Source organism: Brassica rapa, chromosome A04 (genome assembly GCF_000309985.2).
Source record: "Brassica rapa cultivar Chiifu-401-42 chromosome A04, CAAS_Brap_v3.01, whole genome shotgun sequence".
In the NCBI taxonomy this organism is placed as follows: domain Eukaryota; kingdom Viridiplantae; phylum Streptophyta; class Magnoliopsida; order Brassicales; family Brassicaceae; genus Brassica; species Brassica rapa.
This window is the reverse complement of record NC_024798.2, coordinates 12579298-12680812: the sequence shown is the minus strand read 5'-3', so window position 1 is coordinate 12680812 and position 101515 is coordinate 12579298. Positions and strand designations below refer to the sequence as shown.

Here is a 101515-nt window from a genome sequence, read left to right as displayed (position 1 = left end):
CCTTGATTTTTTTCTGTATTTTCTATAGCACAGACTAGGCGTGAACATAAAATTCGAACGAAACCAAACCAAAAAAACTGTTATGTATCCAATCTGAAATGTAAAAAAGTATCCGAATAAATTTTATATGGTGTTATAAAACATATCCAAACCCAAAGTGTTATTAGCCGAATCCGAACGAATAATTAAAAAAATCCAAAAATTGAAAAATCCGAAATAATATCCAAAGAAACCGATCCGAATGTCCAAATTAGTATGCAATCTAAATATTTGAAACATAAATATATACTTCAATCAATTTCTTATTTATTTTGATATGATATCTAAAAGTAAGTATTTAAAATTTAAATAAATACCTTAAATACCTAACGCTATATATACACGTATATGTTTATTATGTTTTGCTTTTAAAATATAGGTTTTACTTCGGTTTATCCGAACCGGTCTGATATAACCTAAATTTGAATGATATATGATTATTTTATGAGTTTAGGATGTGATACAAATTAGAACTGAATCCAAAATATTCGATCAGACTCTAACGGGTATCCAAATGCCCATTGCAGACTGTAGTTATGGCATTGTTACTACATTTATTTTGTTACCTGTCAAGTTCAGTTTCACACCCATCACTATACTTGGGTCGATTTTAAGTTTTTTAGAAAAATTAAGAATTAGATTTTAAGTGTTTAATATTTATACTTTTCTTTGCTTTAAGAAAATGTGCCTTTGTAAACCATATCCTCTTTCAAGGTTTGTGGCTACCGTTTTATTTCGGTTTAATGAAGTGGTAAAATGCATAGCCTTATCTAAATATTTAGGAATAAATGGACAAAAATGAAGTGCTTGTAAATATTTATTCGAGAGACACATCTGACTCTTTTGAGGGTATAGTGTCTTGTGCAACCGTGGTATTCTATACATATATAGTCTCACTAAGTTAACAAAACTCGTTATATATGGGGCACATAACGAAATATTGGAAGTGTTGAAATATTCAACCTTTCAAAAAGAAGAAACAAAGCACGTGCGTTAATGTAATAATCTATGTGAGAAATGACAGGCAGGAGACAACTAATTTTCGGTCCCTCTATTACCTCGCCCCATGATGGAAGATTGGAAGGCAACTTGAAACCAAGATTCAAATATAAATGACTAGGTTATTTAACTATTTAACTCATTGTCGAAAACTTTTGAATATATGTATATAAATGTGCACATGATTAGGGTAAAAGAACATTTTTTATTGTTCAAGATCCAAAATCTCTATTGTGAAATAGTTTGTTGGACCCGTATCTCTGGTGTAACGTGAGAAGAAAAAAATGATTGCAATTTGTAATTATCTACTAATATTTACAGAAAGTAACATGTACCTACTGCTGCATAATCAATTTATATTCCTCTATTATCAATCACTGTTGGTTTAGTGATTAGGAAAAACTATTTTCTAATTTTCATTTGGATTATTTTGTCAAAAGGACTTGTATTATCTTTGGATATTATATTTCTTTCTCCTCATTTTTTTTTCAAAAGCTCATATGGATTCACACCGAAAACGGGCAACGTTCGGTTGACTATCTTGCAAAAACATCTCTACTTACCGATGATTAAACGAAAAAATGAACCAAGACAAAGAATCTTTGGATAAAAATAAGTTTTTCTTTTGGATTCGGAAATCTATTTTTTCTTCTTCTTTTAATATGGTTAATAAATATATTTCTTTTTTTTTTTTTTTTTGAAAAAAAGCTTTTATATATATATATATAATGGCCACAAGGGCAGTTTTAAGTGGGCTCAGCTCATTACAACCTTGGAATCACAGAAACCATAATTAGGAAACAGAGATTGGGAAGTGGAGTGGTTTATGCGATAAGTCGATGTGAGGGAGAGGGGTAGTCGTAGAGATTGCAGGTTCTAGAGCCAGTGTTGGATCATGAGAGATGAGAGTTTTGGATTGCTGTCTCTGATAGAAGAGATCTTGTTTCTGATGAGGGAGGAAGCTGTTTTAGAGATTGAGGCTGGTTGGCGGAAGAGTTGTCTGTGAATTCTTGAATTTCTTTCATTCCAGAGGAGATAGATCGCTGTCTGCCAAGCCAGGAGGGAGAGTAGTCGGAGGTGGCGGGGTAGAGTTAGAGATTGCATGGCGTGGAGACATTAAGACCATTGCCTCACGGGAGCGCAGCCTGCCATGGTTGCCAAGAATTCCCACACTGTAAAAGAGAATGGACACTCAAAATATAGGTGGTCTCTTGATTCAGCAGTATTGTTACATAGTACACAGACTGGGTCAGTTTGGAGTCCCCATCCTAGTATCATGTCCTTGGTTGGACATCGATTTAGGACCACCAGCCAAGTGAGGAAGTTTTGCTTTGGTATTCCCCTTGAAGTCCAAACCGCTTTTAACCAAGGGACCTGAGGTTTGTGTTCCTTGATTAGATTGTATATCATACCTGTGGAGAATGATGTCAATTTGATGTCTTGCGGTTGCCAGATATATGTATCTTCAAGGTCCGTAAGGGTGATGGTGGTGAGATGGGTGTGGAGGCGAAGTTGCTCTTCAGAACGAGGGTTCGGTAATGACCAGTTGCCATTCCGATTGATGTCCGCAACCGTAGCTTGGCGTCGAGTTCCGAGGGTCGATTGTGGTGGCAGATTCAAGAAATCTTTGATGCAACCAAAAGGACTCCAGTTTTCGAACCAGAATAAGGTTTTTCTACCGTTTCCCAGCTTTACTTTTATCCAATTGAAGACCAAGTCTCTGCATCGAAGTAGCTTCCTGACAGTGTAAGAATGAGTTTGCTTCTCTCGCAGGGTCCAAAAGTTGCTAATGTTGCCTGAGAGGATTTGTTTGATAAACCAAGCTACCCATATTGATCCTGCTCTGAAGAAGAGGAGCCATATTAATTTGATCAGACATGCTCTATTCCAGTGGACCAGATCACGCACTCCCAAGCCTCCTTCAGCCTTCGATAGAGTTATGGTTTCCCAAGCAACGCGTGCTGAGTGATGTCCTTCTGTTGTCCCACGCCAAAGGTATGCCCCACATAGAGAGTTGATAGCGTTTATGCATTGCTTAGGAATTGTGAAAGTAGCGCACCAGAAATTTGATATTCCAGCAATGACAATGTTTATCAGGAGGAGCCTTCCTGCGAAGGAAAGTGACTTCGCAGTCCAACTATTGACTTTCTGCTTCACTTGCTGTATCAGGGGTTCGCAATTGGAGAGGGAGAGTTTTTTGGTGCAGAGGGGGACTCCTAGGTATCTGACAGGGAGAGTATCTTGCGTTAGTCCCGTTTCCGTGGTAATCTGGGCGACTTCCGCAGGGGTGAGACCGCAGGTGAAGAATGAAGTCTTTGAAATGTTAACCGAGAGGCCCGACACCAATGCGAAGCGATCGAGAACGCTGAGGATGTTCTTCACAGAGTTGACTGATCCATCACAGAATATGAGTAGATCATCTGCGAAACACAGATGGGTTAGCTTTGATTCTCAACAGTGATGATGATACCCAAATTCTCCTTCTTCAGCCGCTTTGTTCAAGAGAAGGGAGAGGTAGTTCATTGCTATCACGAAGAGATAAGGTGAGAGGGGGTCTCCCTGTCTGAGACCACGATTACTCCGGAAGTAGCCTTGCACCGTCCCGTTGAATCCGATCATGAAGGAAGGCGTGGTGACACAAGGATACGCCCAGGCCAGAAAGTCATGGGGGATATCAAGGTCCTGGAGTAAGTTGAAGATGAAGTTCCAGTTGACAGTATCAAAGGCTTTGGCAATATCAACCTTTAAGGTGATTCTCTTGGGCCCTCTATCTTTGTGATATCCATGGATAATTTCCGAGGCCAGTACTGTGTTTTCAACTAGGAGTCTTCCTTGGATAAAAGCAGTCTGATTTGGTAGGATGAGAGAGGGGAGTAGAGGCTTTAGACGCTTGACCAGGAGCTTTGAAATGACCTTGAAGATGGTGTTACAGCATGAGATAGGTCGATAATCAGTTATAGCAGAGGCTCCAATGGTTTTTGGGACAAGGGTAAGGATGGTTGCGTTAGCTGCTGGAGGGAGAAAGCCAGATACAAAGAAAGACTGGATACTTCTGATGAATTCGGCTCCTACAACCTGCCAAGCGTGTTTGAAGAAGCCTGAGGTGAGGCCGTCTGGGCCCGGGGATTTGTTCTGGTTTAGTTTAAATAGCGTCCTGCTGATCTCCTCAGGGGTGGGGAAGCTAGACATGGAGAGAGCGAGCTCCGGAGGGCATCGAAAGTCAGACATCTGGTGGATCCAGCCTGGTGTCGGAGGTTGAGTTGAAGTTGTCTGAGGAGCGAGTAGCTGCTGAAAGTGAGAAACTGCCACCGCTCCCATCAGGTTAGGGTCTGTGATTATCTCACCAGATGGCAAGCAGAAAGACCTGATAGAGTTGATGGAGTTTCTCACTTGAGTCAGGCGATGAAAGAATGTTGTGTTGTGGTCACCTTCCCTCAACCAATTTATTCTGGAGCGCTGACGGAAGTAACTCTCCTCAATGGCTCTGAGGAAGTTCCAGCGTTCAAGTAGTTCTTTTTCCTCTCTAAAGTTCGCACTGGTTGGGTCGTTTAGTGCTTTTACCTGCGCAACATTAAGCAAAGTGTTAGCCTCTCTAACTCTCTCTTGGATATTAGAAAAATTGTCTCTATTTAGCTTTTTAAGATCTCTCTTTATTATTTTCAGTTTCACACAAAGATGAGAAAGATCCCAAGCAATGCCTCCGGCCTGATTCCAAGCAGCGTGGACTGTCTGGTAGAAGAGAGGGTGCTTGGTTAGGTAGTTGTAGAACTTAAATGACTTGGTTCCGGAGGTTGGGAGGTGGACAGCTAGGTTAAGGAGGCCAGGACAGTGGTCTGAGATTTCAGGAGGTAGAAAGGAGGCTTGGCTTTGGGAAAAAGATGAGATCCAGCTATGGTTAACGAGGAAGCGGTCTAGTTTTTTGGCGATGGGGAGGGCTGGGCATTTATTGGTCCAAGTGAAGACATGGCCATTATATCTGAGATCAAATAACCCAAGATCAGCTAGGGTGCCTCTGAATTCAAGCATGGGGGTATCAAAACAATTTACTCCTGGTAAGGAGTGCTCTGAGAAATGGTTAATCTGGTTGAAATCTCCTCCCATAACCCATGGGGTCGAGTCTAGGCTTAGTGTTTGCTGGAGGTTTAGAAGATCTACCCAGAGGTCAGATCTCTCAGGAGAGGTGTTCGCCGCATAGATGGCAGTGAATGTGAATTTGTGGCTGCTCCCGATGCTTATCTCACAGGTGAGAGACTGGCGAGTTTGATGGAGTAGAGTAACTGAAGCAGGGTGTTTCCAGATAATAATGATACGACCATCCGGGTCAGAAGCATGATTGGATGCGTAATCCCAGTCTCTGCAGGTTCTTGTCATTACATAGTCCAGCTGGGGTTCCTTGATATGGGTTTCCAAAATATATTTCTTGTTTTGGGAGTACGTTTTGGATATCATACACGAAATTGGCAACGAAAAAGAACAAACAGAAGAAGACAAAAGGGTCTATTAGAATAACAAAGAAGCTCTTACGATAAGCATCTGCCGTTTGTTACGTTACAAGGGAATATAGTTAGTCTATTTTTTTTACAATTATGTGCATATTTTTGCTTGTCACTAGGTGTTGGTTGATGGATTTGGGATCAAGGTGGCCAATTATTCCTGGGCATGCTTTGGATTTGAGAGTACTATTTCATCTGAAATTCTCAGCTCTTCACTTAATAATGACATAATCATTAACCAATACAAAGTCTTCAAGACTGAGTTTCAACCCCAAGTACAAGAAAATAAGACATAAATAACTCAGATTCTTTATTATGTATCAATGAACCATATCAAAAGAAAAGCAAATGACTTATTTACTTGTAATTTGTAAGGGAATTTTATTTTATGGTTTTTAGTTTTTATATTTTTATCTTTCTTAAAAAGGTATATACTATTTTATTGATGTTTGGTATATGTTATTTTCTTAAGAACCTAACTGGGTTATTCAATGCAAACCCAGCTTCTTCCCAATAAGAGTGTTGTTCTTATCATTTTTTGAAGCGTCGACCTTTTCACTTCAGCTAAGCTCTGACTTCGCTACAAACTCTACATTCGCTCTATCTCATCGTCATCACTACAACAACAAATATTTATTTATTTTTATCAACATGATGCAATATGCGAGTTTGAACTTTGAACTTACGTGGTGAACATCGCACAAACACAACAATAACCACGTTTTATCCCTTATATACTAAATCATAAGTAACCTAACTAATTAAAATCTGACACATGGCATTGACATTTGATTTATAAAAAAGAATATAAAAAAAACATTTCAACTCCTAAAAACTTGCAGATTATCTTTCACATGTTCAAAGTGAACTGTGAGAATTACAAACCGTTTAGTTTTTTTTTTTGGTAAAAATACAAAAAAAAAAAAAACCGAATGACTCTATATAATTAACTCCCCAACACTATTAATCTTTTGGTTTATTATGGATATAAGGCCAAAAAAAACCAGCTCATTTTTTCCATTAAGAAACGTGAAGATGGTGGTAAATCAGGGCTGTGTGGCTGAAAATAAGGTATATTGTTAATAGATGTTGTTTATCTTACTATCCACAATCCGTAGTTCTGCGAATACAAATTAACTCTTCAGCATAGCGCCCATGAATGGTAAGAGACCATGTATGTAGGGTTAGACATTTTTAACCAAAATATGTGTTACAAAAAAAGAAGACATTTTTAACCAAAAACATGTAGTGTTAATACATATTTGGATTAATGAATTCTTTACCCGTACACTAGTATCAACTAAACCACTAACATTAAACAGGAAAAAAAATCTGTCTTTTCTCGGACAACTTCTTTTTTTTTGTGAATAAAACCTTCTTTTTTGGTTTCACAAAATAACACTTTAACGTATTGGTATACATTTCCAGTTATAATCAACCAAAGCACTGATCAAGAAGCTTCTGGATCGGAACCAAGCTTTAATACGTTACTAGAGATTGACCCGCGCGGATATTGGTTTGTATATTTTATACATTGATATTTATTTTTTATAATTAGTGTTATATATTTTAGATGTATCATAATATAACTAATGATATTCAAAAGACCTGGACCGAATCAGGTAATATGGCTATTTTGTTATAAATATCCGAATCCGTTTTAGATATATTGGTTATTTAGATATTTTTAGGTTCTTATACATCAGAACTGAATTCAGCTAGATCCAGAATGACTCAACCCAAAACCTACACATAAATTTATAATATTTAAGCGGGACCTTGTTTCAAAACAAAAAAACGATACCCGAAAGGAACAACATGTACATAAATAGATAGATAATGTTCATTTATAACTGATTTTATAAACTAATAAAAAAATCTATTTTTATGTGTTTGGCTAAAATAAGTGAAATAAAAAGAGTTTTTTTGTTAAGTAAAATAATTATATGGAGTGAAAATTAAGTGGCAATAAATGTAGCACATTTTTATTATTTTGATTTAAGTTATTATTTTATTTACAAAAACATATCTTTGAATTATGTTTTTGGCTACGTAATTTTTCACCGATTAAAACTCAAATAAAAATGTTTTAATAAAACAAACTAAATCAAACGTTTAATCATATGCAAAACCTAGTTATTTAATATTTTTTATTTTATAATTGGCACAAAGTTAATATTGATTAACTAATAAATAAAAATATGCACTATTATTATGGTAATATAATTAATGATGTGAATTATTGTTAAAATAATATAATTAATGAAATTGTTAAACTAAGTGAAATATGAAAATACAATTAATAGATACTGCTATTCATATATCCAAACAAATTTTATTAAAACTACTATTCAAGTTTCCAAACAATCTCATTGTGTACTTCAACTTTAATAATATAGATAAATTTTTGTAACATCCTGAATTGTGATATATTAAGAGAATTGATTTGGCTACATAAGTCACCACATTCGTTTATAACTCCAGAGTTAAGCGTGTTTGGGCTGAGGTAGTGAAAAAACGGGTGACATATCGAGAAGTGATTCGCGATACCGTGCAAGCGAGACAAAATCATAGGGAAAGGTCAGATTGTGATTGTTGGGTCAGTAAAAATATGATGAGTTTTGGAAAAATTAACGGACCGACCACTGGAACGGGATGAGACCCACAGGCCGAGAGAGCGGGCGTGGGTGGCCCATTAGCCTGGGACGGTTGGGCGTTATGAGTGGTATCAGAGCTGGTTAGCCATCTCAGTTCTGATCCGAGAGGCGTCTTGAGATATTTTTAGCTGAATGATTGCATAGATGTTGTTAAAAGAAAGCTGAATGATTGCATAGATAAATACTATCCTAAATTGTCAATGCAGGGACTTCATGATCTCTTAACCGGGGAGGGTGATACTTGGCTTAATGTGATCCCTCTTTGATCCCCACTACTAGGACTTATTGCAATGTTCCATTATTAACACAAGCAAAATAATTAGAACTTTTGTGTGATTAAACTCTAACCAAACTTTTAAAATATGTGGATGGGTTTAAATGTCTCTTATTAAAACAGAAACATTCATGGGGAATTGCCACTAATACCACTTTCCTAATACCATTTTTTAACTTTACACTTTTCAAATTTACCTTTAAAATTTTAATGGGTAAAGTACCATTATACCCTTATTTAATCAAACATAAACCTAGTGTCTTTCTCCCACGATTTCTTCAATCTCAGATCCACTAATAACAATCTATCAAATTCTCTTCGGTGATCAAATCCGGCGAGATTCGATGATTCTAACGAGTTTTCCGGCGAGATTTGATGACACCGGCGAGTTCTCCGACGAGATTTGACGACGCCGACGAATTCTCCGACGAGATTTGACGATGCTGACGTCCGGTGAGATTTGACGAAGACTTCAACCTCAAACGAACAGAACAAAACGACTTCTTACCACTAACACGCAACAAAGGTGAGAGGATAATATATGGTGATTTTCGTCACTTTCTGTAATTTTTTTCATAATCGATCAATTTCTGGGAAAGAAGAAGAAACTTTTCTCATGAGGTTTTAAAAATTTCAAATTTATAAAACCTTATAAATATTTATCGATGGGGAACATAGTGTTATGTTTTATCATTTTTTTATATATCTTGTTGATTCTTCAAGCTTTAAGTAATTTTGTGTTGAATATATTTTTACTCCTACTAACTTATATTTCTTTCTTCTCCAGATCTTTGTCCTGCGATCAAATTGGGAGTTGCTCCAAATGAAATCACCGGTGATCTCTGGCGAACTTGGCGAGATGTAGACGCGATCCGGCGAACAGAGGAAGAAGATTGTCGAAGGTGTCAAGATAATTTGAGAAGGAAGCATCAAAGAAGGTGATTTTTGTCTTCTACTTTTGTTTTTCTGAAATGATTTGTTTAAGTAATTTCATGTTGAAAATTTCCAAACATGATCTTTTTTGTGATGTTTGACAAAGGTATCGATATTGAAATTGAAATTATACTCTGTGATATTTATAAGCCCTTATAAATTTTATATTATAGAAAAGACATACTATTTCTATAAGTTTTGATGTTTGAATATATATTGGGATATAATTCATTGGGATTTCACTGTTGATAAAGAAAGAGGAGGTTCAATTAGTGTTATTCCTAAAGATATATCCTAGAAAGAGTTGATTAGGGTAGTTCTAGAAGATTTTACAATAGATAACAATATAAAGTTTAGCTACGTTTCACCATCAAAGTCTATCTTTGGTACATAAGATGCTCTTCTAGTTTTTATTAGGAATGATTTCCAAGTAGTATCCTTTATGAGCAAACATAAATATAGTAGAAAACTTTCTTCAGCTTTGACTAACAATTTATGAAGTAAACTCTTTGGTTATGTTTTATTTATAAATTTTATTATTTACTTTACCACAGTTACTAGTTACATGTTTTTATGTTGTAAAAATATATGACACACTCCCTTTCATTGTGACAAACAAGGATGTCTTTAATAAAGCCATTAAGGTATTTTAAATGAATTATTGGATTCATGTTTTTATGTTGCAGATGGAAAGACATAGATCACCATTAATTGTGTCAGATATGATACATATACGAGATGAAGTTTCTAGTACTCAAGACTTCCTCATTGCTGGAAATAGCAAAATCTTTGATGTATTTATTACAATTTTATATTTTAAGAACTTATAAAATAATGAGAAAAATTATTCATTTTATGTCCTTGAGGTTTTATTACATTGTTTACTTTTATGTTGCAGATAGAAATACAAAGATCATCACTAATTGTGTCAAGTGTGATAAAACTCCAAGATGAAGTTTCTAGTACACAAGACTTGCTTATTCCTCAAAATAGTAATATTCTTGAGGTAGATATTACAAATTTTATATTTATAAGGACTTATAAAATAATGTTATAACATTTATTCACTTCATGTTTTGTGTTTTAGGGAATAACATTTACATTTGTGTTTCAGCTGAATTCACACTCAAAGAAGACTATGAATGATGTGGAGCATGTGTGCGGTGATATGCATATCAAGTACCTCACTTTCTTGAGGTAATGCAAAGCTACTAGTTGTAGTTTAACTAACAAGGTTTAGTATGTGTAATATATGAAGTGAAAGGTTATTATTTTGGTAGTCTAGCATTCTGTTATGCTACTTTATGAGATTCATGTCTTTTATGTCTTATTTTGTGTATAATATCTGAAGAAGCAGTGGAGATGGAGCATGGATTTGTTGAGCTGCAGAAGCATATTTCTTCTTGTCTTACACATGTTGTCACTGGCTTTTAATGTTAAATATGTTATAAGTGTTATATTTTGCTCTGCTTCAAAGCCATCTCACTGAAATCTTCAAGCAAAGATTCTAGCAACTGTGAACCGTATCTCATGTATTTGAAGAAGACCAAGAAATCAATGGAATAAAAGATAAATGGTTTATAAATCTTATAAATGTTAACTATTTTGCTAAATAATTTATAAACCGTTATAAATAAATTATAAATCTTATCTATTTTGTAAATTCTTGTAAGCCTTGTAAAATAATTTATGAACTGTTTATAAACTAATTTTAGTTTTATAGGTGTTATAAACTGATTTATAAACCCTTCATTAACTTTTTATAATCCCTTTATAAACTCTTCCTCAAAAATCCATTACAAGTCCTTATAATTTAGACGAATGTTTTTTTTACAAATCCTTATATGAACAAATTAAACCATGTATGTCTTAAAATGAACTCTCAAACAAGAAAAAGACAAACTAAACACATAGATTAATATGAAGTGTATTAGGTTGGGGTTTGAATGCTGTCAGATTTTGTGCAATCACTCATATGACCAAAAGAACTACAAAGGGGAGCAAAAAATAATGTCCATGTAGATGTTCATCTCTAACTGGTTCACTTATATATAAATTGCTTTTATAAATATTTTATACTCTTATAAATTATTTACATACATTTATAAACCCTTAAAAATTATTCTATTAACTCTTATATATTGTTTATTAAGACTTTCTAAATGGTTATAGACTCTTATAATTGATTTAAAGACCTCCGGTCGATTTCTTAACATGTATATACCAATATAAACCTTGAAAATAATTTACATACCTTTATAAACCCTTAAAAATTATTTTATTAACTCTTATAGATTGTTTAACAAACCTTTCTAAATGGTTATAGACTCTTATAATTGATTTACAGACTTCCAATTGATTTCTAAACATGTATATACATATATAAACCTTATAAATTATTTATAAAAATTTATAATTTTTGTAATAAACAATTATATATAGTTTATATACTTTATAAATTGTTTTATAAGCCTTTCTAAATGGTTATAGACTCTTATAATTGATTTAAAGACCTCCAATTGATTTATAAACATGTATATACCTATATAAACCTTATAAATTATATACATTCCCCTTATGAATTATTTATAAACTCTTATAATTTTTGTAATAAACATTTATAAATAGTTTATATACTTTATAAACTGTTTTATCAGCCTTTATAATAGGTTTATAAAATTCATAAAAAATTTAAATAAATTTTTATAAATGATTTATAAACTCTTATTAATTATTTATATATCCTTATAAACCCTTATAAATTATTTTACAAACTCTTATAAATTATTTTTATAATTCTTTATAAATTATTATAGACTCTTATAAATTATTTAAGAGACTTTCTAATTGATTCCTAAACCTATAAACCATATAAATTGTATATCCCTTATAAATTGTTTATAAAATCTCATAATGTTTTTATAAACAGTTATAAATGGTTTATAGACTTTATTAATTGTTCTATAACCCTTTATAAATGGTTTAGATACTCTTACAAATAGTTTATAAACCTTTATAAATAGCTTATAAACTTTTCAAACTGTTTTATAAACTCTTATAAATGATTTATGAACTCTTATTTGCTTTTCAACTTTCTTTTTTCTTCATTTTTATCGTCTTTCATGTGTTATTTTTCCATATCATATGTTGCAAAAGGTAAATCCACAAATCCTTGTTCCCATTAGATTTTCCTCATTTTATGTCCTTGTTGAACTAATTGTACAACACTGTTAAAATCCATATCATCAAGATCAGGATGTGTTGGGGTCACCAAATGTTTGTATTTATCAGGAAATCCAAACATTGTATTAACCACAAGAAGTAATAAAGAATAAACAACATTTTATAAGTCTCTACAAACTTCTAATTTATAAACCCTTATAAAACTAAATTTATAATCTTTTATAAAATGCTTCACATTATTGACCAAGACACCGATTGGATAATCACTTTTAGATTGTCTAGTGGTTCTGTTCCAGCTTCATCAATCCTTGGACGCAATCTCCAAGATCTGCGAAATTCATTGCTATCTACCTACAAGACGAAATAAAAAGATGATAACTTTTAATCATAGTCTAAAGATACCTTATATAAGCATAATGTTCATGTATTTTGGTAACAGTCTTACAAAGAATATAGGATAATAAAAGACAAGACTTCTCAAATTCATACATTTATATGTTTTTTATAGACATATATGATCAACTCTTGTTTACAAACTTCTTTATAAAACCTTGTAAAGCATTGAGTTGTACTATCAACAATATCTTAAAGCCCAGATTTATAAGAGGTTATAATTTTTTAAAATACAATGTTCACTATCCGAAAATATTTCTCCTAACCAGAACTATTCAAATGACAAGTCTAAATCAACCTTATTTGTTTTTTGAATAACAGAGGAACAAAAATCCTAAAATTACTTGAACCCAAATTTATAAAGGTTTATAATTTTTTGAAAACTCAATGTTCACTATCGAAACTCTTTCTCTTAGATCGACCTGTAGTAAACCAACCTTCGTTGATTTTTTTTTTATAACAGAAAGAACAAATCCAAAATATTACTTGAATCGAACAAAAAAAATACACAAATTAGAAACATACCAGTGTGAATCGTGGAGAGGAGCCAACATCTTTGAGGTTTTGAATCGTGATTCTCGTAATTGCTTATCGCTAGATGCGTGAGAGAGAGTGACGATGGAACTCAACGGAGACGACGATGGATCTCATCGGAGATGACGACAGATCTCAACGGAGAGAGAAGAACGATCTCCACAGGGAGAGAGACGATGGATCTCGGAAAGAGAGACGGCGGATCTGACGGAGAGAGAGACGGTGGATCCAACGGAGAGAGAGACGGTGGATCCGACGGAGAGAGAAGACGGTGGATCCGAAAGGAGAGAGAAGAAGGATCACGACGGTGGAGAAGGAGGAGACGATAGATTGAAGTAAAGATAAGGTTAGTTTAGTCTTTTACCAATTAATGAATGTGCTATTTATGAAAATGTCCTTTGAGTGGTGGTATAAGTGAAAAGTGGTATCATGAAAAGTGTATAAGTAAAATTTCTCCAACATTCATTGGACCAAACTTTTTTCGGTAGGATTTAAAATTAAATACACTCCTCTAATATAAAGTAGTTATGAAAACAATATTTTACTAATATCTATATTTTCAAATAATATAATAATTAATCTTGTGTTCAAAGAATATAAAACACATTAGGTCTCATCTTTTTAATATTTTTAATCAATTTTCTTTCAAATTATTTGATAAATCAAATATTTGATTAAAACATTCAAATAATTTATGAAAAAATCAAAAATAAGTTTAACTTTTTTTTTTTGCAGGTTTAGATATTACAAATAATTTTGATCAATATTAAATCAACAAAACTTATGGATTATTTATTTATCTTCTCAAAAAATATTACATTAAATTTAAACAAATTCCATATTAAATTAAATATTGTATATAAATAAAATATAATAAATTAACATCATATAAATTTTACAACTAAAAATGTATCAAAATATATCATACAATTAGTCAGATAAATTGCATAGATTTTATTAAAATTCACAATTAAATTAGTTGTAATAACCAAAAACTAAATTAAATAGTATCTTATATATATATATGTATATATTGTGTGACCATTGAAAATGACAACATTGTACAATAAATATAATAACAAAAATAGTTACGAAAGTTTTCTAAATATATATTATCTCAAGATAAATACTTAACATTAATTATAAACAAAAAAATTAAACTGATTATAATATGAACCAAATTATTAGAAAAATAAATTAAACAAAACAATTATAATAATACTAACTAAACCACATAAAATATATATTATGCAGTCAACAACATTCAATCATTTAAAAAAAATTATTTAATCAATTTAAAATAAAGAGAAATTTCTTAGAATATACCTAAATTTCTTTATCACTCCTATACAAACATAACTGTGTAATTTGCACCGATGGAATACTACCTTTATAGCTGATGTGTTTTTTTAATGGCCATCTTACCCCTACAGTTCCTATGATCCAACTTACACTATTCAAAACCTCTACATATGCGTGAATAAACTTATGTTGGAGAGAGAGAGAGAGAGAGAGAGAGAGAGAGACTTATTTTTCCACTATTATTGATGCTTTTTTAATCTCTCTCAAACCATTTCATTGTTCATTGTTCCAAAGTTACTTCGTCTTCTCCGTCATAACCCACAGTTTCAAATTGTCTGAAAACAGAGGTTGGGTACTGGTGTCTCATGTACTCTCGCTTCGTTGATCTAGTCATTGAAGGCGAGATAATCAACCGCAACGTCTGCCAAAACAGATTTGTCGAAGAAATCAACGAAATGCCAGATCAGGTCACCAACGATCATCCTCACCAGGCTGCTGAGTCTCTCTAGGCTCTGATCTTGCTCAGGATGATGGACAATCACGATCAAAACACAAGAAATCAGACCGCTTCAGAATCTAACGTTGAAGATGATAATGGTGAGAACAGTGATGGAGAGTTTGACTTGGAAGAGATCATGATTAGTTACTGATACTTGATAATGTTGGATGTTATTTGGCTCCAGTACATAGTTTTTCAGGTTTGTTGAAAGTTGGATTCTTTTGGTATTTCAAGTCTTTTTTTTTTGTTTGACTTTTAGTTTTCTATTCATTTTGATTGTTTCAAGTTTTGAATCCGGATAACAACAACATTATACGTGAATTTTATAAAATAGCAGTCCACCAGAATTTTGTAATGTTTTTATCGTATGTCTCTAGAAACCGGATAACGACAGAATTAATCATGAAATTTGTAAAATAGCCGTATAACACTAGGAGACTTATCATGCTGAAAAATAAATTATAGTTTCCAGTAATCATTTTAATGGTTTACTTTCAGTTCTAGTGGAGTTCGTTAGAACATCTTGTAAATGATACTGATGAGGGAATTCGATAATGGTGAGAACAGCGATGGAGAGTTTGACTTGGAAGAGATCATGATTAGTTACTGATACTTGATAATGTTGAATGTTATTTGGCTCCAGTACATAGTTTTTCAGGTTTGTTGAAAGTTGGATTCTTTTGGTATTTCAAGTCTTTTTTTTTGTTTGACTTTTAGTTTTCTATTCATTTTGATTGTTTCAAGTTTTGAATCCGGATAACAACAACATTATACGTGAATTTTATAAAATAGCAGTCCACCAGAATTTTGTAATGTTTTTATCTTATGTCTCTAGAAACCGGATAACGACAGAATTAATCATGAAATTTGTAAAATAGCCGTATAACACTAGGAGACTTATCATGCTGAAAAATAAATTATAGTTTCCAGTAATCATTTTAATGGTTTACTTTCAGTTCTAATGGAGTTCGTTAGAACATCTTGTAAATGATACTGATGAGGGAATTCGATATAATGTATCAACATGTTGCACATGAAGAGGAGAAGTAACGTTTAATGCTGATGGAGAGTTGGGGTTTTACAAGGAGAATGAAATGATGAAGTATTATGCTTGTTATGGAAGAGGTTTAATTACTCAAAAAGTTGGATACAAAAGGTAAAAAAAAAAAAATTCAGTTTTGATGTATCATTATAACCGTATAAACATATCGAAAAGCATATGTGGCCGGATATCTATAATTGAGAGATCATATGTAGACAAAGAAATATAACCGAAAAAGAAAATATTTTTTTTTCGGTTTGATATATGATTATAGCCGGATAACTATATTGCGCTGGATGTACTTTTCTTCTTCTTCTTTGTGTGAACCAACAAACACTACATTAATTACTCAAAATAAAATTGTTTTGGGTTGATAGTGTTAACCGGCCATTGATTAAATTAACCATCTACTATTAAAAATATCCGACCACTAACATAAATAATCCGCAACTATTAGAAATATCCGACCACTAATTTAAATAACCAGTAAATATAGAAAAAAACCAAATAATTATTATGTTTATAGATATATCAATAGAGACACATATATGTTATGTTATTAGAGACAAAAGATAACCGGCCGCTAACTTAAATAACCAGCAACTACTAGAGATAACCGGATAACTGGTATACATTATAAGTTTGGTATACAATGTCGCCGAATAAATACATTAAAATTAGCTCTACTTTGCAAATGACGGCTACTAAAATAATTAGCTCTACTTTGAAATTTTTAGCAGGCTAACAATTCTTTAAATTATACTAGGGTTGGCTCGCCCTACGGGCGGAATATTAGTTAATTTGATATTCACTAAATGCTCGAGTTGAAATTTGTTTTAAGATTCAAGAATTTGGTTATCTGTTATGTCTTACTTATTAGTATGCGGTGGTATAGTTGTTTTTCGATTATTCTTGCTTTGGTATTGTATCAAATTAACTAATTGTCCAATTCATAATTATAGATGTACAAATGTGGATTTGTGATAAAGTTTGATGACAATACTGTTTTTTTTTTAATTTTTATTCATAGCGGAGTGTGCATGTGTCAGAAAGAGGCCTATAACAACTTTTATGTTTTTGTGTATGGATTTTAAATATATATTATTTTGTATAATGCATACTTGCTCTACAATATTTGCTTGTAGACTAAAAAAAATATTTTCTATATTAATATTTAGTCTAGAATATAACATGCACATATGTATTGACTATATATAGAAGTTGGGTGTTATTTTAAAATGACATATGTATAGAGATTTTTCAACCATTATTTCACTGGCACAAAACATTTATAACTCTAAATACCTTCTTTTAAAAACAAAACAAATAAAAGCGTGTACAACAAATGTATTTTGATATATATTATATGCATCAAGTTATAAAGGTTGGAAACATTGCAAAACTGTTTGGAACAAAGTTTTTAACTTCACGATCTTCATCTTGACGTCAGTTCAGTGTCGGCCCTGGCCACAAGCAGAAGAAGCATAGGCTTCAAGCTGATACGATAATAAGTATTTTCGCGGCGACATATTTATAAAAAGTGACTTTAGCCTAGTGGTTCTAAGAGAAATTACCAGTGCTAGAGGTGCTGGGTTCAATTACCCTTAACTGCATTCATTTATTTTGGCCCTAAATATAAAATGAGACACGTGTCACTCCCAGAACACACAATTTGATGATGTGGCTTCACGGGAGAGAAGCGAACATTTCTTTATATATATAGATGTTGTTGCAAATTAGGAAGCTAATATTATATTTAGCAATATATTCGAATTTTTATATCCAATAATAAAGCCACCATAAGTTTAGTATAGCTTCCTCAATTTATTGTACGCCTATAACAGTCTTTGTACGTATGGTTTTATCGTCCTAGCACCTAATATTATTTCAAAATTTATATCATTAATTAGTATATATTACCGGCTACCTATAACAATATCGAGATAATAATATATAATACCGGCTAACTAAAACAAAAAAATCAAGTAAAATCTTAACCAGTTATTTCACAAATTATATTATCAAAAAAATAGAATGACATTTCTAAGAACCATGGTAACAATTAAGAGTCAGTATTTCACCATTAACCAACTCTCATCTTCTAAACTGACCCTGAACTGACCCGCCGAAAGTGTACTTGACGACGGTAATGCGGCGGAAGTGGTGGTGGATGGTGATGATTAGAAAGAAAGCAATTATTGAAGCGTGGAGAGTGAAAGAGCTTTTTGTTAAACAAGTTTTGTGCTTTCCAGCTTTTGCATGTCCATGTGCCGCCGTGTAAACACATCCAAAACTTGATGTTGTGAGTGAGAGGGATTTGGATCAATCTCATGTAAATTTGTGGCGGTAAATTTAAGGATGATTAAGTTTCTAGAGGAGGAGGATCCGATCTAAAGACGACGATTTAGTGTTTAAATTTATGTTTGCGCAAGAAAAATATGTGCTTTTGGTTTGCAGGAGAGAGAGAGAGAGAGAGAGAGAGAGAGAGAGAGAGAGAGAGAGAGAGAGAGAGAGAGAGATCTAATGTTCCATCATTGGGTTAGATTTTTCTGGCTATATAAATCATATCATGATTACATGCATGTAATCATTACAAAATTCTTTCGCTTTCATTTAGAGAATAGGGACACCAGAGTCATTTTGCATCATCTGGAGTTGGGCTTCATATTTGGGCCATCATTTTTTCCATCCGTGCAAATTTATTAATTTTCTAATATTTACTATGCAAATCGCTCTCGAAAAGATTGTCCATATATTTTAGTATTTTACCACAAAAGACATATATACTAATACTAGGTTAAGATACGCGCCTTGCGCGGGATAAACATTATATATAAAAATTATTTCATATATTATATGTTTCTAACACATTATAAAATAATAAATATATATTGAATAATTAAAAATTCAGTAACTATTAATTATATAATTAAATTGGTGCGAACATATAAATAAATTTAATTAATCTAAAAAATATTTTTTCTATTTTATATGGTATATAATTAAATTTAAATGATAGTAACATATATAGTATATTTTAATATTAATATTTATGAAATGATGTTTTTTGCTCATATGTTTTTCTTATCATTTGTATATGTTATAGCAAAAATTTAAAATTACTGATAGCAAAATTTTCACTGTAAGATTAATAGGTTAAGTAATTTATAATATTTTTAAAAATTAAGTTTTTAATATATTTTCAAATTTTTTATCAAAAAAATTGATCAACGTAAATTTCAAAATTAAAATATTTATGTATTTTTTATATGGCATATAATTTAATTTAAAATAATATATATATATATATATATATTTATATTTATATATCTTTTATTTTTAATACTTATTAAATGAGACTTTAACTTATATGGTTTTTTTAATCATTTGTATCATGTCATAACAAAAATTTTAAACCATGGATCACAAATATAACATATAAAGAAAATTTTTAATGTTTATTATATGGTTACTATGGTTGTTTAATTTATTTTTATAGTTTAAAATTAACAAATATAATATAAGATATATACTTATTTTTATCAAATCTTTATTATTCAAAATCATTAATTGTCATATATACTTTAGCCATATTAGGAAATTCCGTGATCTTATTTAAGGAAATAATAAAGTACATTAATAGTGTATTTATGGTTGGTTTAATAAAAAACTTATTATATATTTAGATGGACCAACCTATTTCTCTAAGGATTCTAAGAATCATTCTAGTGATGACACGTGGCTAAAAAAAATGTTGTAATGCTTTTCAAATAATATATAGGGGATAGTTTTCCAAATACCATCGAAACGGAACAATAAACTCGACCAAGGTCCCTTCTCCCCATGGCTCAACGCGACGTGACACTGGCCGTGTCGTTCCCTTTCTCCTCAAACGTTAAAACGTTTTTATTTAATTTGTCATAAAATACAAGGAAACAAATCAAATCGCTAATTCTGACTATTATAAACTTCGAATTCTTCATCTTCTTCTTCTTTCGATCTCGCTCTTTCAATCGGTAAGCTTTCCCTCTCTCTTCTCTTGTTGTAAGATACCCAATTCGATCTCTTAATCGATTCCTCACCCTTTGAGATCGTGCTGTTTCGCCAAAAAATCTGGGTTTCGTGTTTCCGCAAGCTTAGAATCTATCAGATTCGATAGATTTTTCTCTGCTATGATTCCAAAGTTCGTGAATAGATATTATGTTGATTCAATTGATGTAAAGAGATGAGTTTTTTTGTTTGATGAGGTTTTGTTCATTGTTGTAGAACAAGTCCTGGTGATTTTTGGTTCATAGAGTCTTAGTCCATTGTCTCGTTTAGTGGAAGATATGGTGCATGCAGAGTCATTCAAAGTTAGTTCCTTGAGCAATGGTCATGTGCCTGAGGAGAATCTAGGAGGAGACGTTTTGAATAATGGTCGTGTAACCGCCTCTACTAAGATGCTTAAGTTCAAGCGCCGCAAGGTTTTTGCTCATAGAGACTTCCCTCCAGGTTGTGGAACCCCTGCCATGAGGCTTAAGGCGAGAATGGCTGAGAATGTGAATGTTGTTGGTGGTGCTGATGATCACCACCCTAGTGTTCCGTCTTCTGAAGCTAACATGAATGTTGCTAATGCTGATGACCCTTGTAAAGAGGAAAGAAAGTCTGAGCAGCGTGATGAGCATCATCCTCGTAACGACATGGAGCTCGTGGTATTTGAATCTCGTGGTGATAAACAGGAGCCGGAACCAAAGAAAGAGGAGTCTGGCGAATCGACGGTGTATACAAGTGATCGACATGTTGAGCCTGTGGCGGTTAAGCCGCTGAGGATCTGTTTGCCAGATGGAAATGATAAGAACGTTGTTAAGTCAGTGTCATCAGAACCAAAACGAACTCATGGTGCGGTTAAAAGAAAAGCAACGAAAAGCGTTGCGTTTCATGAACCGTTGAAGGTTCCCAAAAAGATGAATATAGATTACGGTGAAGGGTCTAAGATGAAGAAGAATTTGTATTCGCGCGAGAGAGGAAGAAGTCCAGATAGAGGAGAGCTACCTCGCCAGCCTCGGACATTACAAGTTGGGCTTCCTCCTTCGCGTCCCAGTGGTTCAAGCGGCGGTGGTGATAGCCGGACCAAAGTCAAGGAAACATTACGTCTTTTCTACGGAGCTTGTAGAAAGCTTTTACAAGAGGAAGAAGCTAAGCCTGTGAAACAAAAGAGGTTCAGAGTAGACTGCGAGGCCGCGAAGATTCTCAAGGAGAAAGGGAAGTATCTCAACACAGGAAAACATATAATGGGAGCTGTCCCTGGGATTGAAGTCGGCGACGAGTTTCAGTACAGGATGGAGCTGAACATTCTCGGTATACATAAACCAAGTCAAGGAGGTATTGATTATATGAAGATCGGTGATGAAGTATTCGCAACGAGTATTGTAGCCTCGGGAGGGTACGATGACGAGCTTGACAACACTGATGTCTTGACCTACACGGGTCAAGGCGGAAACGTGATAAAGAACAAGAAAGGAAAGGAAGTACCGATGCCTGAAGACCAGAAGCTTGTAACTGGGAACCTCGCGTTAGCAAACAGTGTGAAGAAGAAGAACCCTGTTCGTGTCATAAGAGGGAACAAGAAGGCGGTTTTGGAGTCGTCAGGCGATAAGAAAGGTAGAAGCTATGTCTACGATGGGTTATACGTTGTGGAGACGTTTTGGCAAGAGACTGGTTCGCACGGGAAGCTTGTGTTTAAGTTTAAGCTTAGGCGCATGCCTGGACAACCCGAGCTCGCGTGGAAAGTGGTGAAGAACACAAAGAAGGCAGAGGAGCGTGTGGGTCTGTGCAGGATCGACATCTCGGAAGGGCATGAGAGGCTTCCCATTTGCGCTGTGAACGAGATCGACGACGAGGAGCCTCCTTCGTTCATCTACACGGTTAAGATGATTTACCCTGACTGGTGCAGACCGATACCTCCGAAGGGATGCCGTTGCACCAGACGCTGTGCAGAAGCAAAGGACTGCGCTTGCGTGGCGAAAAACGGAGGAGAGATACCGTATAACTACGATGGAGCTATAGTCAGTGCAAAGAATCTGATCTACGAGTGTGGCCCGCTTTGTAAATGCCCTGCTTCTTGCTACCTAAGAGTCACGCAGAGAGGGATCAAGTTCCCGCTTGAGATCTTCAAAACCGAGTCAAGAGGATGGGGAGTGAGATCTCTCAGCTCGATCCCTTCAGGTAGCTTCATATGCGAGTACGTTGGTGAGCTTTTAGAGGATAAAGAAGCGGAGAGAAGAACAGGGAACGACGAGTATCTCTTTGACATTGGAAACAGATACGACAACTCTTTAGCTGAAGGGATGTCGAAGCTAATGCCTGAGACGCAGCCGGCCATGGGAGGAGATGATGATGAGATGAGCGGGTTCACCATTGATGCAGCTAAGAAAGGGAACATAGGGAGGTTCATAAACCACTGCTGCTCGCCGAATCTGTACGCGCAGAACGTGTTGTATGATCATGAAGACACGAGGATCCCTCACGTGATGTTCTTCGCAATGGACAATGTACCTCCTCTTCAAGAACTCACGTACCACTACAATTACATTATCGATCAGGTACGTGACTCTAATGGTAATATCAAGAAAAAAACATGCTACTGTGGTTCTTCTGATTGTACCGGTAGGCTTTACTAATCGAACTTGCGTCCCTGTTTATGTCGGATTCTTCTCGTTTTACGTTTAGCTGAAGCGACAGTATATGTTACAGTTAGTGTTTTTATTCAGATCATTGTTGTTTAATGTTACTGAATCAATATTTTATGTTACATTGACTTGAAAAGTTCGAATTTAGATGAAACTAAGTACCTCTTTTTGGTATCAAAGAAACTTGTCAGCTGTAGGTAGGCATGGGCATTTTATTTTGTCTGGACACCCAAACCGAAACCAACCCAGAAAAATATAGGTTTGGTTTGGATCTGGTTTGTGCTTAAGATTGCGGTTCTTGGTTTGGGTCTGGATCCTACCCGAGACCTGGATAATACTCAGAAATATTTTTTATATGTTAGGTATATGCAAGATATTTTTTAAGTTTTGGGATTTTGGTAAAATTTCAGATTTTAGAAATATATTTTGGCTATCCGGATAAAATTTTGGATATTGTTTGGTCTTCGGTTCGGGTTTCAAGTAAAATTTCACGTGTTGTGGAGGTATTTGAATATTTAAAGGGTATTTTTGGGATTTTATGTATTTTTTTTGGGTTTCAGTCCATTCTGATACTTGAGGTCCATTCTGGATATTTCAAATATTTTCTGGTTTTAATTTGAAAAGTAGTTTACACGTTTTAATTATGGACCCAAAGCCGTCTAAGATTCGAAAGAAACCAACCCGAATCTGAACCAAATAATTTTAAGTACCTAAATGCTATGACCCGAAACATCCATATATGGTAGGAACTGACCCAAAGACATTCTATGACCCGAAAGATCCAGATCTGGTAGGAACTGACCCAAAGACTTGTGTTGCGGTCTTGAAATCCATGGTTTAGAGTCTTGCCAAACCTTTCAAACTTGCCATCTAGGAGATACCAGAGACAAATGTTCAATCCAAGGTGAATATCTCAACAACCAGAAAGTCTATTTCAAAGAAACCAACTTTAAAAGTTTAACTCATCAATTCATCATTAGGCTTGGAATTACCAAAAAAAGTTCTATGGACCAAGAAGTTATGGGTTTTACAAACCGGAGGTTTTCTAGTCTGTCCATTTGCGAGTAAAAAAATCTAGAAGTGGATTCAAGCCCAATGAAAGAGAGGTTTAAACCAGAGCCAATAATAGAATTCAAGATGGATCTCTAGCTTTCTAGAAAGCCCAATATAAAAAGAAATGACCACGAAGATATGGAGTTATGAGCAATTTTCCCAAACCGGCCAAACCGAACAGATTTTGGAAATATTGGGTTCAATCATTTACCAGCCAAGAAATTCCGAACATAAGACTTTATGATCAAACCAAGACTACTAGAAAACAAATCCAACCAATCAAGAGTTTTGTCATCATCTTACCATGCACCAGAGACTATAGGATAAAGAAAATCCTTATTTGGAAATTCTTGCAATAGAACTCCAACAGCTCTTTTCCTTTCAGTTGGGGCATGACATCAGCACCTTCCAGACCATAAAGAAGATTCCCATGAAGCTCACTTGTCCTCAACCCGTCCAAATACAAGGAGAACACCATTTACATTCATTTGGTCAAGATTCTCATCATTAAGCCTCCAACTACTAGTTCTCATGGAGCCATCAAAGCCTTTTCATCCAAGACTTATTTAAAATTTATTTGTTTCCTTCGGTCATTTTTAGACTGTTAGAAAGTCCTAAGGTCGAACCTATATAAGCTCAATTTGTTTCTTTTTGTAAAGTACCCTTGAACTTTTATAAATGAAAATCAGTTTTCTTAGTTTTCTCCAGAACTATTGTCTAAGTTCTTAGAATGCCTGTGAAGCAGCTCTAGAGCACCTTGACTTATCAAGGCTCCTTTCCACAGTCTTGTGGCGTCATCAATCCACCATCACTTCCATCCCATTCGTTTTCCTAGCTTGAAAGTAATACACATCCAACAAGCAAAGCACCACTTCGATCATCTTCTGATCTGACTGAGAGTGACACATGTTTAAAGGTCAAATTCCATTCATATCGCCAATCGATCATGGTCAATCTGTTTTGAGCTTCTTAGACCTGAATGGCACAAGCCTTGTTGTAGGTTTAGATGTTGGAGTATCCAGTCAAATTTGGTTTAGATATTTTGGGTGTAAACACTTTTCGCCCATTTGGATATGTTCCAGGTTTGGATATCCATTTGGGGTCTGTTTTTTTTCGGAAAATTTTCTGAGTCATTTGAATTAGTGTTTTAAAAATTGGAGTAAACTACATTTGAAACATCTTCAACTCATTGCTGTTTTTATCTTTATAATAATATTTATCTTGATTTTGGACTAAGGAAGCTTTCTTATTAAAGAAGTGAGATTTTTGTGTTACCCATAAACCATATTGCAGCAACTAAGAACAGAACTGATGTAAAAATCAACGCTGTTTTTCTCCAACTGTTGATATGATCTTGCGTATAACAAGAATGTAACATTTTGGTTTTGCTTTCTTCCAGGATTGGAGATGAGAAGGAAGAATGGTTGTTTACTACCTGAACTACACCGAAAAGAGGCGAAGATGGAACATTGCCAATTATGTGAATTTCTACAGTGGAGATAGCCATTGATAATGGTCTGAAACTTGGTTCCACGCTATGCAAACACACATAATTCACAGGAGCCTGAAGAAGAAAGAAAGATAAAGCTCTTCTTGATGAGTGATAGGAAGAGTATATTGTTTCAAAGATCACATATCAGCAGGAGAAACTAAAGGATGAAGGTGAGAGTTGAGGAGTTTAGAGGTGCAGGCCCAACAACAGTGCCCATGACAAATACTCCGACACCACCTAGACCTGTAGATGGTGTTGCTGGAAATGGAGAAGGAGCTTTTGATGATGACAAGACGTTTGATCCATCTGTTGAGGTCAGTACTAACCACAAAAAATCATTGGTTTGAGTGAAGACAACTTAGCATGCAATGAAAGCATTGAAGCATCTGTCTCTTTGAGATCAGTTTTCTCTCGGTTTCCTGGAAAGTTACTTTGAATTTTCCGGGAATAAATAATTTGTTTTTCACTTGATTGTAACTTAAAAAAGAAAAAGAAAAAGAAAAAGACATGTTAATCTTTGTGTACTAATTTGATTGGTCTCTCTGTCTGTTGTGGTCACTCTGTTTTGCTTGGCTCACAAGTTTAAAACAACTGTTATAAAATATCAGCTGATGATTACCATGGTACTCTGCTTGTATATACTTTTGTCATGGTTTTCTTTTCTTATATTATAGCCATGTTCTGTTTTCAAGCTCCATTTATTTTCTTCTAAATCCTTATATATACCTAGTATTATATGTAACCGTGGTTGTTTATCGTAAATGAGCCTGGAAAAGCTTATAACATTAGAAGACTAGAAGCTTGATACATGCAGATTTCTCGATCTGGCAATGAGTTCTGTTTGTGGTGGTCTGGTCACTCTGTTTTGTCTGAGGCTCAAGGTCGGAACAACTGTTACAAATAATATATCGTTTGGTAGTTACCATTTTCAGCAAATAAATATATTCTCATAATTACCTCCAAATAAATGGGCTTTCTGAGCTATATATATTTAAGCTTCTCTGCAGTTTTGCGCCTCCAAAATAACTTACCCTAGGGTACTAGTGCACGATGGGGAGGAGAGATCGCAGCTGCGGAGGTGGTGGTCTTGGCGGAGGAATTAATGGGAGAGTTTTGAGTCAAGCTATGGATTCGTGCGGGAAGGATTTATCCACGGCGGAGGAAATCGTCGACGACCTCCGTTCCAGGTACGGTACTTATGCGATGCGGACTCGTCAAGTACTTCTCCTCAGCGTCAGACGTGTCCTTAATGCCCGAAAAAACAACAACAAGCGTACGAAAGACGACAACAAAGGCGATGATGGTGGTAAGATGAAGAAACAGAAACGTGTTGATGAGAAAGAAGAAGAGAAGTTGCAGCTAGCTGAACAAACATCACATCTCAAGAAGAGAAAAACCAAGGACAAGTCAGTTTCTTCTTCTTCTTCCTCGTCTGATATCTCTGAGACTTGGGAGGACTTTGATTTGATCAGTGACAGCATAAGAGATAACTACGCTAAGATGAATAATAGCCCCTCCGCCAAGAAACCAATTGTCGTGGAGAAGAATTTCGAAGTTGAGACTGTTTCCAGAAGCAAGATGACTACAATGGGTGGGCTGCTGGAAAATGAAGCTAGAGTTTCTCCTCCTCCTCCTCCCTTGAGTGGAACTAATAATAATAAAGGAGGTCGACCTACTTTTAAAGACTTTGGTGGGATTAAAAAAGTGTTGGATCAGTTAGAGTTTGATATTCTCTTCCCTCTTTTCAATCCTCTAGCGTTTGAGACGACTGGAGTTAAGCCGCCACGCGGGTTTCTATTCCACGGACCACCTGGCTGTGGAAAGACTCGGCTGGCCAATGCCATAGCCAACGAAGCTAGTGTTCCCTTTTACCAGATCTCAGCCACGGAAGTCGTCTCCGGTGTTCCTGGTGATTCTGAAGAGAACATCAGAGAGCTCTTCTCTAAAGCACACAGGACCGCGCCTTCTATCATCTTTATCGATGAGATTGACGCCATTGGATCCAAGAGAGAGAAACAGCAAAGGGAGATGGAGAAGCGGATCGTAACACAGCTATTGACTTGTATAGATGGTCCTCATCAGCAGGGAGATGATGAAAATGGTGGATACGTTGTTGTCATTGGAGCTACTAATAGGCCTGACGCTCTTGATCCTGCTCTGAGAAGGCCCGGGCGGTTTGACCGTGAGATTGCTCTAACCGTTCCTGACGAAGACGCCAGGGCTGAGATACTCTCTGTTGTATCTAAAAGACTTAGACTCGAAGGCTCCTTCAACATGAAAGGAATCGCTCGCTTAACGCCCGGGTTTGTTGGAGCTGATTTGGAAGGTTTAGCTAACATGGCTGGCAGTCTTTGCATCAAGAGAGTTATGAATTCAAGAAAATCGCAACTGTCCGGCTGCCAGGATGATGATGGGTCTTGGCTGAGGCAGCCCTGGTCAGAAGAAGATTTGCAGATTCTCTTTGTGAGAATGTCTGATTTTGAGGAAGCGGTGAAGTTAGTCAAGGGATCTTTAACTCGAGAAGGTTTCTCCACCGTGCCTGATGTCACATGGGGTGATGTCGGTGGACTTGACCATCTACGGAGTGAACTCAACGATTACATAGTCAGCCCTATCAAAAATCCAGATATTTATAAAAAAATTGTGGCGAAGCTAGAGACAGGTTTCTTGCTCTATGGACCGCCGGGCTGCGGAAAGACGTTGGTTGCAAAGGCAGTTGCGAACGAGGCAGGAGCTAATTTCATACACATCAAGGGTCCGGAACTTCTAAATAAATACGTTGGTGAAAGCGAGCTTGCTATGCGGACCTTGTTTCAGCGCGCCCGGACATTTGAGTTTAGATGTCTATAGGTTCATTTTTATTGTAGTAATATTGTCTTTTAAATTATTTCAGGTGGATGCTTTGACAACAAGTCGTGGTAGAGAAGGTGGCTCGGTTAATGGAGGAGGTCTTTTGAACCAGGTAATTGAAATAAAAGGCTTATATTGAATGCTGCAAACCGTAAAAAAAATCTTAAGTAGGCTTTGATTCTTTGATGATGGTCCACACAGTTTCTTACTGAACTGGACGGTGGAGAGAGACATAATGTATATGTAATCGGAGCTACGAACAGGCTCGATGTGATTGATTCTGCATTCTTGAGACCGGGTAGGTTTGGGAATCTTGTGTACGTACCCCTCCCTAACGCGGATGAGCGTGTTTCAATCCTAAAATCTATTGCAAAGAAGAGACCCATAGATCCTAGTGTTGATCTGGATGCCATTGCAAAGATGAACTGTCAACGTTTCAGCGGAGCTGATCTCGCTAACCTGGTAATCTTTGTCGTTAATGTTTTTCTTTTTTGAATCATAAGACTACGTACTTACTACTCCCATGTTCTGTAATGTGTGGTATGATTCTCATGGTTGGTTTGAATTTGATGAAAATGGAAGATGGACAAAGCTATACACGTGGCAGTGAAGGAGAAGTTGGAGTCCAGGGAGTCATCGTCTGAAGATGGCAATATGGATTTAAGTGATTGCACCATCAAGATGACTCATTTCGAGCAAGCCTTGTCCTTAGTCACACCATCTGTGAGCAAACAGGTAATAATGCTCTTCTTTCTCACTCTCTCTTTCAGGGCCGGTTAAATGATGTCATGGACCGTGGGACAAAAAAAATTTTAATTTTCAAACTATTATTTTTCCTTAAAAAATCTGATAGATATATGTTTTTATCAAAATACCAAAAGTATTTTTAAAAATAAATCTATAGAAATAAAAAAAGTACTTTCATATAAAAAAATTTGGACCCCTTTTCTTATTTTTAATATAAAAATACATGTATTTTTTTTTTAAAACATCGTACCTTTATCTATTAAGAAATAGGAGGACAACGGATTAGACCCAGGACGATTGTACCGTTCGCCCCCTATCTAAGCCGGCCCTGCTCTCTTTCTCTCTCAGTTTTCAATCACTTTGAGAGGGTGAAAAATTCAACCAGTGTCTCTCGTTTAAGTGTAAACTGAATCTTGTTTTTTGATCTTTTGCAGCAAATAAAACACTACGAGAGACAAAGGAAGCTACAAAAAAAAAGGAGACTACTGAAGAAGCTACAAAAAAAAATAAGACTATTGATGAAGCTACAACTACACCCAAAAAAAAGAAGCTACAAAGAAGCACCGGAAGAAACAACATGGATCAAATCAACGTAGGAGCATGAACCAAAAAAAAAAGAGTAAACTCTATTAAGTTATAAATGTTCGCAAAAATCCCGTTTTCCCGAGAGAAATGCCATATGTTTTTCTTTCTTCCAACTTGAGACATTTGATCATACAATCATTAAGTTTTGTGTGTTCCAACAAGTGTTGTCATGAGTTTCCAACAAGTGTTGTTAGAGCATCTAAAAAAAAAAAAACTATATTTCAAAGTTTCCAAAACTCTATATTTGAAGTTTAAAGGTGTTCTTTTCCAAAGTAAAACTTCAAACTCAACATCAAAACTACTTATATTTTATAATATAGTTTTTATATTTGTCATAACTAATTTGAATTCATAAAACTTTTGTAAATAACTAGCAAATATATAAACATATTACAACAATATTAATTAATGAAATATTCTCTTAAAATATAAAAATTTAAATAAAAATAACTTAATTAATATTAAATTTTAAACAAAATACCATATTATTTCATAAAATGATTTTCGTAATGCATATATGATCTATTAATGCATTTCGAAGTAAAAATGGCTCTCCTCATTTTTATTTTGTAGATTACGAGCTAAAAATTGTTGAAATCGGGTAATACTGATACTTGTAAATACATTAGATCGAAACAAGAAAGTAAAAGAGAAACATAAAATATTGCTAAAAGACTAATTTATTTTCGATGATATTAAACTCGTGAATATATTCGATATGAACAAGAAAGAATTAAACGAAAAATACATCATCATCAACAACAACAACAACAACAACCATCTTCAATTACACAAAAAATTGGACAATATTTAGAAATTTTGAAGGTTCCGGATCAAACTTACCTGACTATTATGATATGAGTTTGAATATCTGTTTGGGTTCTGATATTTTTTGGAAATTTCATGGCATTCAAGTTAATGTTTTAATAATTAGCTTAATAAGCTTTTAAAACATCTCTAACTCATTATTATTTTTATCTGTGTAATAGTATTATAAGCAATTTATCATTATTATTTCATTTTCCATAATGGAGATTACTATTTCTGATTCTATATTTAAAAGAAAAGTGTAACAATTTTATGTTATTTTTATATTTAAGACAATATTATAACAAAATATATCGGAGAAACTCTATTTTTATTATACAGATTCTCTATTTTTAAAATAGCAGAATACATTAAAAAGTTATAAGTGTATTAAATAATATAAATTGGCTGATTATATACCTAAATCTAAGACCAACCAAGGATGCTAATATCTTAGCTGCATTCATAATAACTCCTCAACCATCAATCAAGTTCTCTTTCCGACCTGTACATTCCAATAACTCAACCATCAATCAAATTATCTTTTCAAACTGCACAAGTTTCGCCTAGACAGTAAATTGATTACAACTAAAATATTTTTTGTTTTTAATTGGTTTATAACGCAGTACTAATCATCTGTTTTTTTTTTTGTAAACTAGTATCTCATCATCGTTTATAACGAGTTCTCTATAAAACGTCCAATTTTCATTTAATATTAAACATTTTTTCAGATCTATTTGGATATATTGACCCAAAATATTCATCAAGTACTTCTAAATCACTTTGTATGATTCAGTTTGTCGAATATATAACAAAAAAACTTAAGTTAAATAAAGCCTTTGTAGAATATCGATCAATTGATATGTCGAGAAATGATTTTTGTCGCTTTTGTCGAGCATGATCTCCTTTATTCCTTTGTTGAATATAGAAGGGTTAGAGAAGCTTTTCAGTATGCAAACCCAAAAATTGAGTTATGTTATTGGAACACAGCAGTTGCAGATGTCCTTAAGAGTTTTGAGAAAGAAAAATGAAGCTTAGACATGTTTTAAGTGAGGTTCTGGGTAGGGTTTGTTTGACGAATGATTTGTGGAGAGCAATAACCACTGAAAGGTATCTTTCTCTTGTTGATAGGGTTTGTTTGACTGACTGATTTATGGAGAGCAATAACCACTGAAAGTTATCTTTCTCTTATTGATCACAACATTGATGCTAACTGGAACCTTAAATCTAAGATTATATCTTTTTGCGCTTTCCCTCCACCACATTCTTGTCCCGCAATTGCCATGAAACTGATTGAGTTGATTAAAACATGGGGTTTAGATAGGAATGTCTTCACAATAACTATAGATAATGCTTCCTCTAATGACAACGTGCAAGGAATTATAAAGAAGTAACTTAGAAAGAATTTAGTTTGCAGTGGAGAGTTCTTTCACATAAGATATGTTTCACATATTCTAAACCTTATTGTCCAAAATAGATTAGCTGTGATAAGTGAGGCTTTGGAGAAAATCAGAGACATCGTTAAATTTGTCAATTAAAGGTACAATCACTTAGAATTTATGCTTGTGTCACTTCTTGTTTTATGTGGACGCTTCTTGTTTTATGTGGACGAAGAAGAAACTAATGATGGGTTTAATATCATTAGGAGAAACTGAAGGATGGGTTTAGTATCATTAAGAAAAACGGTCGTGTTATGTGATTAAATGTCATATAAACGTGTTCTTCATATGTTATTCTCTATAATCTTATTGTCTGTGATTTGAATCATTTTGAAGTTCTACTTGGGTTTCTGTTAAGTGTTTCCGTACCCTATTTTGATAGGAGAGGTCCGAGAAAATAAGGCATATCACGTGTGCAGTTTAATTTGTTATGTATGCTAATATTACTCTACTGTTTGTAACATCAATCTCTATTGTTTAAGACTCTTTTCTGCTGTTGGTTTCCGTTAACCCGTAACTTTTTAACATACAGTCTCATGTTTCATTTTGATAAGAGAAGATCAAAAAAAAATGAGGAAGTAAGAGTATGCTATGTCTATGCATTTTGTATGTTCATTGATTTTTTTAATTGGGCTGCAGAAATCTCATTTGGAATAATCCATTTGGGTTTAGTACAATTTGAACTCTGTGCAATTTGAACTTTAACAAAAAATATCCAATTGACAGCCTAATAGACATCTATATACATAATATCCAATTGACAGCCTTCTTTTAATTTTGAAATCTTGAACACAGTTTTCTTTTGTTCAACATCTTGAACACAGTTAAAAGTAGCGAAATCACGTTTTGCAAACGTGTAAAACTAAATCGCGTTTTGAGAAGTGTACTCGTTCATCACCATTCACCAGTGTTATGTAACTCTGTACAACAACGCACGAGCTAAAGTATTTATGGATTCATCACCATAATCGATTGTTCTTGCCTGCTTCTCGGGTTCTCACTTTCAGCTTCTTCGTTAAAGCGATCTACAATGTTTATGAACATCCCTGGCAAAAGAAACAGGTTCTTGATTTTGGATTAAGAAAGCTTTCTCGAGTTAAAGAATTGAGATATGTGTGTTTACCTATAAACCATATTGCAGCAGCTAAGAACAGAACCGATGTAAGAATCAACGCTGTTTTTCTCCAACTGTCGATATGATCCTGCATATACAACAACAATGTAACATTTTGGTTTGCTTTCTTCCAGGACTGGAGATGAAAAGAAGGGTGTTGTTTACTACCTGAACGATACCGACAAGTGGCGAAGATGGAACATCGCCAAATATGTGAATTGCTACAGTGGAGATAGCCATTGATAGTGGTCTTAAACTTGGTTCCACACAATGCAAACACACATAGTTCACAGGAGCCTGAAAGACAAAAAAGGTATCTTCTGATGAGTGATATACATTACAAACACAATGCTAAAAGTTCAAAACTTTTTCTTTACCTGTGTAGCAAACACAAGAAGCTCTCCTATGGCGAAAAGAGCTACGAAACCGTATAAACTCTTCAAGGTGAATGCAGTAAAGCAACATGTCGCCCCGAGAAATGTTGCTCCGGATAAGAGCTTGAAAGCATTTGGAATTGTAGAAGTGACATGATCTAGTATTAAGCCACCTGATAATGTTCCAACGATCCCACAAATGATAGTTACTGCCCCAAAGATCATATCAGCGTTTTTCTGTCAACACAGAACAAAGTTTGAGAATCTCTCATGAAGTCTCTCTCCAAAGATGAAAGATTGACAGAATAATAAGTGTTTTACCATTTTATAAATGTTATAACCGGCCTTTGGTCCCCAGTATGAATATGCACCAATAACAAAATTGTATGCCACATAACCTGTTGAAGGCAAAGTGTGGATCAATCAAAGAAGGGTCGGAAGAAATGGTGAGAGTGGAGGAAAACAACTACCTAAGACATTAACAACAAAGACCCTTTCTTTGCATAGGACTTTCATGTCTCTCGCAAATTGAGTTATTGATTTCCAAACTGGGTTAGCGTAACTTGACCTGCCAATCTCAATAGAGACCTCAACTTCATCATGCTTAATCTCATTACCAGCTTGAAGATGGTTGTTGTTTTTCGATATCTCTGCACCTGCAAAAGGCAAAAGTCTCACTTCACAGTTGTATAAAACAGAGCATATTAAACATTAGCATTAGAAGAGATAAAAGACTTTACCTAGTGATGAAGCCATTACTTCAACTGATTCAGTAGAAGGGAACCCTGTTATTTTTTCTCTCTGTCGTCAGATCATTTAATATCACACAGTTCATGCAGAATAACAGAAGAAAGATAACGTTTTCTAACCTTTTAACTGCAACGGTTTCATCAAGAAACCAAGAACAGCAAATGGAGCCATCAAAACAGCTTCTCCCCAGAACGCATAGCGCCAACTAAAATGTTTTCCGACCTAAAGAAGCAACAAGAAGAAGTCAAGGAAAGAGTATTAGAAGCTAAAATGGTGTGACATCAGAGAGTACATACGTATCCGCCATAGACATAACCAAGAGCAACACCACTTGGTATACACATGTAAAACAGTCCAAGCCACGCAGCTCTCTGGAGAAACCGGTTAATGAGATTAGTCAGAGATGGTGCATATGACTTCATAAGAAGTTCAAAACAAAAAGAGAAAACAGAAACCTGTTTATGAGGAGCATTATCATCTATAAATGGAGCTGCAAGACTAATGAAAGAAGCTTCACCTACACCAACAAACCTACAAATATAATCAACTCAATTTCATAGCCAGACAAAAGGACTGAAACAAGCATATCAAATCATAAATAAATAAATAAAACTTACATGCGACATAAGACGATAAACCAAAATGCGAAGGAACTTCCACAGCCAAGAACTGCAATAGTCCAAACAGTTAAACCTACTCCAATAAGTCTAAATGGATTGAAGCTGCACTAGAAACAAATAAACCACTTCAATAAGCTTAATCTTGCTTATGCATTAGAAGAGGGAGAAGAAACAGAAATGAAAAGCTTTTCTAACCTCTTTGCCAATGAAGCAAAGATTGGGGATGCAATAAGAAGCCCAACCATGAAGGAAGATGACAATACACCGTCTTCAAAATTACTTAGGTTATAGTGTCCCCTAAATCAGAACAAAGTTGTATAATCTTATTAGCATACGACATGAATAAAATACAAACACTTGATATCTAATTTTAGTTCGTACTGAATTCCAGTTGCAGGGGTGCATTTGCCCTTATCATTACAACTCTTGGTACTTCCATTAACACCATTGCTTGCTATCGCACCTCGATCCATGTAGTTTAACAAGTTAATGATGCAAAAGATCACCAGCAACCTGAAAATTTTCAATTTGGAGTACATAGACGATCCAGCAAGATATAAGAATCTGCTTGAATTGAAAATCCAGCCCTATAATAGAAACTAAACCAAAATAGTAACTTTGTTAACTCAAAAGAGGGCACAATTCATGGGAAGAGCTTTCAACTTTGCATTGTGGTGAAGGGAAGAGCTCAAAACTAAAGAGCAAGTAAAGAATGAAAATACCAAACGGGAGAGAGAAAGGATGATTCCATGATTTCTAAGCTTCGAGTAGTCTCTAGCTCTGCAAGAGGAGTCGTAGAAGGAGGAGAATAACATCTCGACGGCTGTGTCGGAGGAGGAAGACAATCATCTTCTTTGGTCACCATCTGATTCTTCAAACACAGATTTTTGAGAGAAAATATGATAAAAGAATCAGTAAAATCATGTTATTGGGACTCGTAAGAAAGTGAAAATGTATCATCTAAACTAAAGCAACTCCACGTGAATAAAGATATATTCTTTTTCTCTTTATCATTCTCTGGTTTTAGTTTTACACAATGAAAAAGAATCAAGCTTTCACCAACTTGGAAGGGTTACCAACATATTCCTGAACTGACCCAACAAATATATTATTATCTAATTGTACAATTTCAAGAACAAAAGATTCTTAATTTGAAAAAAAAAGAAGTTAAAACTCTTTTGCCTCAAGCGGCCAAAGAGATTTGAATGAGAGGAGCACTAACATTAAACTTAAAAGTCATATATAAAAAAGAAGACAAAGATGAAAGGTTTCTGCTAACTTTTAACGCCTCAGCTTCCTCAACTTCCTCTGTCTCTCCCGCTCTTCTTCTTCTGCGATCAACCGCGCTTCCTCTTCGTCTTCCTCTCTTGCGATTCTCGCACTGCATTGAGCAAATACAACACAAACCGTTTTAGGAATATATATAAGAAACAAATGAATGAAACTCATGATCAAGATATTGATGTTTACCTTCGTCTCTCTTCCTTCATGATATCTTCAAAGCCCGCTTCCATGTCTCGGTCATCATAGTCACGCCCCGCATAACGATCGGTACTGAGAGATTGAAACAACGCAAAACTCATAAGTCCCAGAAGAATAACTTTTAAAAATGGACTCGAGAGTAGGAGAACAGTTAGAAGCAGTACTTGAACATTTGTCTAATCATGCTCAATGCCTTAGCATCCTCTGACATTACTGCAGGCTTCTTCTTCTTCAGTGGCCTCCGGTCATCTATATCACGTTGTGGAGGTCTCTTGGGCGCTGGTTTACTCATCATCTGTCAAGTTAGTTCACAGATTAGTGAACTTTGCTAAAAGGAGATAAGAGAAAAAATCATGATACCTGGTGTTTTGAGGTAGGCGCTGATTGCTTTGGGATCATACGGGATGCGGTAGGGTCACGAGAAACCTTTCTCTGTTGTTCTGCAAGCCGTTGTTGCCTGGGATCAGATGACATTGGTCTTGAGGACGGTCTCTGGGAACTCTGGAGAGAGCTCTTCCCCGCCGAGTTGGAGGGCTTTCTCTCCAATGCCGTCCTCGAAGGTAAAGGTTTAGACGTAGACACCGACCTAGCAGGACCAACTCCATGGCCACTGCTGCTCATTTGCCTCCTATGATCCATCGGCACCTTGGCAGGAGCTGATCTCGAACTTGGTTGGCCATTTCGGTTAGCTGATTGGCTATTCATCGAGGAACCTTGTGGTCTTGTGGGTGCTTGGCGGTTTATTGAGGAACCAGGTCTTTGGCTGCCGGAGGGTGCAGCCCTTTGCTGCATTTGGCTACCAGAGGGAGTCGTTCTTGAATGCTGCAGTTGGCTGCTACCAGAGGAAGCTGGTCTCCCTGAGACAGGTCTCGACTGCATTTTGCTTCCAGAGGAAGCACCCGGTCTCAAATGATTCATTTGACTGCCTGAGGAAGATGGTCTTGAATGCCCATTTGCTGAAACAACGGGTCTCTTCTCCTCACGAGGAGGGGGACCATGAGCAGCTCTACCATTGATACCTGATGATTGTTGTTTGGGCCTCGCTGACAATTGAGCAGATTGAGACTCTTCAACATCAGCAAAAAACCTGTATTAAGTTATCTCCATGAAAATGGTATGCTTTAAAACATCACTTATAACAAATAAAGTACTAGCAGACACAACTTACCAGAGTTACGAAAGGAGCCACTTCGAGACAGAGGTTCCCTCTTCGGAACAGGAAGCTCCGCATCATCGGAAAACAAGAAGGAATAGTCTCTTGTATCCTTAAGAGTCTCAACTTTCCTTCTCACGGCACTCACAGGTTTAGGACGCTTCTCCTGGGTAACATTTCTATCGCCCGAACTGCTCGTTGGTGCAGGTCTTTTCTTCTGTACACAACAAACAATCCCATTAGCACAAAAACAACAACAACAACAACAAAAAACATTCTAACAACAATAAAATGTAAAGACCAAGGCACAACATACAGGTTGGTTGGAGTTCTTTATCTCATTCTCCAGCAAGGATTTGCTTTCTTGTATAACCCTCGAGGATATTACAGGCCGTGAAGGTCCAAAGAAGGAACCAAAGCTGCAGGAAAAGAAAAAACACAAATCAAACCACAGTCCATAAAATGTTGTCATAACTTGTAAAAAGACAAAGGTGATTAATTGCTACCACGTACTCGTTGTAAGGGAGTTTTTTCCTTCTGTCTTGTGAAGACTGAGGAGGAACACTTCCTTTGCCCTGTTTTTTCCTGATAGACTCCTTAATCTTTTGGCGCAACTCAAGATACTCCAACTCTTCCTTCGGGGGCACTTCTTGTTCTTCCTCCTCGTCATCCTCATACTCATCCAATCCATTATCATCGCTGTAATAGTCGTCATACCCAGCTTCCTCGTCAAGGTCCTGCAATTAAAAAAAGGTTGTTAAACAAATGTACCATCAAGTAAAAGTAAATTAGAAGGGAAAAGATTCTTACTTGTTCATAGCCATGCATCTTTTCTGGAAGATTTTCTACCAATCAGCAAAACTCCTGTGAACAAAAACAAAATAAATGAATTTAATTGATTCATCCCCAATCAAAAGATATCGAGATCATAGCTGATATCTGATCAAGCCTAATAGATCAATAAAATTGGAGGAAAAAAAAAACAATTTTCACGATAAATCCAAAGTTAAGAACCAAAATTCATCGCAAAATCGAAAGAAATAATCCAACTTTAACCGTAATTCGGAAAACCCACAAAACTCGTTTCCAGTTCTAACAGATCTGAAGATGAATCCGAGGTTAAAGATATGAATCAAACCAAATCGAAAAAGATTGAGATCGGACTGATTGAATACCCAAATGAATCGAATTCAATAGTACACAAAACAATCACCAGATCTGATGAAAAAAACGACGGATCTGATCGAAAATTACCTGGATCTGATCTGGAATCGACGAGCAACCGAGAAACCGATGAGATCGATTTGAGAGGAGAAGAAGGGGAAAAAAACGAAAGAGAGCGTGAGATCTGCGAGAAGAGACGGAAGCTGCGAGAAGAGATATAGAAGAAGAGAAGAGAGAGTCTCTGGTGGGATGGGATGGGCCTTTTTAGGTTTTGGGAGGGATAAAGAGGGAAACAAATGAAGCCGAAGGACCCAGACACAAAAAAATAAGAGAGGAGATGGGGTGTTGCTAAAATGCGCCATCTCGCGCCTCTCATGCAATCCCAATCTCTTTCTCCCTCGCATATCTATCTCCTCTTAAATGGCCAAATATATTATTTTAATTTTTTTTTCTTTTTTGTTTTGTTGGGTTAAACTTCTCTCACCTTGAGCCCTGGAGCTGTTCCTCCGTCGGCGACTCTCTGTCCACCAGTAATTTTAGATTTTTTTTCTTCCTAAAGTTAAACAAGTATTTGGAATTGAGATAAACTTTTTTTAAATTAATTATTTTGGTTAGGAAAGCATATGTTTTAATACAGTTACATGGCATTATAATCCATAATTGTTATTTAAAATGTCTATTATTATAAATTTTAGTTAGGCTCATTTAGCTCAATATACAAAAGAACAAGGATAATTAGGTATCTATGCAGTTTTGAAAGTATTTGCAGAGTTGGTTATTTAATGATATGATTTACCAAATTAATTCCTGTAGGGCAAAAGGAAACAGTGTTCGAAGCGGAGATTTCAAGCAAATATGAAACAGAGGAAAGATGGGTGTGGGAAAAAGACAGAGGAGGCCGAAGCCTCTCGCTCCGATTAAACACGGTGGAGAACCGTTCCAGTTATCTGCAATTTCACAGAGCCGGGTGTCCAAAGCCAGCCGTAGTTCCGTCGTCAGTGTACTGTCCCATCTACCCACCTCGGAGGCGTCCCGGCCGTGGCCATCAAACACCGAGATCCGTATGAAGATTCGACTCCCAAACCCTAGCCACCGTAATCGACTTTGCATCTCCGCCTTCTCACAGGTCCGAGCCACCATGTGCTCCTCGTTTTCCCTACCGTTTAGGAGTGAGTCCACGCCGGACAAGAAATCCAACAAGGAGAACCGCCATCTCCAAGTGAGCACCACCGTCAACATGCTCTCCCCCAACTGTCGCTACAAACCCTAAGCGGTCCCGATAAATGACCAGCAGATCCGACCGCAACTCCGTCGCCTTCTAACAGCGTACCGCTGCCAACGACCCGACGAGTCACCAGAACCACCGAGCTTTCCTATGGGTCCGGCTTAGGACACAGCTAAGCAAATGTCTGTGAATTGTCTGTGAATGTCTGTTCATTCACCATCATCATGATTCACCATCATCATGTCTTTCATCATCTTGTCTTTATCAAAAAAAATGTCTGTGAATTGAGAAGAGGAAGCAAGACCTCGTAAAGTTTTTGTGGCAAAAAACAAGAGATTTTTAGTTTTTATAAGGATATATTTGGGATTTTTGAAAGTGGTACAGTAGATTTCCATATAGCTAATTAAAGTTTTGTTTTAGGCTATGTGATGCAAATTCCCTTTTAGTTATATACAGATGTTGAGTTTATCTTCTTTTTTTTAGGACAGCTAAGATTCATTTGTTTTTGGAATTTCCAGTGTGTGGTATATTTCATAATTTATAAAATGTGTTTACAAAAAAAAAGGTAAAAATAATAGTACATCGCCAGGTATCTCTATGCTATAATTTGCATTTGATTTTTTCAAGCAGAAATGATACGTTGTTGTATACCACAAAAATCTCTTTTATCAGTGGAGAAAATACATTTCCATTTCTAGGGAAAATTATTCCAGAATTAGAGTTTCAAATAGTGAAACCATTTAGGCCAGGAACTAAACTAAATTTAGTTAATATTTATGTATTATAAAATATAAGATTCAATTTTCATTAAAAGTATAAAAAATAATAATGTATATTTTTAATAAATATGAACAGGACCATTAACTATGGTATTACGTATGTAAATTATAACCAACTTTAAATTTAATGTATACAATTGAGTAAAATGTTATGATAAAAATATTAGAAAATAATTTAACAAGCATCTTGAGGAAATATTGACAAATCATTTATATGTTTATATTGGAACATTTCTTTCTTTCTTTTTTTTCAAAACTCAATATATTAAGGTCCTCTTAAACCATAAATATTTATTGAAATAACATTTAAATAGTTTTAAGTAGGCTAGAAAATTGAAACACATATAGAGAGTAATGGGCCTAAATTGTATTTTGATTTGTTTTTTAGTTAATATGGTTAATGGGTATTTTAAGAGAGGGTTACTAAACCAATAATTTGAGAAGAATCTTATTATATACCGTAAAATACAGTTTACTCTTTCCAAGTTGAGTCACGTCACAAAGTAAAAGTATGTAATCGTGACATGTGGCACTAAAACAAAACGCTCGAAAGCTTTAGTTTTCCCATTTCTACATACTCTCTTCCAAATGGTGCTATGTATAACGACGACGCTGTTATGACGAACGATGTGCGATGTGCTTTCCAGTGGCTCTGGAAATCCAGAATGAGTAGTTGATAAGCAAAAAACCTAAACATCTCATAAGGAATAGGGTTGATGGTTGCTGCTATTTTAATGAATTTTGTTTGCTCCGTGTATAGCAACAAGGGAGTCTGAGACTTTTAAGTTTTGGTTGCTTCTTGTTATATCGCACCCTCTCTTAGGAGGTGGTGGAACGTGTTGAGTTGACAGATGCTAATGGAAGACTGAATAAGGGTTGCATGCGATCAACAGAAGGAACCATATATAATGAAGTAAGTAATAATTGTAGACTAAAATGAAAAGAAAGCAACTCAAATTGCAATTGGGAAACGAAACACCTTTTCATCAACCAAGTCCATGTCGACGCCATCAGCTCACCTCCCTTCTTCACATTTTTTCCCTCCCAAAAACGCAAAACCCGTGGAACAACAGTCTGCCTTCACCGCATTGCTTTCTACTGGAGAAAAAAACAGACAATTGGTCATTGGTAGAAAAATATAGGCAGCGTCCTCACTTTTCAGGTAAGACTAACATCGAGATCATTATGGAAGTACTTGAAGCAAGAGTGGATGTATCGGTTCCCTTTAGTGGCTTCATCTAGAGCTGCAAATTCATACAACACAGAAAAAAGCAGTTCAAGTTGATTGTTCATTTATAAACAGAAAACTGAATCTATTGCTTTAAGGCCTTAATAAGATTACTGTTTTTAATCTTACCGGTTTCCTGAAGGCGTCCTGCAACATCTCCAAAGCAACTCATATGATCAACTGAGCTTCGAGTAGATAATAAAAACCTTCAAAGAGCCCTCATTAGGTACACAAACAAAGAACTTCAAGTAAATAGGCCATCTTGTGAGAAAAATAACCAGCTTTTAGATCACAAACAGATCAAAAGCAACAGACTTGTCAATGTTTTCATCGTGGACTTCTCAAGAATCACACTGTCTAGTTCACTAACAGATACGATCATTACAGATCTCAAAACATAAACACAAACATGAGGTGGAAAAATGAGGGGACAACCTTTTCATCAAACATGAGCAGCAGTCCAAGAGGTATCATTGAATTAGTTGAAGCAATGAGATTTTGGGAGTTGATCTTCCCAATTTATAGGATAGATTTCACTGAATTTGGAAGGAGGTGGGTGTAAAGAGAATTAAACGCGAGGTAGTGGGAGTCGTGGCTTGGAGAACATGCCGGTCTCTTAGCCGAGGTTCTTGATTCATGATTTGACATTTTTTGTTTTTTTTTTACACTTTTCGGCTAAGAAACGGTTCTTAGATTTTCTTAGTTAAAATCTAAGAAAAGTTAGGAACCGTCTCTTAGCCAAAACTAAGAACCACAATATTAAGAGACTAGGGTTAATCATGGTCTCATAAGGCGAGACGTTACAGTGGAGGTCTCGTACTAGCAGTGAGAAGTAGTTTAGGAGATGCTGAAGATGGTGGGCTACGGATGTGGGTTGTTTTGCGGAGCTGAGATAAAGTAAAAAAACAGTAGAAAGTATTTATTTGCCTTTTTTTTCCTGATGATGTGGCACTTTAAGGAGAAAGCAAAGCCAACTTTATTTTCCCCTAGCATTACAACATTTTTTTTGTAGCCACGTGTCATCACTAGAATGATTCTTAGAATCCTTAGAACAACAGTCTGCCTTCACCGCATTGCTTTCTACTGGAGAAAAAAACAGACAATTGGTCATTGGTAGAAAAATATAGGCAGCGTCCTCACTTTTCAGGTAAGACTAACATCGAGATCATTATGGAAGTACTTGAAGCAAGAGTGGATGTATCGGTTCCCTTTAGTGGCTTCATCTAGAGCTGCAAATTCATACAACACAGGAAAAAGCAGTTCAAGTTGATTGTTCATTTATAAACAGAAAACTGAATCTATTGCTTTAAGGCTTTAATAAGATTACTGTTTTTAATCTTACCGGTTTCCTGAAGGCGTCCTGCAACATCTCCAAAGCAACTCATATGATCAACTGAGCTTCGAGTAGACAATAAAAACCTTCAAAGAGCCCTCATTAGGTACACAAACAAAGAACTTCAAGTAAATAGGCCATCCTGTGAGAAAAATAACCAGCTTTTAGATCACAAACAGATCAAAAGCAACAGACTTGTCAATGTTTTCATCGTGGACTTCTCAAGAATCACACTGTCTAGTTCACTAACAGATACGATCATTACAGATCTCAAAACATAAACACAAACATGAGGTGGAAAAATGAGGGGACAACCTTTTCATCAAACATGAGCAGCAGTCCAAGAGGTATCATTGAATTAGTTGAAGCAATGAGATTTTGGGAGTTGATCTTCCCAATTTATAGGATAGATTTCACTGAATTTGGAAGGAGGTGGGTGTAAAGAGAATTAAACGCGAGGTAGTGGGAGTCGTGGCTTGGAGGACATGCCGGTCTCTTAGCCGAGGTTCTTGACTCATGATTTGACATTTTTTGTTTTTTTTATACTTTTCGGCTAAGAAACGGTTCTTATATCTCTTATTTAAGAGACGGTTCTTAGATTTTCTTAGTTAAAATATAAGAAAAGTTAAGAACCGTCTCTTAGCCAAAACTAAGAACCACAATATTAAGAGACTAGGGTTAATCATGGTCTCATAAGGCGAGATGTTACAGTGGAGGTCTCCTACTAGCAGTGAGAAGTAGTTTAGGAGATGCTGAAGATGGTGGGCTACGGATGTGGGTTGTTTTGCGGAGCTGAGATAAAGTAAAAAAACAGTAGAAAGTATTTATTTGCCTTTTTTTTCTGATGATGTGGCACTTTAAGGAGAAAGCAAAGCCAACTTTATTTTCCCCTATATATTATTTGAAAAGCATTACAACATTTTTTTGTAGCCACGTGTCATCACTAGAATGATTCTTAGAATCTTTAGAGAAATAGGTTGGTACATCTAAATATATAATAAGCCTTTTATTAAACTAACCATAAATACAATATTAATGTGCTTCATTATTTCCTTAAATAAAATCACGAAATTTTCTAATATGCCTAAAATATATATGAAAATTAATGATTTTTCATAATAAAGATTTGATAAAAATAAATGTATCTTATATTATATTTGTTTAATTTTAAACTATAAAAATAAATTAAACAACCATAGTAACCATATAATAAACATTAAAAAATTCATTATATGTTATATTTGTGGTCCATGGTTTAAAATTTTTGTTGTGACATGATACAAATGATTAAAAAATTATATAAGTTGAAGTATCATTTAATAAGTATTAAAAATAAAAGATATATAAATAATAAATATATATATATATATATATCATTTTAAATTAAATTATATGCCATATAAAAAATACATAAATATCTTAATTTTGAAATTTACTTTGATCAACGTTTTTGATAAAAATTTGAAAATATATTGACAACTTTATTTTTAAAAAATATTATAAATTACTTAACCTATTAATCCTATAGTGAAAATTTTGTTATCAGTAATTTAAATTTTTTGGTATAACATATACAAATGATAAGAAAAACATATGAGCAAAAAAACATCATTTCATAAATATTAATATTAAAATATACTATATATATGTTACTATCATTTAAATTTAATTATATACCATAACAAATTGAAAAAAATATATTTTTTGGATTAATAAAATTTATTTATATGTTCACACCAATTTAATTATATAAATAATAGTTATTGAATTGTTAATTATTCAATATATATTTATTATTTCATAATATGTTAAAAACATATAATATATGAAATAATTTTTATATATAATGTTTATTCCGCCTAAGGCGCATGTCTTAACCTAGTAGATAGATATTCCGTAGATTCTTGGAGGAGACAAAATATCAAAAGTGAGCACACCAAACACGTTTGCTATTTAAATATAAATATCCTATTGTCAGGCATCTATCGAGTAGGCCTACTCTCGAGCCCTCTATTATTATTACTAGATTTTTTAACCGCGCTACGCGCGGATAAGATATTATATGTATTTTTCAATTCTAAAAAATAATATATAATATTGTATTACATTATTTAAAAAATATAAAATAAGACTACATAACATACATATATTTTTTAAATTTTCTTTGTGGAAATCATTATGTTTTTTGATTGTTGTACTTGATTAACATATTTGCATAGTTATTTGTGATAGATGAATAACTATATATTTATTATCAGTAAATAATATTTATTTATTATATAATATAAGAAAAATAAATTTTTTTAATTTTTAAACAAAGTTGTCTCATGTTGGGGATTCAGTTATAGACATAATATTCGAAAGAGATATTTTTACAGTTATCAATCTTCTTAACAATCAAGAAACAAATTTGAATATCAAAACAATATCTCATACGATATCTTTGTGGAATAACTGCTCTGAAAAAATTGAATTTATACATCAAAAAGGACTGGAAATGATGTGCAGGTGTGTTATCTAAATCAGCTTTACAAAGTACTACTATTCATAGTTCATAAATCATTTAAGTCCATCCTTTCTTAAACATTTTGAAATAACATATGCTAATTAATAATAAACTTTTGGCTGGTAAAAAAAAATCAAAATTTTCTAAATATCGCTTAAATATTTTATTAATATTTTCTTAGAAGCTTTCAATTGATATCATAGTTTCATTTTTTGTTAATTTTAGAGTTTTTTGTATTTAAGATTTTTTTTCATATTAAACTTATATTTCTTTCACATAATATATATATGTCATAAAAATTACCATCAAATCAGTTTTACTTATTTATTATTTTGTTTTTAATGAAAATACACTTTTTAAATCATTTAATTTAAAATAAAATTATATATTAATTTGTTGTATTCTAACAATTTGATTGATTTAATTAATTTTCTTTGGTGGATAACTTAAAAAGTTTTCATATGAATCAGGGAAAGCAAGCTTATGTTGTTATATTATATTTATTTGTGTATATAGAATCTATATATAATGCTAGTGTAATAAAGAAAGAACATTATTTTTTTGTAACTTCAAAAAGATACATTATTACAATTTGAAATTATTCAAAATTGAATAAAATGGTAATTAAATAAATCTAATTGTTTTTTTATCTTGTTTAGTTGGTTTCTCATGAAAAGAAATCAATAGGTTAAACAAATGTTTCAAAATTTGTTGTGTTATTGTTTTGTCTATAAATTACAAAATTTATTGTATTTATATATTTAATTATTGCACCCTTAAATAATATTTTATTAAGACATTAGAGAACTATGTTTTGAGTTGTTTTGTCAAAATTGTACAAAAATCTATGCTTTTTCATATTTGTCACGAAAATTTATATGTTAAACTTACTTTTACAAAATTCTTAACTTTGTCATGAAAACAAAAAACTATGCTTTTTCATATTTGTCTATGCTTTTTTAGATCATTATTTTCTTTTACAAAACAAAGTATCGGAGTCTTGAAAGTTGAATTCATATTATTGTAGATGTACATAAGAGTTTATGATTACATATTTAGTGATTTTTGTATATGTGTTCAAGAAAGTTTCAATGGCTTAGTGGTATCTGCACTATATTTATGTCATACCAACCCGGGTTCGATCCTTGTCTTTGCATTGTTTTTTTATTTTTTACGAAAAAATAAATGAGATGACGTAGCAACTTTGGATTCTCTGATTGAACGATTTTTTGTGCCTACGTGGACACTCTAAAAGGAGCTTATATCCTCCTTTTAGTATAGTACTAGAGATTTTTTCCGCGCTTCGCGCGGATTGTGTCTTATAAATTTATTTTATTTATAATATTATTTGTTAGTCTTTTTCTTTTACATTAACTTCTTGTTTTTCCAATATTAGTTTTTCTTAATTTAAATTTATATGTTTATAATTTTTTATTTTTCTTGTTGTAGATGGAGAATTATATTTTTTATTGATGGTTTTTTGTATGTGACATAAACTTTTTAAAATTTTAAAATAATGTTATATATAGTACGATTAACACATTAAAGAAGAGAAACATATTCATGCACATTTTACACAGGATTTATATGCATAATTTTAAACATTATATATGTATATTTTATAAGTTTGAAACATGTAAATGCTTTCTAAAGCTAAATACTTGTTCTGAGTTTACATAACTTATCGAAAGTTTTATCTCTTTTTAAATTCAAATCACAGAAAAAATATCAAAAATTCAGTATAGATGGGTTTTTTGGGCTTTTAAATCAACACTGAAAAATTACATGAATCAGATAACAACAGTTTTATAAACAACTGGATAAAATTTGACCGAGTCAAAGATTTTCACACAATATGTTCTTTCTTCTTCAAATTGCGAAGAGCCTATAGGCACAAGAAAAAAAATCATAATTTTTGTTTTCACTTATATAACATTTTTTCTCCTTTACACACGGAGTTTATTACACTGCTATAAGCAATGGAGAACTCTATTCATATAAGATTCACATCTATGCATTTTGACAAAGAAGAATTTTAGTCATCTTTAGTTTCGGAATGGCCCAACTTCAGTCATATACACTATATTTTCTCTATGATTCAAATCTTACAATTTTAATATATGTGCAGACTTCCATGTGAAAAAACGTGCACGCCATCTATCATTCAACCTATTACTTTTTCCAAAGTAAACACTATAATCCTCGTTTCGTTAGCACCACAAACTAATCTCTTTGGATCAGTTTACTAAAAAATATGGATACTAATGTCAGAAAATAATATAAACACTATCAACCACAAATATTGGCACAAGACTATTTGGTTCAAGGAACATATTCCACGTAATGCGTTTATATCATGAATGGCTTTGCGGAGAAGACTGCCAACCAAGGATCGCTTGAGGCGTTGGGGGTTAAATGTCTCAGGAACGTGTGTCCTTTGTAATCTGGAAATAGAGACTCACCGTCATCTCTTCTTTGAGTGTTTTTTCTCTCGCTTGATATGGGAGCCTTTTGCTGCTGAAGTTTGGATTTCTCCTCCTTACACTCTGTTGCAGCCTGGATCAATCAACCTCGCGTCAACGCAGATGCGCATGCTACTCCAGTCATCAAGTTCTACTTTCAGTAAGCCATCTACCTGTTGTGGAAAGAGCGTAATGCTCGTGTGTTCACAACTGTCTCCTCACCTTCATCAGTCATCCTTGCCTCTCTCGACCGTATGATGCGTGACCGTCTCTTTTCTTACCCGGCAAGTTCTTCTTTCTCCTCTTCTCTACTTCTTTTTATCTTTCTTGTATAAGACTTCCTTAAGGCTTTTTTTACCTTGAGTTGTTGTTGGTTATTTTTGTTTCATTGTTGTAATAAGTTGTTTAAAAACAATAGTGTAACCTTTTAGAAAATGATAATCTTAACATCTTACCAAAAAAAACAACAAATATTGACTTATTTATGTGAATATATATTTTATTTTAAATCATTATAGTGGGACGAAGAAAACACCATAATTTGCACAACAAATTTTCTTAGATTCATCTTATCATACTCACCATTTTACCATTTTAATTATATAATTTTACATGAGCTTCTTCACCCTTTCCGGTTATTTTCTCTTTATTTATAACTACAATATAAAGTTATAAACTATATATATTATAAATTAATAATTTATTTACCCTTGAAGTCTAATGATTAAAAATAGAACATAATTCAATATAGATATATGATTCTATTAATAAATTAGCAATTATAAATTTGAAATTTCTAGAAATATCAAAAGTCATATGTTAGTTAATTATCTTCTAAATCTAAATGACATTTATTTCTAATTTTTTTTGGATGAGAATATTTTGGCTGAGATGGATAGTCCCAAAAGCCTTGAATTTAGTCCCTTTTATATAGTAGGATTTTGGTTTAATATCGAGTCCTTTAGTATATAAGGCTCATCGGAGGTCATCACTCTACTAAACAAAGTTTTTTAAAAATGGCGATCTTGCTCTGTTTCTTCTTGGTTTTGCTTTTTACTCTCGTATCATCAAACTTTCTTAAAAAGATTACAAACTCAAAGTTTAATCTTCCTCCAAGCCCTTCAAGTCTTCCAGTCATTGGAAACTTACACCATCTTGCAGGATTGCCTCACAGATGTTTTCATAACCTCTCTAAGAAATATGGACCAGTGATGCTTCTCCGTCTCGGGTCGGTTCCGGTGGTTGTTATCTCATCGAGTGAAGCAGCTGAAGCAGTTCTCAAAGCTCATGACTTGGAATGTTGCAGCCGACCAAAGACGTTAGGGACAGGAAAATTCTCTTACGGTTTCAAAGACATCGCTCTTTCTCAATACGGTGAGTATTGGCGGAAAATGCGGAAACTCGCAGTGATAGAGCTTTTTAGCCTCAAAAGGGTTCAATCGTTTAGGTATATCAGAGAGGAAGAGGTTGGACTTGTGGTGAAGAAAGTGTCTGAATCTGCTTTGAGACAATCTCCTGTAGATTTAAGCAAAACCTTTTTCTCACTCACCGCAAGCATCATTTGTAGAGTAGCTTTAGGACAGAACTTCAACGAGGATGGCTTTGTTATCAATCAAGAAAGGATCCAAGAACTTATTACCGAAGCAACAGAAGCTATAGGGACTTTCACTTTCTATGACTTCTTCCCTGGTGCACTTGGAAGATTCCTAGATTGGTTGTTTCAACGTCACAAGAAGATCAACAAAGTCTTTGAAGAGCTTGATGCTTTTTACCAACATGTGATTGATGACCACTTGACACTAGAAGGAAGGAAAGACCCGGATATTGTTTCCTTGATGTTGGATATGATCGATAAACAAGGAAACGAAGATTCTTTCAAACTCAATATTGATAATGTCAAGGCTATCCTCATGGTAAAACCCTCAAAATCTTGGTTTTGTGTTCAACCACATGATTAGATTAACAGATAATATTAATTAAACTCGATCTTATGTGTGTTGTTATGTGATTTTAGGATCTATTTCTCGCGGGGGTAGATACTAGTGCTGTAACAATGATTTGGGCGATGTCTGAACTTGTTAGAAACCCTAGAGCACTGAAGAAAGCTCAGGAAAAGATTCGAACCACCCTTGGGGAGAAAAAGGAAATAATCACTGAAGATGATCTAGGCAAAGTTGATTACTTGACGCTCATAATCAAGGAAACATTCAGACTACATCCAGCACTTCCATTTATACTCCCACGAGAAACAATGTCTCACGTCAAGATCCAAGGCTACGATATTCCCCCGAAAACGCAAATTCAAATTAACGTATGGACAATCGGACGTGACCCCAAGCGTTGGACCGACCCTAAAGAGTTCATCCCTGAACGGTTTACTGATAGTTCGGTAGATTTCAGAGGACAACATTTTGAGTTGTTACCGTTTGGGTCTGGTCGGAGGATGTGTCCCGCGATGCCAATGGGTGTTGCTACCGTGGAGCTAGGATTGATGAATTTGCTTTACTTTTTTGATTGGGAATTGCCTGATGGAATTAACTTTGGAGACATTGATATGGAAGAAACTGGTAATATCTCCATTGTCAAAAAAGTACCTCTTCAACTTGTGCCCCTTCAACGTTATTGATATGGAGACCAAAAAACCATGGAAAGTCCACGAGCATGAAACGTATGATTTTCTGGTATTGTTGAGTTATGTAAGAATTGATATTTGAACAAAAATATATATCAGTGTTATGAACTATTAGGTAGATGTCCATATAGGTTTACAAGTCCGTTCTTAAACCCTAATGTTGTATCACTATATATATGTGTACTACCTATGGAATAATAAGAACAACCAATTTTCTCTCTCTTGTTTCACAACACATTATCAACACAAAACTCTAAACCTAGCAGTAAAAAAAAAAAAAAAAAATCTTCATAGCTTAACGACGTCATCTTCGTTTTGATCTTAGAGGTCGTCTTCGTATCCCTCCTTGAGGCCTTCCATTGATGTTGCTACCACCACGTATCAAGATTAGGATTACTCTCTATACTTTTATGTCATACTTAATCGATCATGCTTTAACCAATTATTTAGATCTGATTATTATGTTATTATTATTTCCTTAAATTGCAACGAGTAGCTTGTTTCAATATTCAATTATTCAAAAAAAAAAACAATATTCAATTATTCTTATTAGATGACTTGCAACCCAAGCTTTACAATAAATGATCTGTTTTTGTTTTTAACTTCTTACTTGTTTATTAATTTGATAAAGAGAATTAAGATCTATACTAATTACTTGGAACTGAATCATGCGTTAGAGAGAAAAAAATATGTTTGATTGAACTATCGCTGTTACATGATTTTTCTTTCTTTGATTGATCTAATTAAATTAACAGTGACCAATAATTTGATATTGCTTGGTTTAGTTGGTTTTGGTATGAACTATTTTATTTTACGAAAACATACGTTGTAACTTGTAAGTTCATGCATTATGCCTTATTGCCAATCTGTTTATAATTTATAGTATATATAGATATGAGACGATTACATATTTCATTGTTTATGTCTATATCATCTTAGTGTAACTGTTTACATAATTAAATTCAGTGCACATATCAAAATATATCGTTCAATTAGTCATATATTTTTTGCGAAATTTATACTGCCTGCAAGTTAGTTTTTGGTTTGACTTTGTCATTATTGCACGACCATGTGAGATACATATGTTTGACTGTAAGCTATGTATAAACTAAAAAATGTTTGATTTATTAAATGATAAATCAGAAAACTTATAATAAATAATTAAAATTTCTCAATTTTACAATTATAATAGCTAGATATGGTATAAGAGAGAAACAAATATTAGATGAATGATCAAATCTCTCATTCTTTGAACAAATTCAAAATGAGTTAAATGAAATTTTGTCATGACATTTCATTAAAAGCTTTTTATTAAAATAGAGATTAGATTATTTAATTTAAATGAAATAATATATATATAGTGCTTACAATATTATAAATCACTTTGATTTGAAAAAGTGTATTTCTGGGATTGTCATGATCAAATAACATATTAGAAACCACATATTTAGAAACCATATAAAGTATAGGTAAGTATATAAATTAGAGTAAGCACATAAATTAAAACATTATTTTTTTTTTAATTTACAATCATCTTTTTTGGTAAATAAATCAAAAGAATAATTTTATTTACTTTATATGATATATAATTAAACTTTAGTGATATTGACATATATATATATATATATAGTATATTTTAATATAAATATATATTATTGACACTTCCTATTATATGATTTTAGTAACATTTGTATATTTTTTGTAACAAAAATTTAAACCGTAATCACAAAACTATTAATGTGAAATTTTTCAATGCAAATTTCAAAATTAAAAAACTAAGATAAATTTTGAAATTAACGTATTTATATATTTTTATATAGTATATAATTTAATTTAAATGATATTAATATATATAATATGAATATGTATTATGAGATTTCATACTCATACGATTTATGATCATTTGTATCTTGCTTGAACAAGATAAATTAAACCATTTATCAAAAAACTTTTAGTGTGGAACTTTTACCATATTAGTAATTTATAATCATTTTAAAAAATCAAAAATATAACATATAAGAAAAAATCTAAGTTTTTTTATTATATGATTAATGTGATTGTTTATTTTTCTTATAATATAAAATTAAACAAAAGAAAGAGAGAGGATACAATTTGTTTTATCAAATATGTATTATTCATAATCATTTATATGAAAATATATATTAATCATATTAGATAATTCCTTAACTTTTATTTAAGAAAAGAAATAATATTTTTTTGTACACTACTAATCAAATTGTACAGTTAGTTTAATAAATGATATAGAGTATGCCTACTATCGAGTCCTCTATTATTATTATTTTGGTAAAGTATTGAGTCCTTTATTATATACAAGGCTCATCGGAATCGTCGGTCATCACTCTAAGAAACAAAGTTTTTTAAAAATGGGGATCTTGCTCTGTTTCTTCTTGGTTTTGCTTCTTACTCTCGCATCATCAAACTTTCTTAAAAAGAATACAAACTCAAAGTTTAATCTTCCTCCAAGCCCTTCAAGTCTTCCAGTCATTGGAAACTTACACCATCTTGCAGGATTGCCTCACAGATGTTTTCATAACCTCTCTAAGAAATACGGACCAGTGATGCTTCTCCGTCTCGGGTCGGTTCCGGTGGTTGTTATCTCATCGAGTGAAGCAGCTGAAGCAGTTCTCAAAGCTCATGACTTGGAATGTTGCAGCCGACCAAAGACGTTAGGGACAGGAAAATTCTCTTACGGTTTCAAAGACATCGCTCTTTCTCAATACGGTGAGTATTGGCGGAAAATGCGGAAACTCGCAGTGATAGAGCTTTTTAGCCTCAAAAGGGTTCAATCGTTTAGGTATATCAGAGAGGAAGAGGTTGGACTTGTGGTGAAGAAAGTGTCTGAATCTGCTTTGAGACAATCTCCTGTAGATTTAAGCAAAACCTTTTTCTCACTCACCGCAAGCATCATTTGTAGAGTAGCTTTAGGACAGAACTTCAACGAGGATGGCTTTGTTATCAATCAAGAAAGGATCCAAGAACTTATTACCGAAGCAACAGAAGCTATAGGGACTTTCACTTTCTATGACTTCTTCCCTGGTGCACTTGGAAGATTCCTAGATTGGTTGTTTCAACGTCACAAGAAGATCAACAAAGTCTTTGAAGAGCTTGATGCTTTTTACCAACATGTGATTGATGACCACTTGACACTAGAAGGAAGGAAAGACCCGGATATTGTTTCCTTGATGTTGGATATGATCGATAAACAAGGAAACGAAGATTCTTTCAAACTCAATATTGATAATGTCAAGGCTATCCTCATGGTAAAACCCTCAAAATCTTGGTTTTGTGTTCAACCACATGATTAGCTTAACAACTAGATAAATTCGGGTTTATTATGGGATTCCAAGTTAAAACTAATTAGTAATAAGTGGATTGGTCAAATTCCGTATATATTACTTAAGTCTCTTTTATATTTCTGATGTCGGATCTTATCTCCAACAAAATATATATCAAACTAGATTTTAAGTGTGTGTTGTTATGTGATTTTCAGAATGTATTTCTAGCAGGGATAGATACAAGCGCTGTAACAATGATTTGGGCGATGTCAGAACTCGTTAGAAACCCTAGAGTAATGAAGAAAGCTCGGGAAAAGATTCGAACCGCCCTTGGGGACAAAAGGGAAATAATCACTGAAGATGACCTAGGAAAAGTTGATTACTTGAAGCTCATAATCAAGGAAACATTCAGACTACATCCACCACTTCCATTTATACTTCCAAGAGAAACAATGTCTCACATCAAGATCCAAGGCTACGATATTCCCCCGAAAACGCAAATTCAAATTAACGTATGGACAATCGGACGTGACACCGAGCATTGGACCGACCCTGAAGATTTCGTCCCTGAACGGTTTACTGATAGTTCTGTAGATTTCAGAGGACAACATTTTGAGCTGTTACCGTTTGGTTCTGGTCGGAGGATGTGTCCAGCGTTTCCAATGGGTGTTGCTACCGTGGAGCTAGGGTTGATGAATTTGCTTTACTTTTTCGATTGGGCATTGCCAGATGGAATGAACTTTGGAGACATGGATATGGAAGAAACTGGTAGTATCTCCATTGTTAAAAAAGTACCCCTTCAACTTGTGCCCCTTCAATGTTATTGATATGGAGACCAAAAAGCTTGATACCATGGAAAGTTCACGAGCATGAACGCATGATTTTTCAGGTATTGTTGGTTATGTAAGAATTAATATTTGAACAGAATAAATAAAACTTTTTTTCTATTGATTCAACTGGTAGTCGGGTTACTGGTTTTATTGAGTTTTTACAAGGTTTTGTATTTTAACGAGTTTTTAAATAATAGATTTTAAGAAAAACTCAAACCAAATTACATATTGAGTTATCAGGTTCGACTGTAGATCTGGATCGAGTTAAAAAACATTTGAATTGGTACATCCTTTTTCATATACTGAAACTTCGTTGGATACAGTTATATATAGACTGTATTATATTTATATAGTACGTTTACTTACTTACGAAAGTTTAAATTTACATTTATATTATACATGGTCTATATTACCATATACAAACGATATACAAATGTAAAAGTGACTATGTACACATTTGACATATACTAATAATATATACATTTCGTTTTGTGATGTTTTTTGACTAAATTTTGTTTTGTAATGTTATATTTACAAATTAAATGTAAATGTAAAATACATATAAATCTATACTATACCTATGATATAATATAATTTATAAATTTAATTTACGAGTTCCACTTAGCTATACGGAATATAGATAGATAGTAAAAATATCTACCGATTGTAAAATGGTGACACTTTTTCTGCTCCTTTATTCATGCGTCAAACTGCGCTATTGAATGAAGAAAAATATGCAGAAAAGTGAAACTGATTTGGGGGTCAGTGGCTGGTAAGAATACTCCAGGTTCATGATGAAGACAAAGGCTTGATCGAGCTCGACTAGGGATTTCCATAATGTGGTTTTATTCTGTGATATGGTGGATTTACAACAGGTTGCCCCTTGTTTCACCTCGTCAAACTGTCAAGATGATAACCCAACCAGTAAAAGCTTGATCGAATTATGGTAAACAGTTGTTGATTAAATGCTTATATGCAGTCTTTGCAACGTTAAAGTATGGTGGTGTGTCAGATCACCTGCGTATACATATTTTGCTTAGGGCTGTTTCCAGTGCAACATGAAACCATTCAAGTTCTTTAATCATACTGCCACCCATCCAAGATTTCTTGAAGTTGTAGCTGAGTGTGGAATGAATCAAACCCTCTCTACTATTCTCGGCCTGCTCTAAAGAGGTTACAGAAGAAGCTAAAAGCACATTAAAGAATCGCTCCATGGGGCAGAGACTCAGGGTTACCAGCTACTATCTTACTTCGCAATTTAAAGCAATACAAAAGCTATGGTTACATGCTACCGCAACATCACAAACAAATATGACACATGCTACTACTACAATTAAATGAAAGAGTTTGTTTTCATGATTTAAGCAAGAGATGTTGATTACATTTTTTAAATAAATGTGGATTTCTCGTTTTAAAGAAATAAAAGATGAGTTCAAAAATGTAAAGAAAAAATTACCGTCAAGCATTTTCCAAAATAAAAATTAAAGTCAAGAGTTGTATAGTCCGGACGGACACAGAGAAACCTGCTAACGTCCACCACATAAGAGCAAAGTTGATTAGTAGACGACATAAAATTAAAAAATTATATTAAAACAAATCTCAGGTCTATATAAATACAAAACATTGCCCTATTCAAACAATCACAAAAACCATATTTTACAATTTGAACAACCGCAACGAGGGCGCCTAAATCCGTAACATCCTATATAAGATACTATCCACTGAAACAAAAGTTCACATAAAACAAATATTCATTTAAATATTAAAACAAGAGAAAAAGACCAAAATAGCACTAAATCAAGTTTTTGTTCCCAAACTAGCACTCAAGGCCAAAAGTCACAAAATAGCACTCAAAGGGTGGAGTTTAGGGTTTAGAATTTAGGGTTTAGGATTTAGAGTTTAGGTTTTAGGGTTTAGAGTTGAGAAGTGAGGTTTTGGGGATAAGATTTCAAATTTTGAAAAATAAAAAAAAAATTAAATTTTTCAAAAGATAAAATACTATTTTGGTCATTTTAGTTTTTGAGTGCTATTTTTATGATATAAACTTAGAAAGGTGTTATTTTGGAGATTTGCCCTTAAAACAATGTCAACCTAAACACATAACTATGTCATACTCTCTGCTATTGTCTTATTGATTTGTAAACTATTATAAGGGAATAGAATATAAGAGAATATATATATTATGTAAACGTTAGGTTTTCGTCTGTTATTCACCATAATATGTGTTTGCTTCCTTGAAATGAATGTAGAGCATAACTAATCAATGTAATAATTTTTTTTTTTTTTGAAACACAATCAGTCTAATAAATAATACGTACACACCCATAGGCCCAAAGCTCCTTGTCGAGAGCTTTTTGATATTCTCATGATTAAAGTATAAAAATAGAAAGTTATCAATTAAAAATATTTTATAGACATATTGTCATGTTGATTTGAAAACTCTTTCCACTAACTTTAATTTGTAAATAAATTTTTTCTGCTAAATTGGCTTTTAGGTCTACCTAATCTGCACCTGTCCGTGTTTATACTAAACCCAAAAACTAGTAGTATAAGATAACTATAAAATTAAAGATCTTTTGATACTTTAAGATGAGATGAAATCTTGGACTTGTTTGTTTGTATATGAAATGAGCTCTTACATATAGTAGCCGTGTGTACCATTATTACGTCTCTTTAGTGGAACGCACCATCGCTCTCTCGATTAAACGTACTGAAAACATATACTTGCAAATACTTTAAGCCTATCTTTTATCGTTTGACCGATCACCGATGGTATCAGGTTTTCAACATACTAGAACTTAATATATGTTAGTCAGGCAAATAAAAATAAATAAAGAAGTGTATAATACTTATGCTGATTTATTTGAATTTAATGTTAAAATTTAAAGAAAAAGCATTTTTCATATTTGGTGTTACTATTGTTTTGAGCCTGAGTTGAGATAATAAACTTCTTACAGGTATCAGATAATTAAAAATAAAGAATCAGGTTTAAAAGCTTTCCTCGTGTCATTAGAGACATGTGAAATGTGATGATTATAAACAATTTAAGATGATTGCTATATATATATGTGATGCACTATGGAAACTCGGAAAGAGGTACAAAGAGAAGTCTAAAGTTCATAGTATTGGTGTAAAAAGCATACGAGATAAACGCAAAAAGAGACAAATTCCGCCGTGAAAATGATATCCTCAAATCGCAATTATTCTCATTGCAATCATATTAACAAGGTTTCTTTATACTAATTTATTATTGTATTGCTAAGAAAACATTTTGTTGATTATTGAGTTTGAATCATTGGAATACGCCGAATCTAACTAGTGTGGTACGTACTACATTTCGATAGTTAATTAGTACTACATTATAGATTTATAAATGTAACACCCATAACGAAGTAGTACACAGAATATATATATTATATGTTCTGGGTAAAAAGTTTTTTTTTTTTTTTGCTAAATACTGGCTAAAAAGTTTTAATTTAAATAACAATAAATCAAATCAAAGTTCTTACAGAAAGATAATTAAGTAAAACAAAAGCAATGAAAAATCATTTCAGGTTCAAGGTTAATTAATGCATGCAAAGCTTTTTAAAATACCATCCATTCCTGATACTCATTCAAATATGGTCAGATAACAATAACTCGCACAAGTGTTTTCTTAGCATTTCTTATATGACTTCTTACAAAACACTAATATAAACATTAACCATCTAAAATACATATGAAAAATATGACGATTTAGCCGTCTATGAATAACAAATAGCCTATTTGAAGTGCATATGCAGCATATCATTTCTAAATACAACTTAATGCAAATGGATTTTAAAAAACGTGTGACACATGACTCACAACCCTAAAATATTATGCATAAGCTTAATCTAAAGCTTGTAAATTTAGGGTTTATTTTGATTACGGTATTAGTTTCTATACACATGAATGTTTATCTTTCAAGTTTTACTAGTATATAAAATCTATTTTTATATATATATTACTGTTAGGACGTTTCATTATGGTGACTTTTACTATTGGAAATTGATGACATGTTCGACCTAGCGCCATTTTCACAACACAAAACTTAACTGTACATTAACTTTATTAAATAAAAATAAAGATTTTAAAAGATATTATAATTAAGTTATGTACATTTAATAAATTTTCTAAATAATGGTACAGCTTAAAATATCACACATGAAATGAAGTTGTGACTTCTATTTTAATAGAATAAAATTATCTATAACATTATATCAAAGGACTTAAGATCTTAATTCTTTTACCTACTGATATTTCTGAAACACACGTCTTTCCGAATATTTTGGAGATAAGTATGAAAATGTGATGCATCTTGTGCGTAACACTAGGGACATTGAATAAAAGGAATCTTTGTAGGGAAAAGAAAGGTGTATTGAATTATTAGATGTTCTTAAAGCGCTCGTAGCTTGATGGTAAAGGAGGTACAACTGTACTGCCCGCCACCCGGGTTCGAGTCTTGGCCACAACGGATTTAACATTTCTTCCGTTGGGGCGCTGGACCCCTTTCGGGGGATAGTTGAGAATATGACTGCTCAAATACCAGAGTTATCAAAAAAAAAAAAACATGTTTACTAAAAAAAAAGGGTGTAGCACTGTAAAAAGCGTACGAGACAAACAGAAAAGAGACAAATTCCGCTAAAATGATATTAATAACCCTTGTTTATGCTAATGATTGTTCTGTTATGGATGTATTTTGTTGACTATGGAGTTTGAATCATTGGGATACAACGAATTTAATTAGTGTTGTAGCCGCAAAAAGGCTACATTACGATTGTTTTAGATTTATAATGTAACACCCATAATGAAGAAGTACACATAGAATATATGCTCTAGCTAAAGTTTTACTTTAAATAATTATAAAGCAAACCAAAGTTCTTATAGAAAAGTACAACAAAAAGCAATGAAAAATCATTTCAGATTCATGATTAGTATATGTTAAACATTTAAAAAACATACAAGTTACAACAAGAAAAATGCAAGAGCTTTGGTATGATTCTCATTGAAATACCATCCATTCATTTCGCATTATTGCTTTCTTCATTTAAAATACGTGTGTTACAAGACTCACGACCCTAAGCTGGTATCATAAGCATGTGTGTCACATGACTCACAACCATAAACTATTATGCATAAGCTTATTCTCAAGCTTGTAAACTTAAGACTAATATTGATAACGGATCAACGGTATTAATTTATGTATTCATCTATTTTATCTTTTAAGTTTGCATACACTTAAATGATTATAGTTTCTTTTTGTTAATATCATTCATAGTGTTTTTGATTCTTGGAAATTGATGACATATTGACATGTTCGATTAGATTATGGGCACTTGGATTGGTTTCAGATAAAAAACGGTTCGATTTAGTATTTGTTGAGTAGAAAAACTATAGATCAATTTAAGATTTGCAAGTGTTTCGGTTATGTATCGACTTCGGGTCATTTTTGGTCTTAGTTGTTAAAACGGTTTACTATCTGATTTTTACAAATATAGTTCGATTCAGGTATTTATTGCCAAAAATATCTAAATTTATCTGAAAATCTGAGAAATTCTGAGAAAATAAAATAAAAAAAATATATTTGAATACCCAAAATATATTTGAAAATCTAAAAATATATTCAAAATGTAAAACAAAGAATATATGAATTACCAAAAATATGTTCACAATACTCAAAATATAACTTCTAGGTCATTTGAATACCTGAACCATTGGTTGAGAAAAAAAAAGAATACCTGATCCATTGGTTAAAAACTAGACCCGAACTAATACACCCACATCTGAAATGTATAACCCAATAAGACCAAATCCGATCCACTGTTTTCTGTCGGTTATAGTTCATAATATCCACTCCAGATAAAATGTCCTAAAAGAACATTTTCACAAACAAAACTTAAATGTACATCAACTTTTAGGGTGACAAGTGAATGACAATATGACATATTGACATCATAGCTTGATTGTATATATGTTCATTATGCACCATTCTGTTTGTTTCGTATCAGATCATCACACAAGTTCTAAAGCATGATTAAGGAAACATTATATAAAACAGGAAAATAAAGTAAAACTAAAATCTAGCGTTTTCGAACCCATGCAAGTCACTGACTCTGTTCATATGTTTCCTCATCTTCGCCACTTTCGCCAATCTCTCCGCCGCTTTCCAAGCCGACGTTGGAGTAAGCGGCTCCAAACTCTCCAATGATGACGTCAACTGTCTTCCTCTCACACCGTTAAGATCCGCAAGCTCAGCGTCTAAGCCACGTAAGCACGTATCACTCGAGCTCAAGCCGTACTGCACCAGCAAGGCTCGAGCCGACGTCAGCAATCTTTCAGCTCCAGAGTAATTGTTGCGCTCTATGAGCCGCCGAGACTCCGCAACGGCTCGAGTGCTGACGTGGAGGTTTCTGAGCCTTCCGATGTTCGGATTGGATGATGATCGTACGGTTACAGGATAAGGAATCAGAAGCGCCCGATCTTCCGGGTTTCTTATTTCTTGAGTTGTGGGGTCCACGTAACGAGATCGAACGGTCAGGATTCTGTGGGACCTACTCGTAGTGGAAGAGCTAACCGGCGCTTTGATTTCCACGAGCAACGCTCTCTCTTCTCCAGCGTACATATCACCTAACCGGACCGAACCGGTTCCAAGCCAGGCGGGTCGACCCGAAAGAGAGTAGACGGCAGTAATCTCTCCCTGACCCGACCCAGACACCAACCCGAGGCTTAAACCGAGATCCTGAACAGACAAACTCAAATAACCGTTGATACTTCTCGCAAAGGCGTCCTCTGAAACCGCGTGATCCCACGCGCCGAGCCACACGACGGGAATTTTAGAATACGCTAATTGGGCCTGATGGGCCTGACGGTCCGTTAAAACGAAGACGGTGGCGAAAGGGTTTTTCTGCCGGCGATCCTCCAACACCTTCACCGCCTTCTTCAACGCGTCGTTCGCGGTTATTCCTCCGCCGTTACAAGCGACTCCGGCGCCGGAGACGGAGATGATATCCACGATTCTTCTTGCTGATCTCCTCCCGTTCGCCGTCATCCTCCGTAACGGCAACAACCGTTTCGAGCTCGACGAAAACGCGACGATGGATAAACGATCCGTCTCCTTAAGATTCGAAATCAGGAGCTTCATCGTTCGCTTCAGCGATTCTAACCTCCCGGCCACGTCTAAAACGATAACCAAATCCACCGGTAACCTACGCGCCGTCGTAAGGGGCGGAGATTTCACCTTCATAACGACGGAGTAAGTCTCGTAACCTTTCACCGCCGCAACGATCGCAGATTCCGGCGAGAGCTTAACCTCCACGTTTCTTAAAGAATCATCCGTTAATAGCTTCGCCGTTAAAGGTGACGGCGTATTAACGGAGAATCCAGTGAACTCGCCGTCTTCGTTTTCGTCGGATTCGAGTATCGTGTGGAAACCAGCGGGAGACATAGGAGATGAGATTAAAGGCTCGTCGTCGTTGTAAACTTTTAACCGGCTGGTCTCTTGTCCGGTTTGAGAACCCGGTTTACCGTAATTTCGAGTTTCAGGCAACAGCGAAGATCCGCAAACCGGACACGTGACGAGCCGGTTATGATCCGCTGCGGCACGTGACGTCACGCAGGGGAAATGAAACGTGTGTGAGCACTCCGCCGTGAAAATCGCCGTGCCTTGACCTGGTTTCACGCTCTGTGAGCAGATTCCACATTGGTTGCTACTCTTCGCCTTGTTGAATCGGAGTTTTGATTTGAGGAGGGAGAAGCTCGCCGGAGAAGAAACGAGGCTACTGTTTCTCGTCGGAGTTGTGGCTGGAGTTGATTCGGCGGTGGTTGTTCTGCACGTTAGTTTTGGAGTTGAGGGAAGAGACGCAGAAGGTGTGGCGGTGGCGACGGCGGTGGCTGCAGAAGTCCGGCAACGGAGGCTGTAGGTGCCGGAAACAGAACGAGGGGTGGATGGAGTTGAGAAAAAACCGAACTTGGAAGAGGGTTTGTGTCGGAAACGTTGGTCCTCCGGTGAATCAAGAACACAGTTGCTGTCGTCTTCGTCGTGTCTCTCTTTGGGTATGGAAGTGCAAAAGGCTCTTCTCCAGCCGCTTATCATTTTTGCCTTGTGAGTCGTGCGTTCTTGTTAGTGACAGACAGAGAGAGAGAGTTGTTTTTTTCTCTGAGATGAAGGGAAAGAGAGATGGTGGGAGGGTTGAATTTAAAAAGGAGTCCTTTTTGTCAATAATAGTGGAAGAATGAGGATTGGTTTAGTGGATTTTATAATCTTTTTCATTTTATTTTATTTTATAGAGATTAAAGAATAACTGACCATCCTAAAGGCTAAAGTTGTGAGTTTATATAAATTACTGAATTTTTAATTGATTTTCTTTCTACATGGTTAATTATAATGAAATCATTGCTTTTGGGATGAATCTTTATAAATATGGTAGTATAACTTATGCGCTACAGGCTATATCATAGCCATGCTGATGATTATGAGGAAATAATCTTTACCAGCTAATTTGAACGTGAAACACATAATCTCTTGCATGGTTGATCATAACATAAAAATGTACAAGAATTTTAAACTTATGGGCTATAGATTATTAAGCTTATTAAACCGACTGATACTAACTTAAAAAAAAAACTGGCACTACATATTTCATAAAAGTATCATATGACATATTTTACATACAAATTAAAAAACACTATTGTAGAAATATATCCTAACTTACTATATTATTAATTAGATGATAATGGTTTCCATTCAAATAAAATGAGGTTTGGCCGGCTGAGGAAATAAATCAAAAATTGCTTCAAGATATATTGTAAAATGACATTTTTTGTAAAATAAGAATTAAACATTTTTGTATGACGGTGAAAATATTAAACTTATTTACCACATAACATTATATATCTTAATATATATATATAACTCCTAATAAGTGTGAATGTGATCTAGTCTCGGAGTCTTTAGCAACAACAACAACAACAACAAAAATATGTATTCTCGTAGTTGGTGCATCATTAAAATTTTCACATGGTAAAACTTGGGATTTAAAATGTAGAAATAGTTACATTACCAGTTAGAAGAGCATATGCTAATTGAGTATTTTCTTTGAATAACACTATTGGATCTTTGACGGAATTGAATGCAGTAGATGAGAAAATATGATTGGGTTGATACAGTTCAGTGAAAGTGTAAATGCATTATTGCATTGATACTCGATTATTCAATCTATGGATGTGCGCCATTAAAATTGTTTATATATCGATCCATGCAACACATTTAATGTTCGAATCGAGACTTGATCCGATAAGCCATCCCCTGATGAATAGAAAATAAACATGTTGCCAATGTGATGATACCAACTACATTTGTTCAGGCATTTATGGTTTAACTATATTGCTGAAACTCACGAGGTTCCATAATGAGTAACGGTAGGAAAGTAAACAAAATTATGGGTGGTAAAGAATTTAGTATTTTATCACGTAAAAATAATTTATTCATACCAAAATTTAGCTATTAGTGATCATGATAATTTAGGATTTTCTCAAAAGAAAAATTGATCATTAAGGATGATTAATATTGAAACAAAGTTGTAGTAAATTATCGTGTTAGCTTATATACTAATTTAATAATTTGAGGGTTAGATTATAATCAACCGCCAAAATTTGTACACAAAAGTCAAGGTCATTCACCTAATTAATAAAACAATGTAAGGTTAGTTAGTGCATATATCCCAAGTTTTTTTTGCTAAAACATATTCTCTCCACTCCATAAAGATAGATTTTTTACTATTTTCACACATATTAAGAAAACAAATTAAACTGACATAATAAATATATCATTTTCTGTAATTTTTAATTTTCAATATTTTCTTTATTCTGAAATGTAAGAGGTTTAGAATAATTTTGATGTTCTAATATATAAAATGTTTTCATCTTTCTAGATAACTTTAAGTTTATTAAAAACTGTGTAGCCAATCAAATTTAATAGTTCTATTTTGTAATTGGTTGAGTAGTTTTTAGTTTATAATTTTAATGATACTTTCTAGGTAAAAAGTAATTTTCTTAATAAGTGTGTACTACTCAAAACATATTACATTTTAGAACAGAGTGACTAACTTTTAACCAATAGTAATTCAATAAAATCAATTAATTTTTTTGAAGTTTATAATTTTTTCATAAAAAAACATAAAAAATACATTTTTCTGAACAAATTTCTTTTTCTAAAAAGTCTATCATTAAGGAACGGAGGGAGTATATCCCAAATTGTATTAATCTAAACTATTTACACTATTTGATCTGGCCTAAACTCATATTGGTTTTGTTTATAGATACATTGTTTAATAGTGGAGAGTTATCATAAAATTTGTATGTACATTTTGTTTTCAATGGAAAATTTCAACAAATGGGAGTTTTAATGGTAAATACTAAATACAAGTAATAAGTAATAACTTTGTTCAAAAAAAAGTAATACTCCCTCTATTCCTAAAAAATCTATATTTTATATTTTTCACACATTTTAATAAAATACATTAAATTTGTATAATTTTTGTGTTTATTTTTTTCCAATAACTTTAAGCCAATAAAAAATTAATTATTGCAAATAAGTTTTTTGAAGTTTGTAATTAGTTAATAAAATATATATTGAAAAAGTAAAAAATAGATCTTTTTAAAATAATTTTTTTTCTCTAGAATATGTAACTTTAAGGAACGGAGAGAGTAAGTAATAACGATCATATTTCCAAAGTAAACACTGAGGATATAATGGTACACATCAAATAAATCAAAATGCACTTTTTAATAAATATCTCCAAGGACATAATAATAAAAGTGTTATTGTCACATTAAAAACCAAAAAAAAGTAGACCTACTACTATAAAAAATCAATGTTATATAGAATATGGAACGGATTAAATAAGGGATCGGCGAAAAAACAAAAGAAGATAATGAAGCATCAATAAATGAATGTAGTGATAGTGAATGGCATGGAGATAGGACGAAGATCCCCAGAACAATTTATTACAGATACGCCAAAGAAACCATAGCTACTGTTTTAGTCTGTGTACTCTGTACATTTTAAAGTTGTTGTAATGGGTCGGTCCATTTTTTATTTTCTCTATCCATGTCAATTATTTATTGCTACGAATCACTTTTTCCTCCTAATCTTTCTTGTTTTTTTGTCTGTTTTGTTACAGCTTTTAACGTACATTTGCATGCCAAACCTACGTGTTTGGCTATTTTGCATGTTCCAGGACCAGACATATATATACGCGTAGGAGTAGTCTTAAGATAAGTACATAAACAGAGTAATGCAGTCACAGTTTAAGCACTAACAAGTGTTTCTTGCGTTAATGATATGCCAAACATATTATTGTCATAATTCATGTGTACGCAAAGCAATTGAAAGGAGTTGTGAATGAAAATGAACACACTTATACAGGTGTACGCAGCAGCTACAATGCAAATAGTTAATTAAAGGATATGAAGATACTGATATATATTACCCAAAAATATGAATTAAGTTGATGACAAAAAGATATTTGAAATTAATTATATTCTCATATATAAAAATTAAAGAATATATTTTAATTAGTAGTTATGTTGAAAATTTGTAAATTCTATTGTTGAAAACCTAAACAGAAGACGACTGAATGTCATCTAATCTATTAAAAAAAGAGTACAAAATAAAAACACTCTTTAAATTTACAAGTTATTTACAAAACAATGCCGCTGAAATAATAATAATCTTAACTTTAAATTATTCTTGTCTTTTCCATTTTTAAATCATTTCCTAATATAAAACTATACTATATCTAGTTTCAAGAAAAAACTATACTATATAGTTTTATGTCCCAACATTATTTTGGCGTTTCTTGACCGACATTTATCTAATTATATATAAAATAAAAAATTATAAGAAATTTACATATATGATCCTAATTATAAATAACTGTAGTCTCCAAGATTTGGAGGCATTTGCATGCGAAGATATTGATTGGACAAATAAAACATGGCACAATTCGAGATGATTTTTTTGAAAAAAATATGAAAACCGTTCAGAAAATATGAAAAATACAAAGAAATGAACATATTGACAATTTTTGGCAGAATTTCATTGAAAAAACAAAGGTGATGATTGGTTCGACTGTTGCTTTAAAAATTTAGCTGTAGATGTTTAGCTGTAGATAAATTGGTTGTAGCTGTAAAGTTGTTACTGTAGATTTTTTCTGCAGAGACTTTTGCTGTAGATAAATTTGTTGTAGCTGTAAGTTATAGGTTGTAGATATTTTAAAATAAAATATATGAAATATGTGTTGTATATATAAAATTATTACTTTATATGAATTAAAATAATTTATATTAATATTTTTTATAAATTATCAAAATTTATTGTAATTTAAAATGTGATATGTAAAAATATTTATATTATTTAAATATCTTAATAACTAAAAACACTTAAATTCAAAATTAAAATATTTATAAAAGTTTTTATTATGATTATATAATTTATTTGATATTATAAATATTTTTTTTTTATTTTACAGATTCTACAGCCTATAAAAAGATGATGTAGCATTTTTGCCTAAAATACATAAAAAAAAATTTTGCTTTATTTTTTTTTGTTGTAGCTTTAAAAATAAAGATAAAGCATGATTCGTAAAACTAAATAAAAACTTGATGTAGACTTTAATTTTTAAAAGTAAAGCTACAGTATGATTGGTAAAATTTAGTGATTTAAAAATAAATAAAACTAAAATAGGGAGATAAAGCCCAACCAATCACCTCCAAAGAGTCTATAACACTACGGTTGTTGTGCATACGAGCTTATAGTGATTTTTAATAGACAATTGCCGGGGTTTTTTATAAAGACAATTGCTGTTTTTCTGGTAATGATTAACGGGAAAATCGTATAATTTTCTTTTAGATTGGGATTTATTGACACTTTAAACTCTGAAATTATTTAACTACCATATTGAACATTCAAGTTGTCTTTTGTATCACTAAAAACCTTCGACGTAGTTTGCTTGTTAATCAAACAAAAAATGTGACTTTTTAACCTGTTAAAATGGTGACATGTAAGTTTTTAAAAGAGAATTTGTACTCCCTACACACCAAATATCCCCTATTTGCACTCCATACCCTATATTCCTCTAATTTTCTTCCCCCCATCATTACTATTTTCCCTCATTTGTATGGTATCTCACCCTTTTAAGTATATTGAGCTAATTTGCTCTTTTTTAAATTTTATTAATATTTAATTATATTTATTCATAACCAATCTAAATCATAAATCATAAATTAAGAAATTAACAATAAATAAATAGAAAGATATTTAAAAAAAAATCAGAAAATCAATTATTTTTAGAAGTCAAAATATTTTCTTAAAAAATAGGATTTTATTTTTTTCTAAAATTAACTTCTTTTCACTTTTTATTTTTTAAGTAAAAAAAAATCTAAAATTTTCTAAAAGTTACGTGAATGCTACTTTTGATCATATCTATTCATAAATTTGTTTTAAATTACTTATTAATTTTAATTTTCAAAATTTTTGTTTTAAAAATATTTTTTTAAATTATATTATTAATAAATAATATTTAAAAATAAACTAAAAATACTGTAGTAAGAATTTTTTTAATTATTTTAGAAAATTAACTAAAAGCTCAAAAATGTTCTATACATTTTTTAACAAATCAATATCATTGTTTTTTTTATTGGCCAATATCAATATCGATAACATTGTTTACGGTAATATTTTTGACATACTAATGATAAGTATGATGGTTTTAAATAAATAAATCAAAAATTTACTGTATAAAAAGTTCTTAGTAAAAAATTTCTTTAAAAATATTTTAAAAGTTCTTACTAAAATTCTTAATAAAGTATTTTGATTTTTGAGATCATAACTCTTCTATGTTCTCCTATGCGCATGGAGCTTGGTGTTGTGGTCTCTTGAGCTCTTGTTTCATGTGCTCTGGCCTGGTTGTATTTGTTTGCTATGGCTGGTCTAAGGTGAGGATGTAGTTAGGGCATCATTATTGGTGTCCCTTAGCTTGAGGCCCTTAAGCGTAGGGTCCCTTAACTTTTAACTAAAAACGCTAAGGAACGACCCTTAAATAAGGGACTTGAGAGAAATCCCTTAGCGTTTTTAGTTAAAAGTTAAGGGACCCTACGCTTAAGGGCCTCAAGCTAAGGGACACCAATAATGATGCCCTTAGGACCTTTCAGGGTGATTGGAATCATCACTTGTTTGTGTTGTTTCATCTTTGATTGCTATTGTCCAGCAGGTAAAAAGATGCGCTCATGAAGAAATTTGAATTTCTGAGGCTGGACATGAGAGAAATCAAGGATAACCAAGATATGCTCTTTAGAAATGAAGTAAGATGGATAGAACATAGTGAGCACTTCCAAATTTTTGAGAAGAAAAAAGATTATCAGGAACAGTTTGTATTACTCACTGGGTAAAGGAAAATGAAAGAGATTTTGAAGAAAGTAAACCGAACAAGAGAAAGAATAAAGTGAATAGAGTAAATTTGCAGAAGTAATTTGGTGTTCAAGAGCTTGGGAACTCTGGTACCATGTAAAAAATGTGAAGAACAAACTCAAAAATAAGTGAGAGAGATGAGTTTAATCCAGAAAGTAAAGAGAGAGAGAGTAAAGAAGGAGAATATTATTTTTTTAAACTTCTCTTATGTTTACAACTAAGTATATAGAAAGATTTTACAGAAAAGTAATCTAAACAATTGAGTCTGATGTGATAAGGTTCCAAAAGCTCTTTTAATTCAAAACTAGAACTTGACCTTCGCGACTATGCAGGTATTTGTTTTCATTTATATGTAAAAAACATTTAGTTTTTACATTATTAGTTATATATTCTATTAAATAGATATACAAAATAATATTTATCTATTTTAAGTGGGTTCTTACGGATTTTCCTTCTTTTTAACTAATTCTAACCATTTTGTGTAAAAATATTTTCTAATTAATTAGACAACATTTATTACAAAGTATAAAATAAAACTTACCTATTTTAAATGTTTTATTATCTTTCTTTTTTCACTCTTTTTAACAAATTTATTAATTGTATTTATTATAATAATTCAGCACGATTTATTTTAAATGTTAACCATAATAATTTCACCACTTTAAAGTAATTGCTTCATTTGTGACAACAATTCAAACTGGTTAATAAGTAACTTTTTTTATTTGTTTAAAGAATCAGTTAGATATATGCATCCGATAACCCACTCGAATACGAATCAATTTTTTTTATATCGAGGTCTTTTTGTTTTAAAATTAAACTCCATTCAGATATTTAAAATTTTTAGACGGGGTTCGAGTCGGATCTTTCCGGATACAAATAGCTTTGTATGAACCTAAAATATTCAAATAACCCACATGTTTAAAACCGTCATCAAATAATTCATAAAAAACAATAAAAAAACAATCAAGCTGTAGTATATATTATAATATAAACATTTTCAAATGTGTATTCACAGGTTGACAATAATGTTAGTTTACTTATTTATTATCTCATTAATTTTTTCAAACCATCACTTATATTTGTAGCTTTTTATCTTATATATTTATGTCGGTAGATTTGCGTTTGATTATTAGGACATTTAGTATTAGTTATTGTTGGTATGAAAAATGAGCCACATTGGCATATATTCCTATGATAGAGTGAACCGGTTTGGTTTGATTTTAGGTGGTGAATGATTTATTTAATTACAGTCTGTTTGTTTAAGAGAAAGAAATATTCCTACATAAACTCGGATGATAATAGCTTAGACGTTAATAATGTATAATAAATGCAATGTTATGTAATTTATGACTTTTTAGTGAAGTCCATTTTTAAAATATCACACATAAAAAGAAGTTTTTTTTTTCCAGTACTTCCGATCCCTTTTATTGGGAATGAATTTAATATATTATTATTAAAAATAGTTTTTTCTTTTGTAAAAATCAACATGTGTAAATTCCATAACTGTCTGAAGCTACATTCTGTATCTCTAGATTTCAATATATGAATAAAATTTGTATTAGCAGTGTGAATAAATTTCTATATGGCGTCACCAACAAAATTCAAATTCTATTTAGACTTGTACAAAAGAAAACAGATGAATTGATAAAATCATAGACGACTAGTCAAACCAAAATTTGGATAATATAGTTTATAGCCTCATATCTAACCAGTATTGTATGCTCTTCTCTCTTCAATATATTATTTTGTCTTCAACAATAATGTATGTCTCTTGTTACAAAAATAATGTATGTCCAAAACATATAAAATATATCATATGAATTACGTACGCGAAACAAACATAAATAATATAAAATATGTATTTTTGTGGGTACGCTTAAAAGAATTGATTGCAATGATTAGAAGACAGTGGCTCGTTAGAGTGTATATAATAAGAATAATTTGACTAAATACACAGCTTAGAAGAAATGTTTTGTGAGACACACCATGATCTGTGGACTGATCCATTATAAGTTTTCTTTTAAGCCAAGTATTAGATATAAGACGTGGTCCATAAATTATGAATTATAGTAATCAATTAACAATGAATTTAAATATGAGTTAGTTAGTGATATTTACGAATTACGTATGCATAATTTTTTTAAGTTGGCTAAACTTTAAAATTGACTCTTACTAGTTTTTTTATTTGAAAAAACTCTCACTAGTGTTTGTTATGTATGTAGAAATGCAGCATATGTTTACTAAAAACAAAATCATTTATGAAATAAAATGATGAATTTATGAAAAGAATGAAAATTAATTCGCAAAATAATATATATATATATATATATATTTTGTTGGCCAAATTTAACTCCGTGTTAACTTTATAAATATAGTTTACGTTAAACAATATCCATCAAATTTCTCCACACCTTTATATTTCGATCCATATCTAAATATTTCTAAAACCAAAAATAAAATAACAACACATACTAATCTAACCAAATTTCACCACACAAAAAAATCAGAACGGTATAGGACATCACTAATCGGTAAGACATATTAATCATATTGGTACTAAAACAACTAAACATTTGTAACTAATAATGGCATACAATGTCGTATCCATATATAATTTTATACCAGAAACATACAAACATCATATTTTATGTTATTTTGAGCTTCATGGCTCTCTCATTTTGTTCGGAAACAAAACAAATAACAAAAATCTTGATAGGAAAGACCAGTCTTTAACTAAGTAAAAAAAACAGTCTAAAACTACATCTATCCATAGATACTTAAGTTGCAAGCTAACAAATCAAATCTTTGTAAACCAAATGGCCAAATGTAAAGAATAGTTGGATAAAGCAGGTCAATGATAAATGATTTTCTTATCGTTATTTTTGAAGGTTTATGTTTTTCTCACTGGGTGCAATATTTATTGGTCATTCTGCAGAGATTGGGACCTCAACTATGAATCTTAATTTTCTTTCGACCCTTAGAACAAAAAGAGATATTAGCCACTAGCCTCCGTTACACTGGGACCAATATTCTACTGAATCTATTGACTACAAACTAGAGATATACAACGCTCCTACATTTATACCATAAATATTCGCTTGGACCCTTAATTTTTTGTTAAACAAATGTCTTAAAAGATCTCTTAACAAGAACGTAGTTAAATATTTTTTAAAAAAAGATATGATAGCTTAGTGGTGCTCATTCAACCATGGCTTGAGACAGTCTTATTAACACATTGAAATTTATCAAGTTATTTTGTTATAAAATATAATTTACTTAAAATATAAAGAAAGATCAACGACCCAATGCAAAAGAACTTCAAGGAAGTCTCGGCTTAAATTAATAATGGTCTCTCTCCACAATATGTATGTTGAACCGCCTTAATACTAGTTTTTCTTTTCGATGGCGGATATTCATTGGTGTTAATCATTCTCTTCAAGTTCAGGAGAAACGATGAACTGATTTTTGTCGGGAAATATTGGGAAAATGCCTTCCGGCTATGTGAATCGCTCTCATCTTTCTCAATAAATCGATCTCCTGCCTCAGCCAGCTTTATAAGTCTTGTTTTTTTCTGAAACACCTTATAAGTCTTGTTTATCTACTCTTTTTTGGGGGGTTAATATCGTGTTTTTATGACTTTTATAGTAACATAGTGATAACAGTGTCAGTAGACTAGCATTAACATGAATTATTAAGTTGTAGGAAAAAGATTTTAAAATACAAGTTGAGAAGATAAACAGTGATATTTAAAAATGTTTATAGTTACTTAAAAAAAATAGTTATAGTACCCCATGTTAGTGAGTAAAGTTTTCAAAAAGTTCCTATTAATTTCTGTCGTTATATATATGTTTTTTTTTTTGTTACCATAATTTATTTCATTAAATTTATTTTTCAGTATTTTCTATATTCGTTTGTTTTTTTTTTGTAAAAAAAAAAACGAATTCTTCAACTTTATATTTATCATTCTATTTTATAGTTATTTATTTTACATTCTTCGACTCAAATAAATTTAGCTTCGTATTTTGATATTTACTATTTTCCATTGAGTATATATTTCTATAGTTTATATGTTTGTTATAATTATTATATTTTATTGCATTCAATTTGGGTTTTTATATTTGTTTCTCATTATATATATTTGTAAGAAAAATCAAATTTCTGCAGTCTTAACATGGTTATATTGTTTATATTTAATTACAAAAGTGTAACGAATATTAACCAAGAAAATTATCTATATGATATCCCTAAACACATATATTGTATGTCCATTGATGATTTATTTTGTCAAACTATTAATAACGCATGAAAGAATCATCGAACCATAAATCATCAATCCAAATTATGGGGGTCATACAGGTTACTTTTGCAAATCCCCTTAAGTTAGATGTTTTGGTCAAGTTTAATTAATTTAAAGAACAATTTCTGATCTTAACACTGTAACATTACAACGAAAGTCAAATATGATAAGCATCTAAAATGATTTCGATCTAATAAAAAAATTATTTGGTTGGTATGAAGGAAGAAAGCACTAACAAGACATGTATAAGTGTTCTTCACATAATTGTTCCTAACGAATAGGAAAACAATCAAATTCGAAAACAAAGTCAATGATGAAGTGCACTAACCACAAACTCACTTAGAAGTGATATATTTGTGCTTAGCCACTTTCCTCCTCCTTTGATAAGACTAATTGACATTGATGTCTATTTTGCTTAAAAGAAAAAAATCTGTAAGCTTATGTCATATGTGTCAACACCGCAGGAAGGGAAAGTCAAAAATTTACTAACTGGCAAAACAAAAATTTTTACATGTTGAACCAAATTTGCACGGATTTTTTTTAAATAAAAAACAAATACTACAAAATTACAAATGCAAAAATACAAGAGAATGGTATGGATAAACGTTGGGGCACTCAAGCCATAAAGAAGAGGTATGCCTAAATCTAGAAGGTGAATTATTGGGGGATTAGTCTAAAGTTAATCCAGGATTCTTCTTGGATAAACTAAAATATCATGATTTGGTATTCCACTTTGTGTGAAAAAGGCTCTTTAGTAGTCTTTACATATACAGGATTACCCACCAACAACCAACTTTTATCCTAATTATCACTTAAGAGACTTTTGTACTAACAGTAAACAAATCAAGCTTTGCATATAATTAGAGACAAGAAAAAGATGGCCTTCAAACTTCGTGAGAAAATTAAAGTTGCAAGCAAATAAGAGATACAGTATATATATTAAATCGAAATTTAACTCAAAAACCATATGAATGAACATTATTGCAGCACAAACAAGTGAACAGCTAATGAATGGTACAAAAGCATTTGGTTCTAATTTACCACACTGAAGGACTCATTCTTTATATCGGAGTGGAAATGAATTCTTGACCCTCAATGAGAGCTGAGTTTTCTTTTTTTAAATATAGAATGAAAGAGTATTTTTGGTTGAACTAATTTTATATTTATTTTAAAAATAGAATATCAAGCAATAGATATTTTGAAACATATGAAAAGTAAGTCTTGAAGATTAAAATTGAACACACACAAGAAGAGAGAGTGTCATTTGTTCTGAACAAGCACATACAAAATAAAGAGATTCCAGGGTCTTACAAACACAGACTTAGTAAAAGACTAGATGATAAGAGTTTTCAACACACATCAGTTTAAGAAGAGACTGAAACATTTGGAGGAACTGTGCATAATGTTTTGTCTTGAGCAGGGGACTCAATCTTTGTTCTTAGATTTCTCCACTGCACTTGGAGCTGAAACAAAACAAACCAAACAGCCATTAGTATTCAGATATCAAAGGAAGATGCTTGGCAAAACAAAAATGGCTCTTACCTAAACCAATAGAATCAGAGCCCTTCATGATCTTCAGTTTCCTACATGATTCAGTAAATATCCTGCAAGTAGTAACAAACAACTCATAAATGAACCATCTTTTTAACTGATAAGCTTATTGAAATTGAGTTCAAGAGAAGCTTACTCCCAAGGGACATCTCCAACGAGCATCCAGTCACCGTCTTTATCTTCATAAGTAAGCACAAACTCCGATCCATGAAGAAGATCCTTCAACTTCACCTCACTCATTCTTTCCCTCCCATGAGCTCCATGAAGTCCACATTGACCTGAGACCACAAACCAGACAAAGAAAAATAACTGTTCTTGTTTCATTTCTTTGTAATAAAGGGTTTTGCTTTTGAACTCACCAAGAGTGAAGCAGCTGAACATTTTCTCAAGTGCAGAAGACAAGTGTTGATAGCAAGTGTAGGTTCTCAAATCAACTTTCCTCAGATAGGGAGCACCATCCATGCTCACCTTCACAAACAGAGGACCAAGACCAACCTCATTAGTGTTCTTGGAAGTAGAAGAAGCCATTGTGTTCTTCCTGTAGGATCTGATTGGAGGCCAACCAACAACCTGTGCCCTACAAAACCAACAACACATTATGTTTCATTTACTCATAAACAAACTCATAGACAGGTTCACATTAGTTACAGACTTGGAAGCAGGTGCATTGTTGGAGCCACTCTTAGCAAGATATCCTCTTTTGTTGCCTGAAGCATGGTCTTTGCAAGGGAGCAGCGGGAAGAGAAGTTTCTCATCAGGAGTTCTTGGACTCAGCAAACCGAAGTCAGTTTCTCTCTGGGGAGATTGAGATGATTCTGGAAGACCTAGCCTTAGCTCTGTAGCTTTGAAGTTGAGACTGCTCTTCTTGTCAACATTGGGAATGGTTGAGCTGTCAACAGAGGAGCAATCAGACAAACCCATGTAGTTTCGTTCCTTCAGACCAGGTGATGTAGCCAAACCCTCCTTGTCCACACTTAGCAATTGATAAGACATGAGATCTTTATCTGCTTAGCATCACAAGAACAACCCCAAAACCAAAACAAGATTGCATGTAAGAACATTCTCAAACTCAAAACAGTTCAAGCAGAAACGAACTACATTGAAACTTAATGTTCTTGAATGTTAAAACAAATCTTGACCTAAGTGAAGTTAGTAGTACCTGGAGAGAGAAGACGAACACGGTAGAAGATCAAACTAACGAAGAGAGAGAAAGTGCACGAGTTTAGGAGAGAGAAGGGAAGCAAAGGTCAAGGTCCATCCATGGAAAGCTTAACAAAAGCGCAACATTCAAGAACAAGAGAGAAGAGAACAAAACATGGAAGGAGTGGCAGTTTTGGTAATAAAATACAAAAGCATGGGCTTTTAAAAAAAGATAGAGATCCGACGGTTGAGAATGAGTAGATGAGAAAGAGTTTGAGACGTTGGATCCGTGGAAGAGTATAATAATAAATACATGTCGTTGTTACAGGTAACATGGATTCAGGTTTCTTGTTTGGAACGAAGCATATAAATATATATATATATATATATATATATATATATATTTTTTTTTTTTTAAATTAAAGTATGTGGCAATGACCATTTTGTCCTTGCTTTCCTTTTGTTGGTCCACAAATAACGTGCGTGTGTTTTTTATTGTTTTCATAATATATCATTTGTATTATTTTTTTTTTTTGCAACTATATCATTTGTATTATTACTACATGTTTTATGTTTCATCAACATAACGTTCAAGATAATAGTGGTTCAAAAAAAAAACGTTCAAGATATATATATATCAGATTATTTTCTTATATGAAGCTAAGACAATTATTTAAATAGAAATAGGACCATCCTAATACTTAAAGAGTCTGAGTGGTCTAAAATACCTATAATTTTGATATTTTCATATAATCTTAGTTTTAATAGTTATGGGACCACATATCGGTTGATGTTTTGTCTGCCTGAAATTTGGCAATATTTCCCAACGAAAAATTAGTAAAGAAAAAGGTAAGACAGACCAATAAACTAAGGGGTAAAATTGGGAGATTACGAAACAATTAGATAGTGTAAAAAGAAAGAAAAGTTACTATTAATTAATTAATGGACTGTGAAATTATAAAAGGAGTCAGAGGAAACATAGCGAGGGACAATAAAGCAGCAACTGAACTTGGTTTTGCCTGCTGGATATCTTATACATAATCCGATTTTTAGTTACTAATTAACTAAACTGTTTATTATATTCACCATTCCGTTTTATCTTCAAGAGTTACGAAAGCAAGAAAATTATCTGTATACCAAATACCAGTTTTGTTTGACTTTTAAGTTATTCAAAAATATTACTTTTTAACATCAACATCATAGACAGATTCAACTAACTCAAAATACAATTATAATAATATATGTTTTTAATTTTATACCCTTTTTTAAAAAAAATCAACCATTTTAACGATGTGAATAAATTTCTAATAACTTTAAAACTAGCAATTCAATAAATTTAATTATTTAAGTTTATAATTTATCATATATACACAATTTATTTGTTTCATATATATCAAAATAGGATATATGTGCTTAAATATCAGTGCTTTTGAACTAACAAATACATTTGAAATATGTAAATGCAGCTATTTGTATATTTATCATTAGTCGTTTTGTTTTTGTATATTATATAACCTGAGAACATTTACAATTACTGCTCAAAATGAACAATTTTACCATATTTTTACTTTTAAAGTGCATAGTTTCTTAACATATACTTTTAAAGAATAATATTAAAATATAATAATTATATTCATCATACAATTTATATTCGAGTTAGTCGATTTTTAAAAATAAATTAAAACATTAGAAATGCTTTAAATATGTGTGGTCACTCAATTCCACATGTGGATCATCAGTTTTATCCTTTCTCAAAAATAGCGGTAGTTATGAAATTCCAACAGGAGTACTTTAAGAAAATATAACAAAAATCTAATTATTTAGAGAAGTAGTGAGGTAATTACAAGCATGAACAAAATTCTAATAACAAAATCAACGTGAAAGTGAAAATAAGAGCAAATAATAATAATAATAAAATACTATTTATAAGAAAAAAGAAGTGAAGTGTTCTTATTATAGTCATCATGATCAAAAGGACACGTTTAGGGAGAAGGGAAACAAACAAATCAGGCTTTGCAGCTTCAAAGTTAACATGCCTGTGACGTAACTCCATCATCACCCCGCACAAAGTTGATATGACTATTTTATCTAATTTTTTTTTCTTTTAATGGAAGAGCAGGCATACAACAAAACATCGAACTTTATACAAAACTCAAGTTACTCTCAACTATATGTTTGTGGATTCTATTTCTCATGGATTGTAATTTAAGGTGTAAAGGAAGCAATAGGAAACTTAAAGCCGTGAGGCTGTAGCTGACTTTGCTGTTGAGTCTAATGGGGACTTCAGTTACAAACTTACAAGGATGAACCTGATACTCACTTCAATGTCCTTTGTATCAACTTATTATTATGTTAACATTGACCCTCCAAAACATAATGTTCTGTTTATATGTGTTAGAGATAACTTCATCAAGTACAAGGTAAACTGCAAGCGGCCTTCAATGCTACAATGAAACTTTCTTTTCCTACAGTGTAACTAGATTTTGCTTATTCGAGGTTTTGGTGGAAGACATAGAACTAGCAACCATCAACATACTTAAGCTTCAGTTAGAGTACTTTAGGACATCAGCATTGAGTATCTCTCCACTAGTGTCCATGCAACATATTAATATATAACAAGCTTTCCATTTTTACAAACAAAAGAAAAACAAACTTAAGTGAAAGAAAACACAAAGATAAGCTTTTATTTATTATACAAACTTGACCGGTTTGCTATTGATTTTCAAGCCACAACGGTTGTCACCCCAACAAACACCAGATTATGCTGCCTTCACCATGTCTCCGCATTCACCGCTACAACCACCGCCGCAACCGCTAGCCTTTGATGCTTTGACCATGTCTCCGCATTCTCCACTACAACCACCGCCGCAGCCGCTGGCCTTTGATGCTTTCACCATGTCTCCACATTCTCCACTACAACCACCTCCGCAGCCGCTGGCCTTTGCTGCTTTCACCATGTCTCCACATTCACCACTGCAACCACCACCACAGCCGCTGGCCTTTGTTGCTTTCATCATTTCTCCGCATTCTCCACTGCAACCACTACCGCAACCGCTGGCGTTTGCTGCTTTCATCATTTCTCCGCATTCACCACTACAACCACTACCGCAACCACTGGCGTTTGTTGCTTTCATCATGTCTCCACATTCACCACTACAACCACTACCGCAACCACTAGCCATAGCTGCTTTCACCATGTTTCCACATTCACCGCTACATCCACCACCGCCACAACCACTTCCTTTCTCAGGAGCTATGACAGCACCTGCAGTCTGCCCATTTGTACTGTTTGCCTTCACTTTATTTTCCACCGTAGCTACAAGTTCAGTGTCCTTGCTTTCCTCTTTTAGTCCATTACTTTTAAGGCTTTCCTGTTGCGCCACTTTGGTTGTGGCATCAAACCCATTAGATCCTCCTTTCTTCAAAAGAGTATTGAGTATGAAAGCAGATAAGATCCCAGGCAAAACCAACCAATTCTCCTCGGCCTGCATATCAAATAATAGAGTCAAATGATCATGGCAAAGGCACAAGAAGGAAAGAAAAAAATCAAATAGTTTACACTTGCCTCAATGGAACCAAACTTCAAATCCAACAACGCCACAGCTTTTCCATATGGATGTTGCTTAGAGAATTCTACAAGGGTCATGAAATCCTCATCGCTTCTACGTTTTGCACAGTGTTTTGGTTCATAATCTAGCTTTCTCCCAGAGAAGATTTTCACCTGTAAAACCAATCAAAGGCATTTAATCATTGAAATGCGTTACACAGTCAAAACAAGAAGAATATTTTGGAGTGAAACGGCAGAACATACCACTCTAGTTCCCAGAAGCTCAAACAGCTGATTATCGACATTAGTTTGCTTGAGTGACCATTTCGAGTCCAACAAAGACCAGAAAGTGCCAGTATACTCTGCTAGCACACGAGTTTCACCAGAGCCCATCTCACCAATCACTTGTCTTTGAGCAGTGTGATCACCTTTAAGTGTTGCTCCATCACTATATAAAGCGGTATGCGTTATCATAAATGCATTCATTTTGCAAGAGAGAATGTTGTTTCTATAATGTCATACCTCATTTGGAGCGAGATCACCTCTGTTTGGGCTTCATCAACAACATATGTTGAACTCTTGGAATGACGGGACTTTCTGATGATTGGAAAGAAACAATAGCCTTTCCACGACGGCCTCGACTGAACCATGTGTAAAACAGACGGGCAGCGTGTCGGCGGAGTGAACGACACTGCGACTCTCAGGCTTATGGGTTTCGGATCTGTTCTGCTACCTTTACTGGGTATCAACTCCAGCCACTTCTCAACAGAGAGTTGAGTGATAGCTGGTGAGAAAAACTCTTCTAGTGACAAAGACGCAAAGCCTAAGCTTTTAGGCTCCCTGGAAACTGGTATCTTAGAAGGTGAAGTGGAGACAAGCTGGAAACGAAGCTCTCCTGTTGGTTCACACTGGAAAAAAGCAACTTGCTTTTCCCCAGCCTCAGATAAAATGGTGAGCCTACGCTCAGCATCGAAAAGAGAATCAGGCTGAGTCTTGCTAAACACAACGGAGAGCTTTCCTTTATGTCCATCTGGTATGTTCCTAACTTCGATAATCTCCAAGAGAACCTGCATGTTTTCAAAAGTATCACAAGACTGCAAAATTATAAACAATAGGAAGAGCTGAGGAAACTACCTCAACAACTTCCACCTCTGGAACTCGGATTAAATCGTCTTCTGGAGTTGGTTCTTTAGCCAAAACATCAAAAGCATAAGGAGAAGTTGTGACAGGTGCAGGTGTACTGCCTCTATACATCGCACCGGCTTTCCAGTATCTTCTACCAAACGTCTCCTCCCACTGAGCAGTAGTGTTAGAAAACCCGGTGTCGAGTTTCTTACCTTTGCCACGGTCAGAATCCGTGTCGTCATGCTCCAACACCTTACCAATGAGCTTCTCCAAATCATTACAGTAAGCTACCGGGTGGAGCTGGTGGGTGTGCCAGATAAGGTCAACATCATAAGTCGGAACGCAAAAACGTTTCAAAGACCTTTCTCTGTTCTTCTTAATCAGATAGAGGAACCCCTTATATCTAGCAACAGCTTCTTGTAGAAAAACGTCGTTGCTTACAAAGGATCTCGAAACCTGTCGCAAGTACCACAATAAACAGATCAGAAACATCATCATAACTGTAATCATGATGATATTAACAACAAATCGTTCAAAGTTACCTGGTAGTAAAACGGGCTTTGCCTTTTCACAGCTGAAACCAAATCATACTTGGTGCATTTCTCAAGATCTGCAGACTTATCAGAGACTACCTTATCCAAGTCAAGGTGATAAGGCTCCTCAGGATACAATCCTTTCCACAAATCTTCAGTTCTAAGTTTGCAGTTCCCATTCACGGAAGAGACAACGCCAGATACGTCGAGTAACCTCCCGTAGAACTGCTCACAGTCAGACTTATATCTCACCTATCGATTCAAGAGCATATCAAAAACACCCAACAACGATAATATTTTCTCTTAAAAAGACAAAACTATGTGTTAGCTAGCTTACAGGATTAAGCCTGTGACAATGCCAAATCCATTCACAGTCAAGAGGAGGGACCAAAGGCCCTTCACTAAGTGAGTGTTTGGCAAGCAAAGGAAGCCAACAAGCATTGTACCTGAAACATCCCCATCAATGGTCTGATCACAAAGTAGAGAATCTAATGACTTGGGGGATTGTACCTGTAGATGGCTCTTTCAAGAGCAGGCCCGTCGTAGAGACAACGGTTACGATCAACAGCAGCGAGGAAGAGAAGCTGTTGCTTAGCTGCAGCAAGCAAGTCAACGCTCGTCTCTATCTTCTGAGCTTCAAGCCACTCCACTTCATGATCCATCGATTCCAATCACTTTTTCACCTTCAAGAAACAATCAAAATCCCAAATTTAAAGAAAAAAAAAACCACCGGAAGACAACGGAAACTATACCTCCGATCGCCGGGAACTTAACTTCTCCGCCGGAGATTTTTTTTTCCGATGAGAGGCCTGTGACTGAGAATAAAAGGCTGGTGGCTAGGCTATATAACGACGAATTGAGAGTAACTGTACGATAATCACAAGGAAGAGACTTGAGACTTGTACGATATCGATCATCACAAGGAAGATGATTATCAAATGACTAAAAGGCCCCTATCAGTAATATTCGTTTCCCACCACCAATAATTGGAGAGAAAAGGCCTAAACCGGTTTAAGTCATACCGGTTATCTTATGCGTTCTAGGCTTCTAGTGCGATCAAAAGTATACCGGTCGGTCTAAACAGTCTCTTCTTCCCTTCAAAATCCACTACTTATTTGTACAATGTGAAATCTAAACCGGTTATAACTCCTTTCACTTTTTCAAAACCGGTGGGTTCTTTGTATTCAGCTTCTGCTCTGCAAAGACTTTCTAGATGAAATTAGAGGAAGCTTAAGGAATCTCCACAAGACTTAAGACAGATCTCAGTTCTTCTGCAGCTTTTGTATAAATCATATTTCTGTTTCTGGCCTGGTTTGATTAGAGATCAACAAACTATGTTGGTTATAATAAACCTTTTGTGATTCTTTAGCAGCAACACAAACAGTGTGTAGTGTAACGTTTGCATCCTAACTGATCTATATATAGCTTCTTAGCCTTGGAAAGGGCTCTAATATTTTCAGAAGCAACATCAATGGGCAGACAGATTCTTGATCAAGAAAATGATCAATGATCCGTAGTTCCACAAAGATCAAAATGAAGCAAAACTCTACGTGACATAATGAAACGATTTAGCACTCAAACGATCTTACAAGTTACATCAACACTGGGATAGACAAAGATACACAGTTCATGTGTCTGGATTCATATTAATAGTTTACTACATCTATGGCAGAAGGAAAGAATGATTCGACGGATACACATTCAAAAACGAAAAGATGCTTCTTCTTCCTTCTGATTAGGCCAAAGGTTCAGACACTGGCTTCAGGTAGCGAACAGAGAAGGATTAGCTGTAGCGGTACTCACTTGGACCTCAAGCATCTCCAAGCGACGTTCCAGAAGATCCAACTTCTCATTCAATGATGCCAATTTGCTCTTTGTCGTCGACTCTGAACAAACAAACACACAGCAACTCATAGGTTACTATTAATGGAAAGCTTCTCATCAGTTTAGCTCAACAGAAAGTCTCATCAACACACAACCAAAGAGGTTGGATCTAAGAAGATAACGACATCAACATAGAGTCGAACCAAATGCAAATTAGATCTCAAACATAAAAAAAAAAAAAGTTACGAACTTTTTCATCTCCCAACCCTAAAAAGTTTCTAAATTTAGCAGTCAGACTCAAAACCCAACACGGAGAAAGCGAGAAAGTTACCGAATTGGACGAGGAACTCGAAGAGGCGACGAACATTGAGGGAGATGTGGGAGATGAACTCACGATTCTCCCAATCTGCTTGAACAGCGATTCCTACGTTCACTGCGTTCGTGATTCCTCCTCCTGCTTTCGCCATTACTCTTCTTCCACAATACTCAATCACAACTCACAGATTCTCCGATTCAATTCAGCAATCGATTACAGAACGAGGGTCACCTCCTTTTTTTCTCGAGTTCTCTCTCAGAAAAAGTTGTCAATTTCTATCTTCCTTTTTCATCGCAGGTTTGTCTTATGATTGAAGAAGAAAGAAGAAACGGGCGTTTGATGAAATAAAGAGAAACTGAGGGGGCTGAGTTGTGATTATTCGTTTATATGAAATTTTGTTACATTTGGTGGGCCGTTTCGTTTTTTGGTAAATATCATTGTAGAATGCGTAGTTAGTATCCAATCTTTTTCGTAATGTCAACGATTACCAATTCTTGGTTCTTGTACATTGAGGTATACTATTCCAACCAAAAGATAAGAAAGAAAAAAACACTATTACAACTAATCTTTAGTCTTTGGATTCAAGATATGTCGCAAGTTAAGTGAATAATTTGGTAAACTAAGAAAATATTAATCTACTTAGATTGTAGGGCAAATCTCCTAAATAATTTTTGTCACACAAGTAATACACAAAGAAAAATAACCAATATAGTATTCGACCAGCCTATTTTTTATGATAATACTTTTAGCATAAAAATTATTTTAAATATATTTTAAAATGTTATTTAACTTTATAAAAATAAAAGTAATTTTATATTATAACCACTAAATCTTCGATTATAAATTCTAACCCCAAATCGTTAAACTCATATCCAAAATCTCCATCTTAACTCTTGAAATTGATGGGTTTATGTGTTTTTTTTTTACTTTTTAATAATGACTATTTTATGATTTTTTTTCCTTATCTGATATTTTGAAACATGAGCATATTTTAATGCTATTTTAGGATATTTTCTAAATTGTTAACTTGTAAATTATATATAAAAAAAAATCATATTTATATCTTTTAAAGCTTAGGTTCTAAAAAGGATGACATGAATGAATGAAAATGTTGAATTCATCTTCATTTTTCAAAAATGTTGAATTCATATATATATATATATATAAATATTTCTTAGTTTTCCAAAAAAACTAAGAAAAACCAAAATATTTTTTCTCCTAATAACAAAGGCTTCTCCGTCATCATCACCACTCTAAACCAAAAGGTAAAATAAAGTCGACCAAAGTATGAACCAGAATAACACTCTCATATTTTAATTACTATTCACGGAAAACCGAGAAACAAACTGCAATCAACCCGAATTTCAATTTGAACACCCTACTTAACTATAAACTATATGCGTTTCCTTAATATTGGTTAAGTATATACTTAAAACCAAATGAGAAAGCTAGAACAAATATAAACGACATGCAGCTTCATTGCTTGATCATATTTATATTGTACATAGTTGAACCTTCGGTTTGTTCTCTGATCATACTTGCACTTTGCCCTACATGAAAACATATTGACACATTTTAAACGAGATTTCACTATTATATGCATGTATATACTTTTGAAGGGTTTTGAGAATCAGGAACACACAAGTATCTTTTGATTATGATCTTAGCTCTTTGGTGGGGAATCATAACAGGACTGTTCAGGCTGACTTAGCTGCAGCCTAACTTGTGCATGTGATTCATCGGCTGCATCTTCAAGCTCACCAAGTCCCAATACATTTGTGTTTGACGTTGCATAAGCCTGCAAGACCATTAAGTACAACTTTTGTATGTCTAGCTTCAACTAGGAGATTTTGATTCAAAGGATGAAGTTGCAAACTAAAACTTGTAATGAATATAGCGTTTTTATATTACTTTCTTGTGTAGTTCGACGTTTTCTTGATGAATCCTTTGTACTTTTCTTGACAATTCGAGGTTCTCATGGTGAATTAGATTCCTCTGCAAAAGATGAACTAGTTATACGAATCTGAAAAAAACTAGAAATCAGAACATAGATTATGTGCAAGTATATCTTATTTACTTTCCTTGTTAAACACACAAATTTAACTTTTCTTTTCAAACAAAATATTGTCGTAATTTTAAACTCAAAAGCGAGTTTATAAGAAAATCAATTGCATTTCACATTTGCGTTTAGGATTCGAATAAAAGGAAATTATTTAACATTCTGAATGTACTTAGAATCGTAATTGATATATATCAAACAGTACTGACCTTTTTGGTTAGTTCTTTGATTTCATCTGTCAACATTTGTTCCTGTAAGGTTCGGAAAAATTGAATATTAGTTCGAATTTCTGTTTTCTATATATGGTCAATTACAACATCATCATACTCCAAGACAGACGAGCTAGAGTAAACATATATATAAAAATATTACCTTTTTCATACGAATTCCACGTAAACTCATTTCAAGTGTGCTCTCTATATTGTGCAATTCATTAACGCTCAAACCATTTAACTGCTCCCCCATTAGCTGTCTGCTTCATTACAAAAGTTTATTGCATGTGATAAATACACATATTTTATTGCCCTAATTACATGATAACACAAAGACACAAAGACACATATATTCATGAACATGAGTATATATCTTGCTGCGCAACAGATGGCTATATATATATATGCGTGTGTATCTAGAAAGGTACTTATTAAGGACATAATATCCATTTTGGGAGCTTTTTCACAACTCATAATCATAACAATATCTCCAAAAAAGTAGTTACTACTAGAAAAAGAGAGAAGTTTTTATTAGGAAGCACATATCGCAAGTGAGTAAAGGCAAAAACCAATAAATAAAAAACATGAATTTATGCAAAAACTACCATTTAGATTTGAATTGAAAACTCGTGATTATTTTCAATTTTAAGCAAGTACGTACCGATGATATTCCTGTAACGAGTGCAGTTCTTGCCTTAGAGTTGCGGCCTCTCTCTGCCAAAACTATAACACGCAACAAAATTTAACTCATCAACTCTCAAATTCAAGTGTACACAAACATGACTAAGATCTTTGTTACGATAACTTTCTCTCCTCTTGTATTGTATGTTGTGTAAGTTTTGTATAGATATACGTACCATAACTTCTGATGCAGGGTTCAATAGTTGTTGCTGCTCCATCTTGGTCTTGTTAAATCGTTCAATAGCCGATTTCATACTGTTCATTTTGAGATTTTAACCTATAATTAGTTCATAGTGTTTATTCCCTTGTTGCAAACAACATTTCCATTTCCACTGCTAATGACAGAAAACTTCAGTACTTATACGGAACAATCTTATTATTATATTTTCTTTTGTTAAAACAATTTTATTGTTTATAATACAAGGTTTAAGATTAATTGTTGTCACATAAAAGATTATAGGGTAGGCATATATACTCACTGATAGTATATATTCACGATGATTTCATTGTCAATATTAAACAATTTAATTTTCAAACTATGAGAAAGATTGATCGTCAAAACAAAGATAACATATATATATACCACATTTGGAAGTAATATATTTTCAAAACTTTGCTGCTAGTTTCTAGGTATCAAGTACACATATTGGTGCATACTATAAATATATATCTGCAGTGGTATTTTTATTGAGCTATTCAGTATCCATATAAAAATACTGAGATATATACACATCAATGATGATCGATATCCCTTAAACTTCTAAACTTTAGAATCCACATATTTCGAGTAATATTTTTAAATAAGTTTCCCCAAATAAAAAACTGTTACACTAATATATAGTTAAAATACAAATTAAATTTCTAGTCATTCTATATACCATAGTACTATATACACACAAAAAATTAGATTTATTTTATACATACAAAGTTGCAAGTGAAAAACAGCATATTACATATCAATATATCATCTCCAAATGTGTTTATGGTGATCATCTTATACACTCATTTTATCATCTTTTAGTATGTGAACGTTGTACTTGTCTTAGCTTTGAGTATACAACGTCCTCTACTTCCCAAGTGTTTCTAAATTTGGAAAAGTCATACTTCCACTCTGGATACACAATTTACAGATATTGTTAACACAAACATATATACCTGATATAAGATTATACGTAGACACAATGGCACATGTCCACACACACACACAGACACACACAATAAGCCAGAATGATTCTTTAAACCAGTAACTTCCTTAATTAGTTTTTTTTTGCTTTGGCATCATCCTCCGTTCAAAGTAAGTTTCCTTTCCAAAGATTAGTTTTAGGAGCGATATATTAACCACGTTTTTAAATATAAACTAAAATGAGTAAGATGCATAAAAGTGTTCACAACAAATGAGCAGATCACACAGCTAAACAAATCTCACTGAATAAATCCAACCATTCCAAGCAAACACATACTTGATATTATATAAGTACGCACATGTATACTTCCATCTACTAATACATATACACATAGATATTATGTATTTAGTTTAAGATGTTTAAAGATCGAGTGAGTTACTAAAGTAAAAGAGAAACCTGGAGCTGGAAAAGTCATAGAGCTTGTCCGTATTGGAGAAAATGATGAGACCAACCTCGGCATCGCAGAGAATGGCGAGTTCTTTAGCTTTCTTTATGAGACCCTTTCTTCTTTTGGAGAAAGTGACTTGCCTACTGGTCGAATCATCGATCCTTTTGATCACAATCTTCCCTCTCCCCATCAATTTAAGTTAACCCTTTTTCGGTCTTCCTCTCGACCTTGGTGATCTTCCCCGTTCTAGGGTTTTTCTAGATCTTTGCAACACAAAAGGTCGATGAAGAAGAAGGAATCAGGAGAAAGAGAAGAGAGAGAAAAGAAAAAAAAGGAAGTAAGGGTCAATAATCTCTTCGAGGAATAAACAAATAGGTATTAGTCTATTTTGAGTCGTATTGGTAGATACAACCCGAGGGCTATTTAGTAAAGTACCAAGTTAAGACCCATAGATGATAGAACAGACATGAGAAATACCTCAGAAAGTACTTACAGCTCAAATGAATTTAAGCTGTTTTCATTTAGATATATTTAATGGGCACTACTTATGTCGTATCTCCACTAGGAATATCTAAAACTCTTCTAAGAACCAATCTGGAACTCAGATAAACCAATTAAACGTCTTTATTTATATCCAATCACACCGAACATAATTCAGAAAGGGGTTTTATAAACTTTTTGGAATTAAAAGTATATTTGAATAAACCTAAGTATGAAGTGAAGCCCAAATCATATCAAACTTAACCAAATGATATATGGTACATATCTGGTTATATATATATATATATAGATGTCTTACAACTCAGCTTTTCAGCTAAGTTACCATTATCCGTATGTAATTAATAACATATAAACCAAAGAATATCTTACATGTTTTAAAAAATAATTTATATGAATTTATATTTCATTTCATTTTATAACAACTACCCTGGAGTTTCAACAAACATTACTTTATCTGTTTCATAAAAATTTCACACTGACATTTTCACACATTAAAAATGATTAAAATCCATTTATGTTCTTATTAATTACACTTATTTTTTTGTCAACAATTACATTTATTTAATAAGTAATATTTAAAACTTTCATCAAAAAAAAAGAAGTAATATTTAAAACTAAATGGAACTATTTATAAGAATAGTTTATTTTGTAATTAATACTAAGCTTAAAATAAGTATAAAATACATTTGATTGTAAAATGATATTCTTTGTTTAACAGGAAAAATATCAAAATGACACTATTTGTAAAAGGAGGAAGTAACAACTAAAATAATAGCCACTTGTGCAAGTAAATATGATAAAGAGGGTGTATACAAATGTGTAACACTCGTAGACGTAGGGATAGCAGAAACAGCACCTGAGATTGCCAATTCAGAGATGCTTTCGCACGTTCCTCAGCACAGATTCCTTACACCTGATCCAATTCTTTAATACAAATCTTTTGCTATATAAATTACAGAGATTATATATAATTAGTCTTACAACTAATTGTTTGTAAAGGACTACACTTAGATTGAAGGGAGAAAAATACTAACTTGGATTATTGATGGATGTGGAGACATGGTTTCAAAGTACACGCGTTTGCCATTTCTATGGACCTTGAACTATCTCCATTACCAACATTCAATTGCAAACACAACTTAGCTATTTGCAAATTTATGACTATGAGAATCTCTCGACATTGTCATTATACGTCACACGATTGATTAGCTATTTCAAAAAATTCATCATTTCTACGTAAGGATAATCCTGAATTTACTAATAATATGTTACAGCTCTTAGATCGTACCAATGATTCTTATTTCCATGAGTAACATGCCCCAAACCTACCATAAAATGTAGGTTCATATTTCTTTCCTCTACTTAAATTCAGTTATAAAAGTTTTCTTTTTAGTTTTTATAGAATCCTTTGTGACCAATTTTTTTTTGTATGTTTCAATCAGTAAGGAATATTAAAGATCTATATATATATGTATATATTTCATTGTTTATCTATAAGAAAAAATAGTTATTCAATTTTGTGTTTTGGATCATAACTTTATTAAATATACGATTATTCATTATCTGTGAAGAATAAAATATATCATTTTTTTTTTACTTTTCTGCAGATAGTTCAGTCTCTAAACTACATATAGCATCAGATTTCAGATATGTAACAACTATTTTAAAATAGAAAGTATAGTTTTCCAATATATGATGAGTCTAGCTTTTAATTATCTTCAGGCTTTTACTTTAGAAAAGTAAGTATCACTAGATTCACTTTGTCAAAGCTTTTGAAGAGTTTTTGGTTAGACCCAAAAGGGGACAATATGGTGAAGAGCCAGTGACCAACGTGGGCATCACTTATTTTTGTCTCGACCAATCAGATCTCGATTCTACAACACACATCTTCAAATGTTTTTATTTTCTTCTTTATATTTATTTTCTAATTAAAGGTTATATTAAAAGGGCTACTTGCCAAGTGTCAATCATCAGCCGTCAGTGTTCTGATCCTTTTATAGGAAAAGTGTTTGTTTTTCCTAGAAAATAAATAGTTGCTTTAACCTTTATATTTAAGAAACCTATAATATATGTGGATTAGATATGTGTTAAACCTACCAAAGTATATATATCGGGTAGGCCTAATATCGGGCTTCAAAATGTTCACCGTATTTACAGGTTTTATAAACAAATAAAATTTATCAAGTTTTTTAATTCGCTTTTTAAGCATTGCATTAACATGATCTATCCAGAACCATAGATACAGTTGAGAATTTTTTTTTTAATCAAACACTTGAGATTTATGAAGTACACGAGAAAGAGAATAGTATTAAACTGATAGTGATTAGTGCAGATAATAATTAACAGTAATTTACATCATTACTCAAAACAAATTTTGAACGTTACGTTACTCAATTTGATGCTTTTGAATCTAATTACTAGTATAATTAAAAGTACATTTTACTTTCTAGGTTTTATAACTTGAAATTTGATTCCTTGGAACTTGAACATTGGTTATTGGAGAATCCAATTCCACAGTTGTTGGCCATGATTTCATTAATTTTAATTCATTAAAACAACTAATCTTTTCAGTCCAAAAAACAACTAATTTTATACCATCCTCTTCTCCTAGTTAAAAAAAAAAAGAATATTACAAGTGTTTAAGACTTTGTATTTATGCAGTGCCGTGCTCAGCTATCAAGGGGTCTAAGGCAAAACTAACAAAAAAAAATATTTATCACATGGAATATTATACAAAATCTGAAATAGTTATGATAAAGTTTATACAACTCATAATATTGATAAATAAATGTGATTAGTTTTTTTTAGCTTTAGAATGTGAATAGTTGTATACACTATATATGAGTATTATTAGTATTCTAAAAAATAGATATAATTTTATTTATTCGGAAACCACACGTTACTAAACTAATAAACTATTCAACATTTAGTATGTTGAATATTTTTTCAATAAATTAATTTAATCCAAACTAAAAATTTAGAAATCTGTAAAATAATCAAAACCAATTTAGGTACACTAAAACTAAAAAAAAATGAGCAAAACCTAAAATATAAAACAGAAATAAAATAATCAAAAGAAACAAATCATGAAAAATACTAACCCAAAAACTCTTTATAAGTTTATGGAAAGTTAATTAGTATGGCTCAGAAGACTTACTAATTCTGAAACAAAGTAGCAAGTATTTAACCAAATTGTTTTTTTTTTAACGCTGACTTATTATGATCTTACAATTATGATATGAGAAAGATTACATAGACGATCAACAACCGACAATACTACATGTCTTATGAAGACCTATACCTAACTGCATCACCTTAGCTGTCCTATGAAAATCCACGTCTGGCCAGATTTTACTTGCACCATGTTGAAGATCTCTTGTAAGTCTTTCTTCTGTAGTTTGCATAATTGTTTAATAAACCGTTCCCTCCGAAACTTGAAACCTGGATTTCCTGTAATCTGCAATAAATTGCATAGTCTGGGATTCGAACCCCAGACCTGGGTATAGAAGCCTTTAAACTTTAACCAATAGGCTACGGTGCTTTCACAACCAAATTGTTAAGCAACCAAATTAATTAAGCTCAGTATATTTGGGAAAAGGGGCTGCTAAGCTCAAGAGCTTTGAAGGTAATATCTCCGTTCCCGAAAGTAAGATTTTATAGAGATTTTAACAATATAATAAATGTTTACAATTTAATTTATTTTTTATTTTTTATACACTTTCCAATTACTTTCTACCAATTAAATCTAATCAATTCAAATATTTGTAATTAATGTTTTTCAAAAGTATAAAAAGTACTTTAAAAATATAGAAAATCTATCTTTGTGAAACAAGAAGAAAATCTAAAAAATCTTACTTTTAGAAACGAAAAGAGTATATAAGAAGATGAGATTGATTCCAAATTTGGAAAAAGAGTAGAAGTCTCAGAATATCAACTAGTGAAGAATTTTACGATGAATCAACTGAAGTAAATAGACATAGAACTAAAAAAAAAAAGATGAATACTTTTGGAAGCTTTTATCTGTATTTTGTTTTCTTCTTTCTTCTACGTTGGATTATGTTTTCAGTGGAAATAAAAACAAAATGTTAATAAAAAATACTTAATTTTATTATTCCATTCGTACAAATTTATCTAATATTTTTAAATCAATAACTATATATAATATAACTAGTAAAATCCTTTTAAATTTTAATATTAATTAATAATACATAATCTAAATTATTGAAATGAATTTTTTTAATTGATGTTAATATTAGCATCAGTTAAAAACCTTGATGTAAATGTTAGTATCATTTCTTACAACTAATATATAGTTATATCAGTTATCATAACTGATGAAAATATTTAATATTTTTACATCGATTATAAATAAAATGATACAAATAATTTACATCACTACTTTCAGAATCATTTATTAAGTGATGTAAATTTTTTGACATCATTTATAAACTAATGCAACAATATATAATAAATTATGTTAAGCCCCAAAACTTTCTAATGTTTGAATCATGTAATTTAGATCTAAAACACTAAACAGTTGTTTAAAAGCTAATAAAATTTATAGTAAAAATGATGTTTTTATTACATCCAAATGAAATGAGACTAGTCTCTATTCGAAGATCATCAAATCATGAATTTTGATATAATTTTTATTTTATTTTTAATTTGTATTATAAAATAAATGAATTCAAATTGTTTGGTGGAGATAAAAATCATAAAAAACTGGACAACCGTTGAAAATGAATTATATGCATCATATCCAGATATAGTTTTTGCGTGTAGACACGGGTCCAACATTTTCGCCAATCAAATTTTTCCACATGGTAAAAAATACCCATCAAAAGAATTTCAACTCGATTGAATCCACTTGTTTTCTCTAATAATATCAACACATAGACTATTTTGTTTTAAACTGTTCTCATTGTTGATGGGCTAAAAAAATTCTTATGTTTTGTTTTCACTAAGGCCAATTCCAATATGACACCAAGACACCAAATTTGGTGTAATTTCATTTCTAATGGAACACTAAAAAATTACACAATCTATCAAATTTGGTGTAGAGTGAATAGTGTTACACCAACACTATTCATCACACCAAATATTTAATATGTATATATATATATATATGTATTTTATTATGTTTCATTTAATAATATAGTTCAGTTATTATTATAAATTAGTTCAAATTTTGCAACTAAACATAAATATCTTGTACACTTTGTATTTTTTAATTATTTAGCCTTAATTAAAATATTTTTTATTTATTTTCAAGTAAGAAATCACTAAATACTTTATATTCTGAAAAAATAAAATAAAATATCATCGAAATTTATATTTTAATTTTAAAAATAAAAAAATGTATTTGTATTTTATAAAATATAGAAATAAATAATATAAGTTGATAAGATTAAAATGCATATTAAATTTGAAATAAACACTCAAAGATAAAATAAATATATTACTTTGTTATGTGCTTTTCATAATTAATAGTTAGTAATTTTAATATAATATTTTATATAAAACAAATACATAAAACATATAATATTGTTAAACCAAAAATATAAATGTAAATAAATTTTATAAGCATAAAATCACAAAATTTAACAAACATAATATCTAAGTGTGGTAAAATAATTATTTATCAATTAAAAATAATAAAAATATAAAAATAATTAAAACTAAAAATAGTAAATAATATATAATAGTACTTTTGGTGTAATATTTGGTGTTATGGTTGGAGATGGTAAAAAATGTATGACACTAAAACACCAAATTTGGTGTAATTTCAACCCCAGATTTGGTGTCATGGTTGGAGACGTCCTAAGCTTCTATGACCATCCGCATCAGTCACGTTATACATCAGTGTTTTGTCAAATAAATTAATTTAAAAAAAACAATAGTAGAAAGAGAAAGAAAAGTTAAGAATCGATCGCCAAAGAAAAAATATTCAGAAAACACTGAGAAACTTTTATACCAAATGTCTTATTGTGAATGGTTTTATTTTTTAAAAAAACATTTAATTTTAATACATAACTATTTTTCTGAAAATACAAATATACAGGGAGACGATGGGGGAGAAATCAAACACTACAGATGCTCTAAAAAAGCAGCAGCCTCCAGAGAGTCGGAATAGGGCTTTTTTCTCAGTGGAGATAGCTGCGGTTAAATATAGAGAAGTCTAGACTTGAGGCTGTGGTTTCCAAGAGTACTAGGAATATAACTGCATTTCGGTTGGTTCCACAATATTTCTTGGTTGGTGCGGATGAAGCGTTTGCTTATGTTGAACACTTATGTTGAACAGCTTGAGTTCTTTATAAGGGAAGCACCAAAAAGGATGAAATTGATGAGCACCCGACTGTTTAGAGCATCTCCAATGTAAAATTTTTTTTTTTTTTTCAAAATGAAGTAAAATAGAATATGGAATCCAATAAAACTGCCCTAGTCTTACTCAATTTCTTTTTATTTCATAATGGAGTAATGAACAAATAAAATATAAATTATTTCATTTATGAAATAAATCTCATTATGAAGTAAAAAATGAAATATGATTGAAATATTTTTATTCCGTATTTTATGTTACTCCATTTTAAAGGAAAAAGTGGAGTGCTCGTTTCACTTATGGATAAGGTTACACACGAGAAATGCTTAGAAGCAACTTTAACAAAGCTAGATTGGACTGCTTGTACCGGTTACTTGTCGTATTGGGGGCATTGAAGTTCTTAATTTGTCGTGTGTTTGCGATGAGGCATCAATACAGAACTGCTGTGCTCAGAATTGGTGTTTCATGTGGAGAAGGAGAAAGACAAAGACAAATCTGGATTTGAATTTTGTCGCTGGTTGCTATTGCTTTCGAAGAATTTTCTTTTCTCCTATATTGCAATAGAAGCTTATTCTATCGTTTTGATTGTAATTTTTGTCAAATTTTAAAGCCTAAAAAGTAGTTAGTACTAAGGGCATCATTAACCCATAATATTATTTTAGTGTCAAAATTATACTATTTTGGTGTAGTTTGAGCACTATATATTTTTAGCTCTCCAACCATAACACCAAATCTTACACTAAAAAAAATATTCTCTATTATTAAATTATTAAAAAGATTCTTTGTTTTTAATATTTTAGTAAAATATTTATTATTTTATGACTAACATATATTAACTAATATTAAAATTGTAATTAAAAAAACATTTCTAATTCACTTTGTAAAACATATTTCTAATTCAAATATGATATATTATATGAAAAAATTATATTAAGATATTATTATGAAAACAAACTCTCAAATATTATTGTGTTTGAATTAAACTTTGTTATGTATTTGTTTTCATATAAATTAATATTTTATATTAAATCAATGTTAAAGATAAAAAAGAATATGGTATATTTATTTTAATTAAAATATCAAATCTAATTATAAAACAATACTGTGACATAAATATAGTCAAATATAGTTAAACAATTTTTTTTGGTCAAACACTATTGAAATAAACAGTTTTGCGAAAAAAAAGTTGGGTCGTTGCTACAGTGTCACACCAAATATGGTGTAACACTATAGCAAGGAAAAAAATCACACAAAAATAGCGTTGCTTTTGCCGTGTGATTGGAGAGAGAAATCATCAAATACATCACTATTTTGGCGTTATGCAATCTCGTTGGACTTGACCTAAGAACATGATTATTAAAGATTCTTAGGTCATCTCCAACCCAACTCCAAAACACTATTTTAGTGTGATTTTGACACTAAAACCTTCTTCAACTAATACTAAAAATCACACTATTTTAGTGCAACACTATAATTTCACATCAAATTTGGTGTGATACTATTCACCACACTAAAACACTATTCACTCCAATAAAACACTATTCACTTAATTTATTAATAAAATAGATAATTAAATAAATGACAAATAAAACTATAAATACATATAATATTATAAAATATCTTTTAGTGTGAAATCTATATTATTAAAACTGAAGTACCTTTAGTACTGTTTGGAAACAAGGATAAAAAATAAATGAAAATTGTTTGTAAACATTGATAGCAGATTTATTACTTTCTTTCATTTACATATTTAATCATTGTATTTATAATAAATAACATATTTCATTTTTGTATTTTTTTTATTTACAAATTCTGCCACTACATTTAAAATCAATTTAAATTAATTAATAACAATGGTTGTTGTTTCTTCATAGTGAAAATAAAAACACAACTGAAATATATAGTATATATTATATAAAAGAATTTTAAATATAGCATTAATTTATTTAGTTTAATCAAATATAAAAAATTCGAGAGTTCAATTTTCAAGAAAACAAAATATCATAAAATTAAAGATAATTCATAGAAAACTAATGCAAAAATTAAAATTTTAGGTATGTTTTTTTCTTTTGAAAATAAATTCACAAAAAAACAACAGATCAATATATAAATAGTACAATTATATCAAATTGCATTAAGTTATAAAAAATAATATAATATTATGTATAAATTAAAAAAATTATTATCAAACATCTATATTATAAAATAATATATACTATTCTATATGCATAAAATTTTTTTTATTAAACCAATGGTTTATGATTTTATGTTAAATACAAGTTAAATCAAGCATCCGCGTGAAGACGCGGGTCAAGTTCTAGTTTAGTGTTATGGTTAGAGAAAAACTTTTTTTTAGTGCTGAAATTACATTAATATATTGTGGTTTTGACACTATAATAGTCTTATGGGTTAGAGATGTTCTATTAGGTGAGTTTTTAGGGTAATTAGAAATTAAAAAAAAAAATAGGAATTAACTTAAGCAACGTTCCTAAATAAGGCACACAAGAACAGTCTCTTGTAAGACACACAAGAACCGTCTCTTGTAAGACACGCGTCATGTGGGAGGAGAATTCGAGAGAGAAAAAAATCAGTCTCAAGTTGATGCAGAAAATCTTCCGGCGATTCAGACCTGAGATAGGACCTCCGAGTTCTGGGGCAAGAGGAAGAGGAGAGGGAGAGGGAGACGGAGAGATTCCTATTGCAGTTTCTGGTTAGTTTCATTCCTATTCCTTTTTCTTTATGCTTGGGTTTAATTATATCACAGAAGAATCATAGTTGAAAAAAACTTTGGTTCCTTCTTTTGCTCCCCATCATATAGCTGAGACAGAGTAATAGCTTTGCGAGTATTTTAGTTTGGATCTGTAGTTGGAACTCTTCCGCTTGTGCTTCAGGGTAGGTCTTAGCCCCTACAGTCTTCTACATTCCTGGTTTCATCACTGACCAAGAGCAAACTCAGCTCCTCAATCATGTAATCTCCTCCTCTCCACATCTTTTGCATTTGAGACATTGTTTATTTTGTGTTCCTCTCTTACCCATTTTACTGTCATGTTTAAAGATATATGGAGCATCTGGTTCCAAGTGGAAGACATTAAAGAAAAGAAGATTACAGAACTGGGTGTTTTTGTTTTTGGTGGAAACTTTGTTTAATCCTGTTAATGGAAGGTGAAATTCATGAAGCTCATCTTGCTAAGGCTCTCTATATCATCACGATTAGTGACAAAAGGTATGTGATTTTAGTCTCTTACTTAAAAAGAACTCTTCACTTACTGAAAACTTTCTTTCCTGTCTATGTGGTTATGATTTTTAACTTGATTTTAGTCTCTTAGCATATGCTTTACTAAGCTGAGGGAACTCATACTGTTATATGTCCTTTTTTGAGGCAGAGCTAGAGGAACACACGCTAGCATTGACGATCTCGAGAATCAAAAGCGGTCTCACAAGAAGAAGCTTGAGCAGTTCTTGAGGAGAGAGCTGCTTGGTGGAGCAGAGAGAATGAGAAGGTATGAGCAATCATCGACGACGTGAAATCTCGGTGTCATTTATCCTGCAGCTACTCGTGAGTATGCCCCCATTGGTTGAATAGTTATGTAGAGATGCAGCGATCCAAGCTATATACAATGTTCAATTTTTTTTTAAGAACCCCTAAATAATAAACTAGCATTGGAGGACAAAATCAAGGTGTCTCCTAACTAAAGTTCTTAATCACGTTTAATTATTAAATTAATCAATAAGAGATCCTAGCGATTTTGCCTTTACAAATAAACGAACGTTTAATATATAAAACGCTGCGTTTCGTTCTTTAAAAGAGATGACTGCGCGCGTTTTGAAGTTCGTTTAAAACAGAAAGTTTGAGAAGAGCGAAAGAAAGATCAACAAGAAGAATATAGTTGCGATGGAGGAGATTCACCAGAAAATGATAATCTCCTTTATTACTAAGATCACATCGTCTTCGAGCGACGTCGCTCGACTCTTTCTTGAAGCTCATCAATGGGATATCGACGCTGCAGTCTCGGACTTCAACCAAGTCGTTGCCGTCGCAGCCGCCTCCGCCAGGAGAAATGTTCCAAACTCTAGAGACTCACGTACTCAGTCTTCGAATCCTCTTCGAGTAGATACTTGTGTTTCAATATCTCCACCGCCGATACGGTTGCGATCACCACGGTCTCCTTCCCGTGCACGTAATCCGTTTAGTAGAGAGGCCATTCAACGAGCTGAAAATTTCGATGAACAAGAGTAAGTTGGTTAATTGTCTCTTTTAATCTTTTGTGGAAGAGAGATGAATCTTTAGTTTCGTAAGCACAATGTCTCTTCGTTGTACATCATAACAAGAAGCTTCTGAATATTTATGTATTTTTTTAGGAACAATCTTTTGAACGCTGCTAAGGAATCAGATGATGTAGAAAGAGCTCCTCTACCATCATCATCAAGAAGACTAAATTCAAGAGGCGTAAAAGAAATTCTTTCAGATACTCCTCAAGTGGTCCGGAACTTTGTCACTATTTGGAGGAATGGTTTCACTCTCGATGATCATCCATTATCCACATTGGATGATCCGGATAATGCAATCTTTCTTGAGGTTTAATATATTTTTTCTTTGGTGCTTTTTCCTAAGCTTTGATTCACTTGGATTTGATTAACATATATGTTTCCAACGTCGATTCAAGGTCGTAGAAAGCTTGGAGTCACCACGTGTACTCGATTCGCCAGAGACCAAACAGCGTTTCCTTGTCACACTCATTAGGCGTCAACAAGAAGACTTCCCTGTATATTTATATCTCTTTTTCTCTTAATGCTTATGCATATTCTCTTGCTGAAATGTTGAAAGCTCTTTGGTAACAGCAGGATTCACCAAAACCATTCCAAGGAGTGGGAAGAACTCTAGCCGAGCCACCAGCTTCATCCGACTCACTGACCACAGAACCAACACCATCAACGGATCCCACAGCGCCAACGACCTCGATCAAGGTCATATTAGCAGACGGCACGCCCATTGTCTCCCGGTTCACTACTACTCACCATACCATCAGAGACGTTCGAGACTTCATTGACGCGGCTACACCAGATGCCTCCAGAGACTACCAATTACTCATCATGGGGACGCAGCTTCCTCCTAAACCACTGACTGACTTAGACCAAACCATCGAGCAAGCTGGCATCTCCAACTCTGTTGTCACTCAGAAGTTCTAGACCTTCCTCTTAAGCACATAAAAGATCATATTACACATGTTGATATCATCAAAACACACGCTTTTTTTTGGTTTTGACTTACTTCTCTCTAGGCTAAATTCTTTACAGATACATGGATCCATTTTGTTTTGTTTTCTAACTAAAAAGAAACAGATGTAAACTCAGCTAGTGTAATAGATACTTAATTTTTTGTTTTGGTAAAAATAGATACTTAATTACGAGCTTATTTAGTTAGTTTATAGCTAGGAAGTGTGATTGGTTATAACTACATTAGTAGTAAAAACTATCCTATAGTGTAATAATAGACTAGAAAATGGCATCTGGCATACCATTTTCTAGAATGAAACATATAATGGGGCTCGAATAATATAAAGGCCAACATTATTATTAAAAAAATATTTTATACATTGATTTATAAAATGATACTTTTAACATAATACTAGATTTTGACCCGCGCTTGGAAAGCGCGGATTTTTTGGATTATATTATAATACAAAATCTTATTCTATCAAAAAATATAATTTTTAACAGTTATATAATCTATGAATTAATTTATTTGAGATTTTATATGTACACTTTTACTTAAGTTTTTTTAGGCATGATAATTATATCCGGATCAAAAAAACAAACCGAACCGACCCAAAAATATAGGTTCAATTCAGGTCCAAAGAAAATGACCTATTGGGTTTTTTTGCACCCACATGTCTTTGTTTGAGTCCGGGTCCTACCCTAGATCCGATCATAAATATGTTGTGTTTATTAGGTATATTTGGATATTTCGAATATGTTTCCGGTATTATGGATATTTTTTTTAATTTTTTGGTTTACGATTATAGTTTTTGACTTTAGGTAAATTTTCAAATTAAAAAAAAAAAATTGGGCATTTTTCCGTTCATCGTGTCAGATTTTGAATAAAATTTTAAATTTTTAGGTATTTGAATTTTTTGGGTATTTGTTTGGAGTTTTGAATATTTTTCAGATTTTTTAGATATTTCAATTTTTTTAGGATCCTAAATACCCGAACATATGTGGACCCATTACGTCCAAATCAGGTCCAACAACCTTTTGATATAGATTTTAAACGTTATTGTACAAAAACATGGTTGATAAAATATTTTTATGAGTAAAAGTATCATAAGGAATAATATTAGGATCTGTTAAAAATATTTAAAATATTATATGGTTAAAATGATTAATGGTATTACCAAAAAAAGTTTGTTATACAG

The 101515-nt window shown here is 33.0% G+C and overlaps 12 protein-coding genes and 2 long non-coding RNA genes across 29 annotated transcripts; 6 read left to right on the top strand and 8 right to left on the bottom strand.

The window, feature by feature from the left end:
- Positions 1 to 20156: 20156 nt before the first annotated feature.
- On the top strand, positions 20157 to 26247 carry LOC103864378 (histone-lysine N-methyltransferase, H3 lysine-9 specific SUVH6). Of its 2 annotated transcripts, none has more exons than XM_009142132.3 (2): positions 20157 to 20364; positions 20615 to 23165. In XM_009142132.3, exon 2 carries the CDS (start codon positions 20677 to 20679, stop codon positions 23005 to 23007), a length of 2331 nt encoding a protein of 776 aa, XP_009140380.1. In that variant the 5' UTR covers positions 20157 to 20364; positions 20615 to 20676; the 3' UTR covers positions 23008 to 23165. The 2 variants fall into 2 exon arrangements, with proteins under 2 accessions (XP_009140380.1, XP_009140381.1); XM_009142133.2 differs by adding an exon at positions 25469 to 26247 and having other exon boundaries at positions 20296 to 22929.
- Positions 25186 to 35766, bottom strand: LOC103864380 (probable sphingolipid transporter spinster homolog 3). Of its 4 annotated transcripts, none has more exons than XM_009142134.3 (14): positions 35570 to 35766; positions 35229 to 35360; positions 35043 to 35144; positions 34845 to 34949; positions 34683 to 34758; positions 34524 to 34598; positions 34347 to 34449; positions 34218 to 34262; positions 33948 to 34133; positions 33799 to 33875; positions 33481 to 33714; positions 33272 to 33400; positions 33113 to 33191; positions 32742 to 33035 (listed from the first exon to the last, which is right to left on the bottom strand). In XM_009142134.3, the coding sequence occupies exons 1-14, from the start codon at positions 35710 to 35712 to the stop codon at positions 32938 to 32940; spliced, it is 1584 nt and encodes a 527-aa protein (XP_009140382.1). In that variant the 5' UTR covers positions 35713 to 35766; the 3' UTR covers positions 32742 to 32937. The 4 variants fall into 4 exon arrangements, with proteins under 4 accessions (XP_033145367.1, XP_009140382.1, XP_033145366.1 ...); XM_033289475.1 differs by having other exon boundaries at positions 34218 to 34241; XM_018658554.2 differs by having other exon boundaries at positions 33005 to 33035; positions 33272 to 33420; positions 33470 to 33714.
- LOC103864437 (cell division control protein 48 homolog C) lies at positions 26492 to 29992 on the top strand. Its single transcript, XM_033289533.1, has 5 exons — positions 26492 to 28395; positions 28451 to 28523; positions 28613 to 28873; positions 28994 to 29146; positions 29593 to 29992. Exons 1-5 carry the CDS (start codon positions 26612 to 26614, stop codon positions 29752 to 29754), a joined length of 2433 nt encoding a protein of 810 aa, XP_033145424.1. The 5' UTR covers positions 26492 to 26611; the 3' UTR covers positions 29755 to 29992.
- A 173-nt stretch (positions 35767 to 35939) lies between the features above and the next one.
- LOC103864381 (protein SPT2 homolog) lies at positions 35940 to 39028 on the bottom strand. Of its 2 annotated transcripts, none has more exons than XM_009142137.2 (9): positions 38737 to 39028; positions 38293 to 38346; positions 37996 to 38219; positions 37799 to 37901; positions 37498 to 37699; positions 36690 to 37396; positions 36494 to 36624; positions 36318 to 36401; positions 35940 to 36228 (listed from the first exon to the last, which is right to left on the bottom strand). In XM_009142137.2, the coding sequence occupies exons 2-9, from the start codon at positions 38308 to 38310 to the stop codon at positions 36129 to 36131; spliced, it is 1569 nt and encodes a 522-aa protein (XP_009140385.1). In that variant the 5' UTR covers positions 38311 to 38346; positions 38737 to 39028; the 3' UTR covers positions 35940 to 36128. The 2 variants fall into 2 exon arrangements, with proteins under 2 accessions (XP_009140385.1, XP_009140383.1); XM_009142135.3 differs by having other exon boundaries at positions 37989 to 38219; positions 38737 to 39008.
- Positions 39029 to 39049: 21 nt separating this feature from the next.
- LOC117133404 lies at positions 39050 to 40991 on the top strand. The gene is made up of 2 exons (XR_004457182.1): positions 39050 to 39176; positions 39460 to 40991. It is a non-coding gene; the product is annotated as an uncharacterized LOC117133404 (long non-coding RNA).
- Positions 40345 to 44271, bottom strand: LOC117133399. Of its 2 annotated transcripts, XR_004457174.1 has the most exons (3): positions 43221 to 44271; positions 42008 to 43107; positions 40345 to 41894 (listed from the first exon to the last, which is right to left on the bottom strand). It is a non-coding gene; the product is annotated as an uncharacterized LOC117133399 (long non-coding RNA). The 2 variants fall into 2 exon arrangements; XR_004457173.1 differs by having other exon boundaries at positions 40345 to 43107.
- A 4868-nt stretch (positions 44272 to 49139) lies between these two features.
- LOC103864377 (cytochrome P450 71B2-like) lies at positions 49140 to 52516 on the top strand. Of its 2 annotated transcripts, XM_018658237.2 has the most exons (3): positions 49477 to 49553; positions 49627 to 50092; positions 50194 to 52516. In XM_018658237.2, exons 1-3 carry the CDS (start codon positions 49477 to 49479, stop codon positions 50803 to 50805), a joined length of 1155 nt encoding a protein of 384 aa, XP_018513753.1. In that variant the 3' UTR covers positions 50806 to 52516. The 2 variants fall into 2 exon arrangements, with proteins under 2 accessions (XP_009140379.2, XP_018513753.1); XM_009142131.2 differs by having other exon boundaries at positions 49140 to 50092.
- Positions 52517 to 53013: 497 nt separating this feature from the next.
- Positions 53014 to 58204, top strand: LOC103864376 (cytochrome P450 71B2-like). 2 transcript variants are annotated; one of them, XM_018658238.2, is made up of 3 exons: positions 53477 to 53553; positions 53627 to 54092; positions 54323 to 58204. In XM_018658238.2, exons 1-3 carry the CDS (start codon positions 53477 to 53479, stop codon positions 54932 to 54934), a joined length of 1155 nt encoding a protein of 384 aa, XP_018513754.1. In that variant the 3' UTR covers positions 54935 to 58204. The 2 variants fall into 2 exon arrangements, with proteins under 2 accessions (XP_009140378.1, XP_018513754.1); XM_009142130.2 differs by having other exon boundaries at positions 53014 to 54092; positions 54323 to 56535.
- Positions 58205 to 60917: 2713 nt separating this feature from the next.
- LOC103864375 (E3 ubiquitin-protein ligase WAVH1) lies at positions 60918 to 63255 on the bottom strand. Its single transcript, XM_009142129.3, has one exon. It carries the CDS (start codon positions 63048 to 63050, stop codon positions 61032 to 61034), a length of 2019 nt encoding a protein of 672 aa, XP_009140377.1. The 5' UTR covers positions 63051 to 63255; the 3' UTR covers positions 60918 to 61031.
- Positions 63256 to 74928: 11673 nt separating this feature from the next.
- LOC103864374 (auxin-responsive protein IAA8) lies at positions 74929 to 76668 on the bottom strand. The gene is made up of 6 exons (XM_009142128.3): positions 76433 to 76668; positions 75926 to 76277; positions 75633 to 75850; positions 75410 to 75551; positions 75265 to 75326; positions 74929 to 75185 (listed from the first exon to the last, which is right to left on the bottom strand). The coding sequence occupies exons 2-6, from the start codon at positions 76264 to 76266 to the stop codon at positions 75148 to 75150; spliced, it is 801 nt and encodes a 266-aa protein (XP_009140376.1). The 5' UTR covers positions 76267 to 76277; positions 76433 to 76668; the 3' UTR covers positions 74929 to 75147.
- Positions 76669 to 78931: 2263 nt separating this feature from the next.
- Positions 78932 to 82587, bottom strand: LOC103864373 (glycine-rich domain-containing protein 1). Of its 3 annotated transcripts, none has more exons than XM_009142127.3 (9): positions 82371 to 82587; positions 82129 to 82301; positions 81956 to 82064; positions 81628 to 81870; positions 81095 to 81541; positions 80483 to 81027; positions 80225 to 80408; positions 79979 to 80134; positions 78932 to 79898 (listed from the first exon to the last, which is right to left on the bottom strand). In XM_009142127.3, exons 2-9 carry the CDS (start codon positions 82278 to 82280, stop codon positions 79173 to 79175), a joined length of 2562 nt encoding a protein of 853 aa, XP_009140375.1. In that variant the 5' UTR covers positions 82281 to 82301; positions 82371 to 82587; the 3' UTR covers positions 78932 to 79172. The 3 variants fall into 3 exon arrangements, with proteins under 3 accessions (XP_009140375.1, XP_018514094.1, XP_033145358.1); XM_018658578.2 differs by having other exon boundaries at positions 82129 to 82292; positions 82371 to 82570; XM_033289467.1 differs by having other exon boundaries at positions 82129 to 82294; positions 82366 to 82560.
- Positions 82588 to 83116: 529 nt separating this feature from the next.
- Positions 83117 to 84103, bottom strand: LOC103864372 (protein BRICK 1). Its single transcript, XM_009142126.3, has 2 exons — positions 83774 to 84103; positions 83117 to 83504 (listed from the first exon to the last, which is right to left on the bottom strand). Exons 1-2 carry the CDS (start codon positions 83907 to 83909, stop codon positions 83380 to 83382), a joined length of 261 nt encoding a protein of 86 aa, XP_009140374.1. The 5' UTR covers positions 83910 to 84103; the 3' UTR covers positions 83117 to 83379.
- Positions 84104 to 84686: 583 nt separating this feature from the next.
- Positions 84687 to 94182, bottom strand: LOC103864371 (agamous-like MADS-box protein AGL17). Of its 2 annotated transcripts, none has more exons than XM_009142123.2 (8): positions 88291 to 94182; positions 86887 to 86965; positions 86691 to 86752; positions 86190 to 86289; positions 86027 to 86068; positions 85670 to 85753; positions 85401 to 85556; positions 84687 to 85308 (listed from the first exon to the last, which is right to left on the bottom strand). In XM_009142123.2, exons 1-7 carry the CDS (start codon positions 88470 to 88472, stop codon positions 85422 to 85424), a joined length of 684 nt encoding a protein of 227 aa, XP_009140371.1. In that variant the 5' UTR covers positions 88473 to 94182; the 3' UTR covers positions 84687 to 85308; positions 85401 to 85421. The 2 variants fall into 2 exon arrangements, with proteins under 2 accessions (XP_009140371.1, XP_009140372.1); XM_009142124.3 differs by having other exon boundaries at positions 88347 to 88418.
- A 3133-nt stretch (positions 94183 to 97315) lies between these two features.
- On the top strand, positions 97316 to 101179 carry LOC103864368 (plant UBX domain-containing protein 5-like). Of its 5 annotated transcripts, none has more exons than XM_033289500.1 (7): positions 97316 to 97812; positions 97999 to 98070; positions 98158 to 98325; positions 98486 to 99335; positions 99462 to 99678; positions 99767 to 99865; positions 99942 to 101179. In XM_033289500.1, exons 4-7 carry the CDS (start codon positions 98995 to 98997, stop codon positions 100287 to 100289), a joined length of 1005 nt encoding a protein of 334 aa, XP_033145391.1. In that variant the 5' UTR covers positions 97316 to 97812; positions 97999 to 98070; positions 98158 to 98325; positions 98486 to 98994; the 3' UTR covers positions 100290 to 101179. The 5 variants fall into 5 exon arrangements, with proteins under 5 accessions (XP_033145391.1, XP_033145390.1, XP_033145389.1 ...); XM_033289499.1 differs by having other exon boundaries at positions 97994 to 98070; XM_033289498.1 differs by having other exon boundaries at positions 97955 to 98070.
- The last annotated feature ends 336 nt before the right edge of the window (positions 101180 to 101515 follow it).

What these genes read in the sequence shown, in the direction of transcription:
- LOC103864378 (XM_009142132.3), top strand. Translation starts at nt 20,677, where the DNA reads ATGGTGCATGCAGAGTCATTCAAAGTTAGTTCCTTGAGCAATGGTCAT.
- LOC103864437 (XM_033289533.1), top strand. Translation starts at nt 26,612, where the DNA reads ATGGGGAGGAGAGATCGCAGCTGCGGAGGTGGTGGTCTTGGCGGAGGA. An exon ending in CAGCGCGCCCGGACATTTGA is followed by an intron (nt 28,396 to 28,450) that starts GTTTAGATGTCT and finishes TTTTAAATTATT; the next exon opens with TCAGGTGGATGCTTTGACAA. An exon ending in CACCATCTGTGAGCAAACAG is followed by an intron (nt 29,147 to 29,592) that starts GTAATAATGCTC and finishes GATCTTTTGCAG; the next exon opens with CAAATAAAACACTACGAGAG.
- LOC103864380 (XM_009142134.3), bottom strand. Translation starts at nt 35,712, where the DNA reads ATGGTGACCAAAGAAGATGATTGTCTTCCTCCTCCGACACAGCCGTCG. An exon ending in AGTAATGGCTTCATCACTAG is followed by an intron (nt 34,134 to 34,217) that starts GTAAAGTCTTTT and finishes TGCCTTTTGCAG; the next exon opens with GTGCAGAGATATCGAAAAAC. An exon ending in GTTATAACATTTATAAAATG is followed by an intron (nt 33,715 to 33,798) that starts GTAAAACACTTA and finishes CTGTGTTGACAG; the next exon opens with AAAAACGCTGATATGATCTT.
- LOC103864381 (XM_009142135.3), bottom strand. An exon ending in CGCCTACCTCAAAACACCAG is followed by an intron (nt 36,625 to 36,689) that starts GTATCATGATTT and finishes CTAACTTGACAG; the next exon opens with ATGATGAGTAAACCAGCGCC. An exon ending in ATGATTAGACAAATGTTCAA is followed by an intron (nt 36,402 to 36,493) that starts GTACTGCTTCTA and finishes TCAATCTCTCAG; the next exon opens with TACCGATCGTTATGCGGGGC.
- LOC103864377 (XM_009142131.2), top strand. Translation starts at nt 49,196, where the DNA reads ATGGCGATCTTGCTCTGTTTCTTCTTGGTTTTGCTTTTTACTCTCGTA. An exon ending in ATGTCAAGGCTATCCTCATG is followed by an intron (nt 50,093 to 50,193) that starts GTAAAACCCTCA and finishes ATGTGATTTTAG; the next exon opens with GATCTATTTCTCGCGGGGGT.
- LOC103864376 (XM_009142130.2), top strand. Translation starts at nt 53,196, where the DNA reads ATGGGGATCTTGCTCTGTTTCTTCTTGGTTTTGCTTCTTACTCTCGCA. An exon ending in ATGTCAAGGCTATCCTCATG is followed by an intron (nt 54,093 to 54,322) that starts GTAAAACCCTCA and finishes TGTGATTTTCAG; the next exon opens with AATGTATTTCTAGCAGGGAT.
- LOC103864375 (XM_009142129.3), bottom strand. Translation starts at nt 63,050, where the DNA reads ATGATAAGCGGCTGGAGAAGAGCCTTTTGCACTTCCATACCCAAAGAG.
- LOC103864374 (XM_009142128.3), bottom strand. Translation starts at nt 76,266, where the DNA reads ATGTCTTATCAATTGCTAAGTGTGGACAAGGAGGGTTTGGCTACATCA. An exon ending in AACAATGCACCTGCTTCCAA is followed by an intron (nt 75,851 to 75,925) that starts GTCTGTAACTAA and finishes TTGGTTTTGTAG; the next exon opens with GGCACAGGTTGTTGGTTGGC. An exon ending in GTTCAGCTGCTTCACTCTTG is followed by an intron (nt 75,552 to 75,632) that starts GTGAGTTCAAAA and finishes TTGTGGTCTCAG; the next exon opens with GTCAATGTGGACTTCATGGA.
- LOC103864373 (XM_009142127.3), bottom strand. Translation starts at nt 82,280, where the DNA reads ATGGATCATGAAGTGGAGTGGCTTGAAGCTCAGAAGATAGAGACGAGC. An exon ending in CAGAGGTGGAAGTTGTTGAG is followed by an intron (nt 81,028 to 81,094) that starts GTAGTTTCCTCA and finishes GAAAACATGCAG; the next exon opens with GTTCTCTTGGAGATTATCGA. An exon ending in AGCTTCTGGGAACTAGAGTG is followed by an intron (nt 80,135 to 80,224) that starts GTATGTTCTGCC and finishes TTGGTTTTACAG; the next exon opens with GTGAAAATCTTCTCTGGGAG.
- LOC103864372 (XM_009142126.3), bottom strand. Translation starts at nt 83,909, where the DNA reads ATGGCGAAAGCAGGAGGAGGAATCACGAACGCAGTGAACGTAGGAATC. An exon ending in CGAGTTCCTCGTCCAATTCG is followed by an intron (nt 83,505 to 83,773) that starts GTAACTTTCTCG and finishes TTGTTTGTTCAG; the next exon opens with AGTCGACGACAAAGAGCAAA.
- LOC103864371 (XM_009142123.2), bottom strand. Translation starts at nt 88,472, where the DNA reads ATGGGGAGAGGGAAGATTGTGATCAAAAGGATCGATGATTCGACCAGT. An exon ending in ACCCTGCATCAGAAGTTATG is followed by an intron (nt 86,753 to 86,886) that starts GTACGTATATCT and finishes TGCGTGTTATAG; the next exon opens with TTTTGGCAGAGAGAGGCCGC. An exon ending in GTGGAATTCGTATGAAAAAG is followed by an intron (nt 86,069 to 86,189) that starts GTAATATTTTTA and finishes CGAACCTTACAG; the next exon opens with GAACAAATGTTGACAGATGA.
- LOC103864368 (XM_033289500.1), top strand. Translation starts at nt 98,995, where the DNA reads ATGGAGGAGATTCACCAGAAAATGATAATCTCCTTTATTACTAAGATC. An exon ending in GAAAATTTCGATGAACAAGA is followed by an intron (nt 99,336 to 99,461) that starts GTAAGTTGGTTA and finishes GTATTTTTTTAG; the next exon opens with GAACAATCTTTTGAACGCTG. An exon ending in ATAATGCAATCTTTCTTGAG is followed by an intron (nt 99,679 to 99,766) that starts GTTTAATATATT and finishes CGTCGATTCAAG; the next exon opens with GTCGTAGAAAGCTTGGAGTC.